Raw genomic sequence first — 144,179 nt, 5'->3', positions numbered from 1 at the left:
ACCCGCTATGGGCTCTTACCCAGCTAAGCAGATCTTAAAATGAATGCTTTGCGTTGCTCTTTCTTCCTAGGTATTTTTCCGAAATACCCTACTTTTCTCCAGGAAGCAAATTGAGGGAGAAATTACAGGGAGGGAAAATAGTTGGCTTATTGCCTACATGGATCTATTCTGTAAACCCACATGTAGAGACGGGAAGGGCATTTTGTCCCTGGGACCAGAACAAACAGGACTTGGAGAGAGGCCTGACCAACCCCAAGACCTTGGCCATTGGCAGAATAGAAGGCTCCCCAGAGGGAGTGATTTCAGAAGACTTGAAAGGATTCCTTAGACCAAATCCTCCCCCATCATGCTTACTTATTACAGAAATTCATCGACGATGGACCAAAGACTCTGGTTTTGTTATTAGAGAGATTAATAATAATCGCCTGCATTTTGGAGCCTTTTCACCTTTGATGGCAAGATGACAGCCAAACACAGCAACAAGTACTATAATAGTTTGTCTTTTTAGAAATCACACTTCCCTCAATGTTGGCTTTTATGTTCTATAATGGCTTTTCTGTTTTATCGTCTCTTTGCATCTTGCACTCTGATTACTTCGGCTTCAAAGATCAGCCCTTCAAAGGTCACAGGGAGAAATCAAAGTGCCTGCCTTTTCAAATGCTAGTGGCTTGGGTCTTGTGTGCTTTTGTCTTTTTATTTTTTCATCCTACTCTCCCCATCAGTTGGAGCCTGACTTTCCTAGAAACCAAGATCCTCTGTTTATCTTCCAGCCCTGGAACTCCACACGCTGCTAACTAGTCCCATCTTAGGCAATGTCAGAAGCTGGCTTCTCATCCAAGGACATTTCAAAAGAGCTATCTCTATGCAAACACAAGAATCCTTCATTGCTGGTTTTTTCAAAATACCTGTGTGTTGGCCATTTTCCCCCCCTAGTCGACATAGGGTGGGGGATAGGTTTCATCACCTCAAGTGTGATTTTTCCTGGTTTTGTAGATGAAAAGTAAGTGGAAGAGAGTGTGACATCCCAGGGCAAAGGAAAGAACAGCCCTCCCCCTCCCCCGGCTCCCTAGAAGATGTGATCACTCAGGTAGCCCAAGCGGCCCTTGACTCAGGCCCACCTGTCCTGCCCGCTGAGAACTTGGAATGCCAAAGACCAAAAAGGTAAAGAACCAATTGACAGACCAGGTCTGGAGCCTCTGACTTCCTTTCTTCCACTCCATTATAGCTCATTGTATCTGAGAAACAACAAGGGAAAACTGAACCCCAAGTGGAATGAGTGAACGAGACTACCCTGAGATAGCAGGGGCGCCTGGCTGGCTCAGTCAGTAGAGCATGTGACTCTTGATCACAGGGTCTTGAGTTCAAGCCCACGTTGGATGTGGAGCCTACTTAATTAAAAAGAAAAATCTCTAGCTATGTTGAGATGGCTGCATAGTGTGGCTTGGAGAAAATCTCAACCAAGGCAATAAGGAGATCTTAAAAAATCAGTGGCCCAGCTCTGGTGGTCGCATCATTTCCTCAGCTACTTCACGACTGGTTGGGAGTAGCCCAAGGCAGCATGGCCTCTGCAGGAACACTGGGGTGGACCTGGAGACACAGGGGCTGGGAAGTTGTCAACAATCATGCTCTTTGCCTGATTCCCTCATATCTGGGCTAGCCAAGTAGTGCACTGTCAAGGACCACCAATGGGCTCATAACTGTGCATAAAGTTCATATCATGAAGACAGGGAAGAATTATTTTAATTAGAGAAACCAGTGTGAACTCATATGAACAGAGATAAGAAGATCATAAAAGGAACAGAATTTGTAAAGAAGAGTGCGACATGCATGCAGGCATACTGTCAGAAAAACTAAAGCTTAAAAAAAAAGCTCTGAGGAGGGAAAGGACTCTTCAAAAAAAAAAAAAAAGCACTGTCGAAGCATGAATAAAAAAGAGAAAACTGCAGCTCCCTTTCTTGGAAAAGAAGGAACAACATGAAAGTATTCATTTACTCGCTCAACCAAAATCTACTGCACATCCCAGTACACACAGAATTCAACTAAGCTCCAGGGAAAAAGATAAGAGATATTTTCTCTTTTCTGTGAACATAGAGAGAGTCAGAGACCCTTTAGAGAATCTTATCAAGCTATAAACCAAAGATGGCAAAAGGTTTCGGAGGGAGCAAGGGGGGAGAAAATGACCTTAGGTGGTGAGGAGATGAAGAAAGAGGAGAGAAATGGCATTGGTAAATAGTCACAAAATCTTTGGGTACAAATTCATGGACCCCCTTAAAAGGGGGGGATGCTAGGTTTCTGAGTTCACCAGATGAGAAACTCCTCTGATTCATACCTGTCTTCTGGGGTAGGAGAATGATTTTTCAGACAGGAACAAACAGAACAAATATTCACTAGACTAAGTGAAAAAACACGGTAGGAAAGCACGAGCTGCTCTTGGTGTGTTTATGTCTATTGGTTGTAACAAATTTCATCTCCGGGTACTCAGGGGCTCTATGTAAATAACACAGCTATCTTGCAGTCTGTTTTCTGGAGGAAAAAAAAAATAAGAACAACAAAAACATGGAGAACAGAACACATGTTGGATTAACGATGGCACAATGTCTCCAAAGGGGAAAAATGTAAACTGACAAACATGTTAGTAATCCTTAGAATTATTCCAGAACAGGTTATATGTACTTAGGAATGGAGAAGTGGTCTCTAGTTACCAATATACCTTTAGTAAAGCAGAGCGTAACAAACTAGCCATAAAAACTCTTGTGACTGGTTAGCGCTAGACTGGCAGGTTAGGGACTAGAACACACATCACATTCTGTAATTTGGCGAAGAATTCGTAGGTTCTCTCATATGACCGTATATATTGGACAGAGCAGTGCAAGCTACATGATAATACGGTGAAGGGAATATGCAAGTGCTTTGTGCCTGAACCTAAGGGATCTCTACTACCAGACTGATGTCTTCATTGGTGTTTTTAAGACTCCACTTGGCCAATGTCCAGTTCAATGTTGTATCAGTGACTATGACGATTTCCTAGAGAACATGTAATTATAAGAAGGGAATCGCACCAAGCTAAGGGGATAGCTAGTACTGTCACAAAAGAATCAGGATCTAAGATTGATGGATTTAAGTTGGGGTGTTTTGTGTTTGTTAAATTTACGTTTAACGGAGCTTGGACATTCAGAACATAATAATATCATTGCATTTCACGTAGGTTAGGCCATGCTTTCCATAGTACCATGTGTACTCCTGGGGGCCATATTTTTAATAGTATATTTACAGACTGCACCTGTCCTGATGAGAAAGACAGAATGATAAAAGACCTCAAAATAACTCAATATAAGGAATGATTGAGGAACTGGGGAGTGTTCAACATGGAGAAGTAATTTGGAGTGTTCATGCTGTTCAAATTATTCAGAAGGATTACATAAAAAGAGAATGACACATGTTCTCTGTGGCTCAGGAGGAAAGAACAGCAGCGATTGAATAGACATTACAGGAAAATGCTGATTTGGCATAAAGAAGAACATTTTTACCACTGATTGCCAAAAAAGAATGGAAAGGAAATGTTCAGGGAGTATGACGAATCCCCCATTGTGAGAGGTATTGAAGTAAATATTCAAGGGGGTAACTCAAAGACCACCTGGTAATGTCTGAAAGAGACAACACCTTAGGATTTAGTTGGACTCAATGCACTTTAAAGTGCACTAAAGTGGAAAGAAATTCTGAATAGAGGCAGAACCTGGCCCTCAGCTTCCTTCATGAGCCCTTCTTGGGTTTTTGCTAATCAAAAATTCTGATGCTGTCATGCTGCGGGACTTTTAAGTTCATTTGCAGGATCCTGTATGAGTCCAGATAAATTAGGGTATGCTGCAGCATCTAGCAAGCCCAAATGTCAGTGGCTGGAAGTAACAAAGATTTGTTTCTTGCTCATACTACGTTCCTACCTCAGGTTGATGGAGGGCCTTAAGAATCTGAAGCACTTCGATTTGTGTGGCTGGCAGAGGGAGAATTCAGTAAATTAAGCACTGGCTCTTGCAGGCTCCTGCCTGTCTAGAACTACTCACAAGATTCCCTCAACCACAAGGATAGCAGGCAAGGGATGCTCTTCCCGGCACTCGGAGAGGAAGCCAGTTATCCTGAGCACTCACTAATGTCTACTTGAAACTAGAATAGGTAGGTTCATGCCCTCAAAGAACAAAAGAACGTAAAGAAGTAGCACCAATTTCTCTTCTGGAATCAGGTCATGTTCTTGTCCTGAACTTTCTCTGTAACTCTAGGTAGACCGCTTTATCTTTTCATACCTCCATTTCTACCAAACAGGGGAAGAATATTTCTCTTTCTCTCTCTCTCTCGGTATTGCTGTTTCAGTACAATGAGTCAACAAGTATAAATGCAATTCAGAACATCTCAACAGCCATATACATGGAGTTGATAATGAACACTCCCCACCCGACACCTAAGAGAAACAGCATACAGGTGCTAGTTCCCTAGATATTGAATGTGTTTCTGTAATTTTTTTTTAAATGTAGGGAGCACTCCTACCTGTGCATCTTAATATTATTTTCATTGTTTCCCCCATTTTCCAGGGAGATAGGTAAAGGCAGCTGTCTCGTGCTTTGTGCCACAGAGAGACGGAGGTACATGACACAGCAAGGAGGCCTCTGAAGACACCCAGAGACCATACCTGGATCAGGAGTAGAGAGTCCCTGCTCCTGACTCCTGTCATGTGGGTTTGCAGATTCTCCCTCCACCCTTTGGCCTTTCTCCCTCTCTTACTCCTATTTCAATGGCTCTACAAAGTCTTGGCTTGGAGAATAGAGAATGTGGGGTACTTGGGCAGTGGACGAGAAGACCTTCTGCCAATGGCCTTCTCAAAAATAGTTCCAGTTCCCCCGTGACCTGGCTTGCCCCCACCGGGAGGTCACAAGGGAGGCTGGGAACAAGACCGACACGTGTTGGCCCAAAGGCAGCCCAGATGTTCCAGGAGCCCATGCTCCCCCTACAGATGGTCAAGTAGTAATGGCGTCATCCAGGAATGTGGGCCCAGGTCCATGTGCCTCCAGCCCTAGAAATGCCCTACTCAGGGCACCTGCTGTGACTTGGAAGGTGAATTGGAAAGTTAGGAGGAGCGGGTCACAGACTGAGCAGGGTGCATGCAGATCTCGATGGCTTGCTCTCCCATCAGGGAATGCTCTCCTACCGTGGGTGATGGAGCAGTGGTGGGAGAGCTGCAAGAGGGTCCTGGGGAGGGCAGGGATGTGTGCTCACGCTCACATGTCACACTCATCCACCCACTTCTCAGCAACAGCTTGCCAAGCCAACCGGGGAGGATTTGCCGAAGACCCGATGAGAGCTCATCAGAATGCAGGCAGGTATAATACCGGTGCTCAAGGAACTCAGGAGCTGACTGGGGAGACAACACATAAACATATCTAAAAACTGGAAAAACTTACATGGCCTAAATGGTGGAATTCAGATGAGACAGTTCAGAGATGGGTCTGAATTATTGAGAAAGTTCCGATGGGTAATTTATAGTGTGGTTCGTGCCTAAAATCTGCCCCTTCTGCACTAGTCAAGACTATTCCAACTTCTCCCAATCTAATATAAACAGTTTCTTTTCAACCAGCTAGATGGCTTTCTCCCCCCCAAGCAAACCAGTGCAAACAAGCTCTCTTTCACAGGGAAGCAACTAACTACGCTTCTATAAGATTAAGGCACATACACCACCCCCCACTCCCCAACGGATCTGAAATACTTACAGTGAAATTTTCCTTTAATGTTGGTATTTTATTCTTTGTAATTTCCAATCGATAACCGAATATCAGTCTGTCCAACTGCAGTTCTGTCCAACTGCTTTTCTGTGCTTTTATTTAGAAGCAAAAATAACCGCAAGTCCCAGTATCATCACGTCGGCTCTGACTTGGATTATCAGAGCAGGGGGAAGATCTGGTGGGTGAACCAAGGCAAGGAGCCACCTGATAATCCCATTAGGCAGCATCTGCGTATCACTCCAAGTCAAGGTCCGCTTTGGACCCTTCTGCTACCTAATGCGGCAGAGCTAACACAGCAGGTGCCCAACTGCATGCTTGCTGGGTGAACAACGTATTCGTTTGTTGAGTGCTCTGCGCTCACATTTTCCTCGGACGCACCAAAGTGAAGTACTTACCTCAACCATCATGGGAAGAGGACTTCTCATTTAGTTGTTCTGGTTTTAGAATTTATCCCCCCAGACCAGCTCCTATAAAAGCGTTCTCTTCTTCTCTTTTCTTATGAAAATGTGATGCAGGAAGCAGAAGTCCATTATTTTCTCTCATTAGAACTTTGAAAATGACAGGCAAGAATTCTTTATGTTTGCGGAAGTTCAGCAAATGATGGAAAAGTCACAGCTCACAAAGGCTGATGGGAGAGAATCTCTCACAAAACTTGCCTCAGAGAATGGAAAGACCCAGATCTCATTTTGCAAAACACTTTGAGTCTTCTCATCTTTCTTCTTTGGATATTTTGTGATTAAGCCTAAGGGGCCCTCAATTTACCATCTTGATCAACTGACTAGCTGATTTCTCAAAGAGCTCAGTACATCTGTCCATATTCACACAGGTGATACGATGCTGAAATAGCATTGTTTCCATTAAGTATTAATGGGGTGAACATTTTGTCATAGGCCACCCAGAGGGCTGGACATGAGACCCTTTCTTTCTCAACCCTATTTTTAGAGAGCACGTGTTTTAAATGGCAGGTGCACCTGTCATCAGTAGGCTTGATAGCCAACGGCTCATTTGTGCTGCTACCTGTAAATGTAGCCATGCAGTGAGGCCTGGACTGGGGCTGAGTTGTGTGAAGGTCACCAGGCCCCATGGTCTTCAGAAAAGGACATTCTTAGAAATGGCCCTTCCAGCTGGTCTCTCTTACCTGTAGGTCCTTAACTTAGAGTCAAACACTAACACCCCAAGGCAGTAATCACAGCTGCTCTGCAGGAAGGAAAATGATATTTGGGTTCATTTGTTTAAAAAAATCCAACATGCACACATACAAATATATAGTCATATGCGTGTATAATGTGTACATACATGTGAAAGATTTAAAATTATGTGTCAAGTTGAAGAGTTGCAACCTTGAGGAAGAGAAGAATGGGATTTGGAGTGAGGGAGAAGTTATGAAAGACTCTTAACTTTTACCCCATGACCCTTGGTATTGTTTTCATGTTTGACAACGAGAATGTCTATTTAAATCTCTTGGCATATATTATGAACTTAAAGGGGAAAAAGAAGAGAAAGAGGAGGGAGGGAAATGGGTGGGAGAGAAGAAAGGAAAGAAAGAGAAATGAAAAAGAATGTACGAATTCTCAAGAGCCAAAGCCATGAGGGCTGAGTGAATGAAGCTGTTGGAGGTGAACAAGGCTAGCTTAGCAAGACTTTGTGAAAAAGTTGAATTTTGAGAAGGACTTTTAAAATAATTTAATAATAATAATATGCTTGCTATAAGATGTTCACTGCAGAAAATTGACAAAATAGAGAACACAAAGAAGAAAATTCTGCCATCCGTATCCCAACCACACGTTACTATTGCAGTGGCTTTCCTTCCCTTTAGACTGTGTTTTGAAGGGCAACAGAAACATCGCAGAGAAGAAGGTGGTGGAAGTGGGGAGGCTATTCCAGGGGAGCTGTGGAAACCTGTTCACCGGCAGCCGTGAACTGCTCCCTTATCTCAGGCCTGAGCTCTCGGTGAGTGTGTTTGGACCTTGAATATCTGTATTATGTTTACCGCCGAAGCCTCGTCAGAATAACAGCCTCTCTGGGCCTCAGTTGCTTTCTCTGTAAAATGGAGGCATTCTCTTTCTCCTACCCACCTTGCTGCATTATGTCCCCAAGACACAGACAAACACACTCCGATTAAAAACTCAGTGCTAACCCGGAATCCAGAGTACCGATATTATGCAGGTTTGTGGACTAGCTCACAAAAGCCTGTTTACCTGCAGGCAGTTGAAGTGCGATCGTGGGTATTTATAGCGCTATGACTTTCTACCATTTCTCTACTATAAGTATATCATTCTTAATCACAGTATGGGCATCTTAAGGCAGATTCTTGTATTGGTCTGCGGACTGCCACTTACTTCTCTGAGAAAGAGCATTGTACCTGCTTAAAGAGGACCCTGTGGGCCATGCCAGTGCTTTTGGGGGCATCTCTCAGCAGCAGCAGCAGGGAGCGAAGAGTGCAGTTCGGGACAGATTTCATTGTTGGGGGGCCCAGGCATTGCACAGATCAGTCTCCCCAGAAGAGCAACTGCAGCAACACGTGGGCTCAGCCGTAAGAGCAGCAGCCCTTTACTGAGCCATATCTGCTCCTAATGGCTTCTTGTGCGTTACCGCATTCAATTCTCAGGTCAACCCCACCGTTTAGTTACAATTATTCCCCCCATTTTACAAAGGAGGAAGCAAAGCATGAAGAGGTTAAGTAGCGTACTCAAGGTCATGCGAATTCGTCTGGCTAGCATTTGAGCTAGGATAAAATGACTCTATAGCCTGGGCTCTTATCAACTGCTCATACACAGGGGGAAGGGGGAACCCTGTTACCATGTGTGACCTGCCGTGGCAAGGAAGTAATGCTAGGCTGCTTTGGAGATCATGCATTCATACTGTGAGCTTTTCTAAAGGGTAGGAAGATGGTAGCAGGAGTCTGATCTCTCTCTAAGGGAGGTTTAGCAGGCAGCTTCTATCTCCTGCCCCTTCTCCTCCCCAGAGATGCTGCCCAGGGTGGCCTGGCACTGGGGACATTGTCCCTCTTCCCTGTGGCAATAATGCCGTCACTGGGGAAGTTCATTTAAGGTCCTACGAACAAATAATCTGACTTTAGGATTTGGGTTTGGGGGGTGGTGTATAATCATCCCATTCTCTCCTACAGTGCCCAGTCCTCCGGTGGCTTCATATTTCTGAATCATCTCTCAATTAGAATCAACCGCCCATAGCCTGCTCTGTTTCAGAAATGTGTCCTTTGATTCTAGCCTTGGCACATTTTTTTTTCTGTTTTGCTGTATTGCTTATAATGTTTATGCAGCTGTTTGGAGAGCTAAATATGCAATCAGTGTGATGCAATCATGTCCCTTCCTTATCAGGGAAGGAAGAAAATGCCAACTTGAATTTTATACAGTTTTCAAGAGCTCCATGATGCAAAATGATAAGTTCACTTAATTGATGTGATCTTAATTGGAACCACAAGGGAAATTGGGATGCACATAGAGTTCAGTTGTTTGTGTTTTTAATAGCACTGTTTGGCTGAGATTGGACCATTATCTCCCTCTGGTTCCCCAAATGATGGAGAGTTTGTATTTCTGAAGTTTGCTGAGAATGGAATGCAATATTACAGTATTTTTGGTAGACTTTTCTGTTATGCTGTTTCATATGAGATTTGGAGTTTTGGGGTTATGTTTTGAGAATGAATTACCATAACATATATATTTCTATTCATGTTCCAGCAATTAGAAGCATAGGTATAGTCATACAATTTCATTATCAACTGAATATTTATGTATTCACTTGTTTCTTCGAACTTTTATTCATTCAACAAATAGGTATTGCTGTCCTCGTCTCTGTTGATAAACACAAGAGGTAGATAGATGAATAAGACTAAATCCTGCCTTCAAGATCTTCCCATTGTTGGGGAGATGAACAAGTAAACCTTGTGGTAGGTTCTAGAATGGAGATATGTACAAGATATAGAAGAAGCAGGCAGGAAGGCATACCTATACTGCAGGTACTCAAAGATTTAAAATATAAGGCTGAATTGTACCTGAGCATGGGGAAAAGATGGCCCAGGAGTCAAAGAAATTAGAAAGATTTTACTTTGTTTTTAATTTCTCTTGCCTGTGTTAATTGAACTGAATAAACTTCACATGGCTCTTTTTTTTTAAATCAATCATGTTCTTCCTTTAATTTTGCATAGAGAGAGCTTTTAAAAAAAACTGGGGAGTCTGGCAATTTATTGATAGTTTATTGATGAATATACATTGTTCTAGGTGGTCAGATAACCATATTGCATATTTCTACTGGAAGCACATTTCCTAAAGCATCAGATTACATGAAGTACATCCAGGATGTAACTTTGTCCATAGCCTTGATTCAAACCATCAAAATGTGGTAGGCATAAATTATACCTAGTTTCTGCCCTCTAGTTAAAATCCAGAAGGGGGTGATATAATGAGTTACCCAAATTTATTTGTTTGACATTCAAAGAGATATTTTCAATGCATTTTTCAGGGCTATTCATTCACAAATAACTTAATGGGAGAGTCTGAAGATGTGTCATGACAAAGCCCATATTGTATTTTCCTAAGTAGGTGTAAGAAGAAAGTGACCCTAACATGACATCCTGGTGTTTGCTACCTTCCTTTGGGATGACTGTAGACCCTAGCCACACCCTAAAAAGAAGAAATCATTTCAAACACTGATCAGGAGAGGAAACTGCCCCACAATGGGAAGAATATTGAACAAAAGTGATGAAAAAGTTAGAGAAATATGTTCTGTTCTTAGCTTGTCATTCTACGTGACTTGGAAGAATTCCTTAATGTTTATTTCCTTAAAAAAAAAAAAAGATGTATGTATGTATTTAGAGAGGGGCAGAGGAAGAGGGAGAGAGTGAACCCCAAGCAGACTCCTCACTGAGAGCGGAGCCCTATGAGGGGCTCGATCCCAGAACCCTGAGACCATGACCCGAGCTGATACCAAGAGTCGGACGCTTAACTGACTGAACCACCCAGGTAACCCCTTAATGTTTTTAATCTTCAATTTCTTCGTCAAAAATATGAAAGAGTGGGATATATGGTCCATCAACTCCAAAAGTAGATTTCTAGTAGAAATACAACATATGAGAAGACTCTTTGTTACTTACCTTGAATCATCTGTAGAAGGGTTAGGAAAAGAAAATTGAGTTAGAAGGGCTTTTAATAGAGAATATGGAGACCATATTCTACTGTCAAGTTTCCTACTTTCTTACTGGTGTGATCTTGGACTAGTCGCTTCCTTTGTCCATAGCTGCCTCATCTATGAACCAGTGTGGGATGTGTGGCGAGTGGGTTGGGGACATAGACTACGCTATTGCTATGGTGCCTTCGATTTCTAGCTTTTAACGGTTCTGTACTTGGGTCAACCTTCCCTGGGATGTTTTCTAGTTCTTCTCTAGTTTCCCTAAAATACAATCTGCTTACCTTTTCTAGAAGGGAAAAGCAAGAGTATCGTTTCCATTTTATAATTCTGAGTGACTTTTCCAAGACAACTCAGATTTTGAAGTTCTTACGCTATACTGGTTTAATTCTCTTATCTTAGACTTTTTGATAAACACCTTCAATCATAGGATCAGATAGGAGGTTCTTTCTTCCATTTTCTTTGACTATTTCCAAAACTAAAGGGCTTCCTATCCCTTTGAAGACAGGTCACCCATAAAAAATGGGTCATTGCATCTCACAGATTGTTCTTTTCTGGAGGTCTTTGTATGTGTAATTTAATGTGTGGAGACAGAAGGTGGAGTGCATGTCCTTGCAAGCTCTCTTTGAATTTCGGAAGACTTATATATATTATAAGCCTGTTTGATTTCTTTACTTGGGGTTCCAATAAATAAAGAGTTTGGGGAATAAATTGTAAAAAAATTATTAGAAAACTTCTGAACTTTTATCACTACCCTTACTAAATGGTATTCTTTATTGCATTCCTGGGCCTGGTGAGGAAATGTAGTAATTTAACAAGATTTTGAGCTGGTAACTCTCCCTTGCTGATAGTTTTGCAATTTGTTCCTCAAAGAGAGTTTTCATATGCATGAACCTTACAAAACATACAAACTGGGTAACAGTAGTCCACTTAACAGATTGGAAACCCAAGGAGTGGGTGACCTATAAATGACCTGCCCAAGAATGCATTTCTAAGAAAGGCTGGAGCAGGAATGGCGACTCTATTTTCTGATGCCTGGTTCTGTCTGCTCTCCACCAACCCCCACATCTTTGCAACAGTTCACTGACTTGCCGCTATGTAGTGGTGCTTCCCAAATTGGGTTACTTGTGACCCACGGGGAGCACTCAGTGGATGTGGGAGTGATATCAGCCCCTATGTCATGAATCTGGTGGGCAATAAAACCTTCTCTTCTAGTTATTAACCCCTCATATGCACTTTTTCCTTATTTTAACATGTATAGCGACCTTGAAACGGTCTTGAAACTAAAAATCCCTAAGCAACTTATTTGTTCATGAATTGCTTTGTAGTACTTCTTGGGAATTCATGGGTGGAAATGCTTCCTTTATATTTTAGAAAGTGAAACATTAACGAGTTAATGTTTCTTGTGTCCTGGGTTGGGAGGCTTATAGCACCATCAGCTGGATTTCTGAAAACCTAAGGGTGAGGCGTGGCTGGTTTTATTTCTCCCATCCAGAGGTCATGGTCAGAAGTAGGTTTATGCTGGGGCGCCTGGGTGGCACAGCGGTTAAGTGTCTGCCTTCGGCGCGGGGCGTGATCCTGGCATTCTGGGATCGAGCCCCGCATCGGGCTCCTCCGCTATGAGCCTGCTTCTTCCTCTCCCACTCCCCCTGCTTGTGTTCCCTCTCTCGCTGGCTGTCTCTATCTCTGTCTAATAAATAAATAAAATCTTTAAAAAAAAGAAGTAGGTTTATGTGGAAACAACCCACATGTCCATCAAACAATGAATTAATAAACAAAGTATGTATATAGCCACGTAGAAAATATTTGGCCATATAAAGAAATGAATTCATGTTACGTGCTATAACATGCATGAACCTTAAAATCATCATGCTAGGTGGAAGAAGGCAGTCATAAAAGACCACATATTGTATGATTGGATCGATATGAAATATCCAGAGCAGGGAAATATGTAGAGACAGAAGGCAGACTCACAGTTGCTTTGAGCTGGGAGGGAGACGAGATAGGGGAATCGGTGAGTGTGATAGCCAAAGAGTATGAAAGTTTGTTTGTTTCTTTGTTCGCTTGTCTGTTTGTTTGTTTTTTGAGGGGATGAAAATGTTCTAAAAATGATGGTGGTAATGATTGCACATATGTGTGAATAAATTAAAATCATTGAATTGTACACTTTAAATAAGTGAGTTATAAGGTGTGTGAATTGTATCTCAATAAAACTATTGTTAAAAATAAGTAGATATATAATCATACAGTATTCTCTCTTTTGTTCTCCATGACAACGCGGGCTGCCCTGACACTCTCGGTCATTATAAAACATTATTTACCTACCATCCCTTTGGCCAAGGACTGACTAACGATCATGCTAGCTACAGAACCCTTTCCCTAAACATCGTAAAAACCCTCTGTCTTTCCTAAAGTAAATAGCTTTTCCCCTGGAACTCCTGAAACATTGAATTCAAATGTCTACCCAACCCACTTTTTATTGTCTCTTTATGTATCGGTCATCTGCCCTCGATCATGAGCCTGTCCAGGGCCGGGGACATTGCTCATTCGTCTTTGCGTCTCTAGTACCAAACATCGTGCCTCAGAGCAAGTAGGTTTTGCTTAAAAATGGAAAACAGAAGGAAAGAAGGGAGGGAGGGAGGAAGGAACGTGGAAGGGAAAACTACCATTTCATGTCATCTGGAGTCACTGAATTCCTGAGCGCCGAGGGGATAGTAGCTGATTTCTGTGCAGTGGTCTGCACCAGCTTCACGAGGCCGATGATGCCCCCACGCAACGTGCAATTGAGTGATGGGTTCGATCCGGGTTGAATGTATGCGCACCTGTGGAAGAGCCACAGTGAATGCCACCAGAATGTCTGAATTTAAGACAAACTGTTTAGTCTTGATTTATAATAAATATAATCTTACTCTTTAATTACTGCCTGTAAGTAGCTTCATCTAGGAATTTCAGCATGTGCACTCCCTTGGTCTGTGTCGGTTATAAACTCAAGTCCCGGGACCCTACTGTCCACATCTTCTGTGTCTCCCAAAGCATGACCTACAGAACAATTCATTAAGAAAGATTTATGCTCCAAATTAATGGCTGAAGGGCAACATGAAGTGAATTTTTTAGGAAATTTGGCACTGTGTGGCAAGTTTTAATAGTAAGTTCACGTTGGTATTTTTTTCGTCAACTATTAACTAAATAAGTTGATTCTTCACATATTAGATTTCCAGGTATTCCATGTACCAGTCTATATCACAGGCTATTTGGTGGCATTGATATAAAAGAAAATATTTAATATTTACGTAAAAGAACGTTTGTATCTCCAATAGAAGGAGATCAAATCACTGCGTCTGTAATTCCTGTGGACGCGAGTGGCCAGGTGCAAAAAAGAACGTATTCTGTTTGACTTTGCAGTTCCTAGTCCCCAGGCATACCACCCCTTCCTGTCTTGGCTGCCAAACCATGGCATGTGTGAGGGAGTCAGGTGCTGTGCAGTTCTTTCTACGGTAACATTCTGTTTGGCCCATGCCAAAATGTAAATCGTTATCACCATTAAGCGCTTATTAAATGTCTACTTGTGTATGACACCAAAGAGTGGGTTTTATAGCTAGAGTCCTGCCCTGCTGTGACTTTATATACCCTCTTGGGCAGGGGATTTGAAAATCGAATTAAAATCTGGTTGTTACCTACAAAGGGACGTTTTTAGCAAAGCCAACAACAGTACGGTTTGTCACCTTGTCCACACGGAACATTCTTGGGGGGAAAAGGGAGCACGTTATTCGGTCAAGAGTGTGGATTTGAAAGTTGGATGTGGGAGTATTGGAGCTGTGCTACTAGTTCTCTACTGGGAAACTTGATCCAGTGGAGTGACACGGTGATGGGCTCAGGCCCAGGAATGACAGGCACTATTTCCAGGGCTTCCAGCAACTCAGTAAGGCTGGCTTCACAGTGCCTGGGGTAAGGCCAAGCTCCGGGCAACGTGAGGCCACACTGGATGTCCCTAGCTGGCCTTCTGTGTGAGGAAAATCGTGTCCCTGCAAGCTTATGGACTTCTATATGTGCGGGTCTTCAAGAGACCAGGCTTCTGGACTGGTGGCACCTGACGGAGAAACCGGAAAACAAGGAAAGCTGCGCAGGCGCCATGGGCTTGAACCCTCCTTCTCCCTGACTAGATTCTCCACATTCGTTCACTTGACTCAACAAGTATTTACTGCGCAGCTACTCTGTACCAGACACTGTTCGGCATGCCAGGGGTTAGAGCAACACATGAAACTGTCTCTGGGACTTATTTTCTGGTGCAGGACGTATACACGTGTGGGCCAAAAGATGGCGGTCTTTGTTGGCTCCCAAGGCGGTCTCTGAGCTTGCTCAGTTCTGCAGCAGGTGGTGGATTCCCCTTCTAATCAGACACTTTCTTGGCCAGCAGGGCTCACAGGAGAAAGATACGGTATACGATCCAAGCAAGAATGCTTATTCTAATTTAGCACTCCGTCCTGATCCTGAAAACCTCACTCCCAACAACCCTTTGTGATAGGCAATGAAAATATAGTAAGAGGTAAGGCTGCAGAACCAGACTCTTTAGATCTGAGTACTGACCCTGCCACTCACTAGCTATGTGTTCAGAGGTAAGTCCTGTGGACCGAATGTTTGTGCCCCGCCCCCCACCGCCACCACCAAATTCATATGTCAAAACCTATTCTCAGTGACATGGTATTTGGAGGTGGGGCTTTGGGAAGGGACGACGTCATGAGAGGGAAGCCCCCATGAATGAGACCAGTGGCCTCGTGCAAGGGATCCCAGGGAGTTCCCTTTCCCCTTCCTCCTCGTGAGGTCACAGAGAGAGAAGCTGGCTGTCAATGAACCAGAAGGTGTGTCTCACCAGCCACTGAATCTGCCTCGAGCTTGGACTGCCCAGCTTCCAAAGCTGTGAAAAAGAAATATTTGTTGTTCATCACCCACCCAGTCTATGGTATTTTGTTATGGCCAGCTGAACAGACTAAGACAGTGAGTTACTTTAAATTGTCTGTATCTCACCTTCCTTCTTCATAAAATGAGAAAAATATGAAGACTGTAGAACATCCGTGATGAATAAATGAGGTAATACATGGAAAGTACTTGACCTACCATACACGTCCCCCCCTATTTTCTCGTTTCACTTATTACAGATATGCTGGTTTCCGATGGGCCCAAACTGTCTCACTGCGCTCCTACTCTCAGCTCTGTTCCAGCTTCCTCAGGGCAGAGGTCCTGTTTTGTGCAGCATTCTTTTTCCTATGGTGATCTTTCCAATGGTTCTACACACAGTAGGGGATGGGAAGTGCTTGCTGACTGCTGCTGAGAAACTGAATTGGATGTCATTTTACTGCCGTGGTCTTGCTGAGAAAAACACACTGTGGATAAAGTCACTTACCTCATCTTCCACCTGCCTTACTTCTGTCCACAGTTCCAGAATCTCCCCACCAGCCAGAGCCCAGATCTCAGGCATTTCTGGTCCCCCACTTTCATTTGTTCAAAATATCTGCTCAAAATCCAATGATCAAGTCTTGGGAAGTCTCCTTTGCGATACCCTTTCAATTCATTCTGCGGCTCTTATGCCACCAATGCCACCCTTGTCTTAGATCTTATCATTTTAGGCACTTTGTTGAAGAGGTACTTGTCTCTGAGGCAGGTTATGGATGCTGAATATTTGGCTTTCATTCATTGACAAAGAGCAAACAGGTGCCATTTTATCATCATATAACAAATATATGTTAATGGAGAGTTCTCACTGCCTATAAATCCCAAGACGGGGAAGAAAGCAACTAGGGATAGCTTATAGCAGAATTTTTCTGAAACCTCTTCCTCTATTTTCTTCATAAACTGAAAGAGCAGACTTAAGTTCTGGTTTATTATCTAAAGGGAGTAGACATCTGTTATGTTCAGGAATCACCTCCCTGCTTATAAATGATATTATTGCATAAAATAAGTTGAAATAAAAACTTCTGTAATGATACAGAATTGGTAAGAGCTCAAGAAAACTCTCTTTGACTCCCCATCTCAAACAGTTCCGAAGGACTGGCCCTCTTATGTTAAGAATAAGCAACTCTGACAAAGTTATTATTTCTCATAGCTTAACCTATATCGACATTTATTTACCACTTAATTCCATTTGATTTTTTAAAAGATTTATTTATTTATTTGACAGAGAGAGAGAGCATGAGCAGGAAGGAGAGGGAGAGAGAATCCCAAGCAGACTCTGAACTGAGAGTAGAGCCTGACGTGGGGCTGGATCCCAGGACCCTGAGATCATGACCAGACCTAAACCAAGAGTGGGACGCTTAGCTAACTGCACCACCCAGGTGCCCCAAATTCCAATTGATTCTATAGTCACATTCTCCCCATGCTTGACTGCAAATAGGAAACACCTAGGAAACTTTTAAATCAAAATTTATCCTGGACTTCTGGAAAAGATGGATTAATGAAGGGTGGATTTATCCTTTTGCCTGGAACAAGGAAAACATGGAAAATAATATATGAAACAATGGCATTCAAAATATTGGATATCAGACAATGAAGGACAGTGAAAACTGAAGTGGAAAATGAGATGTGTTCTAGGCTATCCTCAGCTACTGCCTTGAGAAAGTTTCAGAAAGTGGTGCAGGCAGGCGGAGCCCAGGCAGAGCCCTAGAGCCTCCCTGATTGAAGACCTGGAGCTAGAATTTCAGGCCTGCCAAGAGAGTTACAGCTCAAGATGCAGAATATAGGACAGGGGACAAGCTCCAGGGAGAGAGAACCCCAGAGATCTGCAGAGACTGTCTCCAGATTATTCAGCTAAATACTGATTATCACAAGAATATACATTAACTACTCATGGCTGGGGAAAGAACCACCCTAAAAGATTAGAAGAAACAGTGCCCAGAGTTCAAAAAGGACTGGAAATATTATCCATCCACAATAAACATGGTGGAAGAAACTTATACTTTAAGGAGAATTGGTTAGACTTCTACGAACAGTCTCACCTCAGTAGTGGGAAAAATTAACCTCAGGCTGATATTCAGCTTTGAGCCAACCTAACACAGCTTAAAAGGAAAACCCAAAAGGATCAGACTGTTTTCAGGTGATTTAAGCATGTGCCAGAACAAAATTCTCAGTATCTATAAGAATATAAAAATACACCCAAAACGACAAAATAAAAACCAAAATGTTTCATATTCAATAAAAAAAAAATTACCAGACTTGCAAAGAAGCAAGAAAATACTACTACTAATAAAGAGACAATTCGCTAAGTTAAAACTGATGCAGAAATGGTACGGTTGATCGAATTAGAAGACAGGAACATTGAACGGTTGTTATAATTGATTCCCTATGTTCAGGAAGCTAGAAAAAGATTAAACATGCTACATAAAGGTATGGAAGATATGAGGGGAAAGCCTAGAACTACACAAAGAAAATAAGAACACCAAAATGGTAACTACTTAGATAAATATGAAGGGTTTTTTTCTTGTTATTTAAATCTCTTCAAAAGATCATCAAATGCTTAAAGGAAAGTCACACCATATGTAAAAGTGGATTGCATGACAATAACTCAAAGGCTGGGAGTAAAGGAATGAAACTATACTGTTTACTAGCATACATCAGGCTTCTGTAGACATTAACAAGCTATTTTTAAAATGCGTATGAGAACTCAGAAGACCTGGAATAGATAAACAACTTGGAAACAGAAAAACAAAGTTAGAGGACTAATATTATCAAATGTCATGATCTATTACAGGACTACAGAAATCAAAACGATATGGTAATGGCAACAAAAGAGGTCAATACAATGAATAGAGAGTGGAGAAATAGACCCACATATTAATAGTCAATCAATTTTTGACAAAGTTACCCAAAGCAGTCCTATGAAGAAAGAGTAGTCTTGTCAACAAGTAGTGCTAAAAACTTGGGTACCTATATGCATAAATAGGAACGTTCAGTCCATGCCATGCACTGTGTGTAAAAAGTGAACCCCAAAAGATAGTAAACTTAAATGGAAAAAAACCCAAAGTTATAAAACTTTTAGAAGAAAATATAGAAATAAATCTTTGGATTAAGAAAAAATTTCTTAAATATATCACTGAAGGCATAATCCACAAAAGAAAACAAAATGATAAAACTAAGGACACTTGTTCTTTAAAAAATACTATTAAGGGGCGCCTGGGTGGCACAGCGGTTAAGCGTCTGCCTTCAGCTCAGGGCGTGATCCCGGCGTTATGGGATCGAGCCCCACATCAGGCTCCTCTGCTACGAGCCTGCTTTTTCCTCTCCCACTCCCCCTGCTTGTGTTCCCTCTCTCGCTGGCTGTCTCTATCTCTGTCAAATAAATAAATAAAATCTTTAAAAAAAAATAAAAAATAAAAAATACTGTTAAGAGACAAGCCACACCTTTCAATAGATGCAGAAAAAACATTTGACAAAGTACAACATCCATTCATAATCCAAACCCTCAACAAAGTACGTTTAGAAGGAACATAACTCAACATAATAAAGGCTATATATGGAAAACCCACAGCTGATATCATTCTCAATGGGGAAAAACTGAGAGCTTTTCCTCTATGGCCAGGAACAAGCCAGGGATGTCTACTCTCACCACTTATTCACATAGTATTGGAAGTTCTAGCCTCAGCAAACAGACAACAAAAAGAAATAAAATGCATCCAGATTGGCACGGAAGAAGTCAAACTTCCACTATTTGCAGATAATATACTCCCTACAGAAAACCCAAAAGACTCACCAAAAATTGCTAGAACTCATACGTGAATTCAGTGAAGTTGCAGGATCTAAAGGACATAATACTAAGTGAAAGAAGTCAGTCAAAGAAAGACAAATACCATAGGATTTCATTCATACGTGGAATTTAAGAAACAAAACAGATCCTTAAGCCCTCAGTTTGTTTCCCAGAGTCCATAGTCACTCATGGTTGGGGAGATGGGATAGGCTGGTGATGGGTAGTAAGGAGGGCACATATTGCATGGTGCACTGGGTGTTATACGCAAGTAATGAATCATCGAACTTTACATCGGAAACCGGGGATGTACTGTATGGTGACTAACATAATAAAAAAATATTATTATTTAAAAAAAAACAAGGAAAAAAAAGAAACAAAACAGATCAACATGGTTGGGAGAAGACAGGTAAACCAAGAAACAGACTCTTAACTCTAAAGAACAAACTGAGGGTTACTGGAGGGGAGGTTGGCGGGAGGATGGGTTAAATAGATGACGGGGATTAAGGAGGGCACTTGTGACGAGCACCGGGTGTTGTATGTAAGTGATGAATCACTGTACCGCGTACCTGAAACTATTATTTCACTGTATGTTAACTAACAGGATTTTAAATAAATACTTGGGAAAAAAAGACAAACCACAGACGGAGAGAAAATATTTCCAAATTACATATCTGATAAAGAACGTGGACCCCAAATTTGTTAAGAACTCTTAAGATCGTATAGGAAGAAAGTAAACAACCAAATAAGAGTAATTGATTTGAACCAATATTTTACCAGAGAAAACCTGCTGGAAAATATCCATGTGAAAAGGTACTCAACATTATTAGCCATTGGAGAAATGCACCGTGAGATGCTGCTACACACCTGTTAGATTGTCTAAAATTGGCAGGGACGCAAAGGAACTGGGAGGCTCACACACTGCTTGTGGAAAGGCAAACTGATACAACTACTTTGTAAAACAGTCTGCTTCTTAAAAAGTTAAGTGCACATTGTCCACATGGTACAAATATTCCACTCCTAGGTATTCCCCTAAGTTATATTCAGATAAGACTTGTACACAAACATTTATGGCAGCTTTATCTGAAACAACTCCAGGACAAGAAACAACTACATGCTGGAAAGGATGTGGAGAAAGGGGATCCCTCCTACACTGTTGGTGGGAATGCAAGTTGGTAAAGCCACTTTGGAAAACAGTGTGGAGGTCCCTCAAAAAGTTAAAAATAGAGCTACCCTATGATCCAGCAATTGCACTACTGGGTATTTACCCCAAAGATACAGACGTAGTGAAGAAAAGGGCCATATGCACCCCAATGTTTATAGCAGCATTGTCCATGATAGCTTAACTGTGGAAGGAGCCGAGATCCCCTTCAACAGATGACTGGATAAAGAAGATGTGGTCCATATATACAATGGAATATTACTCAGCCATCAGAAAGAATGATTACCCAACATTTGCAGCAACATGGACAAGACTGGAGGAGATTATGCTGAGTGAAATAAGTCAAGCAGAGAAAGGCAATGATCATATGGTTTCACTCATTTATGGAACATAAGAAATAGCAGGGAGGGGTGCCTGGGTGGCACAGTGGTTAAGCACCTGCCTTCAGCTCAGGGCGTGATCCTGGCGTTACGGGATCGAGCCCCACATCAGGCTCTTCCGCTATGAGCCTGCTTCTTCCTCTCCCACTCCCCCTGCTTGTGTTCCCTCTCTCGCTGGCTGTCTCTATCTCTGTCAAATAAATAAATAAAATCTTTAAAAAAAAATAAAAAAGAAATAGCAGGGAGATCGGTAGGAGAAGGAGGGGAAGAATGAGGGGAGGTAAACAGAAGGGGGAATGAACCATGACAGACTGTGGACCCTGGGAAACAAACCGAGGGCTTCAGAGGGGAGGGGGTGGGGGACTGGGCTAGCCCGGTGATGGGTATTAAGGAGGGCACGTATTGCATGGTGCCCTGGGTGTTATATGCCAACAATGAATCATGGAACCCTACATCAAAAACTAAGGATGTGCTGTATGGTGACTAACATAACATAATAAAAAATTATTATTAAAAAAAAAAAGAAGAAAGGAACAAGTCCAAACTGGAAAACCCAATGAGGGAGATCGATGTGTTCATTATCTACATTATGGATGGTTTCACGAGTGTAGCCGTAGGTGAAAGCTTATTAAATTGTGAACTTTAAACATGTGCAGTTTATTGTATATCAGTTATAACTCCACAAAACTGTTCAACATAATTATTCCTATGACTTACCTCCAACAATTTCCTGGGCTTGGGAAACTTCTGAATTAGACCATTCTGGACAGGGATCACCTTAATGGCTATCATCAGAGCTACTTTTCAACTCAAGTTATATAAAAAACTGGGCATGATATTCAAAAAGTATAGCCACTCTTCTCAGGGTACTTGAAGTGGAGCCAAGAGACCATGAATGTATTGACATATTCAAGTTGAGCCATTTACCAGGTGCTGGGAATAGAAAGATGAATAAGAAATGGTCTTTGAAGTCCATAACTGATTATTACAACAGATAAATCTATGTACCTATATGTTATATTATATGCATATACAGTAAACATATACAAAGGGTGATTACAGAGTACATCAGAAATATGCTTTAGCCAGCCATGGCAGGTCAGGGAAGTCTGCGTATGGTAAAATCTAGCGGAGAATTAATGGAGTCACAACTCTGGAGAAATCAGAGGGGCATTACCTGCAAAGGCAACAATCTATAAATCATCAGAGGCGAGACTAAGAATGAAATGCAGGAAAGTAGAAGAGATCCAGTAAGATGGGGGAGTTAGAGAATTGGGAGCAGGGGTGTGTAAAAGGGTCTCAGAGCAGGAAAGGCTCCATGCCATCCTAAGGTTTCTGAGTGGTGGAATGCCACTGAAGGGTTTTTATTCAGGGAACAACATGTGTGAGATGTGGCAGGGGGAAAAAAATCACTCCTCAGTGGGTAGGACTGAAAGCAAGAGTAGGTGTAAGAAGTTGGGGTAGGAGAGTGAAATAATCAGATTAAAAGAGGATGGGAGCCTGAACCAAGACAGTGAAAGTGGGATTTAAGATATGAATAATTGGAGAAAATTTCCTTGGTTTCTGTTGTCAGAAACTGAGTCAAGGGGCACCTGGGTGGCTCAGTGGTTAAGGATCTGCCTTCGGCTCAGGGCATGATCCCAGGGTCCTGGGATCGAGCCCCGCATCGGGCTTCTCCACTGGCAGCCCACTTCTTCCTCTCCCACTCCCCCTGCTGTGTTCCCTCCCTCGCTGGCTGTCTCTCTCTCTGTTAAATAAATAAATAAAATCTTTAAAAAGACAAGACAAGAAACTGAGTCAAGGAATACAAGAGGAGAGCAGTTTATGGAAAAGATGTCGAGTACAATTCTGAACACCCCCATGTGCCGTGGAGTTCTGAAAAAGTCTGTGACAGCGGGAATGGGCTTTACCTGTATCTATACGTTTTTTTTTTTCCTCAAAAATAAAAACTCAGTGCAAATAAAGCTGAACATTGTTGCTTGTTAATCTGGGCCAGGAATACATATAACATGCTTTAATTATTTTCCTTGGTTTGCTGTAAATTTGAAACATTTTAAAATTTAAATAAAATACATGCAATATACAGTAGGGTAAACTCCAAGGCCCTCTACTGTAATTTAACTGAAAACTGGACAAATTGGTAACCTAACCTTTTAAAGCACTGCCTGAGCTCACAAAGAAAGGAAGGGAAATTTTCAAGCCTCAGTCTAAAAATTGTTTTTAATGGAATTCACGTTAGTTTCCTGGGATCTGAAATCTAATCCCGGGGTCCAGTAGAAAATGAATGTAAGACCTCCTCTTCATTTGTAGGGACCCTCAGGAGAGATTAAAGTGTTTGGCAGATGCAGAGTCAAATGGTTTCTGGAAGAAATTAACTGAGCTTAGGCCCTCAGTATTTGCACAGATAAAATTCAATAAAACAAGAACTCATATACACACAAAAGGCTGGGGAGTGAAATACTATGAATGGCAGCCAGAACACAACCTCTTTAGATCCCCAAGTCCTTCATATTTTTGGATTACCAGGTAGAGAATATTTATGCATAACATGTTAAATGACAAAAAATAGTGAATTTTGAAAAATGAATAAGGAACAACAAAGGCTATCAAAGGGACACCTGGGTGGCTCAGTTGGTTAAGCCTCTGCCTTTGGCTCAGGTCATGATCCCAGGGTCCTGGGATCATGCCCCGTATCAGGCTCCTTGGTCAGTGGGGAGCCTGCTTCTCCCTCTGCCTGCTGCTCGCCCTGCTCGTGCTCTCTCTCTCTCTGACAAATAAATAAATAAAATCTTTTTTAAAAAGGCTATAGTAGGGTGACTAACATAACATAGTAAAAAATTATTAATAATAAATGAATAAATAGGCTATAAAAACAACTCTGTAGATTCTAATAAGAATATTCATAAAGGAACACTTCTATAGAAAGAAAAATATCTTCATCAAAATGTAGAACTCAATAATGAGGTAAAGAACATACTAGATACACCTGAAAAGAGGGTTGGTAAGCCATGAAACAGAGCTGAGGAAATTACTCCAAATGAGGCAGAGAGGTCAAATGAGGGAGAAAATGTGAAAGAGAAATAAGAACTATGGAGGATAGAGTGAGAAGGTCTCGCACATATTTAGTCCAAAGCAGATAAAGCAAAGACTCTAGGAGATGATGACAGAATTCTCCCAAACTGGCCAAACACATGAATGAGAAGAACGAATGGACGTTGTGTGACAAGCTGGAAAAATAAAGAGAAATGGACCAATCACATGGTAGGGAGACCACAGGACACTGAAGACAAAAAGACACGCAGATCTTTCCCCCCCCCCACAAAGACAGGTAGCCCAATAGTGACATATTAAGAGCAATAATAGAAACCAAATAATCCATCGTGTTGAGAGAAAAGTACTGTCTATTAGAATTACCTACTGAGGAAAATGGTGTTTTAAGAATGAGGTATTTCAGGGATGCCTGGGTGGCTCAGTCGGTTAAGCGTCCGACTTTTGCTTACGTCATGATCTCAGGGTCATGAGATCAGAGTCCCAAGTTGGGCTCTGCACTCAGAGGGGAGTCTGCTTGGGATTCTCTCCCTCCCATTCCCTCTGCCCCTTCCCCTGCTTACACATGCTCTCTCTCTCTCTCTCTCTCTCTCTCAAACAAATAAATAAATCTTAAAAAAAGAGAATGGGGTAGTGTCCCATAATAAACACTTAGAAAATATCAATTAAATGAATGTGTACAGACTATAACTGATAAAAAAGAAATTGGTCCCAGAAGAAATAGTGAGCAAAGGACTAGATAATGCATGGAAATATGAAGAGGCAATATCCATAGGAAATGGTGGAACAATAATATCTCATTTATGGGTTGATTTTTTTTTTAATGCGAGAACTAAAGGCTTGAACTTGAATTGCTTGAATGTCAAGAAGGAGTGACTGGAATTGAAGTGTTCTGAGGCACTCATGTTGTCGGAAAGAGGAAATGTTTTCATTAGCTTTAGATTTTTAAAAATGAGAATGCATAATAAAATTTCAAGTAATAGAAGCAAAAGCACACATAGTAAATGCAGCAACTAATTTAGAAAAGTTAAGAGGGAAAAAGAACAAACCGTTTTGAAATGCTGAGTAATTAGAGTAGATGGGCACCCACATGTTACAACATATTATAAATCATCATAAATTGAATATGATGCAAGTCAAACATAATTTAATATGAAAAAGGGAAGAAAAGAGTTTTTTAGTAAATAACGCTAGAGATATTCCCACAAAGTAAGGAATAGGCAGGTATGCCCATTCTATCTACTACAATTTAACATTAGTCTGGAATTATTACCCACTGCAATTAAAGAAGATAAAACACTTAGGAGCATAAGAATAAGAAGAGAAGAAACAAAACTACCTCTATGTAGAACTAACAGGATAATATACATGGGAAACCCCAGAGAATCAATGATTGAATTAACTCAACAAAAAAATAAGCCAACAAAGCAGCAGGATATAATATTAACACACAAAGATCAATGGTATTCACATATACAGATAACAACCAACGGATAAGGAAAACCATTTACAATAGCAATGAAAAAATTTAAAACATTAGAATAAATTTAACAGGAAATATTTAAAATCTGTATATGAAAAAACTCTAATTGTCTCCTGAAGGGCACACAGTAGCCAAGAATTAAAACATCCCTTGTTTGTTAGTAAAGCTTGGCATCATCAGGATATTAGTTCTTATTAAGTTAGTTTACAAATTTAATATGATCCAATAAAATACCTATGAGACTTTGTCATGGTGGTGGATAGGCTGGGATCACAGTCCATATGGAAAAATCAACACACAAGAATAGCCAGGGAAACATGGTAAAGGAAGAGAAACTATTCCCACCAGATATTAGTACACAGACAATAGAATAGGATCAAAGTTCAGAAATGGACCCAACCACATATTGAAATCTGATACATTATAAAGGTGGTATTTCAATCACTGGAGCAGAGACTCTTTTTAATAAGTAATGAAAAAGATAAAATTACACACATGCCATATCACACACCAACAAGAAGCCCAAATGGATCAGAGATGTAAATGTAAACAGTAGAGGTACACAGGGCTAGGAAAAAAACGTGGTGAAATCCTCCTTAATCCGTATTCAATAAAAGGGAATAATAAGTTGATACATTTGTCTACACATAAATGTTTTAAAAGAACTTTGGATGGCGAAACACATGAGCAAAGTGAAAAAAGAAATGACAAACTGGGAGAAAATATTTGCAATATATATCATGGGGAAAGGCCTGATATCGTTAAGGAACAAATGATTTTTTAATTGAGGAAGAAAGGGTCAGAAACCTTACGGAAAAATGGGCAAAGACCCAAAGTAACACTTCACAAAACCAGATACAAAAATGGCCCTTAGTCATATGAAACAAGCTGTCTCACGCCCAGCGGATGGGAAGTCACAATGATGGAATCCTTGCGAGGGGTGTAACTTGGCAGGATCTCACAAAACTGAGTGTGTATTTATTCTGGGGCCCAGCATCTCTTGAGAGGAATCTAACCCAAAGATAACTTACAACAATATGAAAATGCATTTGCACAATGTTCCTCACTGCAGCTTAATTTGTAATGGCAGAATTTTGGAAAGACTGTAAATGAATGTCCGGGATGGGAAATGGGTTGGATAAACTCGGGCGTACACACCCAAGGAAAGAAGCGCCGTGCAGCGTGCAGCGGGAAAACAGAATGGGGGAGATCTCTTCCCGCGGATGCGGGGTGATTCCAGGAGGGGTTTTTAAGAGAAGAAAGCAAAACTGCAAAGTGTCACATACAGCACGCTATGTTTTAGTGAGAAATAGGAGCAGTCGTAAAAATTGCACGTTCTTGCTTATTTTCACAAAAAGAACTGTGTGAAAGAAAAACCAGAAGAGAAAAAGCTGGTCACTTACAAAAGGTGGGCGTGGTGTGGGATGAAAGGATTAAGGCAGAGGGACACTTCCCTGAGTCTCTCTTTCTGATTAGGGCTGACTTTCAGAAGCACGCTAATGATGCACATATTGTATTCTTTTTTTCTTAGGATTTTATTTATATATTTATTTGAGAGCATTTGGGGGGGGAGGGGACAAGCGGACTCAGGCGGAACTCTGAGCCCTGACGTGGGGCTCGATCGCATGATGCTGAAATCCTGAGCTGAGCAGAAACCAAGAGCCCGGAGGCCCAACCACCTGCGCCACCCAGGCGCCCCCCACATATTTTAAAAAACTAAACTAAACCAACAAGGAAGGGAGAAAAGAGACTAAAACTGAAAGCAAGCTGAAAAAAAGACGAACCCGCGGCGTTTCAAATGAGTACCGTGCCTCGTGGAAGTAAAAGTCTACCGAAGATAAACTTCTCCAAGTAACCTGTTGCCACGGTGTTTGACTGCGGGGTGGGTGTTGAAAGAACTGAAAAATCCTGAGCGATCGTTGGTAGATCTCTTTTTTAGAGTGGTGGGGACAACACGATTCCAAAATCGAGGCAAGTGTATTGATAGGACTGAGCAAGAATAAATGCATCGCGGTTATTGGCATTCAGGATGGTTTAGGCTTTGACAGATTTTCTGGAATTGGCCGAGCTGCGTCAGGCCCTGAACACCCTACTCCCAGCATCTTTTCTCATTTCTCAGGAAGCTCCTCTTAGGGGGAAGCAATGGGAAGAAAAACAAAAGACTCTTCTGATGCTAAGACGGCGTGGGTGCTGTCAACACGAGCTTCAGATGTCTTCACTCGCGGCCCCCGGACGCCCTCTTCCTTCCTGGCTACATCAAGAATGTTTCCCCGCGTAATTGACGGCCATAATCCTATGGTGAGGAGCACAGGCTGTCAGCCGATCTGTCTGAGTTTTGACCAGGTTCTACCACGGACTGGCTGGAAGACTGTAAGAAAGCGACTTAACTGTGCCTTCGTTTCCTTACCGGTTAGAGTATAAATACCGCAATTGGGAGGATGGCATGAGTTAATACTACAAAGCACAAATCCCAAAAATGTCATAAAAGTTGAATCCATTTACTTATTGTTTTAAATCTCCTTAACACAGCTCTTTAAATGGTGCAATTTTAGTCTCCTCTCCCCTAGCTGTATTCTGCAATGGACAACGTAGTCTCTTTTCTCCAATCCTTTCTGTTTCCCTCATTATCCTTCAAGCTGACTGGGCCATATTCCTGGCCAACAGTCACTCACCCCCCGAACGTGCAGCCATGCACACACGCACACCCACACACGTGCATGCACACCAGCTAGACTCTGCAAAAAGCAGGCGCAAAGCGAAGCCTTTTCCAGGTCCATCAGGAAGGGGCTCTCTCTAGCCAGAGAACACAGGGCATTAGGCAGAGGGAGCAATGGATTTAAGAAGCGCAGAGGACCCTTCTGACTCCAAACATCTATGTGATGGTCCTAAAGCTAAATGCTCTCTTGAGGAGCCTGTTATTTAATTGAGGTACGGCAGGGACATTTTAAGAGAGATCCGTGGTCTCTGCTCCTTCAAACTGTTTAGGTCCCAAATGCAGCTCTGCCCTACATCCTGGCGATCCCTTCACCTCTCTCTGCCTTAGTTTCATCAACCGCGAAAAGACAGGGCTTGTGTCATAGACTCAGCACAGCTATACGTGTCAAGTGCTTAGAACGAGCATGTAGTGAATCCAAGTAAGTATCTCCTATTATAAGTATTATTTTCAATATATATATTCCACAAATACAGTTAAGCAGCTGCATTATGCTCAGCGCTATGCTAGGGGACTGGAAATATTGTGATGAATAAAACAACTAGTTGGCAAGCTGTTGCAGGAAATCGGCAATAAAGAGATTTGAACAGGAACAAGTTGTCACGTGTACCATGAAGGGAAAAGAAGCAGAGGATGATGATGCTGGGGAGTGTATGGGTTCCAGCAAAGGCGCTTGGCTTTGACCATCCAAACAGTCTTCTCCGAGGTTGAGGATTTGACCTGAGGCCGGGAAGAGGCAAAGAAGCCAGTTATGGAAGAGGAAGAAGAGGAGCGCTCCAGATCCGGGGCGTAGCCCGTGCCAAGTTTCCCGGGGTGGACGATGGTTGCTTCGTGGGTGAGTGTGTGAGTGGCCTGGAATTCAGGCGGGGGTCAGATCATGCAGGGTCTAGCAGAGCATGGTAGGAGTTCAAATGTGATTTTACAAGTCCCGTGAAGTTCTTGAAGGTTTTTAGGCAAGACAGTAACATGACTGCCATACGAGAATGGATCAGTCCAAGGGCAAATCAGAACACAGGCCGACCAACCCTCTCAGGGGATTTGGCTGCTATATCCTCTGAACTGCACGGACCACCCGGGCTGTGGTCTGCTGGGTCCCTCCATGCAAAATGCATCCCTCCGTATTTCAGGGAACCAGCCCAAAGCCTTATGTACTTTCAGGGCTTGGATCACTAATGCTCCATTGGGGCTGGGAGGGAGAGCATGTTTTGGCTTTTGGATAATGTCTTGCATCTTGAAACATGTGGCTTTGATCTATTTGAGTGGGATCCTCAGCTGTTTAGCTGACATCATTATTAGAATCTCTTTGGCACTCAAGAGGTAAATTATGTCCCTTCAAATTTTTTCTTTCAATTTTATAGTTAGCTTGTCTTAATATTTTACCATTAATTAAAAGATCTGCTCTTCTTTTCCGTAGGTGGACATTTGAAGAAATAACCCCCAATTCAAAATCCTTTCCATATTGAGATTATCTATATGCTCAATCATTTTGGCTGAATCGCTGTGGCTTTTTTGTTTGCATTTGAACAAATAATGTTTCAGTAGCTGGACCTACATCGTTCTGTTAGTTAGTTTGGCTGGGTTTTTTTCCCCAATTTTTATTCAGGCCTTCAATAACAAGTAAATGTAGGAAGAATCAGAGAAATGAGAATTAAATCCACAAATATATGCTATGGCATACCCTCCCATTGGCAAAAATGTGATTCTCCAACAAGACCAAGTGTTGGGGAAGACAGGATGTCTCGTACACTGCTAGTGAGAACATGAATTGTTTCATCCGTTCTGGAAAACAACTTGAATTATTTAGTAAATTTATACTTATTCTTTCCTGGCTACCAGAAATTCCATTACCAGCAGGAATGTTCAAAACATCATTGTTGGCGGTTGCCAAGAACCGTAAATATTTCAAATGTACATCAATAGTAGACTGGATTAAAAACTTTTGGTATATTCATTACTTTTCTTAAAAGACCAAACTACAGCTATATACACTAATGTGGATAAATCATAAACATACTATTAAATAAGCATCCTAGTAAACGAGAAATAAAAAAACACATTTAGTGTGATCTATTTATACAGTTTTTATACGCGTGAGTGGAAATAATATGTATGAAGTTTAAGGCTTTTTTTTTTAAACAAAGCGAAGAAATTATTATCAAAAAAGTCAGAACACTAGTTATTCAAGGGGATGTCCATCAGGGAGGGTCACAGAGGGAGCTCTTAAACTACCGTCAATCTTTTCCGAATCTGGATACTGTTTGCACAGGTGCTCATTTTAATCTTATTATTTAAAATGTATATGTTTTGATGTATTCTTTGTATTCTACAAAATATGTTAAAGTCAAAGAGAAAGAAAAGTGAAAGTTCCAGGAAGCCAAGTCTCAGGAAGACTTGGCCCCTTCCCTAAAAGGAAGGGAGATCTGTCACCAAGGCCAACACCCAAGATGTGAGACGTTTAGTCAAAGCAAACATTTCTTGCTCCCACTTGTTGGGCTGGATCACCTGGATAGTTTTGCATTCTAGAGTTACAGCCTTGATGACAGGGCGTCAAGGGATGATGTCAAGAGACGAGATAGAACGCCAGTTCGGCAAGCGCAGTAAGGATGTGTAGATAATCCGAGCAGCGTGGGAAGTCCTTTTGCAGGTTTTTGTGTTTTTTTTTTTTTTATAATTTTTTTTTCAAGATTTTATTTATTTATTCGACAGGATAGAGACAGCCAGCGGGAGACGGAACACAAGCAGGGGGAGTGGGAGAGGAAGAAGCAGGCTCATAGCAGAGGAGCCTGATGTGGGGCTCCATCCCATAACGCCAGGATCACGCCCTGAGCCAAAGGCAGAAGCGTAACCGCTGTGCCACCCAGGCGCCCCTGCAGGTTTTTTTTAAAGCAAAATATCCAACAGGCATGGACTAAAATATCTCCCGGTAGAATAAGAATGGAATTTCTACATTTCCCAAGACTTCCCCAGTTCTATAAAGTCATTTCTTTCGTGTGTGCGCCTTCTCATTACCGTATTCTCCTACTACCCAATTATAGGAGAAACTAAACACCACGTGGGGGACTTTTCAGTGAATGGCACCTTATTAACAGACTAGCTCAGCCTACAAATAATTTCCTCGTGATAATTACGTTTAACTTCCTTTTTTATCATCCTTGGGTCACTTCCAATTATCGTTTGTTTCATTTCTGCGTTGTATACTAGGCTAAAAATCTCCGAGCCGGGGACCCTACTGATACTGCTCATCTCTAGGCTCCCAGCTCTTAGAAAAAGACCTAGCATAAACAAGGTATTCGGTAAATATTTGTCAAATGATAAGTAAATGAGCAAATGGACACATGAATCAGTGAACATTTAATGCCACGTTCACTGGCTCCTTCACACAACCGTAAGTACAGGATTCAGGAATTTCTCTTCTCCTGTTGTTTTTACTCTGAAGGTAATTTTCCTCAGATTCAGTGGCTATACTAGTGAGCATGTGATTTAAAGGAAAACATAATCAAAAGGAATGTAAATTAAATTAAACACAGAATATAAATGTTTGCCATTTCAACACTCAAAGATGAAAAAAAACACATAAAATCAAAAGAGATAATAGTCAATCGTGGCAAAGCTGCGGGGAAAAGGCACTCCGCCATGGGGAATATAAATTATTAAAAGATACATGAAGACAATGCATCGAAATGAACCAAAACCCTTCCAAATTCTGTTCCTAGGCATCTATCCTTAAGGATTACTCAAAGATGCCCACAGACGTAGTCGAACGTGACTCCCTGCAGCATTGCTAATAACGGCGAGAAACCGGAGACATTCTAAAAACGCCCCCAACGGGAAACTGGTTCAAGAACTCAGGGTATATTAATTCAATACAATACTATGAGTCCTTAATATTTGTGTTGTAAGAACATATTTAATGATATAGGAACACAGTCATTATATATTATTGAGTTTTTAAAAAAGACGTTGTAAATCAGTATGGTTGGGATCATCTGATTTTTGTAGGAAAAAAATCATATATGGACATAGAAAATACCCAATGCAAGCCTTAGAAGAATATGTGTCAGTAGTAGGGCGTTCACCTTTGTGTGGTGACATTATGGGTAATTTTTAGTCTTTCTTCTGCCTTTTTTCTGATTCTTTACCTTGAGTTTATGCTTCTTTTGTAGTGACAGGAAGTGGTAAAAGTTACTTAAAGTCTAGTAAAAGGTACATATAGCCATAGGAAAAGATCGGAAGGACACACAGCAAAGATTAAATAGGCCTTATCTCTGGGTATCAGATTTGGGGTTATTCTTTTTTCCACTGGAAAGTGTTTCTGCAGCAATCTTATATCATTTTTGTACTAAGAAAAGCCTTAAAATTCCATTTAACTGTAATAAAATGTATGGAATGACAGAGAAAAATCTGGAAAGCTATACAGCAAAAACCAAGCAGCAGTTATGTATTCTTGGGTGTAGCATTAAAGGAGTTGTATATTTTCTTCTTTCTGCCTTTTGAAGACTTATCCAACTTTTAGACTGAGTATGGACTATGTCTCTAATGAAAGCAAAGAAAATGTGATTACAAAGAACTTTTCGTCCATCAAGTTACAGAGACAAAAGTCTCTTAGGATAATCAAAAGCCCTAGGAGCGTCTCCTGGAAGGTTCTGAAAAGTTGATTGGATGGGCTGTTAAGATCAAAGTAGTATCTTCTCCTAAGAATTGCCACTGAAGAGAAGAGAAGAGTAAATCTGTATCAATACGTTTATCAAAACCCAGGTCAGGTAAAATTGGCACTTAAAACATCAAAGCTGGATTCACAATGCTTGCTTCCAGCTGCGAAAGTCTAGCTACATCTAGTTTGCAAATACGCAAAGAAATATGGAAATGACAGATTATCTGAAAAAAATTAAATATTTCAATGAAGTAATTGCTTTAGGAACTCATAGCCTTATCCATTCTGAAAGTCAATGTGTAAACCAAACATTGGAGAAGAGATGACCATTGCCCTCAGCAGAGACAGTTTGTAAGAGATACTTTACGTGCTACGGGCATACAGACGCACCCCGCATGGATGGGAATTAACCTAGGGAAAGCCATTTTGAATTAATAAAATTCTGAATTTTAGAAGATTCTAAAAAAATTAAAATTGTAATACCACTTCATAAATTGCAGTTAGTTGTGAATTATTACTAAATAGGGCCTAAATCCATGATTTTTTTTTTAAGATTTTATTTATTTATTCGACAGAGATAGAGACAGCCAGCAAGAGAGGGAACACAAGCAGGGGGAGTGGGAGAGGAAGAAGCAGGCTCATAGCGGAGGAGCCTGACGTGGGGCTCAATCCCATAACGCGGGGATCACGCCCTGAGCCGAAGGCAGACGCTTAACCACTGTGCCACCCAGGCGCCCCTAAATCCATGATTTTTAAAACTATCTTGTGCTTTTTTTACGAACACCTAAAGCTCTTTCACATTTACTTACTCGACTACAGCGCTGTGAAGCAGTTAAGACCACCTTACATGTAGAGTTCCCAGCCTCACAGGGAATGTGACTGAGCAAGACTTTGAACCTGAATCATCTGACTCTAAGGCCAATACTCTTCACACCACAAAACTCTGATTCCGTTCTAATTAATTGTAGATTATTGACAAAACAAAAAACAAACAAACAAAAAAACAAGAAAAACCAATGTGTTGACCAAAGCCCATAAACTCTTTCCTTTCACCTTGGGTTGGTGGCATGTGGCATCTGAAGCCCTACGCCATGTTTCTTCCTCTTCTGCTTGGAGGCCGCAGAGCTAGCCTGCTGTCAGGTCATGGTGGAATTATTACAGATTTCCACCAAGTGCAATTGCAATTGGTAAGACTTTGATACAATTAGATTTGGGTTTGGTTTTGTTTAATTGCATCACGAAGCCTGGGAAGAAGTGGAAGGTTGAAAGCAGGAGTTAGGAAGTAAGAAGGGAGGAGGGATGGGCAGGGACTTTAAAGGGTGCAGTCTGGGGGTGTGACAAGATGAGATGGGGCTGGCTGGGTGGGTCTGATGTAAGGAGGATAATAAAGTCACGGAGCAGCTGGGCGTATTACGCCACACTCAGAATAACATAAAAAGCCCACATACCACGGACTAATTTGGCAGTAATCTGAGATAGAAGTGCATTAATGCAATTACTTTTTCTGGCACCCCAAACCACTTACTACCTACAAGCTTTTAGGAGCTTAAATAACCCCAGGGCTAGAGTGATAAAATGAGCCCCAGAACAAACAAATTTCATCTTAGGGCAGTGTGAGTCATCACGGGAGGCCCTTGTGGCCACGGGCCATGTTTCCTTACGGACAGGAATGAACCAGCTCCTACCTCTCCGCCCCTAGGAAACCCCTTTCTCCTCTGTCCTATCCTCTAACCAGTGCTCCCAGATAAAGCACACTTTCTTCTCCCCCAATTATACTGTGACAGGTGTTGATCTCACAGACAGAGCTCTCTGCTACTCTAAGATTTGTAGACGATCCAAGCGTGGATGTGAACAATCTCAGATGACTGTGTTTGCAAACACTGGTGGGTTCGGGAAGGAACACGGTAGGCACTACACGGAGAGAAATTAAAATTTCGGGATTGGAAGAAAGAAAGTTGAAGAACCATGTGATCCACCTGTTCCTTCTTGCAGATTAAATACATAAATACGTAAAATAATACGTTTTTATATGTATACATATGTATAAATATGTAATACATATTTATACGTATTTATACATAAATATAATAAATAAAACAAAAATATTTTTCATCTGTTCTTTTAAAAACACGGGATTTTACAGTTGGAAAAAAACCTACCAATGAGATGGTCATTTGTTTGCATTTCACCTACTAATGCCGATCAGTTCGTAGCAACCATCCGCCTATCATGCTGAAATGAATGACTTGTCCAGACTTAGGGAGAAAGAGTGCCATGATGGCTGGGTTGCCAATGGCAGCTCTCTATTTCGTTATTTTAAATCATAAGCACAAATGAAATGCTGAAGTGATCACATAAAGTGACAACTGTAATAAGCCTGCTTCCGTTTCTCCATCTCTGGAATTGCTGAGCCACAATCGTTTCTTTGGTAATACGTGGTTCAAGAGGAGCTTCACTGGAAGGGAGTTCCAAAGACTCTGAACCGTCACAAACTCACTTTCAAAACAGTTGCCTGTTGCTGAGTCCACACATGGCGGGACAGTGAGTCTACACTGGAGAGTTCTCCGAAGTCATTTTCACGTTACTGTGCAGCACAGTATAATGGCTAGAAAGGAACACAATGTTTATAAAAACATAAGACAAATGAGGTAACATATATTGAAGCTTACATATATATTATTAAAACAGCAGCTGTTGCAATTACTTTTCAGGGAATACACCAACATTTCACCGGGGACTTTTTTTTTTAGAATTGCCTCCTCTCAGTGCTCATAGGAGACAGTTCAATATTTAGTCCGTTTTACTATTGTTTTGTTATTTTCTATAGACGATGTCTCCCCTGAGAGCCTGCTTCTGGGCAGGCAGCTCTCACTGGTCCTGTGCACACTGCCAATGGCCTCTGTCCAGGTGTTTGTCCCCTGATGCTCTATAAGTCTCATCTGGGGAGTCCAAGTGAAAGGACCTGTGGTCGCACAGGTACTGAGGACAGAACTTAGACTGGGACTTCAAACACTTGTTTCAGAGAGTGATCTGATTCACTGAATACGCTCCCATTCCCCTTATCCTGCAATGTCAACTCTGTAAGTATCAAGGTTCAGTCTTTGTATGGGTCTGTTTCTGTGCTCCCCGGTGGGTTCAACATACCCATAGGGATCTATGCCCGTCTACACTTGCTTCGTCGTTGTGGTTCTACAACTCTGAATAACAGGTAGGGTAGGTGCCCACCGGGATGCTTCTTTTCTCTCCAAATTGTCATGGATGTTCTTGGCCCTGATTTCATGAAATATCTTAGGACCAGCCTATCCTAAGATCCTGTCTGCTTTCATAGAAAAACTTGAGATTTTTTTAATTGGATTTGTTTGAATTTATCAATCACAATGGCAGGAATTATCACTTTTACGATATTAACTTTTTTCTATTATATGAATTTGATCTATCTCTCCTTTTGTTTCCATTCATATCTCTCAAATGTATTTTATATTTTTCCATAAAGATGGCAATGAATTGATTTTTAGGTGTTCTATATTTTTACACTCATAAATTTCTAACCCTACTTTCTGGTGTATAGAGACGCAGTTGACTTCTATATATCAATTTTATATCATGCAATATTACTAAATTCTCTTATTAATTCTAATACCATACCTATCAAATGTTTTAGATTTACTAGGTAAACAAGTACATAATCAATGAATAAGGTGTGGTTTTTTTCTTTCCTATTCAATTCTTTTTTTACATATAATATTTTTTATTATATTATGTTAGTCACCATACAGTACATCCCTAGTTTTTGATGTAAAGTTCCATGATTCATTACTTGCGTACAACACCCAGTGCACCATGCAATACGTGCCCTCCTTAATACCCATCACCAGCCTATCCCATTTCCCCACCTCCCTCCCCTCTGAAGCCCTCCGTTTGTTTCCCAGAGTCCATAGTCTCTCACGGTTCATTCCCCCTTCTGTTTACCCCCCCTTCTTCTTCCCTTTCTTCTCCTACCGATCTTCCTACTTCTTATGTTCCATAAATGAGTTCTTTTCCCTTTATTTTGTGCATGTGTCTGTGTGTGTGTGTGTGTGTGTGTGTGTGTGTGTGTGTGCGTGTATTTATATATTTGCTTGTCTTATGGCTCTGCCTAGGATCTCTTAAACAGTATTAGAAATGGTGATACTGAAAATTCTTATCATACTCCTGATTTTAAAGGGGATGCTCTTAACATTTCTCTATTAGGGATGTTTGCTGAAATTTTTTTTCTAAAGAAAGACAAGTGTTTATTTTCCCTTTTTTTTTTTTTAAAGATTTTATTTATTCATTCGACAGGATAGAGACAGCCAGCGAGAGAGGGAACACAAGCAGGGGGAGTGGGAGAGGAAGAAGCAGGCTCACAGTGGAGGAGCCTGATGTGGGGCTCGATACCATAACGCCGGGATCACGCCCTGAGCCTAAGGCAGACACTTAACCGCTGTACCACCCAGGGGCCCCTATTTTCCCTTTTTGATAGAAGCAACATAATTGGAAATCAGATGCCTTCACTGGTTTTTTTTTTTTTTTAGTTTCACAGATAGAATTTAGTGATCATATGCATGTAACACCCAGTGCTCATTACATCAACTGCCCTCCTTAATGTCCATCACCCAGTTACCCCTTTCCCCTCCCACCACCATCCAGCAACCCGCAGTTTATTTCCCGTGATTAAGAGTCTCTAATGGTTTGTCTCCCTATCTGATTTCATCTTGTTTTATTTTTCTCTCCCTTCCCCTATTATCCTCTGTTTTGTTTCTTAAATTCCACATATGAGTGAGATCATATGATAATTGTCTTTCTCTGATTGACTTATTTCGCTTAGCATAATACCCTCTAGTTCCATCCATGTCGTTGCAAATGACAAGATTTCATTTTTTTGATGGCTGAGTAATATTCCATTGTGTGTGTGTGTGTGTGTGTGTGTGTGTGTGTGTGTACACGCATCTTCTTTTTTTTTTTAAGATTTTATTTATTTATTCGACAGAGATAGAGACAGCCAGCAAGAGAGGGAACACAAGCAGGGGGAGTGGGAGAGGAAGAAGCAGGCTCCTAGCGGAAGAGGCTGATGTGGGGCTCGATCCCAGAACGCAGGGATCACGCCCTGAGCCGAAGGCAGACGCTTAACCGCTGTGCCACCCAGGCGCCCCTATTCACGCATCTTCTTTATCCATATATCTGTCAGTGGACATCCCGGGCTCTTTCCACAGTTTGGCTGTTGTGGACATTGCTGCTATAAACATCGGGGTGCAGGTGCCCCTTTGGATTGCTACATTTGTATCTTTGGGGTAATACCCAGTAGTGCGATTGTTGGGTTATGGGGTAGTTCTAGTTTCAATTTTTTGAGGAACCTCCATACTGTTTTCCAGAGTGGCTGCACCAGCTTGCAATCCCACCAACAGCGTAGGAGGGTTCCCCTTTCTCCACGTCCTCGCCAACATCTGTTGTTTCCTGACTTGTTAATTTTAATGTTTGCTGAAATTTTTAAATAAATGCCTTTTATCAGATTAAGGAGGTAATGATCTATTCCATTTGTTAAATAGTTGTTGTTCTTTCAAAGACTAGGTGATTATGGTTTATCTTTGGCCTGGCTCCTCATTCCCTGTCTTCTCTGTTACCCACTCTGCCCGTTGCTCATTTCAGCAGAAGGATCTCACATTGTTGAACGATTGCCACCTTTGGGTTTGGGGAGTGGAGGAGGTAGAAGTGTATGTCAGGACAAGATAGAGTGTATCATAATCTGTTCTTTAAAGATTTGGAGATCAGTGTTACAAACCTCATGGAGTCCTTCTGTTCAGCTCATGAGATAAGATGCTACGGATGATTGCAAAAGCGTCTCTAGCTGGACTCTTAAGTCCTTGAGAGTGGACAGTGATAAACCCCAGGTGTGGGAAGGGAGGACAATGTTACAAAGTAACATGATCAACAAAGGGTAAAGCAACATCACACATTGATGCTGACAGTTTCCAATATGACGGAGACAGCATGGAGGGAGGCTGGTTCTGAAAGCTTTGGTAGAAGAGAGAATTTGCAGACAAGCTTGATGGACAGAGGTTATCAGCCATGAAGCTGGAGTGAGACCAAGAAAGGCACAAAAGTGGGGATGAGCAGCCATACAAGGAATAACAGGCTTCAGAGACCACAGAGTTTTACATCCTAATTTTTTTTTTTTTCCAGGAGGAAACTAAGATCCAAATACTTTGGTGAAATTTTCACAATGAGTTAGGGAACAAAACTAGGACACGAACTCAAGGTCCCAGACTCTGCTGCAATTTTGCCATCTCTTCAAGGTTAATCAATGATGCAGTTGGAGGGAACTCAGCGCTCTTAGAGTAACATTTTGCTTAGTTTTTATCCATCAAATATCACAATATCAGCTCCTTCCAAACGACGGCATTCCCATTCTCAACTCGCCTAGCTAGACGAAACTCCTGGCAGGTTTTTTCCAGGAGTATGGGTGGGCAGGAACTATCCTGGTGGCTGGGAAAAGGCTGTGAATTAAAGAATAGCTTTAACTTATTCATCATAGCTGCTGCACAGCAGCCTCAGAGCCTTGGCTTCTCTCCTGGAAAATTCGGTAACTAGGTTTGTGAGCCTGACTTCACTGATTGCACATCTAATTATGGGCCAATAAACTAGACCACCATTCTTGAAGCTTCTCAGTTTTCCATGTTAGTTAGCAGTACCTGAGACTTGAAAGGCAGATTGAAAAAGGCTTCATTGCTTTCCACTGGAGAGTTCTTAGCAACACAAAGGTCAATTTGAGAAGATGCATCTCCCTGGTTCAAAGTCACCCACATGAGGGTCTAAGGATAACAAAGCAGGAGTCTGGGTCTTGCCAAACAGACAAAAGAAGTGTTCTGAGCTATAACACTCAAAACATGAGTACATATCACAACTATAATGCTGATGAAAGGAAGTCAGACACCAAAGGGTGCATACGGTACCATTCCTTCTATAGAATTATTTAAAAACAGGCAAAACCAACCCTTGTTATTAGGAGTCTGGAATGTGGGGAGTAGTCGCCCTTGCTGGGGTCAGTGACCCTGAGGGACATGACAGGCCTTCTGGAAAGCTTGTAAGTTTGTTTCTAGATCCGAGTGCTGGTTATGTGGTTATGGTCACTTCTTGAAATTTTGTCAACCTGTAACTCATTATTTGCTCAATTTTCTGTATATACATTAAACTTCAACCACATTTGAAAAAAAAAAAAAATAGTAATAACTGGGGAGGAGGTTCTGACATAAATTTTTGTTTAAGAAGGAGGGGGCTTGGGATAGGCCAGTGATGGGTAGTAAGGAGGGCACGTATTGCATGGTGCACTGGGTGTCATACGCAAGTAATGACTCATGGAACATTGCATCAAAAACTAAGGGTGTACTGTATGGTGACTAACATAATATAATAAAAAATTATTATTAAAGAAAAAAAAAAGAAGGAAGACAGTATTACGGTTGTCTCAAATCTCCACTTTGAATTTTACTTCTTTGTTTGTTGGTTATAGGGTTAAAGAGGAAAAGAAGGGAGAAACATGGCATACGTGTGAGCCACTGTGACTGGGCCTGAACTGGTTAAGCAATTACATAGACTCTAAAATGGGATACCCTAGGGGAATCTTTAAAGGTATAAACTGAAGTCAATTCAAATCAATTCTGCAAATATTCACTGTACTCTATTATATGCATGGAACAGAGAATAACACTGTAGGTAGCTCCTAAAATTCTCTTTCCTTCACTGCAGGGTGACAGCAAAAACAAAGCAAGTGAAAAAGACCCAGAGAACTCAGATGGGAATAGAGTACCATGGACCAAAGAGAAAGGCGTCTGATGGATAATCAACAGTCTCAGCTTAAAGCAACATCTTACACAAATTGGAATCTGACGCACAATATAGGACATAGGACAGTGTATTTTATCATTCATTTGCTCTGTGTCAAACACTGGGAAAACAGTATAAATAAAACAGATGAAGTCTCTGCTCTTATGGAACCTGGTGTCTTAGTGTGAATGTTAAAAAAACAGAGAACATATGTAAGTAAGTAGGTAAATACATAACATGCCAAATGGTAATAGCGAAACAGAGGTCAGGGTGAGGTCAGAAGTGCCGAGGGGGAGGGTTGCTATTTTTAATAGGCAGCGATTACGGATTATGGAAGCTCTCACTACTGAGGTGGCATTTGCAAAAAGGCTCAAAAGAAGTGAGGGAGTAAGATATATAGATATATGGGAGTAGAATGTTCCAGGTCAAGGGAAGAGCAAGTGCAAACATCCTGTGGCAGGGAGATGCTTGGTGTTCAAGGAAAGACTAAACCAGTGTTGCCAGAGCAGAGCAAGTAGGGAAAGCATGGCAGAAGAAGGGATTAAAGGTAGCAGAAGTTCGACCACAAGGGCCCTTGTGAACCACTATCAGAAGTTGGCTGAGTGTGATGGAGAGCCACCAAAGGTCTTTAAGATGGACAACATAACGTAACTTAAAAATTCATTTGGGTTGCTTAAGTTTCAGAATATACTTTAAACTAGAAGGAGCTGAAGTAGGGAGATCCACGAGGAAATTCCTGCCATAACCCAGAGGAGAAATAACGAAGGCTTAGCCCAGAACAGCAACACTGGAAAAAGTGAGGACTGGATGGACTCTAGGTGTGTTCCAAGGCGGAGTTCATAGAAATTCTAATAGATTCAATATGGGGTGTGAGAAAGAAGAATCAAGGAACACACTACAGTTTTCGGCCAGAGCGGGTTTGGAGTTGAGCAGAAGGATCTGTGCTAGATAGGTAGTGTGATATGATGAAATTTAGAATCCAATTAAATCATGAGATTAGATAAGGTTACTTAAAATGTCAGTGTAGGTAGAGAAGAGATCTGAGGACCAAGTCCTGGGTCAGGTCAGCATTTCAGAGATCAGAGGGATGAGAACAAACCACCAAGAGAGCCTGAGAAGGTGTGAGCACTGAGGTCAGAAGACCAAGACCCAGGAGCCAAGTCAAGGGAGTATCTCAAGATGCGGGGAGTGGCCAGGCCTATCCAATGCTGCTAATGGATCTACTGTATCTAGAAGACTGAGACCTAGACATTGGATAGGTCACTGGGAAGGTCACTGGTCACCTTGAGGAAGAGTTCCGTGGTAGGAATAAATGTCTTGTGTGAATGGGTCAGGGGTGCACAACAGAACAGAAATCAGAGGTAGAGAGTGTGTATAACCCTTTTGAAGAGTTTTAGTGGGAAGACAATTAGATAAATTAGTTCTTCGTCCAGGGTTGTAGTTGATGGGCTGTTCTAGAAAACGCACCACTCAGATCGCTTGGTGCCAGGAACATAGTTGAGCAGACTCTGCTGCTGTCCCTCTAGGTCTACCACCCAGCTTGTACCAAGACCAAGCTTGCCTCCAGCTTGCTCCTGGACAATGAGGGAGCATGGTAAAAACAGGATTCCCGCGACAGATGCCTGGGGCTTACAGTCTCCTCCTCAGCATGGCCGTGACCTCCTTAGAAGTAGACTCTCATTTGAAACTCTCCAACCCTATCCCTTTGCTCCCTTCCCTTCCCACGTGTCACACCTGCACTATGATCTGAATTCCACCCTGCATACTGCTGTTTCCTCCTCTCTACTATAGATTTGTTGGCTGTGTCTCAAAAGACTTGAACAAACACAGTTGGGAAGTGATGAAATGAGATTTAAAGTCTCAAACCTAGACAACACAGCTTCAGAGACTGTACTGTTTAACAGAAGTTTAATGCCCTCACTCCAGCGGAGTGATGTCCACAGACTCTGAGGAACATCAACTAGAACAGAGACGGACTCTCCTGGTTTTCTATACAAAGTGATGAGGTTACGGAGTACAGGTGAGTTTCGGTGGAGAGGAGTCCGGAGCCCGACGACCAGGAAAGAATTCTTGAGGCGTCTTTGGTGCAAAATTGGTGGTTTATTAAAGCACGGGGACAGGACCCGTGGGCAGAAAGAGCTGCTGCCCCGGGGTGGTGAGGGGTGGCTGTTATACACCATGGGGTTGGGGGAGGTAAGGAAAAGGGAGGTTGAGGAAATACTTTCATATGTTAAAGAAGACTCACAAGATACCAGAGGCCTTGCCATTGTTTTCCCTCTAGCGAGGCATTAACATGAAGATAGTTGGGAACTTCCTGGAGCCTGCAGATTAGAAGGACATTTAATTGTATCTACATTCCCTTCCGGAAGCTCGGTTATTGATGGAAATGCTTCGTTCTTGTAAACTGCTAAAGACATTTGTAAACTGAGGGAGACTTAAGTCTTGCAGGATTGTGGTATCTATAGGTTAACTATTTCTTGGTCCTTTCGGGCAGCCAGGAGCGCCTGAGGAATGTCACATACATCCCATGGGGGCGGGGGTGTCAGTTTCTGCTTTGTCCTCAGCCTGCCTTCTGTTCCCTCATCACAAAGTATCTAGACATTGTGTGTATGTGTGTGTGTGTGTGTGTGTGTGTGTGTGTGTGTGTGCATTTGGCAAAGCTCATAATCTCTCTTTTAATATCTGTAGGTTTGTAACTACACCTAAATTAACGATAGTCTTTGCATTTCAGAGCATCATTTAAATAATTCTCAATAACTCTTTCCTCTATCTCTTCAACTTCCTGAATTTAAGATTCTTCCTAAGAATTGCTGTATGTGTATCTATAAATGGGATAGTTATTGACTAACAACAAACCCCACAGTTCATTGATCTGTTCAACAAATATTTGTCAAGTTCCTCGTATGTGTTGGGCACCATACTGAGCACAGGGGGACACGAAGGGGAGGAAGATGGGCATGACATCTGCCACCACAGAGTAGCAACCAGGGTATAGAGGAGATAAAACAAAGTAAGACACTCTCCTTACCAACTGTTATCTGGATGGTACACGATCAAGGTTGAGAACACCAGTTTTTCAACAAGATAGACCTAGGTTCAAGGACTCTCTCTATTACTTATCAGTTGTATGACCCTGAACAATTGACATAAGCTCTCTAAACCTCATTATCTCCTGTGTGAAATGAAGGTACTAATCCTATCTTGGGTAACCAGCTCTAAGAACTAAAGGAGATAAGCATACAAATGTAAATATAGCTGTCACTTTTTAGGTCCGTGATTTCTGACAAAATGTGCTCTATGTCAATTGAATCTTTAAATCTTACTTCCATAAAAGCCTCTAACACACAAATAATTATGCCAAGTTACAATGTTCTGATGGAAACCTGCACGCTCTCTTCTCTACCTCTTGGACCACCACTGTGCAATCGACCCATTATCCAAGACTGCTTTCCTCGTTTCTAGATGATCGGTGAACTTTCCTCCCTCTGTTTCCCCCTTCCTTTGTTTGATTTTTAACTACTTTACTTCTCGTATGCACTTGATCAAACTTGAGTATCTGAAAAGAAAAAAAATCAGATCTGCTCTTTAAAAACAAAACAAAACAAAACCCCACACACTTGTTTTGGCTTTGGGATAAGATTTAACAGTTAATAAAAAAAAGAAGCTACTGTTACAATTGGGTAGGGAACTAAACATGGACTTATTTTGTTCATCTTCTTGTGTATGCCCCAAACCCAGAAAATAGACAATTTTCTGTTATATACTGTCCTTCTCTGGTAATGACCTTGTTTCAGATGTCATTTCCAATGTGAGCAGACACCATTTCTGACATCTCCCCCCATCTATCTACGAACAGAGAAAGTATGGGGGAACACACATCAGGAAAATGATAGCTCATTCGTGAAAAACATGTCTTTTCTTTCTGATAAATGTTGTTTTCAAGCTCAAATTTTCACAGTAAAATGCCATTTCCAGTGGGGAGAAATCGTCAAAGAATCTTAGCAATTAAAGGTGTTCAAAAACAAAATTCAACGGAGTAAATCTGAAGATCTAATTGGCTTTAGTCAACAACTCATGAAGCAGGCAAGATCCCATCTAGCAAGTAGAGAGGAGCTCTTGGAGCTGTACAAAATAAAAGGATTTTACAAGCAGAAACAGGGTGGGACAAGGATGGCATTAGCAAAAGAAAAGAAAAGATTGCTTCAGGCAACGTCACCTTCCCGTGGAGGGGGGGAGGAGGGCAGAGGTCTTATCATACAGATGACCTCGCCAATGCTGATCAGGAAATTCCAGCTTAAGTAGTTTAAAATTCCACTCGTGGGAGAGGCTGAAACTGCAGTTAGTTTAGACTTTAAGTCTTGGTAGAACTTAGCACAAGTGACTCTATTTTGGACCTGTTGCTTCTTTTTAACAAAGAGATATTAGATCTTATGAATCCCTTCATTTCTGAAAAGAGGAAAGTGAGTCTGACAGGTTTGAATGTTACTGAGCCAAGCAGTTTATACACAATGATCCATTAGGGGACCAATATATTCACTTCATGTTTTCTGCGAGATGGTGGACTCTGACATTAGAAGGAAGGGACTTCTTAAAAATGCATACCTTGCATTTTTTTCAATTCTTTACTGTCTTGGCCCTGGGGGAAAGGCATGGGTAGCTCATTGGTAAGCTTGTGAAGAAGAGGCCCATTTGTCCCCCCCAGTGACAGCCGCAAACCAGCCCCAGGGAGGCCTGGCTTGACTCTGCTTGGTAAGCACCTTCACCCAATTCTGAGTGAAGGATCTTGGGCATAAGTGTGCCAGTTATGGGTTTGTGCATGGGGAGAGGGCAAGCATGGATACAACTAGAGAAGAGGGTAGAGGCGGGGACCTGGTAAAGAAAAATTATTTGTGGCCAACTTGTTAAAGTTGGTAAGGAAAAGTTTATGCAATGGAGCTTTGCAGTAGGGGAGAGAAATTGGGCTCAACGCCAAACTGGGTGTGGGCAACTCAAGATGCAAGATGGAGGTCAGTGGATAGAAGATTACCAAGAGGAAACAGGGAGGCTAGGGGGATGGTTGCTAGACCAGACTTGACGGGACTCTTGTTGAAAGCACACTAGTGATGAGCTCTCAAGGGTGGGAAAAGGAACTTAATCAGATATGAGGAGTCATCAGATACCAAAGGTGGGGGTACTTAGGCTAAACTGACTCAGCAGAATGCTGGCTAAAACTGGACTGAGCAGACCAAAGACAGAGCTCAAGTTCAGGGCCTGGGGAAGAGGGCTCAGAGGAGCCTGATTCAGGTTTGATCAAAGGACAGTCTTTTATTAGGATCCAGTTGAAATATATTCAATAAATTGGAGCCATTTGGAGTGGTGACTTTTCTTTTCCTTTTTTTTTTTTTCAGTTTCTCCTGGGTTTTTTTTTTTTTTTCAAGTTTTTATTTCAATTCTGGTTAGTTAACATACAGTGTAATATTAGTTTTAGGTTATAGAATTTAATGATTCATGACTTCCATACAACACCCAGCGCTCATCACAAGTGCCCTCCTTAATACCAATCAACTATTCAACCCATCCTCCCACCCACCTCCCCTCCAGCAGCCCTCAGTCTGTCCTCTAGAGTTAAGAGTGTTTCTTGGTTTGCCACGCTGTCTCTCTCTCTTTTTCCCCCATGTGTTCATCTGTTTTGTTTCTTAAATTCCACATATGAGTAAAATCATATGGTATTTATCTTTCTCTGACTGACTTATTTCACTTAACATAATACTCTCTAGCTCCATCCATGTCATTGCAAGTGGCAAGATTCCATTATTTTTGATGGCTGAATAATATTCCATTATCTATATCTATATCTATATCTATATCTATATCTATATCTATATCTATCTATCTACCACTTCTTCTTTATCCATTCAGGTGTCAGTGGACATCTGGGCTCCTTCCATAATTTGGCTATTGCTGATAATGTTGCTATAAACATCAGAATGTATGTACCCCTTCAAATCTGTATTTTTGTATCCTTTGGGTAAATGCCTAGTAGCGTAATTGCTGGGTCATAGGGTAGTTCCATTTTTAACTTTTTGAGGAACCTCCATACTGTTTTCCAGAGTGGTTTCACCATTTTGCATTCCCACCAACAATGTAAGAGGGTTCCCCTTTTTCCACATCCTCACCAATACCTGCTGTATCCTGTGTTGTTGATTTTAGCCGTTCTTACAGGTGTGAGGTGGTATCTCCTTGTGGTTTTGATGTGTATTCCCTGATGATGAGTGATGTTGAACCTCTTTTCATGTGTTTGTTAGCCATCTGGGGATGTCTTCTTCGGAAAAATGTCTCTTCATGTCTTCTGCCCATTTTTAAACTGGATTATCTGGTTTGGGGATGTTCCGTTTTCTAAGTTCTTAATAGATTTTGGATACTAACCCTTTATCAGATATGTCATTTGCAAATATCTTCTCCCATTCTGAAGGTTGCCTTTTAGTTTTGTTGATTGTTTCCTTTGCTGTGCAGAAGCTTTTTATCTTGATGAAGTCCCACAAGTTTATTTTTGCTTTTATTTCCTTTGCCTCAGGAGACATATCTAGTAAGAAGTTGCTACGGCAGATGTCAAAGACATTACTGCTTGTGTTCTCCTCTAGGATTTTGATGGTTTCCTGTTTCACATTTAGGTCTTTTGTCCATTTTGAGTTTATTTTTGTGTCTGGTGGAAGACAGTGGTCCAGTTTCATTCTTTCGCATGTCGTTGTCCAGTTTTCACAAAACTGTTTGTTGGAGACGCTCTTTCTTCCATTGGATATTCTTTCTTGCTTTGTTGAAGATTAGTTGGCCATATAGCTGTGGCTTCATTTCTGGGCTCTCTAGTCCGTTCTACTGATCTATGTGTCTGTTTTTGTGCCCGTACCTTACTGTCTCAGAGCAATCTCCTTTTTAACTGACTTTCATTGGGCTTAAGGAGGTTCATTCACGCAACAATATTTTTCATTCATTTAACAATTTTTGTGATTGAACGCCTACTATGTGCCAGCCACTGTACTAGGCATCAGGGAAACAATAGGCATTGTGATAAACATGACCCCAACCCTCATGGAACTGACAGTGAAATGGGGAAACAGGTAAGTAAAAGAGCTACAGCCCTTGGTAGCTAAAAAGATAATAACGGAGTATTGTTCTAGAAAATAATAGGAGAAGCTGTGATCAAAGAGAAGGGAATCTTGAGAATGATGAAAAAGATAGTGTTGGCCATCTAATAAACCACAGGAAGCACATCCCAGTCACAGGGAGCACAAGTGCAAGGGCCCTGAGGCAGGACAGAATGGAATGACACTGAGAACACCAGAAGGCCCGTATGGGTAGAACAGGGCTGGGATGAGTCAGACAAGTCACATGCTGTGGAAAGAGCTTGACCACCATGTGATCAGATGTGTTTTTCTAAAACATCGCTCTGGTCACTATGGAGTAAAGAGGTTAGTCAAAGACAAGAAAAAAAGCAGGAAGCTACTTAGGAGAAGTACATTAGGGTAATCTTTGTAAGATGTGATGGCGGCTTGAGGAGATTAGAGAGAGAGGGAGAAGACGAAGCAGCCTGGGGGAGGATGGTGGGGGATGTGCACAGTAGAAAGAATTGTTTGGTGATGGGACTTTCTTTTCTGAGAATCAGACTGATGCAGACAGGCCCTCTGCCAAGTGCAGTGCAGACACTATACATTGGCCTTCAAATAGCTCTCAGATGGAGCAGGATATGGAGAACTTAAACTCTGTTAGTGACGCTAGCAATTAGTGAAGCAATTTTGTCTCTATCCTTCACCTTTTTCTGTCAACACATATGTCTTGAGTGCCCACTATGTGCCAGGAGCTGCCAGGGAGAGAGCACCAAACAAGACGGGCAAGAGCCCTGCCCTCCTAGATTCACATCATGAGAGGACATGAAGAATTAATTGGCAAACAAATACATTTGTCAAGTCAAGTGGCAAGAATTCTTATGGGGGCGCTTGGGTGGCTCAGTTGGTTAAGCGTCTGCCTTTGGCTCTGGTCATGATCTCAGGGTCCTGGGATCCAGCCCTGCCCTGGACTCCCTGCTCAGTGGAGAACTTGCTTCTCCCTCACCCTCTGCCCCTCCCCCCTGCTTGTGCATGCTCTCAATCTCTCTCTTTCTGTCAAATACATAAATAAAATATTTAAAAAAAAACGAAACAGAATTCTTACGAACTACAAATGAAACCAACTGGGTGAGGAGGCATTGAGCAGAGACCTGAATGAAGAAGGGGAGCAAATCATGCAAAGATGCGGAACAGAGAGTAGGGTCCAGTCCCTGTGCAGCGAATGCAAAGCCCCAAGGGGGTGGGGATGGGGGTGGGGCAGGTTTGGCATTCTTCTCACCCCCCCCCCCCCCACCTTCCACGGATTCGGTGTCTTTCTTCTCATTTCAGACTACTTATCTTTCAGTCTCAACAATCCTAGGTCCTGCAAAACAGGAATTATCCCACAGGAAGTTGGATGACTTTCATTTTTTCATAATTCCAAGTGTCTTTCACTAAACGAAGAGTCACATAATCAAAAGTCTGTAACAGTACATTTAAGTACTTAAGCTTTGTACCCAGCTGAAATTTAGTACTAAATTATTCCAGTTTAGACAGAAAAAAAGGGGTTATTTGGGCATTAGAAAGAGGTGTGTGTGTGAGAGAGAGAGAGGGAGAGAGAGAGAGAGAAATTGGAAGAGAAGGAAAAGTGAGGGAGGGAGAGAGATTATATAACTTCAGACCACAGTGGCTTTGTGAGTTGCCGATGAAGTAATTGGTTTCTACTTGCTCAGAAGACATGTTTACCCAAGGAACTGATAGCAACATTGAGCCGCCTGTCTGACTTTCAGGTTCATGTGTCTGTTAGACAAGTGCCAGCGGCCAAGCGGACTTGGAACGGAGAGCAAGTCCACATGATCCCATGTGTTCTCACCCACTGCCCTGGGCACCAGCCTGACCCGGATGTCCCATCCCTAACCATGGTGCCTGTTCCCAGACTTCTTAAAGGGCGACACAGCAAAGCCTTGGGCCAGAGTCAATCTGATCATGGAGAAAGGCAATGACGCAGAGTCTGGGATCTCTGAGACTGAGCTGACAACCAGGATTTTTAACCGAGAATTACTGTCCTTTGGAAAGCTGGACACTATCTTCTTTGTGAAATCTCCTTTCTTCTATGACCTAGAACTGAATGACTTTATATCCATTTCTTACTATTTCTTCAGGGAATCTGTTCACATAAAAAGTCCACTCTAGTGGTACCTGGGTGGCTCAGTCGGTTGGGCTTCTGCCTTCGGCTCAGGTCATGATCCCAGGGTCCTGGGATCCAGCCCCGCATCAGTCTCTCCACTCAGCGAGGAGTCTGCTTCTCCCTCTCTCTCTCTGTTTGCACAGTCCTCTTCCTCTCTCTCTCTCAAATAAATAAATAAAATCTTTAAAAAAAACCCAGAAGTCCACTCTAATATAACAATGAACATAATTTCTCAGGAAATAACACGATGGAATCGTCTCAATGGACCTTCTCTGAAAAAGTAGGTGCGTGAGACCAGAGAAGGTGTTGGGCCAGATGACCCTTGACCATCACTTTAGCCCACTAGGCTTGGGTGGGTCTCCATTCATGTGAACCTGTGAGAGGACATGGGGCCAGGCCACACGTGGCCCATACCTCCAACAACCCACCACATCCCTCTGGAAAGACAGCTCCGATCACCATCTCTTCTGGTTATGCCAAATGGGTCTTTCTCCAGTCACCATCGGCTTGGTGTTCCTCAGGTTGGTTCTATCTCTCACCTCCTGGCATTTTAGATTATTCCAAAGTTAGGACCACCTCTTCTCTCTGAGCAGATCTTACCCTGATTGTCTTCATTTGCATGAAATGGGAATTTCAAGTACCAGCAAATCAGCATCTGTCCAAAGGCTCTTACTGCCCCTTTGTTTCCAGGGTCAGGAACTATCTGGCGTTAATTGTCCTGCTCCTGGCGTTAATTGCCTGAAGAGGGGGACCCAATTATCTGAATAGTTTAGGACCTGGAGCTGAAACAGTGCATTTTATCTTTGAGGATAAATAAAACAGAGCGGTGACTGTTACCTGCAGCAAAGCCCCTGCCACCAGGACAGGAGTTTCCAGAGCTTTTTGTCAGTTTACTTAGAATAGATACAGTAATGGGATGTTGAGCCACACTTCCCTTTCTCATAATTTGAAAATTGGAAGGGTAAGGACTTCTAAAAATTCTTTAACAAAAACATTACAAACAGCAAACATTCTAAACAAAGGGAACACTTCAAAGGGATTTTTGCAGAATTTTATGTTTTTTTATCGCTTGTTGAAAATACATAATTTGGGATGGCTGGGTGGTTCAGTTGGTTGAGCGTCTGCCTTCAGCCCAGGTCATGATCCCAGGGTCCTGGGATCGAGTCCCACACTGGGCTCTCTGCTCCATGGAGAACCCGCTTCTCCCTCTGCCTGCCACTCTCCCTGCTTGTGCATGCTCTCTCTCTCTGGTAAATAAATAAATAAATAAATAAATAAATAAATAAATAAATAAATAAAATCCTTAAAAAAAAAAAAAAAAAGGAAAATACATAATTTATCTCCTGGGAAGGAACATAGGTAATTGCTTGAGACAATAAACAAATGACCATAATCTATAATCTTTTTCAATTTCCCATGAAAAGAAAGAAATGCTATTACATGATATTGTCATAACATCCCCCAAAAAGCGATGTCCCCTAAGAGTTACCTGTAACAGTGGAGATTGATGTATGTGGCAGGGAAAACTGCCTTGTTTCTCTTATTCTGCAGATTTCCACATCCTAGGGTGGCTCCCTTCCTGCCATTGCCAGCCGTACTGCCAGCACCCAGGACGAAGGCCAGAGGCTATGTCGATGGGAAGTTCAGTGGAGTGGAAAATGCAGCAACTTGCATAATAAATTAAAACGCAATCTATTCCTCCCTCACTGATTCGGACAGTCATTTTTTAAAAAATTATACTAAAATCTCATATTTATTTAGATCTATTTCTAGACTGTTCTGTTGCTCTGTTTAGTCTTCTGCCAGTCCCTTACTATCTTCCATATTGTAGCTTATAGTATATTTTCTGCTAAGTAGGACTACTGTCTCTGCTGCGGGAGTATCGGTGTTAATGTTTAGGAAACGTAAGAACTCCGAACCCAGGACAACCATCACCCCAGGCATAAGCAAGTCAAATGTGCTCAGATATACTTAAAGTTGAATATTTACCTTATGAAATAATGTAGTATAAAAGAAAAGAAAAAAGAATGTAATATAATATAACATACCCAAGTGTATTTTGTTAAATTTATAAGCAAACACAAATGCAGGTAAGCCCATGAATTCAAGGATGTTGCAACATTAGAAAGTTGACGTGTGCTCTATGATTAGATCAAAGAGGGAAATCATGTGATCATTTCAGCAAATGATGAGAGCAAAGGGCATCTGACTCAGTTCCCCATCTATTCCAAGTATGAAAAAAAATCTTAGTAAACTAACACGATGGAAAGATACATCTCAAACCTACAGCCAGCAGCATGAGAGCCAATGCCATTGAACAGGAGAGAACTAAATAAACCATAGATGTTGAAAGGAGAGAGCGAATACCTTTTGACAGACGTTCTTATTCTGTGCCCAGGAAATACAACGAAAATGATAAAACAGGAAACCGTTGGAAATGATTCTACTGCTTTGGGTCTTCTAACTTGTTCATATTTCCACGCAGCTTGAGCGGGCTCTTCTTTTGGCCTTCCTTAGGTTTAATTTCTTTTTACTTTTTTCAGATCTCTTAAGTGGATCACTTTGCTTTCTTCTTTATTATTTCACGATGTCAGTGTCTGAACTATGAGGTCTCCTAAAACAAAAGAAAAGCTTTAGATGTATTCCATGTCTCCACCAAGTCTCATCAATTCTAACACACACTCTTTTTTATTTTTACATTTTCACATCTATGAGCTAGAAATGTATCTCACATCGGGGCCATGTGACCATCAAAGTGGCTTAGAAGCAGCTGCGGTGTGGCTGTCACCGGCCCTCTTTACCATATGTGTTCAAATTTTTACTACTGCCCTTACATATGAGCATGATTGGTGATTGCCCTGTGAAATGTCTCCAGAAAGTTTTCCCTGTCATTTGGCAATGAAATAAAGTTACTGTGGGTACAGAAATACAGGGAAATATGTCAACAGGGCACACATTTATATTAGTGACATACATGTCTGTAGTAGACAAAAAGCTTCAGCTACGTATTTTCTTGCAAAGCAGCTATAGAATATTTTACTGGATTTAAGAAACAAATATATTCCCAAGTAGATGAACCTGTTACATTCTGTGCCTGAGATGCGTAGAAAAGGATTGCCTATCATACTACGCAAAGCAGCTGAAGAAAGTAGAAACTGCCAAATCCCTTGGAACAGATAGAAGAAATCGCAAAGCAATGAGACCCAGTATGTCTCATACATGCATACTGTGGAACAACTGTCAAGGCATCAAATAGCAATTTGACCGAGACTTCCTGCTGATTTTGAACAGAAGCTGCTCAAACTCTAGTTACATACAACTCAACGGAGAAAAAAAGTACAACTATAAGTTTGAGCAAATAAGAAATACTCATGAAACACCAGTATCTTTTGCCATGCCTTTGAATTGTACTGCAAATGCTGAAAGTGATAAAGAAATTAAGATGATGAGCACAGGATATAAAAGCAGCAAACACTTCTTTACAGTGCTCTCCGTAACTGTTATGTGCTCAGAGTTGCCGTAATATTTAGTCATAAACCACAGAACAACACCCAAGCATGAGATGTTCCTCAAAGATGTTATTCAGCATGCACAGAAGAATGGGTCAACGATGGTTGAACTGATGGAGAATTAGCTGAATGTCATTGGAAAAGATGTCCAGATGAGTCTCAAAGGATAAGTAAACATTTTCCAGGAGAATGAAGAAGGAAAAGTCATTATACAAACACACAGAACACAAGAGTACAGGAGGATATAGACTCATGTGGAAAAAGGGAAGATTCTGTCTGGAAAGGGAGTTTCTACATGACAAGGGGCACGTTCATTTGGTGGTACCCTTGAACTGGAACTGGCAGAGTCATCGCAGACCACATGAAGGTCCTGGTAGTGGAGGCCTTGCGGGATGGCCCAGGCCAAATCACACTGTTGGTGGTGCTGTTATCTACTTTCCATTTTATTCCTCTTTTCTCCCCCCGTGCCTGTCACAGAGCCGTCCCCTATGCTCAGTATCCACTACTGGACGTCGAAGAAACATTCTTCAGTTGAGAATACGCATGTATGTTTTCTGTAGCGTCAACATTATCCTCAGAATGCTGAGCACACAGAAGGCCTCACTACATCCACTAAGTGGTTGCTTTATTTGTCAAAAATTTTCATGAGCTTGGTTGGCAAGATTCGCAGCCGAACATCATATGTGCTATATGTCTTTCTTCTCCACGTTGCTTGCTTCCCCCACCATGTAGATGTACTCCCTCAGTTCCCTCCGTGGTGCGGGGCCATCTCCGTGTTCCATGCCGCCTTGGCCTCTGCTTGCCCCTGTTCCTTGCCATTTCGCCCAAATCTATGCAACAGCGAGTAGATAAAATACTATTGCCAAAGGTAAAGAAGATCCATGACCAGATGTGGGAGGGATGGTGTGGAGAGAGACAGACAGACAGGTGGACATACAGGCAGATATTGGCTGCTTCATAGAACACATTCTAACTTTAGCTTCAAATAGAAATCTTGCTTAGTAAACCACAAGTGTAGGCAAAAAAAAAAAAAACCCTTTTCCATCTTTTCTAGATTTGCATTATTATTGAGGCTAATTGTGGTGTCTTTGTTTTAAAGAGAATGTTCTATTTCACAGAGCTAGGATTGATTACCAGCTTATGCCGGCCAAGGAGAGACACTGAATATTGTAACACCAATTTACCATGTCACTAATTTGGCAACAGGGGGTTATTCTTAATGGAGTGAAAGAAAGATACCATTTTTCTTCTATGTCTTTAAAGCCAATTTTTTTTTTTTTGCTTCTTGAAAAAGAAGCAATGTCACAAATTCCATTACTGTAATATAGACTGTAAGACCTGCCAGAGACGTTAAAAGGTACCTAGTCCAATCCTCTTGTTTTACAGATGAGAAAAAATAAATAAATTGACTTGTTCCAGACTTTACAGCAAGCTGGTGACAAAGCCAGGATTGAACCCAAGTTCTGACTTTATGCAACCAAACTGCCCAAGACATTTTATGGAGCAAATGGCATCTATCAGAGACATGTGAGTTGGCCACGCAGCTACAGACTGGGGTGTGGAGTACTTGGGGTCTCTCTCTCTCTCTGCAGGTTCATTCAATTATGAACTACAAGTAAAAAGTCTTGAGGTAAGTGTTATTTGGAAGAATTAATCATTAAATCTGAGAGATGAAAAGTCTCCTCACTGCCCAATGGCTGCCTAGTCAAAGAGTTCTGAGAAAGACTTGACAAATGCCTGTGTCTATCTCCCCATTTCCCAGATGAGGAAATGAAGGCACGAGAAAAAAAACAACAAAACCACACAGCTGAAGAAGAAATTGCTCCAGAGCCAAGGTTTCTTTCCTGGGCTGCATTCTGCAACCCAAAGCTTGTGTAATTCTATAAAGCACTCATGAATCAGCAAAGATGGCAGCCCAATCAATAAATAATATGGAGAGCTGAGAGATTGAGGTCTCTCGGCAGCTTTACCAAGATCTATTAAAAGTAATTTCAGTTCCCTTTTGAATTGCAGTCCTTTCTCTCTTAGCTCTGCCAGAGGTTTTTATTTTATTTGTTCTTGCATTTTGGATGGCCTCCTTTGTTGGCTGTGCAATGGATTTGATGATCTCATTTCATTTGGTCTTTTCCAGCCTGTTTCTGTGATTGGAGTGGGTTGGAAATGGATTCTGAACTTGCTGCCTGAATGGGAGGGAGGGGGACTGTGTCAACAACCTGGGTCCCTGTCCTCCTCAGTGGGCCGGAGGCCTGCACCTCCTTCCGGGACAGTCCCCACAAAACCAGGCCCCCCCAAATTCTGTTCTCATTCCAGCCATGCTCACTCCAGTATTTTGGGCAGGCCGTGGGATACTGCCAAACTCAGCAGGTATTTTCCAGACTTACTGTTGAGGAGAGGAGTGCCCACTGTTTATAGGATTCCAGTCAGTTCTAAAGCTACAAAATCAATCAGCGAATCAAACAATTCTTTGTTGAGCAGCTACCGTTCATCCGCCATATTGAGAAGGCAAATAATAAGCCCAGTGGAAACCGTAATTCGGAGGGTCTAGTAATCTTCCTCACTGACTTCTAAGTCCCTGTTCATGCAGGGATGGGCAGGATTCCTTGTCACACAAGGCAGGGAAGTTGACTAAGGTCATGCAATCATTTGGTTACAAAGGTTGAAATCAAAGCATGGTATGCTTCCTACACAATGGTCTTTTCTTTTTCACTCATAATCTTCCAAGACATTGCAGTGTTAATCCCCAAAATGATATGCTAGGATTCACACAGTCCCCTATGAAATGGCACCTAATTATAACCATCCCCTGCGAGCTGCTCCCAGAATTCAGGATGGCCGGCACTCTGCAGAAGGTTGCCTTGATGCCAATGATAGGAAGGGATGAGAATGGGGTGCTTCAGAAGGCCTGCTGGATGGCAGCCCCCTGTTAAACATGCATCAGACACACTGTATCCCCCGGAGGGAAACACGCCTAACATACCTGCTCCTGGCAGTGGTCCATCGGTGCTTCCATTTCTTCTCTCCCCGCAGCAGGATGGAAATTGTGCTGCTCTGCTTCTCTCCGAGGGCATATCCTTTTACAGCAAGAGCCCTGGAAATATTCCGGACACTACCAGTGGAAGCCTATAAATTGAGAGGCTGCTGGATATTTGAACTGTGCTTCTGATGGACGTGGACTTATCTCCCCTTGGGCCAGATCCTCAGCGAAAGCGGACGCCAGAGAACATGCATGGTCTGGCTTGAAACCCAGTGTCAACTTGAGATGTCGAAGAGGTTCCAGGAAAAACTACGAGAGTACCCGGGGTGCTTGGGCTGCAACCCTCCACCATATTTTAGCCAATAAAGGAGGCACAGGGTTCCTCAGACTTTCAAAGTCCTTCTCAGATCAGGTCTTGATTTATTTCTGAATAGGCAGGAATTCAAGTCAAGTTAACCTGTGTTATTGGACTAGTGTTTATTAACACCCTTCTTCAAGCTCAATGTGGGTTCTGAAGCCTGCTCGCCCTCAGGACCTATAAGTCTTACTGTAGAGTCAAAATTTATGACTCAAAGGACAGTTCTAGAAAGCAGCATATGACTAAATGCCAAGCCGAATGCTTCCTGCAGTACGTACCTGAATAGTTTGGGAAAAGGAAACACAATGAGGATTATTCGGGGTGGATTATTTTTGAGCAAGGCTTTCCTGAGAAAAAGAAACCTGAACCCAGTGTGAGCCGAGTACCTAGAGAAGAGGGGGAAGGTGGAGATGTCAGGCCTCAAGAATGAGCATGTGAAGAGAGCACAGGCTGGACTGGAGCAGGGGCTGTGCAGGACCCCTTTCCTGGCTCTAGAATCCTCTCCCCAGAGCCCAGCGCCGAAAAGGATGCCAGACCCACCTACGGAACAGCTAGCCCCTTCCGGAGTGAACTTCCTGCAACAGACATTCAAGGCAACTGGATTTTCATTCTGTCAATAATAAGAGCTTCGTGGAGAAGCTAAAAAGCCAATTTGGATCAACTGACAGAATTTCATTACATGACAAATGACAGGAAGCTCCATTTTCACATAAAGATGTATTGTACCCACTGCCTCTCCTGTGCATTAATCTTGTAAGTTCCATCAAAAACAACAATTAACTTTGCTTGGCGTTATTCTTCAATAAAACAATATTTTTTATAGCTCATGAGTTGGTTATTTGCTAGTTATTTATGGATTTTTTTCATCTTTAAAGGCGAATTACTGTATCACAAAGGAGAGATTAGCATAGGAAATTCAAAGGGAGACACCCACAGATATGAGCCCAACTCTGCTAATTAGCAGTTATGAGAACTTGAGCAAGGAACTGACATTCTCGGAGGCTTGATTTCTTGGACAATTACAAGGAATCCAATTCTTGTTTCCTGGAGATGATGGGACACGAAGTAAGATGACATAAAAAACATACCTGGACACATGATAGTAACTTGATAAATGAAAACTATTGTTATTCTTATCTTATTCTATAAGAATTTCCTCTCTTTGGGGCTCCTGGGTGGCTTAGTCGGTTAAGCGGCCGCCTCTGGCTCAGGTCATGATCCCAGGGTCCTGGGATTGAGCCCCGGACTCCCTGCTCCTTGGGGAGCCTGCTTCTCCGTCTTCTTCTGCCTGCCGTTCCCCCTGCTTGTGCTCTCTCCCCCTCTCTCTCTCTGGCAAATAAAAAAAAATTAAAAATTAAAAAAAAATAATTTCTTCTCTTTGTGGGAGTCAGGGGCAGGACATGGTATCACAGTTCTTAATTATTTTTTGTCTCTCTTTATTTTCTTTTGCCTTCCAATTTTTTATGCGGGGGAGTCCAAACAACTACTGAAATTTACTCTACGTCTCCACAGCCTAAATGTTCAGTAATCCCAACAGGCTGCGAAGAGACCAAACCTGGATCAAATAAACTTAGGATAAGCAGGGTGCATATATCTAATGCTTGTGAACTTCAATTACTTTAATATGGGTGGAAATTTTAGGTCACAGTTGTCCCAACAGAATAACTGACTTCCTTGACTGAATTTTTAGCTTACCAACAAATTGGATTGGAATCATATCATGACCATCTCACATAGGTTGACTAGAAATCTGCATGTGGTCAAATTAGGAAACTCATGGATATTTTCTACTTTTTTTTTTTTTTTTAATCTCTCTGAACAGCATGCTAGCTAGCTAGTGGTCGGACATATGGGGGGAAAAAGCAGACACAAGAATGGTTTCAGGTACAACTTGAGAAGGAGAACTGGAGGAAGCTCCCGCTGTGGGTGTGGTCGGAGCGTCAGAATATCACCGCCAAGAAGAACACAAGAAGTTTTCAATACCAAGATATCTATCCGTGGAAACCATTCACCAATATATGTTGGTAGAAAAATCAGACCCGTCGATTTTTAAAAGGCATTTTAAATGCACAAGTCGTTATTATTATAACATTTTATAAGAACAAAAACATATTCTATCATATATTAGTATATTATATTTATAAATTATATTGTATACCTAAAAATACACTCTATTATCCCAAATAACAAAATTACAAGACAGTTCCAATTAAAAAGAGGAGAAGGGGGCGGCTGGGTGGCACAGCGGTTAAGCGTCTGCCTTCGGCTCAGGGTGTGATCCCGGCGTTATGGGATAGAGCCCCACATCAGGCTCCTCCACTATGAGCCTGCTTCTTCCTCTCCCACTCCCCCTGCTTGTGTTCCCTCTCTCACTGGCTGTCTCTATCTCTGTCGAATAAATAAATAAAATCTTGAAAAAAAAATAAAATAAAATAAAAAGAGGAGAAGGACATGACAGGTTGTTATCATCATTAATTTTTACATTTCTTAAGTTTTTAACACATACAGTAAGGGACCAACATGAAATAACTGGTATAAACACAGAACAAGAAGAAAGTTTTATCTCTTTTTACAATCAAAACCCAGTTACTCTGAGAAAAGATACTGGAATAATTTTGGGAAAGTGACTGGACGCAAGAGGAAAGAAAAACATCGAGTGATTTTCTTTCTTCTAACAGTAGCACTTCCATATGGAAATAGGACACTTGGTTCATTGAAATGGCAGCAAAATCGACAAAATGCTTAGGAATAAATTTAACAAGAAAGGCACAAGACCCATTTGGAAAGAACTATAAGATGTTATTAAAAATGTAAAAATAAGATCCTAATTAAAAGGAAAGGCATACCATGTTCTTGGAGGTAAAGACAATAACAATTCTCCTAAAATGAACATAGCAACTTAATTCAATTCTGATTGGAATTCTTGCTTTTTAAAATTAGACAAAATCATCTTAAAGTCAATATAGGGGAATAAATGCCCGAGAACCGATGGAGCTGTAAAGAGTGAGGGAAGGCTTGCTCACTCAATATCAACACACCCCAAAAAGTAAGTGTGAGCAGATCAATATGGCATTGGTAGAAGAACAGATTTGTAAATAGAATAAATAATTCAGAAGCAGGACATACAGTATATATGATGTTAAAATTTCATTTCAATTCGGTAGGAAAAGGATGCTATATTTAAGAATCTGTCAGCATATTTGGCTCTTCATCTAGAGGGAAACATGAAGCCTGTATATCAAGAATCAATTACAGATAAAGATTTAAATGTGAAAATTCAAACGATAAATTTTTTGTCAGGAATATTTTTATAAACTACAGATACAATGGCACCTAACCAAGTCTTTTCATCTAAAACCTGTGAGCTAATGATGGAAATAATTAGCTATATAAAAATTAAAAACAATGATATGGCAAGAGATGCTGTAATGGGAGTCAAGAGACACACCATAGCTTTGGGTAAAAAAATTGTAATACAGAGAAGCAGAAATATGCATACTAAACAAAAATGATTAAAAATGTAAAGAGTAGGGGCTCCTGGGTGGCACAGTGGTTAAGCGTCTGCCTTCGGCTCAGGGCGTGATCCCGGCGATCTGGGATCGAGCCCCACATCAGGCTCTTCTGCTGTGAGCCTGCTTCTTCCTCTCCCACTCCCCCGGCTTGTGTTCCCTCTCTCGCTGGCTGTCTCTATCTCTGTCGAATAAATAAATAAAATCTTTAAAAAAAAAATGTAAGGAGTATGGGCGCCTGGGTGGCTTAGTCAGTTAAGCATCTGCCTCTAGCTCAGGTCATGATCCCAGGGTCCTGGGATTGAGCCCCAAGTCGGGCTCCCTGCTCGTGGGGAGTCTGCTTCTCCCTCTCCCTCTCCCTCTGCCCCTCCTCCTGCTTCTGCTTTCTTTATCTCTCTCTCTCAAATAAATAAATAAAAACTTAAAAAAAAAAAAGTAAAAAGTAGACAAAAAAATACATAAAGATACATAAAAAGACAATTCACAGAAATGCAAGCAGAAGGGTCAAATTTAAAAGAGAAAAGGTCAAATGCCCTACTCGTCAGGAGCATGCAAATGGAAAAGGAGTAATGAGTACTTTCTGTCTATCAGAACAGCAAAAATATTTTAAAACTGTGAAGGCTGTAGCAGATTTTCCCACTAGAATGGACGCTCCGTTGGGAGAGTGATATTTTTGTCAGTTTTATTCGCTGCCATATCCTTGGAGCCGAAAACAGATAACGAAAAAATGCTAGGTGCTTCTTCGACATTTGTGAAATGCACGATGGCATAGCTAAAAATTCTACAGCCCTTATCATGTGCCAGACAGACGCTCATTGCTCTGCAGGTCGTGGTTCCTTCAATCTTCCCGACACCCCTACCAGGGTAAGTGCTCTTGTTCCCATTTCACAGATGTGCAATCTGAGGTACAGGGTGCAGAGCAAACAAGTAGCAGAGGCAGGAAGGGAACCCAGGCAGTCCGGCAGCTGACAACAGAGCTCTATTACCTCTCCCCCGACCCACGTCGCTGGCTGGGGTGTCGGGAAAGAGCACAGCCTTTTCGTAGAAAGCACTCCGGCAGGGATTCCACTCCTAAAAGTAAAAATCCCCACAAGTAAGGATATGTGCAAGGACCTCGATCACCGCACTGTTCAGAGTGGGGAGAAGGGAAACGAAGGGAAAGCCGGATCGTTTATGGTAAATGCCCAGCACAGAACGGGATGCAGCGTGGAAATAGAAGAATGAGAGTTATGACAGTTGACTTGGATCAGCGTCAATCATGAAGACTTGTAAAGAAACAAGATGCAGAAATATAAGAATAATATGATCCCATTTTGGTAAAAAACAAAAACAAAAAACAAAAAACAAAAACCCACAAAAATATCTGTGCCCGTACGTGCGTGTGCATGTGGCTGTGGACATACGTCTTTCTATGATGACAGCAGCAGAGAAACACTTCTGGGTTGCTACCACAGGCACCCAGGGGATTAGGGCTGGGTACTGATATGAGTAAAACAAGGAGGAGAAAGAAATAGAAAGCAAGCAAAAGCGAAAAAAATAAAGACTGCGCTTTTAAAAAAATGTATACGATCATATTAATGCACTTGCATAAAATTATGTATAATGACAATAAATTTGAAGTGTCTATTCATATTCCTTGTTCCTTTCTTTTAAAATGGATTGATCTTCTCATCCGTGAATTGTAAGAGCTGTTTATGTGTTCTGGATGTAAGTCCTTCAGTAAATACATTTATTAAAAATCTTGTCTCCCAGTCTGTGCCTTGCCTTTTAATTTATTAATGCTGTGATTTGAAGAACAGAAGATTTAAATTCTGATAAAATTCAAATGATCAGGTTTTCTCGTTCAAGTGCTTTCTATGAGTTGCCCAAGAAATATTTCCCTACCTCCACAGTCACAAGGATTTTCTCCTATGTTTCTTGTAAAACGTCTCGTAGTTTTCCCTTTTACGTTTGCAGCTCTAATTCATTTCTAGTTAAATTTCGTGTGTGGTTTGAGGTAGAGGATAGCATCATAAGATGTGTAAGATCTTTAGTCATCAGGGAAATGGAAGTTTCACACGCAGTTCACGCCGCAATGAGATACCACTGCAAACCAACAGAACGCTTCAAAGGAAAGAGACTGGCGATCCAAGTATTGGTGCAGGTGTTTAGCAAAAGGGACCCTCATGCATTATTGGTGAGACTGTAAAATGTTGCAACCATTTTGGAAAGCAATTTGATGGTTTGGTATAAATTTTTTTTTTTAAGATTTTATTTATTTGACAGAGACAGCCAGCGAGAGAGGGAACACAAGCAGGAGGAGTGGGAGAGGAAGAAGCAGGCTCCTAGGAAGGAGCCTGACGTGGGGCTCGATCCCAGAACGCTGGGATCACGCCCTGAGCCGAAGGCAGATGCTTAACGACTGCGCCACCCAGGCGCCCCGGTTTGGTATAAATTTACCATGTGACCCACTTACCCTGTGTCACAACAATCCTACTTCTCATTATTTACACAGAAGAAATGACACAGTAGATTCACACAAACACTTGTAAATCAATCTTTATAAAGCTTTATTCATAGTAGCTTTTAACTGAAATTAAGCCAACTGTGGATCACCAAGTGAATGGATTAAAAAAAGAACTGGTATACCCATACTACTACTCAATAATACATATGTATATATATTTTTATTTTTTAAAAGATTTATTTATTTAAGAGAGAAAGAGAGTGCAGGGGTGAGGGGTAGAGGGAGTGAGAGTCGTAAGCAGACTCCATAGGGAGCGTGGAGACAGGACCCTGAGATCACCGTCTGAGCTGAAACCAAGAGTCAGCCGCTTAACCGACTGAGCCACCCAGGTGCCCCTAGGTATTTATATTTTCAATGAGCTACGGATTCATGCGATAACATGAATGAGTCTCAACAACGTTAAGCTGGGTAAAGAAGACAAATCTAACAGTGTATATACATGAAAGTGACAAAAGGTACAAACTCCCAGCTGTAAGATAAGACTGGTGATATGAAGTGTAACAGAATGACTACAGTGAACAAGGCTGTGCCGTATCTATGAAGGTTAAGAGGAAAGATCCTCTCAATTCCCATCACAGGGGGAAAGAAAACATTGTTTCTGTTTCCTTGCTTTCTCCATGAGACGGTGGGTGTTGACTAGGCTTACGGTGCGATCGTGCCCCAGGGTACCCCAGCTGAATCGCGCCGTTGCAGGCATTAAAGTTACACAGTGTTGTGTATCAATTATATCTCAATAAAACTGGAAAAATTTAAAATAAAAAACAAAAGTATACATTTTTATGTTTCATTTCTATAAAATCAGACCAGTGGAGGCACCTAGGGCAGGGCTGGGGAGGAATTGACTGAAAAGTTCATGAAGGTACTTTCTGGGGTGATGGAAATGTCCTGTGTCTTGCCTGGGATGTTGATTACATGTTTGTATGTGTTGGTCACACTGATCCAACCGTACTCTTAAAATGGTCTATTTCACTATAGGTAAATTATATTTCAATTAAGTTAAAAAAAAATAAAGGAAATAAATGAATTTTTAAAATAAAATACACAAACGAAATAAAGCCCCAAATGAAGTCTCTGTGCCATCAAAACAATTTGTGATTTTTGGCTTTCTCCACTTCCTGCCAAACTGCTCATAACTGTGAAGGCTTGGTTCCTTTCCAAATGGAGTCCAAGCAACTGATCCAATTTTTTTTTTTTTTAAGGGAATCCTCTACTCCTCCAAAACTTTAGTTCCATTTATTTCCTAGGCATTTCTCATAAACCAGCAATGTCCATCTTGAAAAATCGCCAAGTATGAGTTTCTTGAGTTAATATCCTTTCTGAGGAGTGGGCTTTGTTTTGGCTCATAGAGACAGTTATTGGCTGCTGCTACATAGTCCCGGACACATTTTCATGAAATCGGTCAGGCACAGGTCGTACTTTATAAAAAATCATTGTTTCTGTTTCCTTGTGTTCTCTATGAGATGGTGGATGTTAACTAGACTTACAAGAGTTTATGAAACCACCCTAACCTTGGAATCTTGGGACAACCTCTCATTAGCAGGTAATCCAAGGAAGCTCAGTGTGGACCCTGCTACGTGCTCAAGAGGGGGTAGAATCGGGTCAGAGAGCCATGGCTGCACACGCAAATGACTTGGAGAGTTTTCCAAGAAGATACTTCTGAGCCCCTGCCTCACACCTACTACATCAAAAGGTGTAAAGCTGAGGCTTGAGCGCTGATGGTTCTGCTCAGCCCCTCAGGCCATTCGAAGGAGCAGTCAGGATTGCCAATCACCAGTGCAAAGGGAAACAAAGGAGACAGGCCATTTGGCACCTTTTAAAAGACATATACTGGGGCGCCTGGGTGGCTCAGTCGGTTAAGCATTTGCCTTCGGCTCAGGTCGTGATCTCAGGGTCCTGGGATGGAGCCCCAACATCGAGCTCCCTGCTCAGCAGGAAGCCTACTTCTCCCTCTCCCTCTGCCTGCCGCTCCCCCTGCTTGTGCTCTCTCTCTCTTAAAAATCTTAAAAAGACATATACATAGAGACACAAAATCATTTTTAAAAGAGCAGGAAACATGTGCCCTGCATTGAGAAGAGAAAGATAAGCATTTTTAAAACAAAATGAAAGAAGGAAATGTATTTATTTTCTCTCCCAGTTGGACTGCACAGCCAGACCAATACCTACGAACGGATCCCAGGCGGCAACACTCCAGCCAACACAGCCTCGGAGATCCTGGCCGAGTGTGACATGTCCAAAAGAGTTCCTTGATCCTCTATTTCTTTTTTCCCCACCACATGTCTCTCCCTCCCTGGGAGAGCCAAACCAGTCTGCTTCTCATTCGTTTATACCGGCTTCCCATGTTTCCACCTTTCAACCAACTGATCCCAGCTCTTGGAATATTATTGTCTGCCCTGGTAAATCATCTGTCCTTTCTGCCTCCAAAACCTGATCTAAACTCCTCTTCCAGGGAGCCTTCCCTGATAAATAGAATTCCTGCTTACTTGCCTTACGACTCCAAGAGTGATTTGGGATCAGTCAGGTCTGCATCATCCACAGGGGTAGGGTTAGGGTAAGACATGCAGAATCCCGGCCCCAGCCCACACCTGCTCGGTCATATTCTGCATTTTAACAGATCTCCAGGTGCTTCAGTCGAAGAGTGGTCACTCGGTGTCCTCACTGAATGATCCAGCAAGGGCAAGACCACCGGCCTCTCCTTTAGACCATGGGGCTCGTGTTGGGTCTGGGCTGCCTTTCCTAAGATGTCCACAGCAACGGTGGTCTGTGCGTTCTCTTGTGTTCTTGCCAGGTTCAAGGGCCAGTGAACTGAAATGTAGCTTCTGTGTCTTGCATTCCTTCGTCTCCCCCTCGTACTGGGGACCCTGAAAAGGAAGGGAGAAACCTTGCTTTCCCACCTGCCCCAGAGGAGAAAGGCAGCCCTCTCCACACCACAGGCCAGGAGAAGGATGGATGTTAACTTTGCAAAAATGGAGACTTAATTCACACACCATAACATTCACCTTTTTCAGTTGTACCATTCAGTGGTTTTTAAGTGTAGTCACAAAATCATCCAACCCTCACCACTATCTAGTTTCGGAACATTTTCCTCACCACAAAAGAAAGCCCGTTATCAGTCAGTATAGGTATTCCCCTGCCCGCCAGGCCCCGGCAACCACTGTGCTACTTTCGGTCTCTATGAATTCGTCCAATTCTGCGTATTTCATGTACATGGAAGTCTGTGTTCTGTGGCCTTTTTGTCTAGCTGTCCTCACTTGACATACGTTTTCAAGGCTCGGCCATGCAGTGGCCAGCATCAGTACTGACGGTCTCTCCTCGACCAAACTCTGTTCAGGTTGCCCTGAACTTTTCAGCTGGGCCTTGACTTTCAGACTCCGTGTCTGTCTCGAGATCATCTGATTTTAACAAGAACCCTGCTAAGAACCACACGCTCTGTATCTGATCGAGCTCCTTGTTCTGGACCATTCTCTGGGCAATGTCTGATCACTCCAGCCTGCCTTCAGCAGGGATCCTGTGGGGTCAGTTTAACCAGAATTTCCCCTTAACTCTGATATTTCCTCTAGGATTTTTCTCTCCACTGATCCCCACCCTGCTCCTTGCTTATGAACTCCCACTTGCCCATGCTGTCTTGGGAGTCACGTCCAATCTCTCTTGCCCAGGGCAAGACCGCATGCAGTGGTCCCTATACTGGGCATGATGTTCCTCCTTGGGTCAGCTCTTCCCTGTCTTGCTTTAACAAGTGTCCTGAATGTTAAAATGCTATTTTTTTTAACAGCTAGAATGTCATTTTGTCCTTAACAGGACTTCCTTCCTTTTTTGTGCCTGAGTAATACCCTCGATGTGGCTATACCATAATTCTTTACCTCTTATCGTTGGATGAATGTTTAGGTTGTTTCCACTTTGGGGCCATGAAGAATAATGGTGCTGTGAACCTTTCCAAGCAAGTTATTTTGTGGACATCCATTTTCAGTTCTTTTGAGTCTATGCCTAGCCACACAGTTGCTGGGTCCTGTGTACGACGGGCACAGGCTCTCAAGAGAAGGGCTTACTCATACATTTTTCTCTTAACAGATCTCAAAAAAAAAAAAAGGATCTCGAACACATACTTCTCTAGGCCTCATCTTCTCAATTTGGGAAATTTGCTACTTGCTCGTAATACCTCCATGGGATGGATGTCGGAGTGAATTGAGGTGAGTAAAGTGGCACAAATGGCCTTCTCTTGTTCACTCTAAAGATGGAGAACTACCTTCTGAACATGTATGATGCGTGTTCAGTTATGTCTCTACATTCTGGTCTCTCATGGCACAAAATAACGGAACAAGTCCTCACAGTCTAAAGCTGAATCACCTGTCACGCCGAGTATAATGTGTCTGGTCCTTCTTCAACACCTACCCTCCAGAATGAGGACTTAAGTACAAGTCGTGATTCCCCCACAAAGTCTACGGAGACGTACAGACAAAGGCTGGCACAACCCCGTGGGGAAGCAAGTGAACATTCTCAGGACAGTGCATCTCCTTCTCAGGTTCCGGGTGTTCCAGGGTCCTGGGAGTACAAACAACATTTTTGAGCCACTTGCCAAGTGAAGACTCCTAAAGCTCCAAGTAACAGGAACCACTCAGGCCAAGCTTAAGCCATAAAAGGGGAAACTAGCCTACTGAGGACTTACTCATAGCTGGGAGAAGCCAAGGAAAGTGAAGCCTGGCCCCAGGGAAGGGATGAGAACCGGAAGCTGGCCTCTCCCTCACTCCCTCAGGTCCGTTCCTTCAGAATCTCTGTTTTCGTTTTATTTTCCTCCCACATGTCATAGACACAGCATCTCCCACATTCACATGGTAGGTGTCCAGCCGCCCGGAAAGGAACCAACCGCCCATCTCTCACCTCGCTCTCAATGCTGTGAATTCCCACCTTGCTCTCGTCCTCACTCCCCATCCAGTGAACAGTGACCCTTAGTAGAGTGACACACTGCAGAAGGTGCTCCCATCATGTGATCTGGAGGAAGAGACGGTCCCCAGAAGACGGTGCACAAATGACAAGGCAGATTGCTGGCCAGACAAAACAACCCGGTAGGAGACCACAACTGCTTTCAAGTATGAATTTACTGTTTGCACACAGAACATTCCCTGGTGTCAAGAAGCCTCGTGAAAGCCGCGTTGGGTCAGAATGTCACTTATCGGGGGTGCGTTCGCTGGATGCTGTCATCTGAGCTGCAGTGGTCAATGCGGTCCACATGGACCAATTCTCTCTGTGTCAGTAGAGGATGTTTCTGTTCGGGGCTTTATGCCTGCGACAGGAGGACATGAGGAAAACAGCTAAAAACACACTATGGTAAGAGAAGAGTGGGTAACAAAAAACTGATTTGGAGAATCTTTACAGGCCACCTTCAGGCCCCACTCAAGCTCCCCCAGTTAGATGTGCAATCTAAGTAAAAACCTTATGTTTACAATGTAAACGTAGCCTCAGCTTAAGGGTCCCAACTAGCCACCTCCACCCAGATTGCCAACATTGAGTCTCCCCAGATTTCAATTCTAGAGCCGCTTCTGTGTCCTGGTAACTCTAGTAGAATTACATCGACTCAGTAACACTATAAATACCATTTTGGTATTAATTTCCAATGGCATCTTGCTAAGGAACATGGGAAGATCTTCAGCCAGTTCAGTTGGGGGATTCTTTCCTGCTCTCATCCAGACGTTGCAGCACTGAGATTTTCTTAATCCTTTCCTAGGGGCCCCTGCTAGCCTTGCCCTTTGCTGTCCCGCCCAGGATATTTGTTTGCCTGTGTCTGATCCTTGCGTTCAGGCTCCAAACCCAATGTTAACTTTGGGCAAGCCCAGAAAGAGAATCTCCCTCAGAGGTGCGGTTAGGGAGGCTGGGGTTTGCTTCAGCAAACTTGGCCAGCCATGGGTTGCCAGTTCTGTATTTAAAATCAGAGAAAGCCTTTTCTCTCCTATTTGAATAGCATTTAGCTTTCTCTCTTTTCTCTGGGGATATGCTACTGTTTCTAGCTGGGTGCCCCAATCATATTCTGAAGCTCTAGAGTCAGTGGAGATATCTTACTACATTCTCAAGAATGGGAAGAGAAACCCTCAGATTGGGAAAATTTGGGTCCCGTGGTGCAGAAGCATGAAAGCCTAGAAATTTCCTATATCCTTCTGTGACACAACCCCAGCAAATAGAGCAGCCTGGCAGTTTATCCTGAAACTGTTTCCTGTGCATTCACATGTGGGCTATACTTACATCTCCAATGGCACATTCTTTTTCCTCATTAAGCTGGAAGAGCACACTGGCAATAAAGTAGAAGGAGAATGCCAATCCATTATAGTGCTTTGGACAGCTCCTGGCTGGAAAGGCGGGATGGTGGATCATCTGTCCCTTCCTTCTCTTAATCCCCTATTTTTCAATCTGTCTACATCTAGCCAATACATTCCATCCTCCCTACACAAATCTAAAGGGAAAATGAAATGGGGAAGCTTTCCTTTGGAATGCCAAACAGCTTTTGACATCCTTCTCCCAAAACGTCTCAAGGTCTTTTGGCAAAAGGAGTTTTGCATTCAAAACCTTTGGCATCCTAGTCTGGGACCCCTGCGTTTGTCTGTACGATGCTTCCTCGTTTCCTGTTGGGAAGTGCTGTGAAATGCTCTTTATTAAGTAACTGCCCCACTTCTGCAGCACACGCCCCACCCCACCACTAGAAAATCGCTAGTATTTCAAGGTTGGCTATGATGAAGCCTGCCTACATGTATGGAAAAAGCTTGGTTTATTTGCAAGGAAAAGACACTTGGTTGCCATTGTCCCAAATTATTAAGAGGGTTGTTACAAAGTTGAGTGTGGACCCCCAAATGATACAATACTTTACAACCACATTTCACTTCCTTGGTAAGAAGTGTTCCTTATTATCTCTTAGGGCTGATGCGCACCGGGTCGGGGGTGGGAGATTGATAAGAGACTGAAGGACGGTAGTGACAGTGACATTTGCCTTCTTTTTCAAAGCAACAACACCTAAGGAATGTAAAACAAACCCAGGATCGTATTTGATGCCGCCAGTGACTCAACTAAATACGTCTTCAGAGACACAGGCAACTTCGTACGTTTCTTTGTGATGGCTTTATCGACTCCACTTTTTTGCCTATAAATGTAAGAGTCCATTTGAGGACAGTGGGCTCTAATCGCTCCAGTGAACATGGCTCAGGCCATTTCTTCTAAATCATCCCCTGTACAGAATCCACAAGGCAGCTCCGTGTTGAACTAAAGTCTTCTCTTGAATGAGGCTATTGCCCTCAAAATCCATCCTGATCAAGTCATGTACGTTCATGTATGCTCTATGTGCTTTTCACATTTCTTCGCATGGAACATGGAGACAGAGAGAGAGAAAAACAAGAAGATATTGAAAACAAAAAAATTAAATGGAGTGGTTCAAATAAATCATATTCGGTGTCATTATAATTATCCCAGTCACTTCATGGTCCTAGAGCAGTGCCTGGCACACAGCGGCCACTAAGTGCTTATTGAATGAATGCATGAGATGCTCAAACAATCAATAATTAGGGAGGTAGGTTTAGCCTTGTGTAACATCCAATGGACAGAAATCATAGAGAGAAAAAGGAGCTCTGATGTAGAAATCTCACATTCCAAAAAAAAAGGGGGAGATTCCTTAATGTCTAAAGTGATTCTAAAGAGAAGGAGAAAAAGTGGGAAGCTCTTCCTTGCAATTCAACCTCTTCCAATATGCGTTCACCTGAATGGCTTGCTGACTATAAAACACCAATGCAGAGAAAAATGCCAAACCATTGCCCCTTCCATCTCCACAACAGGAAGAGTCCTTGCAGTCGGCCCATGATGTCTTTTTGTCTCCTGGGTGGGGCAGCTCCCACAAGGCAAATTGAGGAAATGTTCAGCTCACCAGGTCACCAGGCAGAATTCTTGGGTGAATTACCCCAAGTCCCCTAAAGATCAAATTTCTCTTAATTGTGATGGATCAAGCTAAGGGAAATTCACAAACAGACAACAGGGTATCTTTATCTTCAAGGTTATAGTAATCTAGTTAATCATTGAATTGATTCCGCACACATTTATGGGTAACGTACTATATGCAAGGAAATGTGCCAGGTGCTGGGCATAACCTGTGAACAAGCCTCACAGATCCTACAGTCAATTAGGGGCTATAGACAAGCTAAGAGGCTGTTAGAAAGCAGAGTGATAAGGCTGTAAGTACTAGGTGAGGATATTAGAGAGGCATACAATACAGATTTCAGAAGACCAGGGAGCACTTCCTGGAGGAAGAGACATCTGACTTAAAACCTGAAAGACAAGGAGAAAATGGGGAAGAGCGTTCCAACAGGAGGGAAAAGTTTGGGTAAAGATAAGAAACTTCATGCAAGTATGGGGCGGGCTTTGATGAACATGGATGGGGCAGGAAAGGAGTTGGGGGTAGGAAGATGAGGACAAGAGATGAAGCCAGAAAGAAAGAGGGAAAATCAGACACTGGATTATGAATATTGGCATCAGGGTTCCCAGCAATGACCACCCTTTTGGAAACTTCTCAAACCCTGACCTAGAGTCAGCTATGTGCACCTGTGCACCCAGCTAAGTTTGCAGGTATAACCCCCAGCCCTTCCCAAGAACATTCTCCATCTTAAAGGCGATCAGTACTGTATAGATGCGATGAAATAACACTATTTTTCTAAGGGTTCTCTTTTCTTGAACACACCGTTCATTCAATTTTGGATTCTAGCTAAACCTCTGGGGAACAGAATGGAGGTATGATTCTCAGCTCAGCCTTAGAGTGGAGCTTCAGGCCTAGAATGAGTATGTTTCTTGAGTTGAAAGGGAGGAGATCCAGGTAAAGGCTGTCACCTGGGGTGTGCCCGGGGGTGGAGACCAGGAGAATTGCCATGACAGTGTGCTACCCTCCCCAACCCCCAAGCGTCACTTGGAGCTGTTGGAAGAAATGCAGATTTCTTCCTTACATGAGACCTCTTTATTTTATTTTTACTTTTTATATAAAGCTATATATACACTATATAAACTTACATATACAATAATAGGCCATATACATGGGCAAAATTTTAATCAATGGTGAATCTGGGAAAGGACATATGAAAGTACTTGCAACTTTTCTGTAAATATGAAACTATTTCACAATAAAGTTATAAAAAGTAGAGCGTCCCATCCTCTACTCTCTTTGGAGACTTCTCATCCACAGCTCCTCTCTTCAGGGAAAATTGGGGCTGGAAATCTGGCCAAAGTTCCCTTTACCTCCATTGGTGTTTACTCTTTTTCATTCTCCCTGGGGCTTTGGAAACCTGGTCTGTGGTCCCCAAGGCACGGGACTGTTCATCCTTGTAAGTCATCCTGGGACTGAATTCCTGGGGAGGAATCTTGTGCTCATCTTCTTCTAGAAGCTGTGTCCTGCAATGACCTGAATGGTACCTCCCCACACAGATAGCAGACCCTACCCTCTAGAAAGTGTGACTGTTGTGTCATAGCGTAAAGTGTTTGTAGACATGATTAAATGAAGGCTCTTGCGATGAAGAGATGATTCTGGATTGTCCAGGTGGGCCTAAATACCTTTGCAAGTGTTTCTATAAGAGAGAGGCAGAGGGAAATTAGACTCACACAGAGGAAAAGGTGATGAGGAGACTTTGGAGTGACATGGCCACAAGCTAAGGAATGCCAGCAGCCACCAAAGGCCACCAGAGGCTGGAGAGGGCAAGGGATGGATTTTTCCCTGAGGGACTTCCGAGCTTGTGGGGTCCTATTGACTCCTCAATTTTGGATTTCTAGTCTCCAGAAATGTGAGAAAATAAATTTCTGTTGCTTTCAGCCTCCACAACATTACTAATTGGTTACAGCAGCCACAGGAAACCAATACTTCTTAAACGTTTGTGGAGGAGGAATGCTGTGATTAATGGCCAAAAATGGATAAATATATAGCTCTTCCCAGGGGAATCTGCACTTTAATAAGTCCTGACACTAAAACCTTAGGCATCCCACAAGGCCACAGTGCTCTGGTCCTGAAAGAATCAAGGGTAGGCAGTACAGAAGTGGACCTCACCAGTACTCCAGAGTACCCCACCTTGTTCAAAGCCTCAGAAGGTCAGCACCAACCACCGTCGATGGAATTCAAAATTTTAAACTGAGAGAGTAGAAGAGTTGGAGTAACTGATGGAGTCCTCCACTTCCACATTATTCACTGATCCTCCATCCTTTGGTTTCTGCTTTGACTCATCCAACCACTTGTCCAAGTAGTGGAGGAAGCCAACATCTGTTGACATAGGAGAAGGCTGAGCACTGAGAGGAAAGAGCAAGGCTTTGGGAAATGCAGATGGAGCTTTCAATCCTGTCCCCCCGCCACTCTCCACAACGCTGACCTAGCAAGGTTCTAGACTGTGCAGAGCCTCCGTTTATCAAAAACACAGGGACATTACTGCCTACCTTCAGGGAGGTGATGAGGGCTGGATGAGACAGGGTATGTAAAGGACTGGAGACAGTGTTTGGGGCAGAGGGAGTACTCAGTAACTTCCAACTATTAGCACAGAGTGTCTCCTGTCATCTAGAACTAGATTCTTTCCATTTTTTCTTAGTTGATTTATTTAGGCATTGCAGGTGTCATCCCTCTGGAGTTCACAAGAGGTAGATAGCAGACACCTGAACTGTTAAATTACAATCCAGCGATGCAGTGCAGGATGGCTGAGTATGCAGTGCAGGATGGGGGTGTGTGCAGTGCAGGGTGGCCATGTGTGCAGTGTAGGATGGGGGTGTGTGCAGTGCAGGATGGGGGTGTGTGCAGTGCAGGATGGGCGTACATGCAGTGCAGGATGGGGGTGTGTGCAGTGCAGGATGGGGGTGTGTGCAGTTCAGGGTGGCCGTGTGTGCAGTGCAGGATGGGTGTGTGTGCAGTGCAGGATGGGTGTGTGTGCAGTGCAGGATGGGGGTGTGTGCAGTGCAGGATGGGTGTGTGTGCAGTGCAGGATGGGTATGTGTGCAGTGCAGGTTGGGGGTGTGTGCAGTTCAGGGTGGCCATGTGTGCAGTGCAGGACGGGTGTGTGTGCAGTGCAGGATGGGTGTGTGTGCAGTGCAGAATGGGCGTACGTGCACTGCAGGATGGGGGTGTGTGCAGTGCAGGGTGGCCGTGTGTGCAGTGCAGGATGGTGTGTATACAGCACACTACGGGCACACAAAGGTGGAAAAGACGAATACACCTGGGCCAGGAGTGAGAGAGAGGAGGATGAGGCTCTGGGGAGGCTTCAAAGGCTTCCATGGGCCTGGAAGCCCGTGCGGACTGGATCGTGTGGAAGAGAACGTAATCGCAGTGTCCCTGCAGGTCCGTGGTCGTAGGTGGCTTGTCCACATTCATTTGCATCAGCTTATGTGTTCCTGGGCAAGTCTGTTATTTTTGGTTTTCATCTGTATTTTTTCCTTCCTGATGTTGGTTGACAAGTTGAGAAAATAATCTGGTATTTTTAGAAAAGTTATTTATCCTTTCTGAATTTTGCTTTTCCTCTATAATGTAAAGAAAGCTAATGTTTGTGTGTGTGTGTGTGTATGTGTGAAAATTAAATTTATACACACACACATATACCTATAAACATGTATGTATTATATAAGTGTGTGTGTGTGTGTGTGTGTGTGTGTGTGTAAACGTAGAAATATCTAACAGTGCCTGGAGCCTAATAGCGGCTCAAAATTTCACTTATAATCCTCCTCTTTTCTATTTAGTTCTTCTTCCTTTGTCTTTTTTTTTTTTTAAGATTTTATTTATTTATTCGACAGAGATAGAGACAGCCAGCGAGAGAGGGAACAAAGCAGGGGGAGTGGGAGAGGAAGAAGCAGGCTCCTAGCGGGGGAGCCTGATGTGGGGCTCGATCCCAGAACTCCAGGACCACGCCCTGAGCTGAAGGCAGATGCTTAACCACTGTGCCACCCAGGCGCCCCTCTTCCTTTGTCTTTAAGCATAGAAGCAGTTGTATATATAGAAGACAGTTGATCGGGTTTAATGGTCTGGAACTTGAGGGCAACTTGACTTCCAAATTACTGTTGTCTCCCACGAAGCCTAGCACGTATACGGAGCTTCATGAATGATTGGGAAGGGAAGGGAGGGCACAGAGGTGGAAGGGGAGAGAGAGAGAGAGAGGGATGGAGGGAGGGTGGGAGGAAAAGAAAGAGAAGGAAGGGACTGGTCCACATGTAACTTTATGAACCTGTGCTCTCCAAGCTTTATCTCCTTCTCAAGAGAAAGTATAAGACAGCTGAGTAGTGTACAATTAAGGGGTTTTTACTTGCACTTTGCTGACCAGGGGTTCTTTATGTGTCCTGTCTTATTCAATCCTCACAACACGCCAAAAGTCACAGAGATTGAAATCCCAGTCTGGCTGATTCCAGAGGCTTCTCTTTCCATATATCATCCCAACTAGGACTAAGACGTTTTATTTCTCTCACAAGGAAATACATAGCTCCCAGAACTATCAGAGGAAAGATCTGATTTCTTGTCCAAGACCTGTCATTTGCTGTGTGATTTGAGGTGCTCGCAGACTGTTCTTTGCCACGCCTCAATTTCCTCTTTTGTATAATGAGAATTGGAAAGTAATGCCTGATGTTGCCAGCCTCACGAGATTGCCCTGCAGGTCTAATTGAATGGGCGTGTAGAGGAAAATCACCTTCGTAGATTGTAAAGCTATAAACACACGGGGGCCTATTAGGAACACATTCATACTAAGGTGTGCATGACTGATAACAGGTTTTACACTCAGCAGAGACCATAAAGGGCAGAGCAAGGAGAACTGAACAGAGGGATAAGCCTACAAGAGCAAGTGGGGGATGTGTGAAGGACAGCTTTCAGCTCAGTCACAGCTCCTCTGAACCCGTCTGGCCCAGACCCAGGGTGGTATTCTTCACTTTTCCACATCCTGTTCCTACGTTAACCGAAGATTCCAGAATCCATAGACGGCTCCTCACCCCCAAAGACGCACCCGACCCCGGGGAGGAGATCCTTCCCGCTCCAAAGAGATACAAAACCAGCAGCCCGCAAGCTGGCTGTGGGCTGGCTGAGATCAGGGCTATTCTGGGGCAGCCAGTTTGCAGGCTGATAGGGGAGGATTAATGAGCCAGTCTGCTCATCCATTGCAATTAGAAACAACACTGGAACTATTCTGGGGCTATTTCTATGCAGGGAACTTGAACCGCTCATCAGCCCTCCTCACTCAGAGACCTGTGGGTAATTAGGGCCGTGTTAAATATAGGAGAATCGGCCCAGAGCCGCCCCATCTGTGCCGGTGCCTGTGGCGCTGAGGATACACGGTGCCCTCGGCTAGCACTCCGGGCGCAGCAAAAGGGGATTTAACTTCAACCTGGCGGATTTGGGTGTTGCCTAACTGAAGTTAAAAATGCCCTGGACTTGTAGCCTGTCAGATACAATGCAGGCATGAAAAACCACATCAGCCCCAGGAAAGCACCCTGACATTTATGAGCCCTGAGTAGCCAAAGCCCCCGCTTTGCCCCCAGCCCATGAGAAAGGAAAGCTCAGCCAAGACCAGGGCATGGAGGGGGGGCAGGTGTCTGTCAATTTTGTGTTTGCACAAGACCCAGTTACAAAACAAACAAACAAAGAACTCACAGGGGGTGAGGAAGGATGCCATGGCAGGCGATCGCAATGACGCCCTCCAACTCCAAGCAGTTGTCTGGACACGGGTCATTCATTAGAAGGCAGTTTCCCGTCCTTGGGAAAGGGTACGCTGAAGTAGGGGCGGATGGTACTCTGGATTGAAACTCCTTAGCACCCATCAAGTTCTGATCCCGTGATATTGATGAGGGCTGAGAAAGAGCAAGTATCATTTGCTCCATTTCACAGATTTTCTTATCATCTCCGTTCTCTAGAAACTGGAGTGTGGAGAGTGAAATCACACCTGTCGGCAGAGCCCAGAGTAGGTCCCAAAGAGAGCCATCCTGAGCTCCTGTGGCCGCTCATCTCCATGGTGATGACCTCTTTGAAAAATGTGTCCTCCGAGGCCTGCTGCCCAAAGCGTGGTCCTTGGATCGGCAGGTCTGGAACCCTGGGAAGCGGGGTAGAAATGCAGGATTTCAGGTCTCATCTCTCATCTAGCGAATCGGAACCCGCTTTGGAACAAGGTACTCGGCACATCTGTATGAACATCATCGCCTGAGCAAGTCCCCAGAAAGCTCCCCGCCTTGTGTCTGGGGGGTGGGGTGGGTGGATGAATGAGGCCTTTCTGGATAAGTTCAGCCAGTCTGGGGAGGCTGTGAGGCCATTTGCTGCAATGCCTAACCACCTAACCGTTTGCTTGTTCCTTTGTTTCTTTGCTTGTTTGTTTGTTTGGGTTTCCTAAGGCCTGACAATCAGGAAATTTTACAACTTCCCAGCCTCCCAGGATGGTATCTGTGTAAACTCAGCTCATCTAATATCCAGTCTGAAGCTTCTTGATTGTCTTCAACTTGACCTCTGGGCATGGCCCTGAGATGCATACATTTGAGGGTCCCATTGGAGTTTTTGGGCAAGTCCTGTTCATCCATCAAGCCTCATAAGGATTCAGTGGTTAGTTCTGGATTGGGAGGGCCGCTTTCCTAACTGATTTAGGGTAGTCAACGGTGTTTGCAGTTACTGGGTATTATAGAGGCTTATTGTCCACCATCTACAGCTTAGAGATGGGCATCTTCAAGATGGCGAAGAGGCTTGGCGTCCATTTTCCCTGGAAGCTGGCCTCAGCAGAGGTCAACTGCCTCAGACAGGCAAGGAGATTGCTGACTGTCCAGGTGCTTCACGGGGCTTGCAGGTCGGAAGAGGCTTGGTGTCCATTTTCCGTGGAAGCTGGCCTCAGCAGAGGTCAACTGCCTCAGGCAAGGAGATTGCTGACTGTCCAGATGCTTCACGGGGCTTGTGGGTCGGGATAGTCACTCTTAGGACTTACAGACACTAAGACCCAGAGAGCAGGCTCTAAGACCCCTGCAGCCTGACCGGTGAGTCTGACCCAGCTTCTCCATTTTGATAAGCATTATGGGATGTCTTTTTTGTTTTCTCAGCCGATGAGCCTCGGGCAATCCAAACCACCCATGCGATGCCCTCTTTTAGCTGCAGGGTACTAAGGGGTGGCAGACACAGCACCCCATGGGGCACTTTGTCACAGCAATTTTGCAGCCACGTAGAGCCATCTGAAGCAGCTGGTGTGGGCAGCGAAGAGGCACACACGTAGCAGCATCTCTGGGAGCTCTAAAGCTCTCCAGACAGCCGAGGACAATTTTAATAAGGGGAGAGGCTGCATTTCTCCAAACCTGGGTGCTAGGTATGAGCCATCTTTTCACCCTACATAGTTACCCAAGTCCCGTGGCTGACAGGAGCCTGGAAGGATAGGCAAGGTCTAAATTATCCTGAAGCTGGTGACATTTGGGGGCCACTTCTAGGAGCAATGTCAAATCTATGTCCTCAAGACATCTCTCTAGGCTGGGAGTTCTTCACTCCTGTGGTTAAAAGATCATTGAAAACTGATATAAAGTAGAGACACCCTCATCGTAATGAATGTGTTCATACACATACACAGTTTACATGTGGTTCTGAGGGTTCATAGTCACTGACGTCTATTTCTAACCTCTGTAGTGGTCCAAAGACGGAAGGAGAAGAGCCCCTGTAGGCTATGCCTCCCCCATGCTCACCTGTTGCCTGCTTTCTGTCTTAGGTACTTATTTGGATTGAATTCTTCTTATACACTTGCCGTCTGACAAAAATACTTCTAGCCTCTCTTGCTATTCCAGGAACAAAAGATTTCATCTTTTATTGGAGTCCTGGATCCATGTCATTTAAAATACCTCTAGCAAGAATGTGGGGCTGGGGGTAGAGAGATGCCGTTCTTGTTTTTCATCTCAATCTGCTTCTTGGCAATGGTCCCCCCATTACGTGGAAATGTGTTAACCCCTCTGTTTAATGCTCCCCTCAAAGACCCATACCCTGGGACTTCCTTTGTCAAAAATATGCCATAAAACGTCCCTATGTGTATGCCAATAATTCACCTTCCAAGAAGTCCACTTTATATGAACTGAATTGTATTTCAGAGGAAAATTCTAATATAATTATATTTTGTTCTGCCTTCTTCAGTAAATACTTTTGAATTTAAAAGAGATATTTAGAAAAGCGTTGTGAGACCTTTGGAAAGAAAGTGCCATTTACATGCAACACATTACAGTTATAATAATAATTATGTTGCTGCTATTCTGTCACTGATTCTGACATTGTCCCTTCTACCACTTCTACCCAGCAATTTTCTCCCTGCCATCCCAAACAAGGAAAGACAGCTTGAAGTTAGCTAAAGAAAGAAAAATAGATCTTCGGGGAGCTGCCTGCCATGACAGCTTTATGAGGTAGAGGATGGCTTTTAAATATTATCGCATAGAAATACACTGGCTCACGCCAGCTCATGTAAGCTGATTTTTGAATATTCTGGAATTTTGTGAGCTGACAACGGTTTTAGATGACAAAAACCAATGGCATGAAAATGTTCTAATTTCTTAGTGGATTCTTAAGGTAAGGAAGACACAGAACTGGGTGCTATTGGGCAAGCCAAATGCCTCTTGCCCCATGTAAACATATAGTCTGAACAGACTATCGGAGGGGCTTTGGGCCTCCCCAAGGGTATGACCTTGATGGGCCCTTGTCATACCTTGGGCCACTGCAAGATATACATGAAGCAAGTGTTTGTTGAATGAATAAACGTTAAAGCACAGTGCTTCCTAGCTTGGGAAGACCCACTGTCATGAGAATTCCAGCCGCTCACGTCCGGATTAGGAGAACGGAAATGTCTCTGTGATGACCTTTGGGAACTGAGATAGAAGGAACAAGAGGTAATACATCAATAGCTGTGTTTTCTTCTCTCCTTTTGGCCTTTGCCTCTGCCTCTCTAGCTTCTCTTAATTTGTTACAACATAAGTCATGTAAAATATTGCTCAGTGTATATCTTGCCTCCTTCATCATAGATTCATTGGCCATATAGGTGCGGCTTTATTTCTGACTCTCTATACCACATGATTTCACTCTGTGTGGAATCTAAAAAACAAAACAAATGAACACACAAAAGACAAATAGAGTCTTCGATACAAAGAACAAACCGGTGGTTGCCAGAGGGGAGGGGAGGGGTGTGTGAGGAGATGAGGGAAATAGAGAAAGGAGATGAAGAGATACAAACTTTCAGTTACAAAATAAATATAGAGATGAAAAGCATGGCATTAGGAATAGAGTCAATAATATTCTAACGTTGTGTGGTGACTACACTTATTGTGGGGAGTGTTGAGTAACATATAGAATTATCCAATCATGGCGCCTGGGTGGCTCAGTCAGTTGAGTGTCTGACTCTTGATTTGGGCTCAGGTCATGATCTCAGGGTCGTGAGACTGAGCTCTGCGTCAGACTCCCTGCTCAACAGGAAGTCTGCTTGGGGATTCTCTCTCTGCTTCTACCCCCCACTCATATAAATAAATAAATAAATAAATAAATAAATAAATAAATAAATAAATAAATAAATCTTTAAAAAAAATCCAATCGCTATGCTGTACTCCTGAAACTAATATAACATTGTATGTCAATTACATTTCAATAAAATAATTTGAAAAATATTCAGTGCATCCCCCAGTGATTTAAAATATCTGGGAAAATTAAAATTGTTTTCTTATAAGAACTCTCATCTTCAAGAAGTAACATTTATCAGTCTCCTAGCTTTGTATTCGTCACTGTGCTGGGTGCTTTGCCCACCTTTATTCATTTAATCCTCATAACCATGTGAGGTGGGAAACTAAGACTCAGAGAGGTTGAATGAGTTGATCAATGCCGCACAGGATTTATGACTCCTAGGCCTACGTATTTTTTACCACACAAGAGGAATCCTTAGGAAAAAAATGTGGTGTTTGATGTTCTAGGACATTTCAGTTGACATTTGTCCTAAAGAGAAAACACTTACCCTCCAAGATGAAAACAGGGGTGATAAAGGAAAAGATGGCTTAAGTGCTCGCTTCCCCTTTGAACTTGAGATGCATCCACTCATAAAATGATTCAGAGGGAAATAATTGCCATTTAAACATTTCTTAAAGGGTTTACATATCAGATAGGTTTGTGGAGGGCTCAGCCGGCCTCTTGATAAACACCTCTACTTTCCCTGTCACCAAAGACAGCTGGCTTTTAGAGAGCTCTCTTCAAGCCCATCTCCCCACTTGCCCTTTCCCCCAGTACACTCCATCACAAAGGGGCACTGGTATTAATGAACGAATAAATGTCAGAAACAAGGTGCTGAATGATTCATGTGTTGACTGCATGAAAGATGAAGGAAAGAGAAAAATCAAGTGTCCAGGGCCTTGAGTCTGAATACATACAGAGCCAATGATCAGGGATAAATATCCTTGGATATTTATCCTTTGGAATAATGGATATCCAATAAATATCCTTTGGAAGTAGACTGTGATTTAGCAAGTTTAACTCTTAGTAAAAAGGTTGAGAGAGAATTGAGATAAGAAATAGAAGAATGAAGGATATAGTGCCTAATTAGTTAAAAAAAATATATATATATACATACACATATTATTGATGAATGGAACAAGACAGGAGACAAGTAGACATTCTGGATTTCTGAATGAATATGGGAAGATTTCCTATTCTTCTTTAAATATGTCTATTTTCATTGGGACTCAGTGGCTGGTTGAAAGGTCAAGGACCCCCAAGGAAACACTGGTCTGCTCCACCAGCTATGGGGTCTATAAGAGATATACACAGTCAGCCCTCTCCCTATTCCCTGTCACTAACCATTTCCAGGACAGGCCAGCCTGTCTTTTTTTTTTTTTTTTTAAGATTTTTTATTTATTTATTCGACAGAGACAGCCAGTGAGAGAGGGAACACAAGCAGGGGGAGTGGGAGAGGAAGAAGCAGGCTCATAGCGGAGGAGCCTGATGTGGGGCTCGATCCCACAATGCCAGGATCACGCCCTGAGCTGAAGGCAGACGCCTAACTGCTGTGCCACCCAGGTTCCCCCAGCCTGTCTTTTAAATGCCGGGAGCTGTGACTCTTTGCCTGAGGACTTTGTCTGGTCACTCTGCCTGCCCTCTAAGACTAGAAGTGCCAGGAACTGATGCGTCCTCCCCTACCCAATTAACCTTCATCTAAATTCCACAGCTCCTTCACCCCTTGGGAGGATAATTCTGGGTTTCATATTCTACACTGCAATTAAGCTCCAGTTGTTCACAATGGTAACTGTTGATAACTTACTCTTCATTGGCTTCTTTCCCTACCCCGTGTCAATTCCCCTCTCCCTAACTGGCTTCAGCAGAGATCACCTGCTCAACTACTTGTTCTGGAATTCATCCTCATGGTCTACTTCTGAGTAAACCAAAGATAAAGCAGAGACTATTTCCAAGATCCCATAGTTGGCCAATAAGAATACAAGCACCAAGGTACAAAGGCTAAAAACTCATGCTGTGTGCGCCCAAGGGGGGCATCCATTCTCCCAGCGGTGAGGGATCATTCCAAGTTCTGATACCAGGCCAGTCGTTTGGTCACTAATTCTTTAGACATTATCTAATAGCACATAGAGATACAAACGATCCGTTGATTTTTTTTCCCTTTGAGAAACATTCAGGTTTGTCTTTGTAATATATCAAGTCAAAGGGAGGAAAAAGCAGTTCAGAGAATTAGCCATGAATTATGGGGTATAAAATGTCTCTCAAACCAGTCACTTCAAAAATCTATTATGCTGTAGAAGTCTGATCTGGACAAAATAAGATGGGTGGTTTGGTTCTAAGGAAACTGACACTCCTATTGGAACAAGATGTGTACACAACCATTAAATAGATATAACTCTCCTCCGGTGTCCTTTATCTCCATTCCTCGGGGCTTGGGTTTGGAGGATGGAAAAAGATAATCTTTAGATCAAGAGTGGAGTTCACATGTTATCCTATTTGAGGTACTTTATCAAGGAAATTAACATCATTCTTTCTTTACCATCTTTCCCATGTTAGTGCTTCCTTACTTTTCCACATATTGGCTTGGTTGTGCAAGGAACAGTGATGGATAACAGATGGCTACAAATACTTTGCCATGCTTGTCATTGAGAGGTGGACTATAATGTCCCTCTCCTTGAATCTGAGCTCCTATTAGTGATTCACTTGAGAACAGGACTTCCAAGTCTAGGTGATTCAGAAGTTTTGCAGCTTTCCTTCAGGCTTCTTGAAAAAGAGCTGCCATGTTTTCAGGAAGCCCAAGCATCCCCATGGAGAGGCCATTGCGAAGAGGAGCCAAGATGTCCACTGGACAACCATGGCTGAGATCCAAGCCAAATATAAGAAGTACTTGAGCAAGACATCTTGGAAGTAGATTCTCCAACCCCAGATGACACTTCTTATCCCGCTGAGTTTATCAGAGATGAACTGTTTCTGTTGAACCGAACTGAATTTCACATTAATGACTAAAACAAATTATTATTATTGGTGTAAATCACTAAGTTTTGGAGCACTTTGTTATACAGCAATAAGCTACATGCCAAAATAGTAAACACAAAGCAATATTGTACCCCCAAAGAGATTGTGGACATTAGGACTGCCAGCAAGGACTAAAAAAAACAAAAAAACGCTGCAAGGATGGTGATTCTTGCTATGTCCCCATTTATTTCTCATATCTGCCCTACACAGAAACAGATGAATTCTGAAGAATGGTAGTGGGTTTTTAAGATCTCAATCAGGTGTTGGCTCCAATTAAAGCTGCTATTCCACATGCGGTTTTATTGATGGAAGAAATCAACACAGCTCCTAGCACCAGATAAGTAGTATTGATCCGACAGATGCTTATCTCCCTATACTTGTTAATAAAGGCCAGGAGTTGGCAAATTACAGCCCCTGGGTAAAATCACTACAATCGCACTCTGGGGTGGCCCAGGAGGATAGTGATAAAGGAGAATTTCCCCAGTGGGCAGAACTTCTAGCAGTGCCCCTAGTTGATCATTGCATCTGAAAGGAAAGACAGCCAGAAGTATGAATTTACATTGCTTCGTGGGCAGTGGCTAATGGTTCGGATGGATAATCAGGGACCTGGAAGAAACATGCCTGGAACATTGGTGATAAGAAAGTCTGAGGAAGAAGTAAATGGATGGAACTCTCTCAATGGGCACAGAATGTCCCATGCGAATACTAAACAAAGCTCAAGCTCAACATAGAAGGATCTTGATAATCGTCAAGATGACACATTCTGTGGACTCTGTCAGGTCCCTTGCTTTAGTCACTATCTTTGACCAATGGGATCATGAGCAAAGTAGGCATGGCGGCAGAGATGGAGAGTATGTGTGAGCTCAGCAACGTGAATTTCTACTCACCATGGCTGATCTGGCTATACTCACTGCTGAGTATCCAACCAACTCAAAGCAGAGCCCCACACTGAGCCCCTGAAATAGCACCATTTCGACGAATCAGCTAGCCTCTGATGGTGAGTTAATTACATTGGACCACTTCTGTCATGGAAGGGGAACTCTTTGTTCTTACTCCATAGAAACTTACTCTTCATATGGCTTTGCCTTCCTGGCCTCAATGCTTTTGCCAAAATAGTGTCTGTGGACTTAACACAATTCTTATGTCTTATTCACCATCATGGTGTTTTATAATGCTTCACTTCTGGCCAAGGAACTTATTTTGCAGCAAATGAAGTGTGACAGCAAGCTCATGCTCATGGAATTCACTAGTCTTACCATGTTATCCATCACTCTGAAGCAGTGGAATGGTCCTTTTGACAATTCAGTTACTGTGCTGTGTGAGTAAAGACACTCTTTGGAATAAGGGTAATGTCCCTGCAAGGTGCAGCAAATTCTCTAAATCGTCAACCAATATAGGCTGCTGTTTCTCCCTTATCCAAGATTGTGGGTCCCAAAATCAAGGGATAGAAATGGAAAAAGCTCCTCTCACCACTACCCCTCATGATCCACTTGCAAAATTTGTTTCGCCTACCCTGCAACTTTGGGTTCTGCTGGTCTAGAAGGCTTAGTTCCCAAGGGACAGGTGTTTCTGCTAGAAGATCCAGCAATGGCTCCGTTAAACTGAGAGTTGATACTGCGTGCTGGCCACCTCAGGCTCCTCGTGCTTAAGAACCAACAAACAGACACAGGGTTGCTGAGCTGGCTGGGGTAACTATGGCCAGCAGGGGAGAACTGGGTTACTACTGGACTATAGGAGTTAGAAGTGTGTCTGGATGAAGGGCACATTTTATACTCACGTCCTGCAACAAAAGTAAATGGAAAACAACCCAATGCCGGCAGGACTGCCAAAAGCTCAGATCCTTCAAAGGTGAAGATACAGGTCACCCCAACAGGCAAGGAACCATGACCAGGTGATATACTTGCTGAGGACAAAGGGTATATGGAATGGATAGTGAAAGAAGGCAGTTAGAAACATCAACTATGACCATATGATCCGTCGTAGAAAGTAGAGTGGTAAGAGTTAAAAATATTTCTTACTTTTATAAATATACATTTGATTACATGTTAACTAATTCTTTTTTTCTCCTCCAGCTACCATCTAACATAAAATGTAGTCAAGGTAGGTATCTTTTCTTTTCATGGGGCTGCCATAACAAAGTCCTACAAACAGGGTGGCTTAAAACAACGGAAATGTGGGGCGCCTGGGTGGCACAGCAGTTAAGCATCTGCCTTCGGCTCAGGGCGTGATCCTGGCGTTATGGGATCGAGCCCCACATCAGGCTCCTCCGCTATGAGCCTGCTTCTTCCTCTCCCACTCCCCCTGCTTGTGTTCCCTCTCCCTCTGGCTGTCTGTGTCAAATAAATAAAATCTTAAAAAAAAAAAAAAAAAAAACGGAAATGTATTCTCTTATATCTGGAGCCTAGAAGTCCAGAGTCAGGGTATCAGCAGAGTTAGCTCCATTGGGAAGCTCTGAGGGACAGTCTGTTCCAAGCCTGTCTCTCAGTTTCTGGTGCAACCCAGCAACTTTTGGTGTTCCTTCGTTTGAGGTGTACCTCTCCAATCTCTACCGCCCGCATCATGCGGCATTCGTTCCTTTGTGTGCGTCCACGTTTCCCTCTTTCTATGAGGACAGCAGTAATGGGATTGGCCTAATCCAATATGAACTCTTTAAGAATTCGATTACATCTGCAAAGACCCTATTTCCAGATAAGATCACATTTACAAGGGGTCTGGGGCTTAAAACGTCAGAAGCACATCTTTTGGGCAAACACGATTCAATCTACAATATCCTTATACCTCAGTATTTAAATTATAGGATATCAAAGACAGAGTGGATCTCAACCAGAGGAGGAACGAACTTCACCCAAGGATGGACTAAGTCACAATATGTGGGGTTATGTACCCTCTCTTGGAGACAGGGTTAGCGTGTTTTCCAGTGTAGAAGTGACACTTATTAGAGAGAAACATCATTTTCTAATGTCTTTCCCTGGAAGTTATATACAGTTAAAAGAAGTGTAGGTAGACGCCAAGTTGGCAAGGGGGGAGTGTGGTGGTTTCATACAATATCAATTTAGCTAAATCAGAAACTGCATTTTTCCCTTCGGGTTTCACGCTGGGTTAAGTGTTAGCCTTAAGAGAAATTTACATGAGATTTGGCAGGCGGAAGTGAAGCAGCAGCCACTTTGCTCCGAAGAGGGCACCGGGCAATACTGTAGCCAGTACACAGTTTCACAGACCTGCTGGCTCACCTGGGCTTAGGGCAGCAGCTGTGATCCCTGCATTACCCCTCCTCCAGTTTCACAAGTCCTGTACCAGGTATGTGTTCAGCTCCCTGGTAAAGGGCACCAGACCCCTCTCCAAAGTCACCCATTATCACTGAGGTTGGTCAAAAGCAAATGTGGGTTCTAGATCTTCCTCCAGATTCCACTTCTTTGCCTTCCTCCACTTCATGGCCAGGTTTTCTCCCTGACTGTTGGCTCCGCTGACCTCAGGGACTTCAGCCCATTACCAGACATGGAGGCAACACACTCCCATTGATGTCTTCACTAGACCCACAGTTGTCTTATCCCTGGAATAAACCCATTTTACCTCTCTCAGTGCTTCTGCTTCTGATCAAACCTTGATACACATGTCTTCCACCAGACATTGACAAAGGTTGTCACAGAAAAGGAAATCAGGAACCATGGAAAGCACTGGCAGGCAGTCTACCACCTCCATAGGGGAAGGAAGGCTTCTTTTTCCTAAACACTTTATTCCTGCCCATTCTTCTGGGGGCCAGCGCTTAATACTCATTTTCTGCTCACATCCATATACAATGACTGCTTCCGATTAGAGCTTGAAACCAAACCTCAACCCATATTTCCTGAGATTGGATATTATATGTTTAGGGACTAAGACATAAATATAATATGTTGTGGTTTATCTACAAAAGCCCATTCACAAGCAAGGTGAAAGCCATATTGCTTATCTCTATTCAGTTTAGCTCAAAGACATGTTATCATCCAGAAGATCTAGTTAGAGCAATAGATCAGTGTTCTTAGTCAACTTCTAAGTGCGACTCAGGTCCTGGTTCTTTATTCTAATATAGCTTTTCATTTTTGTTTTACTGTAACCTCCAATTTTCTCTTTTTCTATTTTATTACCTCTTCAGAAGGTCATCTTTCTTCATTTTTTGTCAACATGTGATTGCTGGGTTGTGTATGTTTCTTCCTTCCTATTTTCCCTTGTACATTCCTCCACTCGTCATTTTTCCTGCCCCACCTCCCACCTGCTCGTCCTGATCCAAAAGCAGCTAAAGCAAGCTCTTCAATGAAACACGAGCTCTATATCCTGGTTAATATGCACTGATTGGAAAAGTATCAACTGTGGAAATAAATATATAGAGAGGAGCTGGAACTGTTGTTCTGTTCAACTTAAGGTTAACAGTGCCAGCTGTACTGCTGAACCTGTATGTAACAGATTCACGATATTGAATCATTAAATTAGCTCAGCACGAAACCACCGTTGCTGGATGGTGAGAATGATGCATGCATCGGTCAGTCAGAAACTCTTGCTTTCTCAGGAAGATGACACTCACAATTATTTCCCAGTGAGCCGAGGCACCTAGCGAGGCCCAGAAACCTGGGAAGTCTGGTTTTTAGAGCAATAGCTTGGTTAATCCATTTTATTTTCATGAAGTGGTTCACATTCCTCATGAAGAAATAGAGGCTAAGTGACTCAAAACAGATTAGCAAGAAAGACCCAAGTCTCTCTCAGAATTCTTGGTATGTGGGTTGGCAGGATTCCTGTCTGCCTCAGGACAGTCTTTCTCTCAAAATCATCAAGTTCAAAAAGCATAAATCATTTCCATGTAGCTAAAAAACAGAAATTGTACTGATTCCTCTCCTTGCTTTGTTTAAAAAAAAAAAAAAGATAGATTAAAGAAAAGGGAAGGGGAAAAAAGCCTTACAGTCGATCAGAAATTTAACATTTGGATTTAGAATAGACAAAAAGAAATGCCTAGTAAATCACCATGTACTTTAAATCACTAATCATGTAACAACTTGATTTCTTAAATACGCTCTAGCACCGAGGAAATTGTTAGTCTGAAGAATAGAAAACACCATAAGAGAAATTTACTTTTCACCTGATTAGCTCTTTGTCGTAAAAATAATTCAAACAGCTCTCAGTTAATTCCTGTTCAGTTCGGTCTTCACTTTTTTCACTTCTAGCAGAAAAGCTATTTTAAAAAAATAAATGTCAAAAAATCCTGTTATAGCAGTTCTAAGCAATGCCTACAAAAATAGGTCAAACGTAGTCATCCAGAACTGGACATGCTCAAACTCTTCAATTCTGTCACTCACCCCAGGCAAATTTCAATTCGCTGTGAATCTTCCCCTTGGCCAAGTCCCTCTAGACATGTATTTTAATAAAACGTAGAAAACACTGACATCATGTTCTTCCCCTACCCCCATGTCCTCTTTTCCGTGCACTGGGAACCCATGGAACACCAGTGATGTATTAACCAAGTGTGATAGGAAAGTTATACTCATGGCGCTGAGGTCAATTGGCTGCCTTGCACTCTCCTCTCCGTGCTTAATGTTACCAAAAGATGTCAAGTGAGCAAGTGGCAAGAGCAGTGGCAAGGGGGCAGGGGAGGGACCGTCAAGACCCCTAAATGGCAAATGGTCACAAATATCTATCAGCCAGCCACCGGAAGGTCACAGAATTCTAACCAATCAATCTGGCAACGACCTGATCACCAGAGCTCAAAGCTGGGGTAGAGGGGGGTGGGAGAATGGGAGAGGCTGGTGATGGGTAGTAAGGAGGGCACGTATTGCATGGTGCACTGGGTGTTATACGCAACTAATGAATCATGCAACTTTACATAAAAAACCAGGGATGTACTGTATGGTGACTAACATAATAAAAAATATTATTATAAAAAAATAAAGGCTGGGGTAGAACTCCCCTTCTCCCTCTAAGGTGACTTCACTTGGGGTTTTCCCTAAGCGGAAAACTGCATTTGCATAAGAGGGTAGAGGGCTGTGAGAACAGAGGGGATGATCACTGGGCAGATTGATAACTGGAGCTCTTTGGTTTCCTTGCTAATTCTCTCCGTGTCGTGGCAGAACGGAGAATATTTTCCCTTCCTCATCCCTTTCCCTATAAAAACATGTGTGTATTTCCAAGTATGTTACATGTACAAGTTAACCAGAGGTAAGAGATGCTTGAACTTGAGTTGAGGAAGAGAGGAGGAAAAAAGACACATCCCAAAATGAGTTTCATTTATATAATGAAAATAAATTTTTACACAATCAACAGAAACACATCAAGTTGGTTTTTTTTTTTTTGCGAAAAATATTTTTAAATAAATTTTTGTCTTTTTTTTTTTTTTTTTTACATTCTGATATACATATGTAACAAGGTTTATGGCACTGTAACCAGAATCAAATAAAAAAAAAAATTAAAGGAAAAAGGTGGGAAGGAAAATAATTGATTTTTATTGAATTCCTTTCTATCTCCAAGCTGGCAAATTTGCACTATTTGTCTATTATTCAGCTGCCAGCTCTAACTTGTTTGCACACTCAAAACACCGTGTTATTGCACAAGAAGCCGGTGAAGGCATAGGGTGTAATGGTCAGTTCCTCGCTATTTCAAAAAATTCTCTTAAACCCAAAGAGGGGGGAAAAATAATCCAGAGTACGAAACACACAAAATCAACAGTAATCTTTTGTCTCTTTAAAGAATGTGAAGGGTTCTTAGACCACTTAAGCTGCCCTGATTTCCTCTTTGCACCAGTGAGCACAACAGGGCTTGGTTTGGTTGTGTTTTTGTTTCCTGTGTAGATGGCCCGGGCAGCTCTCAGGCCTTCATGATTCAGTGTCTTTTCTGCCTCTTCCTTTTGGTTCTTTTTAATTTGTTTAAGTTGTAGTATCTTCGGTCTATGAACCTGCACAGACTATTCAATCATAAACTCTACAAATAGCTTAAAAGGAAAAGGGGGGAAGAAACAAGTTTTATTATATTTTTATTGTTGGCTTAAAAAAATGACTCCTTTAGCCTCCCTGCTTTATCAGTTCATGGGAAGGAAATCTCAACGGCATCAAAAGATAAATTCTTCTCACACTTGTTAAAAATAAGAAGTTTTAAACAAGTTTTGTTTCCATTCACAAACTTGACCCCATCTAAAAAAAAAGAAGGAAGAAAGAAAGAAAAAGAAAAAAAAGGAAAGAATCCATCCTTCTTTCTCTTCGTCTCTTAATGGAGACGAGGCATCCTTTCCATCCAGACTTTCGTCAGACGACCGTTTCCACGCCCATCAGCTTTGGTGTAAGGATTCGCGGTGTCACACCATTGTTCAGGTCTTCCTCAAACTCCAGTAATTGCCCCATGAAGTTAAGGTTTGGGGAAATAATTGGTCGTTTGCCTTTGACAAATTTATAAGCATCAGTCATGGTCATCCGAGTGTGCTTCATCAAGTACGCGATGACGATGGTGGCGGAACGGGACACCCCGGCTTGGCAATGGATGAGAAGCCCCTTCCCACACTGGTGAGCTTCCTCTGCGAAAAGGGACAAAGCCAAGAGGTGCAGAAAGGAAGAAAGAGATGGAAAAAGAGAGATTAGCTTTTATCTAGACTTGACAACGCTATATGCTGCAGAGAGGAAAAAATAAATTCAAATGGCGGGGTGCCCCGGGGGGCTCAGTGGGTTAAGCGTCTGCCTTCAGCTCAGGTCATGATCCCCGGGTCTTAGGATCGAGCCCCGCATTGGGCTCTCTGCTCAGAGGGGAGTCTGCTTCTCCCTCGCCCTCTGGCTGCTGCTCCCCCTGCCTGTACTCTCTCTCTGTCAAATAAATACATAAATAAAAACCTTTAAAAATAAATAAATAAATTCAAATGGCTTTAAAACTAAGTATAATCAGTAGTTAAATGTGTAGATTTATGTCGCAACCTCCAGAACTGGCTAAAAGCAATATTAGCGTGGGTAAGAATTTACATTTCTCCATTTACTTATTTATTTTTAAAGATTTTATTTATTTATGTGACAGAGAGACAGCCAGCGAGAGAGGGAACACAAGCAGGGGGAGTGGGAGAGGAAGAAGCAGGCTCCCAGTGGAGGAGCCCGATGTGGGACTCGATCCCGGAACGCAGGGATCACGCCCTGAGCCAAAGGCAGACGCTTAACGACTGCGCTACCCAGGCACCCCTACATTTCTCTCTTTAAAGACAGGACTAGGGGAAGGAATCATTCATGACACAGTTCACATCCCAGGTGGTGGCAACTTACTGAAGCCAGAGCCACAACCCAGGTAGCTTGCATGTTAAGCAAGCCCCTGATCAAGGAGACCCTTTTGATTAAGGATACTAATTCCAATCGCTAGGTTGCGTGGCTTATCAAAACTAGTGTTGTTAACAATGTCTGTCCCAGCCATGAAAGAAAAAAAAACACATTTCTTTCTCTATATTATAGAATTGCTCTGTACAGGAATTGGTATTAAATGGATAAGGATTTCAGTCTTGCTGAACTCTGAGGTTAGAGAAACAAAACCCAACTAGAAAGGTGCTATGTTCAGCTTCTTACCAGAAAAGCCTATTTTTGCAAATGTAATTACAAAGTTGGCAGTACACAGGCACAAGACGTCACCTACATCTGAAGTGTCCAACCCCCCCTGCATCCATGTATGCTGTTCCAACATGGCGGTGACGACAAAGATGGAAGAATTCCAGTGATGGCCCAGAAATCAGAGCAATTGAAAGAAGCAATACTTAATAAGTTTTCACATATATTAGAAGTTCAGAGGAGTAGCTTGTAGGCACTGCCTAAATGGAATCTTCCTGACATGTCTAGACTAAAAGGAGCCCCAAAGAAAGCATCCCTAGGGGCGCCTGGGTGGCACAGTGGTTAGGCGTCTGCCTTCGGCTCAGGGCGTGATACCGGCGTTCTGGGATCGAGCCCCGCATCAGGCTCCCCTGCTAGGAGCCTGCTTCTTCCTCTCCCACTCCCCCTGCTTGTGTTCCCTCTCTTGCTGGCTGTCTCTATCTCTGTCGAATAAATAAATTAAAAAAAAAAAAAGAAAGCATCCCTGAAGGAATATCGAGTAGATGAAGAGTATGGGAGGGGAGTAAGGAGGAGTGATCTAACTTAAACCACTTTTTTTTTCAGTTTCTTTTTTTTTTTAAGTTTTTAAGTAATCTCTACACCCAATGTGGGGCTCAAATTCACAACCCAGAGATCAAGAGCTGCGTGCTCTTCCAACTGAGCCAGCCAGGCGCCCCTAACTTAAACTAGTTCTATCGGCTACCCAGCCGTGGACCAAGAAAAGAAAACATCATGCAAAATTCCATCTTAAAAATCTATGAAGTAAGCTTACTTCTCATAGATGAAAGTATCTGAGGAAAGTATTTCCCTTTTGCAATTTCTTCTCTTCAGCACAGACAATTTACGGACCTCCATACCAAGACAGGGAGGCCTGGTGATAGAAGATGAGCTGCAGAGTGCTAAGTTTGCCCACTCGTTCCACTACACATTAGATGAGCAAGTGGGAGTCACCTAGCTCCCCAGAGCTCCAACCCCCCGTCTACATAATGGGAGTAATACTCACTAACAAGGCTCAGGGATTATGGGAATAATATCCAACGCAGAAATAAATAAATTGGCACAGTTAAATCCTAAACATACACTCTGCTTAGTTTACAGCAGACTCTCAGTGAACGTCATTATGGTTACAAAACCTGCTGTTTCCCCTAAAGCTAGACCATACGATTTCAGTTTAATGATATAACAACAAGAATAACATCGTGCCTATGCGGGCTGTGATGCCGAATTATTCTTCAGGTTAAATGCTATTTGTTACTTGTTTTGTTTTCCTTCTAAAAAAATCAGATAAGCCTGAATAACCTATAAGGAATGCAGGTGTCTTGCTTGAAATCCTGTTGGGACAAGCATGTCTGCTGCTACTCTTTAAATGGAAAACAATCTCTTAACTTCCCCCAGCTGGAATTAAGTCAGATAAAATTGCAGTCATAACATCATATATCAACCAGAAAGTTCCTCTTCTACTTGGTGACAAGTATTTCTTCCTCGGGACTCAAGGTTTGATTCAAATATTATTAATAAAAAATCGAAGGTGTGTTTGCATTCACAGATGCTGGCATTCGGGAACTGACAGAGCACTGGGAACACTGCCCCAGCATATTGTAGAAAGGCCTCTGCCTCGAAGTCAAGAGCCTTGTGTTCTGCTCCTTCTCTGACACTAAAATTCCTACGATCTTGGAGAAGTCACTTTATTTTTCTGAGTTCAGTGACCGCCCAGACTTTGCTTCCAGACTGAACAGTCCATGGTCCTGCACTGAAGGCACAATTAGCAAGGAAAACGGCTGGGTGACGTGACCAGAATTGCCAACTCTACAGCAAATCTACCAGACCCAAGGCTTTTTTTTTTTTTTTTTTTTTCTGATAAAGGAGCACCAAACATGAGTGATTTCTTCCTGGGACAGAGGCCAGTAAGAACCTGCTATAATATTTAGGAAAAGTACTGGATCACCTTTTTGTGGTAATGAAGGTTAGAGTCACTTGAAAAAAAGTTGTTGAGTGTCTGCTAGGTGCCCAGTGTTCCGCCCAAATGATAATTTGAGTCTTAAAACAGTTCGAGGCTATACAAGCAGCAAAAGTTAAAGTTAAGAATAGAGTTGGGCTGGCGGTTACTTCCTTCTGGAGATTAAAGTCCGCTGTTGTTAGAATTCCCCTCCCTGGGAACTACTCAGGCCACACAACCTGATCTTTCCTACTTTAGCGAGTTTGGGGCGAGTCCCATGAAATCTAGTACCATCTCACTAACGCTCACATTTACACCCTTCTGATACCCAGTGTTTAAGAACTGAGACAAAGCAAGTAGAAGGGAAAAACAACTCAGCCCTCCACTCCTGTCTCCTCTGCACTGACAGGACGTGTACAGATGTTCACGACAGCACCGTTTTACTGAAAAACATTCTTCAGAAGCAGTCTTTCAGCAAATGCCACCTTTGCCTCAACCTCGTGTGAAGAAGCTATACCAAGTGCAGATTAATTTAACCCAAGGTAAGGGAGGCGTGGGTGAGTTTGGAGGTGGTGTTGTCTTCCCTGTATCTTACCTCTTGCAAGGTGCCGACAAACATGGTAGACCAGATAGCCACAGCACCAGCTCTGGCCTCCCATGCCTCCCTCTCCATTACTTCCTTTGTCGATCTGAGACAGAACATACCTACGTCCATCCTGACCACCTTTGCATTGCGAACTAGAGGGACGTGGATTCCCCCACCAAACTGAATCCCTGTTTCTTTACACCCATCCCACTGGCTCCCATGCATTCATTCAGCGGGCCGTGACTTAGGAGAACACCTTGGCCGCACCAGGTGGCAGAGCCCAAAAACACCTGAGAGCAGCTTTTTTGCAACTCGGGCATAAACCTTGGAGTTGATAGCAAAGCAAAAGCCAGAGGGGCAAGGAAGGAGGAAGACGAGAAGTCCCCGTGGGAGATAGTTACCGATGAATTCAAAAGCCTCTTCAAAGTACTGCCGTAGGTTCTGCTTGTTGCTGTCGGTCGCTGGCAGCCTCTTGTAGTTGAACAGGCCTTTCTCGTAGTGGTAGAGGGGCAGGTGAGTGGTGACGTTGATGACGTAGCCGATGTTCAGCCGCTGCATCGTGTCCAGGTCCTGAGCGTCCTGCTCGTTGCCGAGGAACAGGAAGGGCAAGATGGGCGTCAGCTCTGCATTCTCGATGTCAGGGGTGGTGGGGACGGACTGAGGTAGCATGCTCGAGGCTGCAGACGCGCCGCCCCCCACCTCCCGGCACTCTTGGAGCTGGAGGGAGTTGTCACAGAGGTTTTCATGGTTCTGCTTAAAACTGCTAAGTCCACCTGGAGCAAACACACAGAAAGTGACAATGACCATCCCTAGAACTTCAGAGCTGGCAGAAGACGCCACTGTCCCCGGAGACATAAGTGTGCATTGTTGCAGATGCACATTTTTAAAAATAAGATCAGAACCAGAATGCAAGGCCATTTGGAGATCCAGGACAAGCTTCCGAGGATCTCACCGCATGCGGCACTTGGGCAAACCAAGTGGCATGCTCCCCGGAGAGAGTTCATTTGCAGCACCAGGCAATTTTATCAGCAGCAGATTGATCTGCTTTGAAGAGCCATATGCTCAGCGGCCTACATAGAACCTTGTACTTTGGGAGCCAAGGAAAGCATGGCCAACCTCCTTGGGCACTGTAGGCATGCGTCTTGCACTCGTCCGTAAGCTGACCTCACCCAGAAAGACAAGTTTGCTCCCAGTACAGCAGAACAGCTTTGGAGAGGGACCTTGGAAGACCCAGATTACCTTGGCTATAGACCCAGAAACACAACTTCTTGGTTCTGTGACTTAGGCAAGTCAATCTCTCTCTCTGTCCTTTGGTTCCCCATCTGTACAATGAGGGTAATAGCATCTACCTTTTAGTGTGACTGGGAGTCTGGACTGAATGAATACAGACAAAGTGTGCAAACCTCCCCATCGCCAAGTACGGCATCGCTTTGGGGAAATACAGCTTAAGAGAGTGATCTAACCAAAGTATCCAGCTAGATGTATAAAGAGGTTTACTACAGCATTATCTGTTTTACAGAAAAGGCCAAGGACAAACACAAATTTAAAAAAAAGGAAAAGTTATTACATTCATCCAATGGAATATTATGTAGCCATTAAAAGTTGCGAAAAGAATATGAAAACAAAAGAAATGTTTCTATTTAATGTGAAATGAAACAAAGCCAATTCGAAAACATTCACCATACATGTGATCAAAAGCTTAAGGACCATGCAAAAAAGAACACTTGTTTAAGGTAGGAAATTTATGGATCAGAGTTTATTGTTTAAGTTTCTCCTTCAATATTTGTTACATATATCACACACATGCATAAGCCCAAAGGATTTCGAGAGGGTCAAATGACACCATGTACAAAGAAGGGCCAGGAAATCTGAGTTGATACTATTCCCACCAAGTGGGCTCTAATTCTCATCAAACAACGACATACCCTGGCCTTCCTTTTGAAAGGAGGGCGAAGGTAGAGATCTCCTATAAGCCGAAAGCCTCCAGAACACAGCACTTATGCCCTCTGATATATGCCTTACATCTGTCCTGATAGTTTTAGGAGATAAGGCCGGAAACACAAAGTGTGGACAGGATACGGCTGTGTTGAAATAAAGACAGGAAGTCTATCTGTCCAGTAGCTTCTGAATGTAACGTCTGCCCTTCCCCATTTCAAGTCTCATCGTTGGCATCCTCAGCAGGAAGCTCCGGACTATCACCTACACCGGGACCCAGGGCTGTGCTCACCCAGAACCCAGCCAGCGAGGCGCGACAACCAGGCAAGTCATATTTCCATTACGAGGTCCAGCGGTGACATACAGCTCATTCAAAGAGGGCAATATTATGGGCACTCACTTCATTCATCAGTACGTGTCAAAACCTATCTTTGCTTTTTGAAAAGAAAAACAGGAGCTATACATTCATTTCAATGGATTTCTAGAATTAAACTCTCCCTTTACATGTTACTAGTTTACTCTGCTATGAAATCATGATTTAAAAGTTTGTCTGGGCCCTAAGAGATTATTTTTAAAGTAGACAGAAGAAATGGAAAATCAGAAAGACTTCAGTTGTGACTACTTTCTAAAAAAAAAATTGAAATTACCCACCATCACCATTACAAACTCCACGAAAGAGACTTTAAAGAGTTATTTTAAAATCTGCTCAGCTTTGCCTCCATAAAATCCAAGTAAACAATTCACACTGATTCTGTGATGGGAACCTAATTCACTTTTTTTTTTTCTTAAGAAAAAGGCAGTGGTTACACTTTTTCATATAAGATGTGAGGAAAGAACAACAAAATAAATTCAAAAGAAGTCTCAAAGGGGTTGGGGGGGGGACTTTTGTCTGTTCTTATTTAGGGTACTCAAGCTGTAATTTGTCTTAAAAGCAGCTAGTTTTAAAAAAATGCATGCCCAAAAAAAACCCACACACAGAAAAAAGCAGCATACAGCTTTTTAAAATTCTGTCTCTACACCTCCTTTCCCCATGACATCAGCTGGAGGCTCCCCACCTGCCCAGTTGCCATAGCAGTTACACAAAGACATACAATGACATCAGTTGGCATGATATCAGCTCTTTGAGTACAAACAATACAAGAAGAACTACTTTGTTTAAGGCCTTTGGTGCAACTGTGTTCTGGGGAGCCAATGATGTAATGCTAACAGGTGGCATGGGCCTTCCATTTGCCTAATGGGGGAAAAAAACCCATGGGGGAGGGGCGGAGGGAATTTGAGACAGACTGACACAGAATGCTCCGAATCCCAGGGGGTGCTCATGTACAAAACGACATGTATACTGTATGTTTAAGCCACGTGGGAACTCTGCTCATAGAATATTTGGAGATGGAGAAGATAGAAAAGGAAATGTTATGACTCAAATACATGAGTTGGACAAGGAAATTCTCCTTGAGGGGCATGGAGGGACAGTCTCTGGTTCACTTGTCGGTCTGCTGACCAGCACAGGCATCAGTACTCACGAAGGGTCGTGCATATCCATACACACAGTCACACACCTCTCCCGGGATGGTGCTTCAAGCAAAATCAACAGTCGACTCTCACAATGATGGCTTTTTAGAGCGATGTGTGCAGGGAGGGTGGTTTCCTTCTCTTAGGGGACTGGCATTGGAAGCCGGGGAAGGAGGGGAGGGAAGACTAAGGCTAATACGGTTTTCTCTTCCGACCTCCTTCCTCCCACCCTATCCCACTAGAGGCTGAACTGCCTGATCACTTAATGAGGAGCTTTGATTATGTCCTGTTCCTTATTAGTACATAAGAACATTCTAACAGGATAACTAACAAGTGAGGTAGAGACAAAGTAGCTGGTGATTAAGAGCACATGTTAGAGGCAGGCAGACCCAGGCTGCAATGTGGATTCTGCCCCATAAGAGCTGTGAGTCCTGCTGCAAATCACCATCTCTCACTAAGCTCCGATTTACTGATCTGTAAAGTGGGCATAACGTCACCCACCCCCTGAGTCGTGGTACGGGCAGCCTATGTAAACATGCTGATATATAACCAGGCATTTGATAAATAATGTCTTCTTACCCTGCTATCATCACTGTCCTTGTCCTCGTCTCCCTTTGATCCGTCCACACTGCAGTCCGTGAGAACCCTAAAGGCTGTACGGTGGTTCTCAGGCCGGACAGCTTGGGTCTGAGTCCCAGCCCTGGCGACACCAGCTACCAGACCCTGAGCAAATTTCTTACCTCCTGGTTCCTCAGTTTCCCCAGATATAAAACAGGGATAATAATCATACCTCACACTCCCGTTTTGAGGATTAGACTAGTTAGTAAACATAAAGTTATTTTGAAACAACATCTATCCATGGCAAGCACTTTTTTTTGTTTTCATTACTTCGGGAAACTGCTATTTTAAAGATCTAAAAAAACCCATTTTCTTTTGCTTAATATAAAGACTCTAAGTGATCAGTAAGCTAATATTCCAGAGTTTTTACTTTTAATATTTTATTTAAAAAGAGCTAGGGACCAATGTACCTGAGCCGTTTTAACATTTAAATAATATACTTTCATCATAAAGAAAGCCACAGATCCCTATCCTTCCTAAACAAATAGATCTGATCTCATTTGTTTGCCCTCACTTTCCCAATAAAAACGGCATATTTTTTGAATTCCTGTGTGGTTGTTTTTTTGGGGTTTGTTCGGAGTTTTTTTTGTTTGATTGGGTTTTTCTTGTTTTTTTTTTTTTTTTGGGGGGGGTGTTTTGTTTGTTTTTTCCAGAGGAGGAGTATGTTTTAAATAAAGCTGCTCTCGGCCCATCCCTTCCCCCACCCCCTCATCCCCACCGGGCCTCGGCCACCTTCTTCCCTACACGATTGCTTGCAGTCACAGTGCAAATATTTTCAAGGCATGAGCAACATTGCTGGGGGCAAACATTTCCAACGTTATCTCAAAACTAAGTTCTCTGCCAAAACGCGCATGGTCAGCACTTTGATTCTGAACGGGAATAACAAAGAAGATTCCACCCCTAAAGAAAAACATGTAGAAATACAAGTCCCGGTTTCTTCCAACAGCAAGGGACAGGCCCACTGAAGCAATGGAGTCTAGTTTTAGTGGGAAAGCTCTTTGTAGATGGGTTTCAGCTCCTGCTGCCGTTTTGGCGATTTTGCAGTCCTAGGAACAGCAGAGCCTTCTGTAATGTGATTCAGAAGCAGTGCTCTGGGTGGGAAAGGAAAGAACCACATCCAAAGGCAGAGTCTATAAGAAAGAAATTTCCATATTCTGAAGATGGACAGCACCTTCACATATATGCTTTTTGGCTTCATGCAAAGCTGGAAAGTGAGCGCTCTCCAGAAATGTCAGGGAAATGCTCACTGAAGGTCAACAAATGGAATGAACCCCCAAAGGGAGGTGGAGGGGGGTGAAAATGCAACTCTGAAAATGCAGCTTGCTGCGAGCATACTGATTACCCTTTTCTGTTGTCTACTTTCCCTTAGTGGGTGACTAGTCTTTTATTTTTCAAAAATTTTTAAAAAGATTTATTTATTTATTTTAGAGAGAGAGAGAGAGAGCAAGCAGGGGGAGCGACACAGAGAGAGAGAATCTCCAGCAGACTCCATGCTGAGCCCGGAGCCCGATACAGAGCTCCATCTCACAACCCTGAGATCATGACCTAAGCTGAAATCAAGAGCTAGACACTCAACCAACTGAGCCTGGGTGAATAGTCTTTTAGAGTAAAACGCTACTTTGATGATAGTGGTTAAGAACACAGACTCTGGAATCACAGACTGCTTGGTTTTAAAATCCTGGCTGCCATCACTAGCAAGCTGTGTTACCTTGGGCAAGTTATTTCATACCCCTGCCCCTCTGTTTCCACATCCACAATATGCAGTTAACCCTGGTATCCATCTCCTAGCCCTCTTACCCTGGACAAAATGCTACATGAGTTAGATATTACTACTACCAAGGAGAGAGATATTGGTGTAAAACGGACCCTAAAGGATCCTATTTTGTGGGTCCTCCGTGGAAACTGCAATGCATCAAAGCCGACTTTCGAGATTCTATATACACAGGGATCCTTGTGGAAGAAACAAAGCCTGGATAAACTTGGGGGGGGGGGGTGCCAGGCTTCCTGCACTGAAACTCTCACAGATGGGGTCATGGTGATGTCATACTTTTCAAGGCAGAAAATCACTGACCTTCACAGGAGAAATATTTGGGATAGAAGCTAAATCCAGTTCCTGCTTGCTTTACATGGAATTGTCTTTATAGTCCATAGACTATGTTTTATAGTAGGACTGATTTCAAGTTCAATGCCAGGTGGTGTCCCCTAAACTGTCTTATGATCCTGTCCCCCGCAACGTGTGGGGCGGCTGTATTAAAAAGAGAGGATGAGTCAAGTGAGAGCGCTGTGCCAGGAGGTATAGGAAGAAACAATGGGATTAAGAAACACTTTTGTTACCCAAGGAAGAGACAGACTTGGGAGGCTGGGTCCAGCAATTCGGTCAGTGGGACCATGAGTCAGCGATGAGTCTCCCTGTGATCCCTACAATCATGTCATTTCATTGCTTACATGTGAAATGTCCAACATGTGAAAAGACATAAACAAAGAAGTATCATTAAGTTTAACCTTGATGACGTCAGGATCGTGAATCCAACCAGTACATACTGATGATTTGAGCAAATATTGTTAAGTGTTCCAGGAAGATAAATCTATGTTGCCTCTTGGGGTTTTTTTTTGTTGTTATCATTATTGTTTTTGTTTTTTTTTTTAATTCTCTGGTCTCTTTGATAGGAAATACAAGTTATCCACAGATATATTTTAAAAGCCAACTCTATAAGGCAATCTATGATATATAAGGCACCAGGGGGAAAACTTTGCCTTGATTCTGAATAGTGGCTCAGCCACCTGCCAGCCGTATGGCTTTGTGAAAGTTATTGGGTGTTTCTGGACTAGTTTTCCTTAAGTATAAGATGGGAATACTACTACTCAGGTCTCTTGTGATGACTCAGTGAAACTACTAGTAAAATATCCATCCTGGTATCTTTAAGCAGGTATTCAAACCCTATAGCTATTTGGATAAGAACTGTCCGTGGGGCCACAAAGATAAGGAGCACTCCGGGTGGTCAGGTGCAGGAGGATGACTGTGCTCTGGAGCAGTCAGAGCTGGGGGCTGAGCTACAGGTGGGAGCTTGAAGGAAGGTACAGTTGGTTCAGAGACGTGAAGAAAAGAACGTCTGCCAGCACCAATCCCCGAGCAAGGGAAAGGGTGCCAAAGCACAGGCCACAGGGCACACCGCCTGCAGCTCTGCTCTTGCGTAAAGGTCATATTCGGTGCTATTGGGTCCCAGCTTAGACTCCGCTAATGCAAGAGGAAACAGCACGCAGAATGGGGGCTAGGTCTGGTGGTTGGCGGTCTCCCCTGGAAACTTCCTTACATTTAGTTATTCGTGTTCTAAGATTACAGTAGAGGGAGGATATATAAGGCGATCAAATACACATAAATGCATTCCTGGCAAATTTTCTGGAGATACATGTATACATATACACACACACACACCTATATGCACACATGCACACACACACAGACACACATTTCTAGACATTTCAGAAATAGAGATATAGAAAAATTGTGTGTGTGTGTATATATAAATTTTCTATACCTATAATTCCCCAATTAGGTGAGATGTTCAACATTTTGCTCTGGGTTACCGCGTAAAATCTTAGTTTAAGCACCTCTAATACGTACACATGCAGCATCGCGTTACAACTAAAGCTGAGCCTTTAATACGCACTCATTTTTTTGTATTTTTCTTCCTATGTCTATCTAAATTAATAGCTTTAATAGAACTTCAGTTCTTGGAGAGCAGGAATAGTCTGATTTAAATCCCTCCGTACACAGGGCTTTGCCAAATGTCACAGGAGGACAGGTGGTTTGTTGATACATTTGATACCAACAACTGTAGGGAAGAGATATTGAGACAGATGATCAATCCCATTTCGGAAATAATTTACGAACATTAAAAGATAACGTAAAAGATCTCTCTGGTGTCGACTTCACCTAGTGACAAATTACAGGTAGAAATTATTTCAGGAATGCTTCTCATAGGGGTGCTGGGTGGCTCAGTCGGTGAAGTGTCTCCTTTCAGCTCAGGTCTCCTTTCAACCCAGAGTCCCAGGTTCCAGCCCCACATGGGGCTCCCCCCTCAGTGGGGAATCTGCTTCTCCCTCTTCCCCTCCCCCTTCTTGTGCTGGCTAGCTCGCGCCACTCTCTCTCTCTCTAAAAAAAAATAAAATAAAATAAAATAAAATCTTTAAAAAAAAAATGCCCCTCACAAAACTATCTCCCTGTAACAGACTAAAGGTCACTCTTGTTCTTATCCTTGATATTACTTAGTCTAACCAAGTGGTATTTAGTTATGTTTTGAGGAAAATTCCTGAAAAGTTTATACCAGAATTTTCTCAAATTGAGTTAATAATATAGTCCTTTCATTGGACTTCCTGCTGGGCAGATATCATAATTTAGACCACCGATGCTTACCCCAAATAAACACTGCTTGTCTAGTCACTGTAACTCGAGTAACTTACTTGTGTATCCTTCAGATTACCTGCCATCACTCCCACCACAATTGAGTAAATTACAAAATCCAGCATTCTGGAAATAAGCTAATACTTGACCATAATGTATACAGAGAACTAAAGTCCACTCTTGCTCCTTCCCAGTCTTCGTGCACTTTGAAATGAGCTCTCCACTTCACTTTTGTCTCTCCATACTTCTAGAGCTATTTTCAATCATTCACTTGTTCGGGGGCCCTTCTTTCTTATGTTTTAAAATACACTGCTTCCTTCTTGGATCCATAAAAATCTTTGTAGTGTCCTCAATGAAAAGAATTTTTTTATAAATCCCGCCTAAATAGTTACCTCAAAAAAGTAAACCAAATCAGACATTCCAGAGACTGAGGAACCACGATTTTTAAAAAGTTGAAAATGAAGCTCTGATCGCACACCTGCTAGGAAACACCGATCCTGGCACGTTTCTGTCCAAATTGCAAAGATTCTCCCTCTGTCCCCATGACCCCACACACCTCCCGGCTCCGAAGCTCCCTCCCCAGGGCATTCGAGTGCCCTCACTGCACTGGGATGGGTCAGAACAGGGCCCGGGATTATCTCTCAGCCTTGGGCAGAAGCTTCACTGCACAAAAAAAGCACTTTCTCCCACGGAGGGAGGTGCCCTTCTAATGCCCCCCTCCTACCACCCCAACTTTAAGGCTTTCGTGGGTAACCAGGGTTTAGGATACCCCAAGTTTAATTGTGTGTGTTGGAGGAGCACAGGCGGACGCTGGGAGAGGATTCTTAACAAGGATGTAAATCTGGGACCTCACGTATTTACATTAGAACAGAAAGCGTTGCCAGAAGCAACAGCTGATGACAGTCATGTTATTTTCCACAAAGACAACAATTAAACAGCTTCGTGTTATTTTAATGAGCAGATGACTTTTCTGCGAGTGGGATTCGAACTGCAAGATTTCAGAGTTCCCACAGCCCCGGGAACCCCTCAGGGTTTTGCAGGAGTCACTGGGACTTGAAGAGAGAGCACCCTTTGGCCCCCCTTCTCCAGGGCCAGCTCCTGTTTGCTCCCTCTGCTTTCCTTCCTCTCCCTGCCTCCCGTCCCTCTCTCAGAAACCCTACAGGAGAATAAGGGAAGGAAATGAGAGAGGGGAGACTACCTGGAACGTGTGTGATGGTTGGCCTGCCAAGGAATCCGCAGATTATTTTTGAAACCTATTTTTAAAGAGTCCAGGGTAGGGGTGGGAAAAGAGGTCAGGCCCCTTCTCCACCCTGCCCCCCATAGTGAGGCTGGTAATGCTGAGAACCCCCTCTTGACACCCACTCTCCCCATTCTGCCAGAAAGGGTCAAGAAGAACCACCTGGAAGCCAGGCGTAAGCCTCACTGACTCCTGGGAGTCAGCGCTCCTGCCTGAGAGGCTGGGACAAGCCTCCCCCTCGCCCTTCCGCCCGGCCTGGACTGGGCATCGCCGCTGTCTGGTGGGTCCAGATGCCCCCTTCAGCCGCCCACTCCATCCAAAGACCCCCTGTGGAATCTCATTTTCGCCTCTGGAACGAGCTTCCCTCCCGCGACCAAAAATGCCAATGAAAGAGACAGCATGTAATTGTTTTCTTTTCAGGACAGGCTTTGGGATTCAATGGAGTGAATTCCACAAAGAAGGGTGCCTCTCAAAATACAGGCTGGATGTGTGGACGGAAAAGAAGGGGGACCGGAGGGAGTTCCAGCCCCACGTCCCCGGAAATCTGTAAGTTCGTATTCCCTTCTGGTTCCTCTAACCTTCATGCCTCAACCGTCCCAAAGTCTCAGCGCAGACCAACCAGCTCCCAGGGAGAAGGGCACACCCAAACACTCAGCTCAAGCCTCTGGGTTTTCTTAACAGACACACCAGAGATATCAGCCTATGTTTCCCTTCTATATAATCTCTTTTGTCTAAGAGCAAGGCCTCCTAGACTTTTTGGGATTTGAGTAATGGGCTGAAGATGCCCCTTCCTCTCTCCACCTCTCTCTGTCCCCATAGGTCAGGGTCCAATGGGAGGAGATGGATGATAAACATATAAACACACAAGAAAAAGGTAATGATTAATTATGATAAGGGCCATGAGGTGCCCTCCAGTTCCTGAGAGCTGCGAGAGGGAACTAATTAGATGGGGTTCAGGGAGGGCCTCCCTGGGGATGAGAAGGGACTGGCTGGCTTGGGAAAGGGATAGAGGGCAGAGAGAACCACACTGTTGGCAAGGGCAGGACACTGGCTAGGCTTGTGGTGACTCAAGGGAGCCCCATGGTTGAAGCCTAATAAGCAAGCAAAGGGAGGAAGTGTCCAGCCGAGGTCAAAAAACTCTGCAGACGGCCTCTTAGGGACATTAAGCAGTTAGGATTTTATTCTAAGTTCAGCGGGAAGCTCTTGAATGTTCAGAAGTCCATAATAGGGGATTATTATGTGTTTGAAAGGAAAAGGGGATCAAGAGAGAAGGGGGGGGAAATTAACTTACGACTTACATCTACTCCAAAACCTGGGCAAAAATCATGCCCTTTCTTTCCCAAAATACATCTTTTGTACCTGCTACAGGCTGACCTGTGTCCCCCACCCCATGCCCCCAAATTCACAGGTTGAAGCCTGACATTCCCACACACTCCAAAATGTGGTGGTATTTGGAGATGGAGGCCTTTGAGAGATCATTAGGTTTCAATGAGGTCATGGGGGTGGAGATCTCATGATGAGATTAATGCCCTTAAGAAGAGACCGAGAGCTTGGCAACTATCTATTCACCATCAAGGACACAGCGAGAAGGTGACCGTCCGCAAACCAGGAAGAGGACTCTCACCAGAACCAGACCATCCTGGCCCCCAGACCTCAGGCTTCCAGCCTCCAGAACTGGGAGAAAATAAACTTCCGTTGTTTAAGTGACCCAGTCTATGGTATTTTACAGACTAATACAGTACCACTTTTCAACACCAATATAGCTTATTTGTTTAAAATATAAATTATAATTCCTACTTTCAAAGAACCACACCCAAGCCTATGGATTACCTGAGAACCTGGCCCCTGAGAGCCAAACGAAGTCAGTACCATATCTTAAACTCAAGCCAGCGACATTCCAAGGTCAGGAAGAGGATGCTGCCTATAGGACCAACATGGCCCTCAGAAGCAGGTCCATGGAACCTTCCAGAACCTCAGTTCCATGTGCCAGCTGCAAGCAGAAAAGCCCACTCCATTCCCAAAGACACCTACCTCATTCGTTATACACTCCCTGTGGATCAGCTTTGCCCCATGTCCTCCCTGCAGCACCCCCCTGAGCAAAAGAACATTTTTGTTGGACAATTTCTGTGTATTTGGGAGGCCACTCTCTACCACATTAGGGCTCCACCTTCTCTGTTCGCTAAAAAGCTCAATACCGGTTAATCCATCAAGGCGGATTAAGGGAGGGGAAAAAAATCCATGAGATCATACTGGAAGGCGGCAGAGGGAAGAATGTTAACAGGAGGAGAGTGCTATAAAACACAAAAGCCATATTTTTCCCAGGAGCTCAACCAGATACTCTCCATTATTGTTTAATTCTCTGAAGAGAGGGAAAACATTCTTTGCTTTTCAGTGCAGAAGTTTAAATAACGAAGCATTGCTAAACAAACAAACAGAGGAAAGCCCAGTGAAGCTATTCATTAAACAGCCCCACTGCCGGAGAGGAGCACAGCTGCTTAGCGCTCCGGCTCCCCCGGGGACCGACATTTGTCTTAGACCCCAAATTAAACACATCACAACTTCACAGCAAAAGTATGTTTTCCAATGGGATTTAAGTAGGGTCCAATTAAATAAATCTCTAGAAATATCGAGAGCAAGCCTCAAGGGAGAGCATATTTCTACTGTGAAACATTCTCATTGGAAATTACATTCACAAAAGGTCATCTAGAAACATCCACGGCAAGAGGAGGGGAGGAGAGGCAGGAAGCAAGGCAAAGTGACACACACAAAGCCCGGGTGGCTTCACGACCACTGTGGATGGCAGCACCCGGCCAACAATCCTGGGTGCATCTTAGCTTGCTTTGAATGAAAGCCCCGTGTCCAAACAAACAGCTTGTGGGACGATGTGTTTTAATACGCTCTGGAGGTCAAAGGCTGTAGCTTAGGGAATTCAGGAAGTGGTAGGGGAAAAGATCAAGTGTCAACATCAAAATCTGAATTGTTTTACAGAACCCGTGTTTTCAGTTCACGAAAAGCATAGCAACAAGTTCCTCAAGTCACCGAGCTGAATTCTATATTTGGCAAGAATAACGAAGCAAGCCTGAGCATTTAACGATCAACTGCCAGAAAGAGCAGGCATGAGCTCCACTTGCAACGGAGTCCACCCAGCCCACCCGGGCCCCCCCAGTCAGGCCACGGGGTGAGGGCTGCGCTCCGGAGGGTGGGCCGGAAGCCAGGGAGGCCTCAGAGCCCAGAGAGATACATGAGGTCACACCAGGTCAAAAGCTAGCAGGTCCGCACCTCGTGGACCACCTTCTGAAAGTAAGGGGCAAATCCCCGAGAGAGACCAGTGCACCCCTGAGGAGGGGGGCTGGGATGATAGCCCGTGGACGTGGACTTGAGGCTAAGTGGAGGGCCAGCCAAGTCGTGGTCAGTTCAACCTGGGACACATGCAGGGAAGAGCTGGCCTGAGATGCACCCCACATCTGGCACTGTCGCACCGCCTGGCCATATCCCCTCGAATGCCACGCCAATGCCCCACCATCGCTCGGGGTGACAGAAGTCCCAGCGGGCCAGCACTGGAAACACGGCCCTTCTTTCCACACTTAAGGGATCCTGGGTTCTAGCCCAGGGGCCTCTGCTTCCACGTCTATGAAATCAGGAGTTTGGGAGAATCTGAGCTCCAAATGCTAGCACCCGGTAACTTCCACACAGCTCCGATAAACCAGCTCCGAGTGGACGGTGGCAAGAACAAGACAGAGGCTGTCTCACGGTGGCAAGGCCTGGGTGGTCTGCCTCCCACGTCAGGGCCCGAGCACTTGCTGCTCTCTCTTCCTGGAAACGTCCTCCCCTCGTTCCTCACGTGGGTGGTTCAGACCTCGGATCAGGTGTGGTCTCCCCAGGAGGGTCTTCCCGACGCCCAATTTTCAGCAAACCTCTCCAGTGGCTCTTTCGTTTTATATCATCAAATCTCAAAGTTTTGTTGTCTTCAGGGCACTTATCACAATCTGAAATTACTTGTTATTTCTTCACTTGTGTATTGTGATTATTAAAATGGTGAGCCCCACCCCCCACCCCCTCCCAAGAGTGCCCACATGCTGTTTGTCTTTGAGGAAATGGAGCCTCTCGGTTCACTGTGCTGGGCCTAGCTCGCGACTTGCTAGCGGTGGGTGCTGGGCCAGGCCGCTTAACCCTCCTGTACCCAAGTTTCCTCATTTGTAAAATGGGACTAATAACAGTGCCGACAGGCAACAACGGAGTTACTGCAAGAACTGAAGGACCTAATGCTCGTACTTATTATCAGAAACTATAAAGGTATTGACTGTCTCGCGCCCAGAGCAATACCTGATTCGTATAGGTGCTCGTGAAATATTTCTAGACGATGTGATCTTTGGAATGAGATGGGAAAAGGCCAGTTAGTTGGCAAGCACCTTTTATGTGTGGTTCAGCATGATGTTAGGGATTCGAGAGACTAAAAAAATTATATATATATATATATATGTATATATATTCTCTGAAGATAAATCTAATGAGACAAAGGAGGAGGGATGAAGGAACATTAGAGGAAACTTAACAAAAGGACTGGCAAAAATCTTTTAAGAACATTGAGGGGCACCTGGGTGGCTCAGTCTGCAAAGCGTCTGCCTTTGGCTCAGGTCATGGTCCCAGGGTCCTGGGATCGAGCCCCAAGTCGGGCTCCCTGATCAGTGGGGGAGCCTGCTTCTTCCTCTCCCTCTGCCTTTCCCCCTGCTCATGTACGCTCTCTCTCTCTCTCTCAAATAAATAAATAAAATGTTAAAAAATTTTTTTAATTGATTTTTTTAATTAAAAAAAAAAAAAAAAACCTACTGAAGAGCAACCTGAAAGGTCACCATCCAGCCGTGACTCAGGGCAGACAGGTACAGGGCCCGACAGGTAAGGTCAGCATGAGGACACAGAGATCCCGGCACTCTCGGGCTGGGAAGGAGGGCCAACAAGGCTCCCGGAGAAGCGGCAGCCTGTGGGAGGCCCGGGCCTTGCATGTGACAAGTAGCTAAGACTTGGGAGGGCTGGAGCCAGAAACCATGTAAGCCTAGTGGCTTCCAAAGCTTTCTCCCCTCCCCAGCCCTCCCCCTTGGACATTCTATGCGAGTGATGAGAAGGAGAGATGGATGGAAAGCAGCCACGAGAGAGGAAAAATGCGCAGGAGGGCACGCCCAGCCTGAGGGATATCGGGGACAGCAGGAGGGGCCCCCAGTTCGGTTCCACACATATTCACTAAGCACTGAATATGGGCTGGGGGCTGAGGACGGAGCGTGCAAATCCCAACAAGCTCTGGTCCAGCCCTCTCTGAGCTCCCTGGCCCTCCCCGCTGGGCATGCTGAGCACAAACAGACAGACGAACAGACAGACGATTCAGGAGGAGCGTCTTCACTGCCCCAGGGCCGTTTCTTCTGCCTCCGGGTGAAGGGACGTTAACACTGGATCTAAAAATCAGGAATTCTGGGTTCCTCTTACCCCCGTCATTAACCATGCCCCTTTGGGCAAGTCACTTAATCTTAAGGTCTATTTAAAGCATGATCATATCATCAGAGCTTTTTCTTCAAACACAGGAACTTCCTCTTCCCTAAAAAAGGGCTCTTACAACCCTTGCTCTCTCACAGGAGTAATATTATGGGTGCTCTTGAAAGGCAGACAAGAGGCCTCAGGACCTCTGGTCCTCTGGAAGGGGAGAGGCTCGGGAGTGAGAACAGAATGCCTAACTTTCTGTACCTCTTTAATGGTTTCTAATGATCCGACTTCCCTCTTAGAAACTGGGACTGACTGGGGCGCCTGGGTGGTTCAGTCTGTGAAGCGTTTGCCTCTGGCTCAGGTCATGATCTCAGGGTCCTGGGATCAAGCCCCATGTCGGGCTCCCTGTTCAGCGGGGAATCTGCTTCTCCCTCTCCTTCTGCCCCTCTGCCCCCCCCCCCCCCCGCTCATGCTTGCTCTCTCTCTTAAATAAATAAATAAAGTCTAAGAAAGAAAGAAAGAAAGGAAGGAAGGAAGGAAGGAAGGAAGGAAGGAAGGAAGGAAGGAAGGAAGAAAGAAAGAAAGAAAGAAAGAAAGAAAGAAACTGGGACTGACTTACACTCCACATTCACTGAGAGTGGCTGGGAGAGCTGCCCAAGGTTTAACTGTCCCTGACCTTGAAAGTGAGCAGGTCTGGACAGCAAGCCGGGCACAGGGGCAGTATGAAGAGTGCCCAGGACTGGCCCAAGTTAGATAGAAATCAAGTCATCTTGGGCACTTCAAAAAGACCTCTTTTATACCTGTAGAACTCTTTTTGTTTTATTCCTAACTTTCACTGGTAAAGGAATCTTCCCTTGCAATCACTACAGAGTTTAAGTTTGTCTTTTCTTAGAAATGTGCCTTCGAGGGCCGCCCCAAGATGCCCTTGCAGGACTCCACTTTCTAGAAGCTGGTGACCTAAGAGGCCTTGCAGGACAAGGGCCAGGCCTGAGTAGGAACAGAAGGGTAATGGTTAGTAGGACCACAGGCAAGAGACAGTGTCTATTTTAAGCACAGAAGGAGAAACCAAACAAAAATAAAGAAATAAAACACACAAGATCGTGGTTTAAAAATCCAAACGAAAGCCTCCAAATAAAAGACAACAACTGATTTGAACTCAGTGTTTATGAAATGTAATGGAACCACAAAAGTATGAGGGGCGCCTGGGTGGCTCAGTCAGTTCAACGTCTGCATTCGGCTCAGGTCATGATCCTGGAGTCCCAGGATCGAGGGCCACATCCCGCTCCCTGCTCAGCAGAGAGCCTGCTTCTCCCTCCGCCCCTTACCCTGCTCATGCTCTTTCTCCCTCTCGCTCTCTTTCTCTCAAATAAATACATAAAATCTTAAAAAAAAAAAAGTATGGTTCTAGACAATGAAAACTATTAAAAAATACCCCACAAAAACACTCCTTACTCATAGCATCACCCTGTATCAGTTTCTTATAAGGAACTCCGCCCCAAATCAATATTTAAGAATCTCTGGTATCAAGGAGGTGCTGGTATGTCGTATGTGTACATTACCACCAGCATGTGGTGCTGTCCAGAGAATGAGGACACAGAGGGGACCCTGAGAGTGGCAGGCTGCAGGGTACAAGCTGTGGTGTCAGAAACTTCCCCATCTCCAGGCTGAACCTAGTGGTCAGAAGCATTGGCTAGTGGTTAATGACTCAAAGGCTGAGTCATTTTACACGTCTAGAATGGAACTGGCCATTGTCACCCATGATGTGGGGTTAGGGAAACAAGCAAGTGAAGCTACAGTCCTTCACTTTCCCAATCACCTTGCCCCTAAAATATGTATCCAGATGAAAGGTATGTCTTCTTGTGAGGCTGCAGGACGAGCCTGACCCTGACAACACAGAGGCGGCACAGACCCCACAGGTGAAGGCCACAGTCCCCAACAAAACTGTCCTCACCTCAGACACCAGCCACAAGTTCAGGAGTTCCCCAGCCATCCACACTTCTGACCAACTGGCTAAAATTCTGGAATTCCCTCACCCCCTCGGGCTGGATAATTTGCTACAATGACTCATAAAATTCTGGAAGATGCCGTATTTACTCTTACAGTTTTATTATAAAGGACACAAATCAGAACCAGCCAAACGAGGACACACAGAGAGCGAGGTCTGGGAGGGTCCTAAACACACAGCTTCTATGCCCTGAGGACCCCATCACCCTCCCGGCACATCAGCGTGTTCATGAACCAGGAAGCTGAGCTGAGCTCTTGTGTTCAGAGTTTTTGCTGGGGTTTCATCACATCGGCCTGATTGACTGAACCACTTGATCACATGACTGAACTCAATTTCCAGCCCTTCTTTCTTACCAGGAAGAGGGCTGGCCACTAACAAAGCCCTCATCCTCTAATCACGTTGTTTGTCTTCCTGATGGCCCACCCTTATTCTGAAACATCTCATTAGTGTAAACCATCTCATTAACATAAGCTATCTTATTAGCATAAGCTATCTCATTAGCATAAGCTCAGGTGTGATTAGAGCTCATGACCCAGGAACCAAGGACAAAGGCCAGACAAATTCCCTATCATACAGTTCAGCAGTGGGGAAGAGTGTGGGCTCCAGAGTCAGATGGCTCTGAGTTTGGCTTTCTGCTATGTGATTTTGGGCAATTTATCGAACCCCTCTCAGCTTCAGTGTCCTCATCTAAAAAGCAGATCCGTATAATGATAATACTGTTATTATTATATAGAGATGAGCACCACTCAATAGAAATTTGCTAGCTACTATGTAACACAATTTTTTTCTAGTAGCTGCATTTATAAAAATAAAAAGCAACTGATAAAATTAACATTAATAATATATTTTACTTACCTCAACGTGCCCCAAATAGTATCATTTCAACATGCAATCAATGCTAAGACATTTGTTTTTTGAGAGAGGCAGAGAGAGAGAGAGGTAGGGGAGGGGCAGAGGGAGAAGGAGAGAGAGAATCTTAAGCAGGCTCCACATCCAGCATGGAGCCCAACATGGCGCTCGATCTCACAACCCTCGATCTCACAACCCTGAGATCATGACCCTGAGCCAAAATCAAGAGTCAGACACTTAACCAACTAAGCCACCAGGCGCCCCAATGTTAAAACAATTATTAATGAAATATTTTACATTCTTTTTTTACACAAAGTCTTTGAAATCCAGTATGTATTTTATCTATGCAGCACATCTCCATTTGGACTAGTCCCATTTCAAAGGCTCAGGAGCCACACGTGACTCCTGGCTACCATATTGGAAGCGAAGATAGAGATCAGAGCTGCTGTTATTTCCACTAAATGCATTAGAGCTCAGGGCCATACCTTCCGCGTTTACAAATGTGGACTGAAATATGCATATGTGCACATGCCCTCACACAGGTAGAGGCAGTGGCAAATGACCGAACCCCAAGATGCCATAAGCCACACCGTGTCAGTCAGCGCCATAGAACACAAAATAGCCCCTCTCTTCTCAGGAAAAGAACCACTTCAACTTGGAGTAGAGAGGCCCTCGGATAGATTATCCATAGCGTGCTCTTTTATTCCCGTGCTCCCTCATCTCCCCGACCCACATTTCAAACGGGCAAAATCAAGTGACTGTGGGCAACAGCTTTCAATGGGAAAAGATGCCCCAAAGCGCCGGGCAGCCAAAGGAGGAAGTGGGGGGGGGGTGGAAAAAAACCACAGGGAGGAGTTTAGGCTCCTGAGTCACTGAGGAGCCCCTCCTCACCCTGGGCCACCTCCCAGAGTCACTGCACAGCCACCAGCTAAGTGCACCAAACCAGTCACCCCACCCTGCCCTCCCTGGAGAAAGTTCCCCACTGTAAACCCAGAAGAATCCCACTACTAGGGGACTGATTTCCAGGCAGGTATTCGGGCAGCTTTGTAGCATCTGATTCTCAGGCCCTAAAACATTCTCGAGGGTTCTTTTTTTTTGAAACGATGCAGCTATTAATATGAAAGCTCTGTCTCTTTTAATGGTGGTGCCCCACATTCAGCTGTGGGTCCCAACTTTGGTAAGGGAGAACTGCCCAACACCCTGACATGCATCCAATTCCTTCAATTCTCACTGGAGTTAGGGTGGGGGGAGGGGTGCCAGCCACCCTCAAGCTAGGAATAAAGATATCCACCTAATAAGGGCAGACAAATGCATTTTTACATAATATGCAAGATTAATTATAATAAATGCAATCCAATTCACATACCTTATCAAGGAAGACAAGCTAATTATCTGTCAGAGAATTAGCTCCTATTTAAAGGGCATTTTACCTCAATTTGGTTAAAAGAACCAATGGGAATTGTGTCTCCATTCTGGTGTATTCTTTTGACTGCATTTGCTTAAATACTCAGAAGACTTCAACAGTACCCTAAAACCCCAGGGTTTGTAAAGGGGTGCAGGGGGAACCCAGAAACACGTATTACTCAGCATCTCACAAAGTCGAACTCTTTGTGCTGTTATTGTAATGATGTCCCTTTTAGAGTGTCTTAGCAGCAGCGTGAAACCGGGGTGACTCATATGTATGAAACAAGGTGGTGTTGGCCCTGCCCGATCGTCCACTTCCACAACGGCTTCTGTTTCTTAATAGTGCTGAGTGGCATCTCCACACTTCCTCGCTCGGCCCGCCCAAGCAGAAGCCCAAGGTTTACAACACACGCCTTATGCGGGGACCTGGGCTGCACACCCAGCTGAGATGCGTGTGGAGACCTACGATCAAGGACCACGAGACTTCCCTAAAAATCAGTAACTTTGCTGGGTAGTTGGTTCTCCTATTCTGGAGAGAAAAGCAGGAATGCACACTATAAAGCCAAGGTAGCTGGCCCTAGCCTCCATTCCTCAAGGTGGGGGGTTGGGGGCGGCGGTGAAGAAGATTCCAGATAAGGGATTCCCTCAAGAGGTTTCTCTTATAAGATCAAAAACTTGGAAATAATCTTAACGTCATTGATAGGCAGATTAGTTAAGTAAAATGTGAGGAATGCATAAAATAAGACATGTTATAACATTAAAAGAAAATCTGATGGTGAGGAGGGAAGCAAAACTACATTCAATATAAAGTGAAAATGAATTTCAGTTTCCATATGATAAACTCTGCAAAATATGCACATATATGGGTAAAGAATGAAGAGAATATGTAAAAATGAAACTAGGCCAGGCAGGGGGATGAGTATATCATCTGTTTTCTCCTTTCTAAAATTTTCTTGATATTCCAACAATGGGTATATAATTGAGTCTTTGCTGAGACTTAATTTTATAAGATTTCTTTACAGAGAAATAGTCTACAATTTTCCAGTATGGCACTGATTCAGAAAAAAGTACAGATGTACTTATGTATCCACCCCACTGGGTTTTTCCAAACCTTGAAACCAAAATCCACCGAGCATCAAGGAGTTGTTTCTATTTACATTGTACCAGGGGCAATGTCGATTCATTTTTCTGAATTATATCACTCATATAGCCCCTGGACATAAACAGATAATGAGGAATTATTCTTGTCACTATTTCATATTATAATTACAGGACATTTTTAATAAATGCTAGTCGTTACGTGTCTGGCACTGTTCAAAGCACTTGTACATGTGTTGTCTAATTTAAGGAAAGTATCCTTACCGTCCCCATTTTATGGATAAGAAAACTGAGACACACCAAATTTAATGCACTCAAGTTCATGCTTCTAATAAGCGGCAAACTCAGAATTCAAGCTCAGCAGTCTGGCTCTAGAATCCGTGTGGTTAACCTCCCTACTACACTTGGTGTGCTCGGACAGATTTAAATTCTGAAGAAGAGTGACTAAAAACACAGATCAGCAGAACGATTCATTGAGAAAACACTTACTAAGCTCACTACAAAGGGAAAGGGAACAAAAACATGGAGTGATCTGGCCAAACATGTGGACCCCCAAGATTCTCTTATTTGATAACAATTCAGATGCAAACCAAAGGATTACACTGCCACTGGGGTTACAACAAATGACTGAATCGAGAGAGTGAGGAAACATGGATTCTATGCCAGTTCTGCTACGAGCTCCTGAGATGCTCTCGGGTAAGTCATCAGTGTCCACATCTGTAAAATGGGACTGTTGGAAAAAATGCTCAATAATTCTGCCTGAAGGAATGCTGCTTCTGGCCCAGGTTCCCAGGGGTCTGTTCTGCTAGCCTTCAAGGACATCAGTTAGACTTTTTCTAGGGTCCATCCCTGCCATACTCCCTAACGATCTGAGCTGTACTTGTAGGCTTAGGTTGTAGAAAGGAGAAGAAAGATAAGAAAGGAGAAGAAAGCAGAAGAGAAAAATAATTCTCTTATTTCAGAGAATTAACTTTCTCAAAGGAAAATGATAACCATATTAGAAATTCCTTCCTCACACAATTAAGGGGAAAAAAAACTATAGTTAATGTTATTATCCACACTAATAGAATGGGTAATGACTATAAAGCAATCCTTTGAGTGGTAGAGTCTTAGGGATGTCGTCAGACATCATCTCATACCATACATCGTATCACATATGCCATCATACATTCTTCTTACTCACTACATCTAACTTTGTACCTATCTTCTTTCCTGCTCATCTAATTTCCCCTCTAGAAAGTGAATATATTAAAATGTGCAGAAGCAATAGCACCCCCATATCCACAGGCTACTAGGAGAATGCAGCTGAAGGTTCTCTACATTGAAAATGCACACAGCAGAAGCACAACCGTGCTGGGGCCAGGCTCTAACAGCTGAATGACCTTGGACAAGGGCCTGGACCTCTCTGCGTCTCAGTCACTCCCGTAAAAGCTAGAGCGTTATCATGAGACATAATGCTTCGAGCACCGAGTCCGGTATATAATAAACATTTCATAAATGTTAGATATAGTTATTGCAGTTTTCAAAGTTTCTTATTCAATCTGTTACTCCTTAAAAGCCTCTGCCGTCACCAAAGTTTGAAGTTGCCAAAAGCTGAGATGTAATTCAGAGCGAGGTCACGGGGAAGACAGCTCTTCTCTGAGGACACAGAGTGGGCCAATTTTCTTAGCGATGGCATTTTCAACTGAGGGTATACAAGAAAACAGAGGGGAGGGGGAGGTAATGTAACTTACAGCACCCCAGAGATAAAGCACATTTAAAGCAACCATAAGGCATGAGATCTAAAGCTCACTTATAAATGAGCACGTGGCCAGCTTGGAAGGAACTTGCCTCAACGTCCTCAGAACTGGGGTTCCATGCTTGTTCACCAACTCACTGGTTAATAACATGGGAGAGCACGTTGAGTCTGTTCCCCGTAAAACCGGGGGTCTATAGCCTTTCTCACGAAGCTGCGCTGAGAACAAAATAAGACACAGATATGACAGCCCCATGCCCAACTTCCCAGACTACTGAAAAATAATTTTTTAATTTCAGGGATGACAGGTTGGCCAGACCCAGAGTGGCTGTATGTGATTAAATGGTGTTCTGCTGTCAGATTAAAATATCACTTCCTAAGAACCATAAAACCCTTCTTCTAAAGTCTTACCATAAAAACGTGCTATTTTAATAAGACTAGAAATACAAGACCCAAGAAAATGGCCCCTATCCCTCCAAGAACGCCTCCCCCTTAGAAGTCTGTGTCTAGACTTATTATTTTAAGAGGGAAGCAGACACTCCAATGGCTAATGACAATACCTCCCTGTCTTGAACTCAGGACTCAAGTCCAGGCCCTGGAAGGTCCTGTCACTGTGACCCCAAGGGGATGCTCGGCCCTTGCCCTGTTCTGTTCCCTCTATTCCACTGCCCCTCCCCGCCCCCCCCAGCTCCTCCCACTTGTTTTCTTTTCACTTGCCAGTAGCAACAGCTGGTCATGTTTAGTCCAGTGGTTGTGGACCTTGGGGCCGTGATTCACACTATGTGAGATGAGTCCTTCCATAGAATAACTATAAAGGAAACTGGAAAGCGATGCTGGGCCAGAAAGCAGGGACTGCCTGGTCACCTGCGGACACCAGCTAAGATCGGCTGAGCTCCTGTTATAACCCGAGAGGTTTCACGCGCCTCAAAGGGGGCACGGTCTGGGCGCGACCCCTAGATCAGATAGTTTTATCTGTTTACCTGGTTGAGAAAGGGGGCAACAGATGCCGAACGGGGGTCCCATCTGGAGGGTGAAACAAAGAAAAAGAGACCCTTTGGTGGAGCCCCGAGGAAGTTTGGCCTGGTTTTATTTTCCATGAAATTCGAGGCTTAGAGGGTGAAAAAAAAAATGACAAGGCGTTCACTGCAAGTCAACCCTTAAAGGCAACACAGATAATTTGATGAATCCACAGACCCTCTGTTTCCCGTTAGTGATCTTGCACTTTGCCCGAGGCAGGGCTGGGGGTAACGGCCTTTATCTTCTGTGAAAGTACCGGGCTGCCCAGCTCATTTCCTGATCCAAGAGCAGAGGCTCAACGTTCCTTTCCTTTCAGTTACACATAAAACCGGCGTCTTGCTGGGGTAGAGGAGTGGAATGTATATATATTTATATATATCCCCACACCTTTAAGTAATAATAGATGAAACAGACATAAGACAGAAAAAAAAAAGGAGGCTACTATCTTCCTTTTGGCTTATGGATGAAAACATCTCAGAGTCAAAGACTTCATAATTAGAAAATACACATCAACGTCAGTATAAAATGTGTATTTCTAAAGGTACGGGGAAATTCAGGCTGGGGTTCATGCTCATCATTTTCTCTTCCCTCCAATTTTTCTGAATTAGTAAGGTTACACTATATAGTATATAGTATATGGAAATGCAGCCACTGAAACTTTGCCCAAGAGGGACCCACATGGTTCAGGGGCAATAAAGCAGGCTTTGAGATGACAGACTTGTGTCTTATCCCGGTCCTGTCTTCTAGAGCGGTTTTTAACTGTACTTGCACACTTTTTTTTTTTCTTTTTCCTGAGCAGGCTAAAACCTTGTCTTTAGAAGTATCATTTACAATGCTTGTTTGCTTAGCATGCCCTCTTTTCATAGATAGCATGCGGGAAAAAATAAACACCAGCCGTGTTGCTATCAGCAACACGTCCAAAATTAGTGAGGTCCAAATACAAAGTTCCACTCTAATGTACAGAGAGGGCCTGTCAGCCCTGAGCTTCGAAGGCAGAGGGAGAATGTATATTCGCTTTTGCATTAAAAACCAACAATTAAAAAAAAAATCATTTCTCTCTGGATCAAGTCTTTGGAAAGAAATTCTGTTGGCCCATGAAGATGTGCTTAGAAAAAGCCAGACTTTATCTTGCAAGGGAAAGGAAAGGAATGCTAAATGCCTCACCGACGTGTACTTCCCAGGGGAACGACACTCCTAGAGATGAACCGCTCCCTGAACTAGACTGTGTAGGACAAGAGGATGAGAATACGAACAGGCACATGATCTCCAAGGCAGAAAGATGTGGAACACTGGTCTGGTCTGTATATGCTCTTACTCTAGCATCTGGATTGTAAGGGTTCCGGGGGCAGAGTCCCCAGCCTGAAAACTAGTGCCCCGCACGCAGAACACATCAGTAATATTTGTTGAACCAATGAACGAAATCTCCTCTACCCACAGGCTGTACCTCCACGGAGACCAACATATCGAAAAGTCCCTAGAAACCTGAGATACTTGGGTACAAGGGTGCATTTTTGTATGTGTTTTCCAGCTCATTCTTAAACCATTAAGTTCCCCCAGAAGATGAGTTTAAATCAATGTTAATACTTGTCCTATATTTCCGGAACCTAGGCAAATATCAGGACCATGAGCTGCTGGTTTTAAAAGAGCCTAGACTTAGGTCCCTCTGGTCTGGACTAAAATCTCAAAATTCAACAAAAAGGGTATCAATACTAAAAATGATTAATTAAATATAGTATCTCGTATTTGTATGCTATACATTAGATATTGTTATCATTACATAAAACATACACACACACACACACAATCAACCTGGCAAGACCTATTTTAGCACTAAGGACCCAGGCTCTAAAATTAATCATGCATGTGACCTTGGGCAAGTTAAATCCCTCTAGGCCCATTTCAGTAACTGCATAATGAGAAAACTGGACTAGATCAATGGTTCTCAAACTTTGCTGCATGTCAGAATCACCGGGGACGCTTTGAAAACTCCTGCCACACAGGCTGTACGCCCAGACCAACTGATTCAGAATCTCCAGAGGTGGGAACTGAGCGTTGTAGGTTTTAAGTCGCCCCAGGGGATCCAAGTGGGCAGCCGACAGGGACAACCTTGGGACTAGGGGGCTCTAAAATTCCTTCCTATTCTAAAAACTGGGATGCTTAAGTTCGAAGGACCTGAGAAGACCTCTCCTGGGATCAGAATTTCTATGCCTAGTGCGGAGTGTACCCTTGTCTAACCTACTTGAATTCAATTACCTAGGCACTGCAAACGGACACATTTTTATGCCCAAACTGCTCCCCCAGGCTGGGGCAGGAGCCTGGCTGCTGTCAACACTGAGTCTAAAGAAGCAGGGCTGGCTTGGCTTCTGGTGCGAGGCTCACACCTATAGCTTCTGAGAGTGTGTGCGCCAGAGGCCGTGCAGAGAGTGTCTCTGCTCCCGTGCTTTTGTCAAACCTCTCTTCCCTTACCCTCCTTTTTCTAATCTAAAATCATTACGTACTGCAGCCAGGAAGGAGTTTCCTGAACTTGTCCTTGACAGGCCAGATGGTTAACTTAACTGATCTGAATTGGGAAGGACAAGTGGTTGATATTAACATGCTCCAATAGTACTATGCTTCGAACAACTTGCCATCCTCCGCGCTGACCAATGTCTAACCTAAGAGGATCTGAAAGGGCATAGGGGAAGGGAAACAGGGCCCAGTGGCTGCTTTATTGAGCATTATGGGCCAGGCACCTGATTTTCATTGTCTCAGTCCATCTGTGATGCCAGAATTCTCCCTCTTTTACACTGGAGAAACAAGTGGGGCTCTGGGAGGTGACCTGAGCGCCCTAAGGACACCCACAGTTGGTCAACAGAAAAGCCTAGATTTGAACTTAGGTGTAAGTGGGCTAAACCTCACTTTGCTGAGCACACAGGGAATGAGGACAGATAAAGCAAGGACAGGGATGGGGGAGAGAGTTCACTTACACCTTTCCACTTACTTTTAATTAGGAAGCAGAAGAGTAAGAGCCAAAACCTCGGAGTACCGGCCACTGTGAACCGGTTCAGAGAAAAGGATCGGGTCTCACTTACAGAAACAAGCAGGCCTTCCCACGGTTCCCTCCTTTTTCCTTCACACGCCATCTCGTCACAACTCAAAGCTTCGAGAACTTTGGAAAATGAAGCACACTCCCCCCCCCCCTCCTTCCACCTACCCTTTTATAGTCAGACTACAATCCTTATTCTAAAAATAAATCAGCTGGATGAGAGGCCAGAAAAAGGGAAGCTTAATAGTTTTCTACTTTCATGAGTGAGTGATGGGACACTAGTTGGACAGACTTTACCATCACATTTTTACAAATTCCCCTACAAATAAATAATTCTACGATATGCCCGAAGAACTCGGGCCTCTTGACCCAGCATGTTTTTATAATTACTTGGCACTCCAAGCGTATGCTACTTAAATTAGGGAACAGTCACCAAGTTATTTTTAGGCCATAGCAACACACACACACACACACACACACACACACACACACACACACACACTGTGCTATACCTAGATTGTTACTTATGCTCCTTTGGAAGGGGAGCCCACATGGCTTATATACCGGCGCCATCATTTCTGCTCAACCAATGGTAACGATAATACGAAGCTACATTGAGTGAGTCCTCACCATGTATGAAAACTGGTCTAGGCACTTGGAACACATGACTTCATTCGATTCCTAGACACACTGTGACATAGCTGCTGTTACATCCTCTTTGATAAATAAGGGAATTAAGGAAGTAAGGGATGAAGCAATTTGCCCAGAGGCGCGTGACTAGTAAGAGGGGACCAAGACTAGAATCAGACAGACCAGATCCAAAATCCTGCCTGAATTTCTCCACCATTTGCTACAAGGCGAATGTCTGGCATGTTTGGATATTAAGCAGAGGCTTAGAATAACAACACTAAGTTTGTGACTACGGGAGGTATGTCTTTATTTCACGTATCTTTAAAAAAGTTCCTCCTAACAGCCTGAGACACAAGAGGACGACTGTTGTTCCCCCACGACAAACAAAGCAGAAAGAGACTCTTTTCGCGGGGTCTCTTGATGATTGAGCAGAGCTTTTCCCTTTGTCATCCAACTCAGTACTGCCTGTAAGTGTTTCTTCAGAACCCTTTGTGATTATGGAAGAATGTGCACTCTGTGAGGTTCACTCCTCAGGAATCATGATGGACGGTTTTATAGTCTAAAAATCCAGTTCCCGGTGTTATCGTATCTTCCCTATGGATCGGCCTCCTGAAGTGATGGTCTCTCCCCTGCTCCCCACTGAACCCCGCAGCAGCAGATCCGTGGAAGACTGAACTGGCCCCTCAGTCTTTGTTTCCTGACAGCACAGAGCATTACAGGCGCGGGCCTGACATATCCACGTGGAAGGGGGAGCTGTAGCCCCCCGAGGAGGCGCCCCGAGCCCTCCCACTCTGAGGGAGAGACGCTTCTCCACAGACCTGAGAGCTAGCTAGTCACAGTGGAAACCTAAGTTTGAAAAACTCTCAGGAGTGGGCACCCGATACTGAAGCACTGAGTGAAAATGTTGTCCGCACTGTCCTAAGAGAAGAGCCACAGCCTGATTAATTCCAAAACAGTAACTTCAAACCTGAAACATATCTGAGTACATCAAAATATGGCCTCTACTATAAAATACTTCAACAACCAAAAAAGGAAGAGAAAGGCAATAGGGCAAATATGAACAACTGTTTAATCTGGGTGAGAAGTATATGAGTGCTCTTTATACGCTTTTCTACTTTCTACTGTTCTATATATTTGAAAATTCTTGTAATAGAAGTTTTAAAGGTATAGAGGTCTTTAAGGAAGAGGTAAGTGGCAGCAGACTATCTTTTCCAACACAGGTAAATGGTAAATTATTTTCCTGAATCCAGCCTTCCTGAAAAGAAAGGGTACCTTATAAACACCAAAACAAAGATGGTAGCTCTCCCTTATGGGAGGCCCAGAACTGTCTAGGCTTCTTACTCATTTTGGTTAGAAATCACACTGAAAATCAACTTGGGGTAAAACAGACTGTAATTCTCTCTCAGACTCTGCAAATCCCTAAATATTTACACATTTGGATCATTTTCACCAGGAGGAGTAGAAGCGCTGGTCTGATGCCATTTATTCTTCGGAAGATGAGAATAAAACGTGGATTCAGACATAGGTCACAACAGGGAGGGGACTGTAAATTAGAACAGTAACTTAATCCCAGGGGCTTCTGCGCCTCTGATCAGTTTCTTCCCAGTCTGACACAGCATTACTAAAACGGTAACTGAGCGGCCACTCTACTTGACAGGCAGTACCAAAAATGGAGAACATGGCATTGACACAGGGGGACATAAGACTTGGACAGGGGAGGGTAGCAACCGGTGTTTATAAACATAAACCAGAGAATCAGTTGGGCCATCCCTAAATTACCCAAGATTGTACTGAAATCTCTGAAGATAAATTAATGAGGCCTTCGAAGTATCTACCTTAGATTCCAACTACCTTTATCACCATAGCTTCCCTGCAAAAAAAATCACTCATTCCAAAATGGTACCGCTACCACTACCGCTTTGCTAAAATAAAATCTTGCATCATCCAGGGTGGGGATTAGTATAATAAACCTCAGCAGAGAAGCCAGACCAGAATGGTCTGCTTGACCCACTCAAGAACTTGGGAGAAGTCGCTGGCCATGCCTTCTGAGAGATGCCCACCCCATTCTTCGACCTCCATGGTGCTATGGTATTAGCCTTTGGTATACCCAGATGAAAGGGTAGCTAGGGGTGTTCTAATTATGATCGCTCTCCTTTCCTTCCCATCTTGGTCCCAAGTTTAAGCCATTCCCCCAGAAGAGACCAAAATAATAATGACGACAATAGTAAATAAATTAAATTACGGACCCCTTTGCTCCTGAACTGTCTAGTGTCAATCAAATTCCCAGATATTTGAAGAAAAAGCCCCAAAAGCTACAAATAATCCAACCTCTACCACCAGTGCGTCTTCCAGGTCGACCGCCGCTGTGTCTCACCAACCCGAAAATGACGAGCCCTCACCGCGGCCGCCCGCGGTGCCCAGTGGTGAGGTCAGCAGCATGTCCGGCCCCGCCCCACTGAGGCAATCTTACTTCACTGACACTGAGGAACAAGCCCAGGCTGCCCAGACTCTCAGCTGCATCCACAGGGGAGGCACCCCACTTTCATCAGGAGCACCAGGGAGATTCATTTCCCAGCGATTGACACGCCACCCCCAAACACAACAATGTCCACTGCAAACGAGAGGGTAAGATCTCCAATTCCTCCAAATCACCCTCATGTTCAAGTCCAGGGTCATCTTAATTTGTATTGTTTGATGCCTGTCCTCAAATCATATAGACACAAAGGTCTGCTTTTTCTTAATATCTACTCCACATGAGCAAAGAGATGACCCATAAGTCCACTGGTTACCCTCTCTCTTTGCTCCCCAAGACAAACTATTACAAATGAGAAATTTGTGGATTGTATTTTCTCATCTGAAAAAGACAAAACAAGCCAAGACCATGGTGAGAGAACACTAGCTGGGTAAGCCTACTGGGAGTCACTCAAAGTCAACCAAACAAGAATAGAAAACAATAAAATACAGAGCTACACAGAGGAAATCTGAATGTGTCTATAACCCTAAGAAAACTCATCAACCACAACAAAAATACCCGGGCCCTGCTGAAACTCTCTGGATATGACCTCCATCATGTTCTCCCTCCCACCAGAGCCTACCACCCCTAAGAAAAGTGGTTCCTTTGTGGCAGCTGAGCCCAATGAGAGCATGCTCGGGGACAGCAGGAGGGGATGGGATGGGGGGTGGTGGAATTTATCAAAGTAATTCAGAACCATATTTCCAAAAACACTACTTAACAAAAGGCAGACTACATCACTGGGAAGACAAGAAGGAGAATGGCAGGGCTGTCACACGAAGACCAAACAATGGACTTGCTCATCCCAATGGCCTACTGCAATTAAATATGCAAGGTTTTTGAAGGAACACAGCAATACCTTTGATCAACACACGTCAGGAGACTTGGTGGTGATGGGGCCCAGAAACTGTGTACCTTAGCTCAAAACACAAGAGAAGAGAAGAGAAGGGAAGAGAAGAGAAGAGAAGAGAAGAGAAGAGAAGAGAAGAGAAGAGAAGAGAGAAGATGATGATCTCTCACTGCCATCAAAGGACAGAAGACACCAAAGAGAAAGAGTGGTATGTAGTGTCCCAAAGGACAATATCTGAGGGCAAAGAGGAGTGAGTTGGATAGACAGGAGATGAAGGCTCCCCCTGCTATGTTAGGCAACACTGTGTGGAAGGAGCTCAGAAAACAGTGGGTAATTAATTCTTCCTGCCAGGGCTCAGCAACACTGACATGAGAGTTATTCTGCATTCAGTGTAAGGGGCCAAGTGACCCACCACCCCATCTTGGGAGGAGCCACGATGCCAATGGTTGTCAGATGAGGCCAGAAAGAACACAGGTTGAGGAGTGTTTCCTAAAACTGTCTCTGTCCCCTTGGAGCTTTAGCAGAAGAATGGATGTTGTTGGTACACTTACACTTTTGGGGGGCCTTACAGTAAGATCTCTGCACTTCTTGACGGTCACTTCATAAACCATCTAAAAGCTAAGCTGGTCAGAGCAGTGAGAAAGAAGATTGCGCATAGAGGCCCTGGGACCGGGAGGTTAACTTGTAAGTTCGCCATAGTTGCTGCTTCCTCCGCTCATCGACTTTGGTGAAATCTGAGAAACGATAACTTTCCAACTGGTTACCAGTTGGAAGAGAGCTACCAGACCAGCTATGACTTGAGATACCATCCGGTGGTACACAGCCGTTCTAAAAGGTGAGAGAACAGTCTCAGAGAGGTGAAATGCTCACACAGTGCAAATGAGAAGAGCACAGAACCCAGGTCTTCCGGCTTCCAGTTCAATGTGACTGCCTTTTCTCACCACAGCAAAATAGTTAAGGGCAAAAGAAGGGAAGACAAGAAGAAGAAAATCTATTTTGGTCTCAGGGGGCCAAGGCAAGGAGAACGCTGGTACTTCTAGACAACACCCAAAGTGAACCCAGGCTAACCAGGACTGTGCTTGGGAGGGGAACAGGGGCATTACCTTTCAACACCAGAGGTTCTTTGCCTTCTCTCTTCAGGGACTCGAGGACTATGTGAAGTGGCTGGGAGGGCATCACTCGGCTCGGCTCATTGGTATTCTCATCATAAACTATAATTTCTTTGGAAAAGATCCTCTTGAAAGAGTCCTTGCCTTCCCTACAGGAAATCAAGTCTAAGACAGTGATCTTGCCCTGCTGCAGTCTCCGCCGGCTGATCTTATCGGCACAGTTAATGTGGACAGCTCCTTGGATGTGACTCTTGTTGTACTCCATGAAGGGCCTGCAGTCAATGATGACGGGGCCCTGGCTCGGCAGGTGACTCTTGCTGCATTTGGTCATCTTCTTCGCCAAGTCATTGGGGTAGATTATTTTGATGCTGGCTAGCTGCTTGGGGGTCCCTGCCACAGGGCTGCCCACCCCACCTGATGGACTTAAAGGGCCTGCATTCTCATTGCTGTTGACCATCTGGTTGGCAGGGCAGGCGGGAGAGGTTCCGATGGCGGTGGTGGCGGTGCCAGCGGCGATGGCTTGGGTTTGGGCCTGACTGTCCTTGTCGTAGGTTGCCACAGTACAGCAGCTGGCGCTGCTGCATCCACAATTCAGGGAGCGGGCAGAGCCGCTGGATGAGGGCATATACGTCAGATTCGCAGCCTTGAGGGATACGACGGTGGTGGCAATGACAGGAGGGTGGCCGTTACTGCCTGGGGCGGCAGAGCCAAGGTAGCTAGAGTCTAAACAAAGGTTGAGATCCTGAGGTCGGACGGGCCTAGACAGTGCCACTACTACCCTGTCGTCTAAAGGAGACGGAGGCATGAGGAGGCTGAAAACTGGCAATTGAAGAAGAACTCAAGACAGTCTGTAAAGAAGGGGAGGGGGAAAGAGAGAATAAAGTCACGTGACACAAAAGGCAGTCTGATCCAAACCCTAGGAGAGGTCTTTGCATCCCTCTGCGTGAAGTTGTCCTAAGGGTCCTTTATCATGCCACTCTCAAAGCCCGAAACTCATCTTTATAGATTCGAAGAGGATGTCAACCTGAGAGCCCCCACCTATTTGGCGACTAAGTCTAAGGTTCCATGTAGGGTCTACACAAATGTTGATGAACCACCTCTCATGGACCTACGTCAAAGTTCAGCCTCGGAGGAAGTACAAGCACAAAGAATCAGAAAAGCTGAAGACAGAAAGGAAGGCTCTTAAGAAAAATCTATTCTGGGCCTCATCTCCTGGGCAGAAGCATAGTGCAACCATCTAAGACCCACTTATCCACCCTTGCATACTTTCCGTTTAATTCCTTCACCCACTGCAAAGGCAACGGAATGACCATGAGCGCTGGCATGGCTCACCGAAATATGCAGCAGCTAAATATACATCGGGGCGGATGGCAACTTTCTGTAAATCAGAATGAAAGTATCCCCCTAAGTCAATCTTTTTAACTAGGAGCTATTCTTGCTTTGCATTCCTTTGAAAAGCACAACACAGTCATATTAAAACCTCCCATGTTTCCTGTTAGTCTCTTATAAATTAATCTGCATTTCCCCTTTTGTTACAAACAAAATGTCCTGAAACAAAGCCTCAGGCCAAGGGACCGGGTCTGGGAACCCCCAATCCTGGCAGATCCATCACCTTTGCTCCTTTGCTGCCCACCTCATCTCCCCCCCTCTCCTCCACCCCACACTCCTGCCTTTAAGGAAAGGACCACTTCGACTCTGCTCCCTCTTTCAGTTCCCTATTGGCAGAGACTATGCATCCCAGAGCTTCTCTCAATGGGAGGGAGGCACTGCGTACAATATTTCAGTCCCCCCCCCCAGACAGACCCCCACCCCTTGAAGAGGATGAATTCCAAAGAAAGGACTTCCCAATTAGCGGGGCAGTGAAGTGTTGCCCACTGGCTTCGCCTCCTGTCTCCTGAGAGGGCTCCTGCAAAGGAACAGTTCCCTGCTTCCCATAGGCACAGGGGCACTTTACAACCCGACCCTACTGGTTCCTCTTCTATTAGACATGCTCAGAGAAAAGAAAACAAACCCCATGCAAGAGTCGCTCACCTAAACGAACTTTAAGAGATGTCTGGAAAAATGTCATCTATCATCCGTCTACACACGACCGTCACCGTTCTCTGACACAGAGCCAGTGTCACAAGCAGAATCCACACACGCGCGCACACGCGTACACACAGAGACACGCACCCGACACGTCCACAGATCCTACCGGCTCAGGTTTCTCTCACCCACCTTTAGATGGGAGAGGAGGATTCATCCCCTTCCCTCCCTCCCACCCTTTCCCTCCCTCCCCCGCTCCCTCCCTCCCTTGCGTAGTATTTTTTTGAAGAGCAAGTACTATTCCAGAAGCTATAACTGTTTCCCAGCTGGACCAAGCGGTGAAAGTCTTTGCTATTGTGTTACCAGGTAGGGTACGTCCCAGGATCAACAGCCCATTTCCTTTGCGAGGGACGCATAAGCGTGTTCGCGGAGACACAGGCTGGGACCCCCACCTCCACACGGAGAGCGCGGCTCACACACACACACACACACACGCACGCACACACACTCACGCCCGGAGTGTATAAAGAGATCTGCATCCCTGCAGCAGAGGGTCGGGAGTATATATTGCCCGTGAAAGCATCCAGACTGGCCCAGGAAACCTCCCAGAGAAACACTAAGCTATCCCCTCTTCCTTGCTAGTCGTCCTTCCACCTCTAGGCAGGGGCTGGAAAGAAAATTAAGTCGTTAGAGAATGCTACTTCCCCACTCCTGGGCGCTTATCCCCCTTCACAACACAGCGCACTAACAAGTCCCTGGCATTTAAAACTGCCGCAAAGCATCCCAACAAACCTCATTTTTTTCTTCTCCCCAAATCCAAGCAGACTGCAGAGAGAGTAAACGCACAGGGCAGCATGAGCCAACAGCCGGAACCCTATAACCTCACCTGCTGTGGCTCCCCCGTGAGCATCGCATCACTCACACACACTCACACTCACATTCACACCGCCTTACACTCCCAGACTCCCAGGAGTAGCCGCGGTGACTTCCACTTACTTCATAAATAAGTGTAGCCCTCCACCATCTGGCGCTCCGCTTCAGCTAAGGATTCGCCCATTCAGCCCCCATTCACTCGGCTTCATTGATCTCCAGCAGCAACATAGTTACTTTCTCTTTTGCTACACTGTAAATGTAAGGTTCTGAGGGGGCGGGCCGGCTGCCGACCGACGGCACGCTGGGCCAATAGGAATCTGGAGAAAGCCGACCGCTACCTCACAGCGGCCCGCGGCCAATGGACAGCCGAGGGGGAGGGGCCGGGGGCGTGGCCTCGTCTCTTTAAGGAGGGTTTATCCGACGCTGCTCCCGGTCCTCGGTGTTATAACACGGGCGGTGATGTCATTGGCAACCAATCAAAAACTTAAAAGGGCCAGCCGGGGCCCGCGCGGAGCAGCTGCTCTCTATTTACATGTAAACCGAACCGGCTGGATGCAGTTAACCCTTTCCGGGGCTGAAGTGTCAATGGGCCGGACTCGCCGCTCGGGCTTAAAACCCGCCCTGTCCCTTTGCCCCGATCCCTTTTAAGCCCCCTGGCCCGGGGGCAGATCGCGCCTTCTTTTTCCTTCTTACTCGGGACGGAAGGTCTAAAGTGTCGGAGTAACTTTCTAAAGGCAAGAAACAAGAACAGTCGCCGTCCCCAGTGGGGAAACCGGGTTCTCCGAGTCGCTCGAGGTGCTCTGACAAACCCTAACCCCGAGATTCACAGACGTTGCCGAGCCACCTGCGGTGAGACCGACTTGAGCGCGCAGCCAGGGGCGTGGCTTCTGCACCGGCCCGCGAGGACCGGCCACGCGCTGGGGGCCGAGGCTCGGGCGCAGCCGGCGAACCGGCCGGCCGTCCCCGGGAAGCGAGGCCCACCCAGCCAAGCTGTGCCCCGCGTCTTCGGACCGCCCCGCTCCGCTCCGCGCCGCCGGGAAGCGTCGGCCGCCCGCCCGCAGATGTCGCTGCCCCTCCGATTGCCCTATTGCTACCCCGCAAGGCAGCGGCGCGGCGCCCTCTGGCTCGCTTGCATCTGCGCCGCGGTCACGCCCCCGCCGTCCCCCGCCCGCTTCCCGGGGCTCGGCCGGGAGTACGAAGGCGGCGCTGCGGACGGCTGCTCAGAGGCGGCGGCGGCCTGGGACCAGGCCAGAAGCGGCAGGGAGTGCGCCCACTAGGCCGGGCGTCGCGGGGCTCACCCTGCGCTCGCCACACCCCGGGGCCGCGTCTCCCGCCGGGCGCGCAGGGTCCCCGCGCCTGGCCTGCCGCCCGCCTTCCCGCGCCCTCGGCAGCCGCCCCGCCGCCCGCCTTCCCGCGCCCTCGGCAGCCGCCCCGCCGCCCTGCAAGGCCCCAGGCGAGCCGAGGACAGCCAGCCCGGCGCTTCTGGAACACGGCCGCTGGCGGAAGGGAGCTGGAGCTGAGTGTAAATAACCATATCGAGTGTAGCCAGCGGAGCGTCGAGGAGGCGGCACCGCCCCTCTGGGTTTTCCAGACTTTTTTTTTTTTTTTTTTTTTTTTTGCGGCCTGCGGGGTCGCCGGCCCAGGCACGTGTCGCGAGGAAAAAAGTGGGGGCGAGGAAGGCCGGCTTAAGCCAGCGCACGAAAATATCAGGGAAACTGCTGGAAAGTTGTCTTGGGGTACGCAAAGGAGTGGAGATGACAAGACGAACTGCGGAGAGCCTGCATCAAAGAACCCTAAAGAAATAGAGCTTTTTCCTTTTCCCTCTCCTGTCTCAGAGAGACAGAATCTAAGGAGTTTAATAATGACAATGGAGTACATTACATTAGGAGCACTATAGAATATTTGGCTATGAGTTTTCTCTCTTACTAGATTGAAGGTGTTTGGAGACATACTTAAGGCTCCAGGCCTATTAAGTAAGCTAAGTGGCAGCGACATATTCATATAATTGCTCTAAGTGCAGATTTGAAATCAGAAGATGCCAAAGGTTGGCCAGGTACACGCTCAAAAAGCTTCTAAAAGAAATCCCCTTGGGTTCCTCTGGGGTGGGTGGGGGGGACTATATATATAGTTTTTACATAAGTGCATACATACGCACAGTCCAGCTTTCACACCCATGTTTCCACGTGCAGTAGGTAAATGCACACCAACATCTTAAAAAGGAAAGGGTTTTGTGTAGCCCCTTCTGCATTCACACACCAACACACATACACCTTCACCCCCTTAATGATAACTAATGAGTACTTAGGGCACACCCTTTGGTCCTTACACCTTGGGGATCAGCAGGTCCTGGCCAAGGAATTGGTTCTGGTTAATTTCATAGAAATCAGAAAAGAAGTTCCCAGAGGGTCTACCCTGGATCTATTTGGAGCTTTAATAGCTTGCCTTTCCCTATCCATAGACAATTATTTTAAAAATGTTTGCTAATTCAGGGTCAGAAAGTTCTGGATATAAGTCCTGATTCTGACTCTCATCTGTAGTGTCTGTTCATCCTGAGTCACTGTGTTCATTTATTTATGTGTAAAAACGCTAACACCCCAGCCCAGAAGCAGAAGGGAAAGGTCCTGGTGGGAGTGCTGGGGGGTGGGGGGGTGGGAGGGGACACCATGATGACTCTGCTGATAAAAGGCATTCAGTAAAAAAGCATTGTCCTTGCTTCCAGAAACTGGGTGCCTCTTTTTAAAGGCACTTGTGATCTCTAGATTATGAATTCATTGCTAATGCCTCACTATCTAAGCCCAAACAAAGTAAGGATTTATACCATTGCAGAAGAGTTTATAACAGCTTTTCCCACAGACCCAGAAGGGGAATGTCACTTCAGAAACAAATTTAACTCATTTAATGAGATGATTATTTTATTATAGTTTCAAACTAGTGGATTATTATAATTTACTTGACTAAGAGTCAAAGTCATCCAAGCTGAAAAATCAGGAAAAAATGGCAAAATTCCTCATCATTTATCAAACTTGAAACATGGAAGAATTACCAGATCATTAACATACACAAACATGTAATTATTTTTGTTTAATTAAGCATCTCTAAAGGTATAACTTATGTTCAAATTATGGAGTGGTAGAGAACAGATTACAGATGGCTATTTTTTCAGTTGTGACACTTCTGAGCCTCTTTTATACAAAAAGAGGTGATTTTGTTTCTTTTATTTTTTTGAGTCATAAATGTGAAAAGACTATCTGAAGTACAGCCCTTAGATTTAAATTTGTAATACCAGTCAGCCAATGGCTATGAACCTACAAAGCCTTAATGGTCAATTTTAGTCCCAAACAAACAGCAAAGCAGTCACTGTATTTGAGTGTTCCAACATGATTATACTGAGCCATATCTTTGTGCCAACAAACATCATGAGGAAAATACTGTTTTGGTAGAAAGCACTATGTGTTAAAGCCAAAAGATGAAGATAACTTAGGCCAACATATAATATATAATATGGATAATATCAAAAAAATGTATTAATTAAACGACTTCCTTAACGTGCCCTCAAATGGTTTTAAGTGTGTGGGATGACGGCAGAAGGTAGGATGAGTCTAAGAGCTGGGTTTTCAAAATAATCCTCAAGGTCAAGGTGGAGTCCTGGAGTTACTAGAATTAAGGCAGAGAAGGGCTTAAAGAAAACTTAGAAATAATACATCACAGGGTAAAGGTGATAGTCAATTACCAAGAAGTGGGGAATGAGTTGAGGGATAGAAAGGTGAGGTGTCCAGGGAGCTGAGGTCATTGAAGCCACCTGGGAAAACATCCTAGAAGCACTTTCCAGGCCCAGAAAGAGGCTGGTGTGAAGGATCCCCTAAAAGAGACGGCCACTTCTGTGTTTGTGGGGTGATGGGAACAGAGACCAGCCCGTCTGCTTGTCTCACTCTTCGTGAGTTTGGACACAGGAGGCCTGCAGATCTTTCTCATTAAAGTCATGGGTAGGTTGCACCTGACTCTGGAAAAGGCTCTAAGCCAATGTAAGGCTCTATATCTGCATTTTCCAGTATGGTAGCCATTTGCCACACGTGACTTCTGAACACTAGTAATGTGGCAAATATGAATTTAAATGTGCTGTAAATTTAAAATACGTGCTGGATTTTGAAAACATCATGTAGAGAATGTAAAATATCTCAATTATTTTTATGTGAATTACATGTCGAACTGTTTGGATATGTCAGGTTAAATAAAATATTTTTTTAAGATTTTATTTATTTATTTGAGATAGAGAGCGAGAGAGAGAGCATGAGCAGAGGGAGGGGGAGGGGGAGGGGCAGAGGGACAAGCAGACTCCCTGCTGAGTGACTGAGAGGGGCTCAATCCAGGGCCCTGAGATCATGACGTAAGTGGAAGGCAGACACTTGACTGAGCCAGGTGCCCCTAAATAAAATATGTTAATGAAATTAATTTTACGTGGGTTTTTTTCACTTCTTAGAATATGGCTATTAGGAAATTTGAAGAGACTTACGCACTTTACGTCTTTCTGCGGGCAGTGCTGCTCTACAGAGCCTGTAATCGCTCCTTTGATTTGAGGTCACTTTGTTGCCGAAGACACCAGAACCACAGAATGTTAGACCCCAAGCTGACTTAGAGCCTATCTAGGCCGGTGGTTTTCAAACGGCATTCAGATGAGCCATAGGGAGTGGAGACACCGATGCCAGGGGAAGGGTAAAGCAAGAGCCCTCGAGGTGAGCTCTGAGACCCTGCTCCCACCCCCACCCCCCACTTGAGATGCGTTCTTCTATTCCTGAGATGCCAAAGTAAGATTTCATTTGAAGAAAGGACTCTGATTCGTGTTGTGTTGTGTTGTGTTGTGTTGTGTTGTGTTGTGTTTTAATCCTGGCCCATCATTTTACCTGTAAAGCAATTGGAGGCTCAAGGAATAGAGATGACCTGGCCGAAGCCATGCTGGACCTTGGGACTTGACCTCAACTTCATCTCAAGGTCCAGCATAACCTCTGCAGTAGAGGAAGTGGCTGACCCGTTGGGGAATTAATAAACTCCCTGTCTCAACTAAGGCGAGCTGGTCCCCTTTCCAAGCACTTAGCTATTCCTCCCCCTCCACTCATCCCTCCATTTGTGACCTCAGAAAGGCCTCCCGCTCTTTGCCAAAAGAGAATTCTGGCTAGGCCCTCACGTGTGGACCATCGACACAAACTTCTTTCCTTTATGAAAATACCAAACAAAAAACTCACTGGCGGTTGGTTTCCAGCAACGCATTGCTCTGCGATGGATGGCCTATTATTATTATGTGTTGCTACCTCAAAGACTTAATATTCTCCCCTTTGCCAGACTGGGCAATCATTTTCTCATTAGAAAATGCTGTCATGGGGCGCCTGGGTGGCGCAGTCGTTAAGCGTCTGCCTTCGGCTCAGGGCGTAATCCCAGCGTTATGGGATCGAGCCCAGGCTCCTCCGCTGGGAGTCTGCTTCTTCCTCTCCCACTCCCCCCGCTTGTGTTCCCTCTCTCGCTGGCTGTCTCTATCTCTGTCAAATAAATAAATAAATAATCTTAAAAAAAAAAATCAGACCCACAGTTGCTCAACCCCAGGAGACTGTGAAGGCACCTCCCGGGACGCTAAGACAAGCAGAGGTAACATGCCCTCTAAGCATTCCTAAAGGCCCTCCGACCTGGGTCAGTTCTAACACGAGGGAATTAATCTAACATCCTCAGTATCTTTTAGTGGCTTAGGACGGTACCGCTCCTGGATAGAGCGAGCTCCTTCACATGGCCCAGAGGGTCACACTGCGCCCTACTTCTCTTTGCAAATTACACAGAGACTGCACCGGCGTTCAAGATCCGGCATTTGGAAAAATAATAATAACGGGTCCGGAGTCTCGTTTCGCTCTGTGCCCAGCGCTGCCGCAACTGATCTACACGCATTAATTCACTTAAAGCTTCGCATCCGCATCGCGGCTATAAGTAAGTCCTACTTTATTAGCCTTAACTGAAAGATGAGGACACAGAAATACAGACGGGTGAAGAATCTGCCCGGCTCACACAGCTACAGAGCCGCAGAGGCAACATTTGAACCCAGACAATCCGGCGCCGGAACATCTGCTTTTAACCATTATGTGTGATTTAATTCACTCTCTCTGTGATTTTATAAACTTCTAGCGTAGCCCCTTCCACCTCCAGCCTGCCAGGGTATTTTTAATTGCCTCTTTGTGAGAATTCGCCGTTTTTTCCTCTGCTTTCTCCTGAACTTCTTGGAGTCCCTTCTGTCCTCACATGGTCTCTCTCGCGGCTGGATCTTCCACGTTAGGGATGGGATCAAAATGTCCGCTTTGTTTCCAGAATCCTCCCGAATAGCGCTCTAAACGTGGACAGTGCTCTGGTCGCTGCTGCAGGCAGCAAGGAAAAGCCTAGGACAGCTCTGTTCCGCAGACCTGGACTAGGTCACGGTCCCAGCCCCAGCCCCAGCCAGACGCCAGAGCTAGCCCTGAGCGCCGAGTGAGCTTGGGAACTTCCCGGCGAACCAAGAAACGAGAGGACGAATGATCGGAGCATTTTTCTTACGCATACCCTGGAACTGTTTTTCCCTAGATGCACATCCCGGCTCGTCTGATGCCTTTGAAGCTACTGATCTGGGTCTTCTGCCATAGGGAGAAGTTAAGGCACCTCCGAAGTCCCTAAATCCAGCCCTCTTCTGAATTATTTATGCGGATATTAACCAAATGTCAATCCCCACGGGGCGCCATTGGGGGTGCATCCCTTGGTACGCTTACCATACTCTCCCCTTCACAGTTTCACTTCAAATGCTTCTTCTCCTGGCTTCTCCGCAAATATCAACATCTTTCTCATTACCATCCATCTCATGACGATCCGTATCATTCTGGAACTTTGCATCTGTCAGCACTCTGGCCGCTGTGATCGTCTTCCATGCTCAGGGAAATTTTGCCCTTGGTGTTCGCTGAGTTTTAGCAGAAGGAAGGCATGTTCCTTTTCTCTTTCAACATCTTCCCTTTTGTAGCATTCAAAGGCATCCGTTTCCATGTGCTCCTCTCCCAGCGGGCAGCTTGGCCAGTGTTTATTTTCCAGCACCTGACTGATGCTGACGAATAGCTTTTTTCAGAAAGAGGCATTTCATCCAGACCCGCGCCTGGAAGCCCGCAAGTTCTTCATCCTACTGGGAGTGGGTGACGTGCTCTTAAAAACATGCTGTTCAAGTTCTGGACTAGACGGGGAGCAGTGACCTGCCAAGTTCTGTTTCTAGTGTTCTGTGAAGGTGGCCAGTGTCCCCCTAGGCACCCCGGGGGTGGGGGGTGTTCAGTGTCGCCCCTGATTTATATAGTGGATAAAGCAACCACTTTAGAATCACATTCTCAGCTTGCAAGCGCTAAGAATGTACAAATGTGGTGGAAGAGTCCCTTTCTGGGTGAATTGAAGTGTCCACTGTGGGCTGAGTACTGAGCCTGCTGGAACACCCGGCAGGTAGCCGATGCTCAAATGCATGCCGGTCAAGTCAGGTGGTGTCAATGCAAGTTATTCACAAGTAAGAGTAAAATCCCTGTTGGAGTTGACTAGATTTGTAGTTCAAGTGGGAATCTTAGAGAAGAAGAAAATGTTCTCGATGCCATAAACTTCAGCTCACAAAAAATGTAGAATTTAAAGAAGAGAAATAGATGGGATCAGAAGGTAGCCACACAGAGCTGGCGCTGTGGGCCATTCATCTGCCAACGCATGGACCCTGGGACAGGTGTGCGTAGGGGACACATTAAGATGTATAATTCGCAGGGAATTCTTAGCCGCCCCCAATGCTGCCTTTCACATGTCCTATTCCTAGGAACTAGGAAAATGGATACTACTTTATAAATCGCTATTCTGAACTTTAAATTGGATTCATAATAACAACTAACCAAATGAAGTGTTTTCTCTGTATTCTTCACAGAACAGAAATGCCAGCAGATTCTGATTCCCTTTTCCATGCATTCTCCCGATCCTCATATAATATGTGAATCCTCCAGAACGTGGCTAAAGAAGTTGGACGCTTAGACATTTTGCCCACCAAGATCACCCAGCATATTCCACAGATGGCTGCTTCCAGCCCGTCTAGCATTTGAAACTTCTTTCCAGAAGGTCAAACTCTTGCTTTCCCACTTCCTGCCCTCCAATCATCGAAATCAGTTGTGGAAGGAAGAAGAAAGGACCGAAAGAAGGAAGGACAGAAGGCAAAAGGAAGGTGGAGATGGCTGGGAATTTTTGTTTTGTTTATAAGTTTTTTGCTTGTGTTTTTGACTCTAGGGGTGGGAGGTGTATACTTGGGCAGAGAGAGAGCAAAGAGTGGACAAGTAGAGGAAATGTTGCCTATTCCAGGCATTTTCATTTTCACAAGCAAGACAGACGGGAACAGAATCTGGCCACGGCAAGTGGTTTTGAATGCTTTGCAGCCAAAACACGTGGAGGCCCTGATGCTGAGTCTGGTGTTCGCCAGCAGATACTGGGCCCCCACACCTAGGATGGGAAGGAAGTGGTCGGGCTGTTGGTCTTGACGCATCTCTCCGAGGGGCAGCTTTGACTCAGGCAGCACCAGACTGCTCCTGTGCCCAGCCACGGGGCCCCAAAGATGAAAGCATGTAGTCCCTGCCCTGCAGGAAAGCTGAACGAAGGGACATTTTGGGATGTTCCAGTGCATGCCCAGAGCCACTGTATTTGAACCCAGGACAACCCCAAAGACAAGTTTCCCTGATCCCACACTATGAAGAGCAGACTGTGCCTTTCTCCTATGAGGCTGCGAGCTTTTCCCTCTGTGTGTTTAAACTACTGTGATCTTCGCCTCTGATGATTAATTTCATGTGTCAACTCAGCTGGGCTATGGTGCCAAGATGCTTGCTCAAACATTTTTCTGGACGTTTTGGATAAGACTGACACTTAGACCGATGGACTTTGTGTGAAGCAGATTATTCTCCATAATGTGGGTGGGTGGGCCTCGCCTAATCAGTTGAAGGCATCAATAAACCAAAGCTTGATTTCCCCCAGGCAAGAGAGATTTATACCAGCAGTTGGCCTTCACACTTCAACTGCAACATGGGCTCTTCCTCGGTCTCCAGTCTGCCGGCCCATCCTGCAGACTTTGGACTGTCCAGCCTTCTTAATCCCATGAGCCAATTCCTTAAAATAAATCTCTTTCTATATGTATACATACACCCTTTGGTTCTATTTCTCTGGACAACCCTGACCAATACACCTTTCTTTCCTTTTATGGGCAAAGCAGAGGAAAGCCTGGGAGATGTGCATTGTGTCACGTGTTAACACATCTCCATTCCTGTCCTGAATTACTAAAGACACACTCAATTGAGTACATCTTCATCTGACTGTCTTAATGTCCAAGAGTTTAAATCTAGTGAAAGGGTCATAAGGATACACTCGATAAATCTAAGATAGAAAATCTTTTTTAAAAATTTAATTTAAGATGGGATAACTGATATAGAAGGAAAACAAATGTCCCACCCTACACTGCCCCACCCCCCACAATTTATTAGGAAAATGTAGAAAATCCCAATGAGGCTTCTGGCTTTGGATTCTAAAGCAATTTAGAGATTGGAAAGATAAAAATAACCCCGAGTTATGTTTCTGAGCTCCTTATTTGTGTCCATTTAGCCTGAAGGAAGAAAGATATGAATATGTTTGCTTTCCCCCAAATGCGTATTTAATCTTAATCTAAACATCCTGAAATTGGAGCTTGTCAGGAGTTTCCATGGTAAGCAGAGATTGCTTTCCCAATTTTCTATCATGTATTAAGAGCCATTTTAAATCACAGAACTAATGTTGCAGTTACTTCATTCTTGTTACTTTTGCTTTTCCAAGGTAATCGACATGCAATTGGACCAGTATAAAATCTCAGCATAGGAGCCGGAAGAGTGGGCTTCCCAAAATGAAGAGGTCACAGTTCACGACACCCCATCGGAGACCAAAGTGTCCTCTGTTTCTGCAGCTGCATAGTGTTTTCAGTTTCCCTGGCTCTTTATCAGGAATGTGTGAGGAGCTTGACTCCAAATCTACAACTCGGCTTCATCGTCCCGGGGTTCTAGCACACCAGAAGCCTGTTCTCTAGACCAGAGCTTCTCCAGCTCTAGGTTCACACAGACCACCGGGTAGCTTGTAAAAATGCTGGTTCTGATTCAGTAGGTCGGGGGTGGGACCCAAGATGCCGCATTTCCTAACATACTTCCCCGCGATTTTGATGGAGCTGGCCCCCAGATCGCACATCTGGACCCAGACCATCCTATCCAGTAGCCACCAGCCATGTGTGGCTCTTTGAGCATTTGAATTGGGGCTAGTCTGCATTAACATTGACTCTAAGTATAAAATACATACCACGTTTTAGAAGATTCAGTGGGAAAAAAGGACGAGGTATCTCGTCAATAATTTCATCTTGATTACATGTTGAAATAACATTTTAGACATATGGGGTTGGGGCACCTGGGTGGCTCAGTTGGTTAAGCATCTGCCTTAGACTCAGGTCATGGTCTGAGGGTCCTGAGATCGAGGCCCCGAGTTGAGCTCCCTGCTCAGCGGGGAGTCTGCTTCTCCCTCTCCAACTGCCCCTCCCCCAGCTCATGCAGGTGCTCAGTGAACGATTGCGAGCTGGCTAAGTCGCAGCCCGGAGAATACTCATCTGTTGGCTTATTTATATGCTGCCCTGTGATCGGTAAATTAGTGTCAATTTGACTGGGATGCCCAGATAGCTGGCAAACATCATTTCAGGGTGTCGTTTGTGACCGATGTTTCCAGAAGAGATTAGCATTGGAATCAGTAGATAGGAAAGAAGATAGCCCTCACCCTCAGGGGTGGGCATCATCTAATCCATTGAATCCAAATGGAGTCGAAAGGTGCAAAGGAGCTGGTTTGTCTCTTCTCCTGCTCATGGACATCGGAGCTTATGATTCTCTGGCCTCAGACTCCAGGACTTCACACCAATGACCACTCCCCCACCTGCCCACCCCACCACGAGGTGGGTTCCTGGGCTTTTGGACTGAATTATATTATATCACCAGCTTTCCTGGGTCTCCAGTTTGCATTTTGTGGGACTGCTCGGCCTCCGTAACCCTGCGAGCCAATTCCTATAATAAATCTCCTCTTCGCTATATCTAAATATGCCCTATTAATTCTGTGTCTCTGGAGAGCTCCAGCTAGCACGCTGCCTCATCCCACAAAGTGCAGTAACTGGTTAGGCTGTTGTCACATTGCAGGTGGTAGGTGAATTTGACCCCTGACGTAACTCAAACTTCTTGACATGTCCTAAATCAATTCTTGGCACATAGGAAACATCCAATAAACATTTCCGGAATCAAGCTATACTGGGAACAGACCCCTTGCAAGAGCCCTAGCATAAACCAGCTCATTTGCAGAAGATGCTAGAAGCCAGAGTTGACACAACTTACCCGGGAACACACCTTCAGTAATCCCTCTGGAAGGGAAGACACTGGTCGTATCTGCTAGGCATCTGTGCATGGAGAAGAGTGTGTGGAGGTGCAGTCGGAGAAGAGAGGGGCACCTGGAGAAAGAGGGCAATGGGGAGCTGGTTGCAGAGAGGCAGGGAGGTGGAGGCCAAGGGGCCATGGAGGTGAGGAAGTGGACACAGTGTCAAGGACTCCTCTTTCAGGAGGTTTGGTGATTAAGAAGAGGAGGGAGCCAAGAGCTCCGTGGATGAAGCACTAGCATGGGGGGGGGGCAGGGAGGGAAGGCTTTCTGTTTGTTTTGTTCTAGAACGGAAGATGTGAGCATACGGTTTTAGAACAGAAGGCTGAGCTGAGTTGCTGGTTGAAATGAGACGTAGACGGTACACGAGAGGAAGAGAGCAGCTGTGACCCCTAAGCCCAGGCAGAAGGAGGATGGGTGAATGGGTCAGCAAAACGGGGGCCATCAGCAGCCTTGGAAAGTGAGGGGATGCCTTGGCTTCTGAGATGAGAAGGGAATGTGACAAATGTTCACTTCTATGTTGAGGGGAGAGAAGGACGATTCAAGAAGTGAAGAAGGAGGCAGGATACTCTGAGAGAGTGAGGAGGGCATCATATGTGTTCTGCCTGGACTTCCAGCCCAGATTCTCCTGAACTCACAACCCAGACCCAGGCTTCTCGAAGTCTGGTCTGTGGACCAGTGCCGGACCACACACTGTTTGTTGCTGGTCTAAATTCAGAGAAAGAGATTTGCGTCCGAAGGCAAATAAACAACAACGCTAAGCATGCTGCTTAGTTCAACTGAATTTTTTCTCTGTCTCAAAGGAGCAGAGCTTTAATTTACCTTCTGGCCAGGCTCCTTTTCTCATCACAGCACGCGGAGAAGGCACTTTGGGGTAACACTGATCTGCACAGTCTCCTACTGACAAATCAGCCTCAATACTCCACAGACACCTCTTACCAAACTGAATGCATCACTTTAGCTCCCAAACTTGCTCCTGCTCCTTTGCTTTCTTCCTCAGTGAGTCGGTGTCTCCCTCTACCCAGGTCTCCAAGCCAGAAATGTCAGGGAGGGTATTTCATCTCACACCCCCCTCTCCAACCTTGACCAGTCATTCATCAGCCTGGTGGACACTCCCCCCTATATATTGCTCTCAAGTCCACCCTTCTCGCTATCCTCATTCTCTCTTGAATGAATGAATGAATGAATGATGTCAAGGCAGAAAGGGACAACTTAGTTGACTGCATCCTGAGCAGAGATGATGGACATGGGGTCACGAAATGCTGCCTGTGGTTGAGGTGGTCTCAGAGCCTGGACTGAACTAACGAAGCCTACAAATGGAGTCACGCAACTCCAGCAGTAATGGTGGGGGCTGGAATCAGGCAGGCCCATTCCTGAAAAGCTTCCATGTGCTGTGGCTTCTCTCACTGATTCTGGTTACGTTCACGAAAGGTCTCCTGGATCCTATCAAAAGCAGCTTCGGCCAAGACCATGTTTCACACTGAAACTCCTACCACCAGCTCATGTTGTCATTACTTTTCATTTCTAGGCTTCCTGGTTTCACTCTCTTCCAACCCAAATATCTCTATCCTCCCAACTCCCACCAATGCCACTACCATTTTGGCTTTTGCCCTTGACTTAGACGCTGTTACTTAAAATCTCGTAGTTGCCTTTACATTCCTGCGATGGATGACTTGCAGACTCTGGCCCCAGATTCCAACATAGCAACAGATGGGAAGAAAGATCCAGGTCTGACAATCTACCCTGGTCTTTAGGACTCCGGTTGCTATGTTGTGGTGTTGTCACTTTATGCCAAAAGAAAGGTAGGAGGGAGAAGGGGTGGGGGGAAACTAGCACAACCATTTGGAGCCAAATAATAGATTATAGCTGGAAACTCCCGTCTTGATTTGGCTTAAGGGCCACAGCTATATTTGGCTGGCCCCTGATTGACATAATTATTATTGCCAGAAAGTAATTTTAGAAAGACCTTAAAAGGAGGACATGGGTGATTAAAGTTCTAATAATAACATTTCTAAAAAGTCTGGGTTAATGAATCTGTAACTTAGGTAAAAGAAAAGAGGCTTCAGGTGTTCAGGGATTAGTACCTGGGACTGAACTCAGAAAAAACATTTCTGTTGGGGAGTCAAGCAGGGCAGGGGTAGATCACATGCCCCTAAGAAGTCATGTGGATACAGAGAGAGATGTTTCACAAAGCAAATAATATTTTAAATCCATTCACTGAGCACCCCTTATGTCAAGGCGCCGTACCAGTCCCTTTGTGGGATTCCCTCGCGTGCAAGTAGGGCTGGTCCGAACATTAGCCTCGGCATTCTGACTCTTTATGGCCAGCGTCTAATTGGCTGATGCCCTACCAGTTGTTAAATATTTTGAAAGTCACCCTTGGATATAAGGCAAACTTTCTGTCCTAAAATAGCTTACAGTTTACGGGATAAGATATGCCCGTGAGTAACTGCGGTGCAATGCTGTCTCCTAATAACGGTTACCATTTTATTTCGTGTTGTCCTTTACAACGTGGTTTCAGGCACTTTATCACATTTGAACTTCACAACAGCTCCGAGGCTCATGTTCCTGTTCTCATTCTGCAGATAGGAAAGCGTGAAGTTCAAGGAAGGAGGCAGGTCTTCACATTGCACAGAGCGACAACTCTTCCCGGCTCAGCAATGTCTGATTTTCCCTCCCGTTCTGACCCCCAGCGCCCATGGCCTCCCTACTTAAAACAGATTCATGAAAGCAAACAACTGTTTATTTCATGAATTAAGTCTTGATTTCTTTTTTTTTTTTAAAGATTTTTATTTATTTATTTATTTGACAGAGAGAGACAGCCAGCGAGAGAGGGAACACAAGCAGGGGGAGTGGGAGAGGGAGAAGCAGGCTCCCAGCGGAGGACCCCAATGTGGGGCTCGATCCCCAAATGTTGGGATCACGCCCTGAGCCAAAGGCAGACACTTAACGACTGCGCCACCCAGGCGCCCCAAGTCTTGATTTCTAAATACAGATTTTTGTACCCAATAACCAAATGAAGATCAGCTTTGTATATCATCCTGATAGAAAGGTTAAAAAGCCTCCTTCTGGGGCACCTGAGCGGCTCGGTCAGTTAAGCATCTGCCTTCCGCTCAGGATCCCAGGGTCCTGGGATGGAGTCCCATATGGGGCTCCCTGCTCAGCAGGGAGTCTGCTTCTCCCTCTCTCTCTGTGCGCTTTCTCTCTCTCAAATAAATAAAATCTTAAAAAAATAAATAAAATAAAATAAAATAAAATAAAATAAAATAAATAAGAAGGCTCATTCTGAGAAATACGCTTCACAAAGCTCAGGGCACACACATTCAGGAAGCAGAGTGCCTTCAGAGACCTCAACTAAGCAGTTACGTGTAAAATAAACAAACAAATGCAAAACAAAACAAAACAGCAAGGGTGATGAGAGACTGGATTGCAGAGGAAAGAACAAAACCAAATAAGCAAGCAAACAGACACATAATAGCCTTAAAGATCAAAAAGCACCAGACCCGCCCCCGTGAACAAGCTTCAGCGCACTGCCATGGCTCGATGGAGAACCGTAGCAGGTGTTCCTCGTCCCAGCCCGGAGGAAAAAAGGTTAGATGCTGGAAGAGAGTGTGGATGCCTGCAGAAGGAAGCTTCGGTTTCCTGGGACCTCGCTCATGCAGAGTACCTCATTCTCCAAGGGCCCCAGATGTGTGCAGCTGCTTTGAAAGCACCTCAGGCATGCACAGCAATGGTCACGAACTGCATGGCAGTCGACTATGGGAAGAGAAACGAAGTATCTCCCGAGTGAGTGATGCCTACAATCTACATAATGGCTTGTCCAATGCTCCGGATGCAAGAGGATGCCCAGACCCAGGCTCTCAGAGCTG

General features: G+C 44.0%; 1 protein-coding gene across 2 annotated transcripts; it reads right to left on the bottom strand.

Annotated features, from left to right (window-relative positions):
- Nucleotides 1-89,780: 89,780 nt before the first annotated feature.
- Nucleotides 89,781-129,134, bottom strand: DUSP10 (dual specificity phosphatase 10). Of its 2 annotated transcripts, none has more exons than XM_045809649.2 (4): nt 127,981-128,131; nt 125,944-126,797; nt 94,947-95,318; nt 89,781-90,984 (listed from the first exon to the last, which is right to left on the bottom strand). In XM_045809649.2, exons 2-4 carry the CDS (start codon nt 126,752-126,754, stop codon nt 90,719-90,721), a joined length of 1,449 nt encoding a protein of 482 aa, XP_045665605.1. In that variant the 5' UTR covers nt 126,755-126,797; nt 127,981-128,131; the 3' UTR covers nt 89,781-90,718. The 2 variants fall into 2 exon arrangements, with proteins under 2 accessions (XP_045665605.1, XP_045665604.1); XM_045809648.2 differs by lacking the exon at nt 127,981-128,131 and adding an exon at nt 128,971-129,134 and having other exon boundaries at nt 89,783-90,984.
- Nucleotides 129,135-144,179: the final 15,045 nt, after the last annotated feature.

This window comes from Ursus americanus, chromosome 2 (assembly GCF_024610735.1).
Source record: "Ursus americanus isolate L20-20 chromosome 2, mUrsAme1.1.p, whole genome shotgun sequence".
Taxonomy (NCBI): Eukaryota; Metazoa; Chordata; class Mammalia; order Carnivora; family Ursidae; genus Ursus; species Ursus americanus.
Note: the sequence above shows the minus strand (reverse complement) of the source record. Positions and strands in the feature narration are given on the sequence as shown.

Coding starts and splice junctions, on each gene's coding strand:
- DUSP10 (XM_045809648.2), bottom strand. CDS start 126,754: ATGCCTCCGTCTCCTTTAGACGACAGGGTAGTAGTGGCACTGTCTAGG. Junction 95,319..125,943: donor AGAACCTCTGGTGTTGAAAG/GTAATGCCCCTG, acceptor TGTTTGCTCCAG/GTGGACTTAGCAGTTTTAAG. Junction 90,985..94,946: donor AGAGGCTTTTGAATTCATCG/GTAACTATCTCC, acceptor CCCTTTTCGCAG/AGGAAGCTCACCAGTGTGGG.